Genomic DNA, 144179 nt, shown 5'->3' with positions numbered 1-144179 from the left:
TTTTACTCCTTTTTTAGTTAAGGAACAGAGTATTTTCAGAATGTATTTCGAACAGAAACCTATTTTAAGTGTCTAAAGTTAAGCAAATACTTTTCAATGGTTTTTTTTTTTTTATTTTATTTAAGAAATAGGTCTGCTCAGATTTGGTTGTAAAGTCTTGTACTTTTGTGTTTGACTAATAAATGATCTTTATTTCTTCTATGAGTTTTCTGTTATTAAATGAGTTTTAAGAGAAGAAAAAATACAAATATCACTGGCCACAAATAACACTTCAAAAAGGTATTTATGTTACTTCACTGCTTTATAGAGAAATTGTAGCATAGTCTGAATTACTCCCACAACTTAAAATTTTTTGTAGTTCAAGCATGTGGCTCACTACAGTATTTTCATTGAACAACCTGTCAGATCAAATCTTATTTAAGCCCTTAGCATACAGCTGGAAAAGAAAACACCTTCTTAAATGTTACCTTTTCTTCCATAGAAATTTTGAAAAAGCTGTCTGGGGAAAACCAAGGTAACCCACTCTCTCAGTGTTTCAGACTAGCAAAATCCATTTGCAGAACTGTTAAAAAAATAAATTATTTAGCTAATACATTGGAGGCATACTTGGGATGCTATTCAGAAAAGATGAACTAAGTACAGAAGGGAACGAAATCAGCAGGATGCTTGGTTTGTTGATTCAAACCAGGAAGGAAGCTGCTCCAGTGACAACAGATTTCCACTGAAGGCTATGCTAATAAGGGATCTGACTGAACTGAAATGACAAGTTGGCTAAGGCAGCAGCAAGAAAAGGGAAGCAGAGTTAGATGATGAATATAAGGACAGAGCAAAGCCAAAAAAGAATCAAACCAAAGTCATCTGATAATACAGAAATATGTATAGAAGCCATTTAGATTGCAAACGGGGGAAACCCTTGAGCTAAACGGGATACAAGCACAGTCTAGTGTTGAGTGAAACATTTGGTTTATGTTTCTTAAAGCGAAGTAAACCAGGCCATTTCTGATCCATGTGTCTTCAAACATTTGACTGTCACAGGGTAACAGCAGGAGACAGAAAGCGTATCAGTAAAATTCCCCCTGAAATGTTTCATTGATGGAGGTTTGAGAAAGGTGGTAAGAGTAACTTGAAAAAGGTTTCTCCCCTAAACACCAGCGGGCAAAGCCTTATTGAGAAATGAATCTTGCACAGATCTATATCAGGTGTCTGAATTCAAAAGAAGCAGGCAAACTTGGAATACTCATCTTATGTGATCAGCAATTTCAGATGATTCTTAAGAAAGCATCCATGGAAAGAAACATCCTAACAGCTGTCATTAGCTTTGTTTAATTGACTGCAGTGAAAAGGCAGGTCTGAGTGCCAGACAAAGCACAGCAAACAACACCTTCAAGCAGCCCCAAAATGCTTTCCTGTGTTGTATCTGTTCTGCAAGACAACACACACAAAAATTCCACTTCCTGGACTGTCAAACTGGCACCTTTCAGATGTACTAAATTATTAAAAAGTAGGAAAGCTTGTATTTAATTCAGCTAAACTAGAACAGCTCATCCAGAGCACTTGGATAAAAAAGTTCTAAAATATTTATTTTGCCTGAAATTCAGTGTAAAAGAAATCAATTTCCCAAATACAATTCCTTATTGGCAAAACTTAGAACTTACTGTAACAAGCACGCAGTCAATTACGAAATTTCAATGTGAAAACTAAGACTATACAAAAATTAAGTGCATATTTTTGCAAACAAGATATGCATACACAACAGGGATGTAGAAAAAAACCCTAACAACAAAAGTCCCAAAACAGGATCCAGGTCTCAGAAAATCTCTCAAATAATTGAAGAGTAAAGAACAAAAATTCTACAGCCATAGTTACTACTAACTTCCTCCATTCCTATTTGGAATTAAAAAAAAAGAAGGCAAGGGACATGATTTACAGTGGCTCTTCTCCACCTCCCTTCAAAAAGACATCACGCAGCTTAAAATATACACCCTTAAAAGAAGAACTGTCCCCTGTACCTGTTTCTTAAATGAGATACTTGTTTTTATGCTGCACCCATTAATGAGTTGAAGGGGGGGGAAAAACCAAAAAAAACCAAACCACAAAAAACCACAAAAACCCCAAACGACAACAAAAACCAAACAAAAAACCCACACAAAAAAGAACAGCCTAAAACAAAAATGCAAGCACTCTCCCCCCCAGCTCTAATACTTGTAACGGATTTTCTTTTGAAAACAGACCAGCAGAATGCCACTAAATGGAAAAAAAAAAACGCCTATCTGTAAAGAGAGGTCCTTTACAGCAAAGGACCAGGTGGTTTCCTTTCTCCAGTTGAGGAGAATCTTCAGGACTAATACAATGGAAAGCCCCATGAGAAAGAGCCAATTAAGTATTTCTTTAACTCTTAACATTTCGTGTTTTTAAATTATGAATATATACTATAGTGTGAACTAGGTATCTGCTGAGTATTCCTTCTGAAATGGAACAATAAAAACACAGGAATAAAAAAAGATTCGGAAGTGTCGTAGTCCAAGTTTTTAGAATATTACCTACCAAATATTCCACTTCACCTAATGTATTTTTTAAATTACATTTCTGTACTGCATATACTTCTGTGGGATCAAATTTTCTTCTACAACTGCACAGTGGAGGGACACAGAATAAATCCCATATTGTTAGAATATTCTATTGACTGACTTAAATCAGTTTAAAATTCAGAAGATATCCAAAAGCTTTTATGCAATGGAGTACACCTATGTGTTCATGTAAATGAAACATTATGTTGATTTTTTCTTTTTATATTCAATACTGATTTAGTATAAGTGACAGTGATTAGAGCTCCTTTTGTGAATATGGGGGTGGGGTTGCCATTTGAATGATCTTTTTTCTTTTCTTTCTTTTTTTTTTTTTTCTTTTTTTTTTTTTTTTCATTATGAAGGACCATTGCCTTAGATTTTTTGGTTAATGCTTTTTTTTTTTTTTGCTTTTTTTTTTTTTTTTTAAGACCATTCCATTTCTTTATTTTTAACATCTTAAAGTCATAAGGACTTATATGCAAAGCAGTCATACACTTTATCATTAAACCCATAGGTAAAATACGTACACAAATCCAACAAAAGGCTAGTACATAGTAAAGCCTAAGCATACTACTATGGCAATATATGATACATAACTTTAGAGACTTCAGTTTAGTACTGTTATCTATTCATTTCTGAAAACATTCACAAAGATTTAAATGCAAATTTTCATTCCGTATCTGGAAATAGAACAAAAATTATCTATGTTATAACAACTTTTGGTCATCTGCGTTGACCAATTCAGTAAATTACAAAGAACCAAGAATTCTGTAACTTCTGTAGAACTATGGTAATAAAAACATGCATATGTTCCTAGTATGATGTCTTTAGCAATCAATACTGAAATGTAACTCAAACATCAATCTCTCAAAATGTATACCAAACCAGCTGCTTTTAGTCTATATTCGAATCCAATTCTCACAACCTTTTAATACAAAGATGCAGAAGTACATTAGGTAATACTAAGCAACACAGGTGCAGTTCTGCATTGTCATTGAGGCAGTCTGAATCATCTTCTCCAGGAGCGAGATTCATTATCCTCCTCCTCTTCATCATCATCTGAAGCAGTGAGTCATCTACCAAAGATTCTTCCTGAACTTCAAGAGAAAACAGGATACTGTTATGTCAGAAAAAGTTAGTGATAGACCAAAAGTCAGAATAACCAGACCTCTGCTACTTGTAATTATTAATAAAGAGTAGTTATTTTTTTAAATATGTAACACTAATGGTTTCAAAAAAGTAAGCTGTATATATATATAACACACATATATTAATGAATGGTAAAAGAAACATGTTTTTTTTCTTTCACTTTGGCTTTGAATTGACCAAGACATGCAACTCACACTTACTTTATTGCTTAATTTTTGTCTACATATAAGACACAGGGATGTACATATGAATAATCCCTCTCAAACTTTTTTGACGATTGTACCAATACAGCAATTTCTGCACTAGCTAAAGGAAGGACTACAAACACAAGGATGTCTTTTGCTAGCAAAGTTTTCCCAGTTGCTATACAACAGTCATGGTCTTCATTACTTATTGCTCTTGTCACAGTAGTGTAGCTTTTTGTTTCAAAACTACCAAACTCAACAGGTGTGAAGGCTGATTTGTGAAATTAGGAAGCCTCCTGGAGAGATGTGAGGCTCTAAGCCGAAGAAAAGCATAGAACTAAGCCTTCTCTCTTTTCCAGTAGGCTGTTTTACAAGAGGGAGAAACCAGTATCTTCATTACTTTTGTCTATGTAATGTGCATTTTATAAAGTAGCTCTGTTGACACCTGACCTGCCTGTCCATTTGTGTTTGGATACTCTGAGCCACACTAAAACACAGAAAGCTTTATGTGGACTTCACCTCTACCCCCTCGTATAGATCGTCAGCAGGCTAAAACACGACAACACAGTTAAAAAGGAGTCCCTAGGAGGTGCACGATGCAGAACTTAAGCTGCACAGGCTGAGTGGCAGTAGGGATGATGAAAAAAACAGGAACAAGTTCCATACAGAGGAACAACCATAGCGACTCTCTGGACTGGAGAGAAAGTAACTGAGGGGAAGTATGACAGGAGTATGGCATGGTGCTCTTGGAATGAGTCCAGAGGAGGGCCATGAAGATGATCAGAGGGCTGGAGAACATCTCCTATAAAGACAAGCTGAGAAATCTGGGGTTACTCAGCCTGGAGAAGGCTCCAGGAAGACCTTACAGCAGCCTTGTAGTACCTGGAGGGGGGCCTACAGGAAAGCTGGACAGGGACTTTTCACACAGGCATGCAGTGATAGGACAAACATAATGTCCTTAAAATGGTAGATTTAGATTAGACATTATGAAGAAATTCTTTACTGTGAGGGTGCTGAGACACTGGCACGGGTTGCCCAGTGACGTTGTGCACACCCCCTCCCTGGAAGCGTTCAAGGCCAGGTTGGATGGGGCTTTCTTCGAGCAACCTGGTCTAGTGGAAGGTGTTCCTGCCCATGGCAGGGGGGGTAGAATTAGATGATCTTTATGATCCCTTCCAACCCAAATGATTCCATGAGTCTCAGAGAAAGTGAAGAGAGAATTAAGGCTTTCTTTTGATACAAGATCAGGAAAATATAAGAATTAAACATGTAGGTGGCAGGTCTCATATAAAGATACTGGTGGACTATGTCTACCAAGAATTAACATTCTTTGTTGCAGGACATTGTAGATGCTATTCAGATTTTTTAAAAATTCATGAAAAAAACACTTATCAAGGGCTTTCAGCTACAAAGATACATCTCTGACACAACAGTCTCTCAAATTGTAAAAGCTTATTTTATCTCTCTTCTTACACATCTTGTACTCTAAGTACCTGTTACTGACTCAGTAGTCAACTCTTTTGTTAGGAACCCAACTACAGGACATCAAGCATCTAGGAAGATTAAGTGCTTCCAAAATTAAGTGGCTACTCACCAAGGATGTTCTATAGCATCCAAGCCAAAAAGACATTCATCATATTTTTATATATGGACTAGATGTCTTTATTAAGAACATTACTCTGATGAATGATCTATTTTTTTTTCTTTCTTCTTTTTTTTTGTGTGTGTGTTTCTTTTTACATCTAAGCACTCAGTTTCACTCAAATCTTAAGACACCTATTTTTCAGCATAGTATTCCTTAGTTGAACAAAAATGCTGTTTAGTCATGGAAAAAAATGAAGGAAACTGTTCTCATGTGTTTACAACAGCTGCTACAAAATGAAGTTAAATAAGTAGGCATGCAAAACTCAAAGAACATAGGACTGAAGTTCAAGCTGTTGACTGTAAGAATCTAGCCTTAATCTAATCCCACATAAGTACCAACTCTTAAACAACAAAACTATGTAAAATTTCTTTTATGCAACTGAATGAACTTCAGGACATTAACAAAAAGTTCTTAAACTCATACATCCAGTACCTGGGGATCATAACATTATACTTCGAGCACTAACTTAACCAAATGCTAGAAGAAATGCAAAATTCACAGAAGGAAACAATGGCATATAAATGCAGAATTTCCCAAGGATACCTGAATAGAAGTCCCTTATGTAAAGAAATTTGGTGAAGGTTAGTAAGAATAGTTCAGTTGTAGAAATTTAAAATAATCTTATTAGACAAAGATGAGGTCAAATCTTAGATGAGGTCAATATTTAGCTTGTTTGGAAAATGGGAAATTATCAGAAGCAAGTATGCCAATCATGTAAAATTAAAAAAAAAAAATCTGTAACCACTGTAAGAAACCAGCAACACTATTACCAAAAGTACAATTAAACTAATAGTTTTATGGGTTACATTTGGTATAGCAAATATCTCAGCAAGGGTTTTGATTCAAGTTCATCCCCTATATACTTTCCATGAGAATAATCAGCCAAAGAATGACTGCAGAAACAGTCCAGAGACAATAAAATCAGCTAGACTATTAAGAACAAAATCAGACCTCAAGAAAAGTGTTAGAACAATAAATGGTAAGGGGAATATTAAAAAAAAATGTATCTGCCACTAAATACTCAAATAATTATTTCTTAACAAGAAAAAAAGTTAATTCCCCCTTTTACTTAAATTTTGACAATCTGGAAAGTTTTAGATGAGTCCATCAATTTATGAATGAAGGAAAACAGTCTCCTATTTTCTCCTGTCTCATAGGTTTTTTTCCACACCTGATGACTCCTGTTTAAGAACAACAATGGCCTAAATCAGTTGTTCTGCTATCACAGACACTTCTCAGATTACAAGATGTTAATAAGCATCTGGTAAATCTCTGTACTTTCTGTGCTTTCCCTTTTCCAGGGCAGACAGAATTTTCATTCCCTTTCCCCCACTACCTATACCCCAGAGGTTCCCTTGTACTCTCAGTGTCTTCAGGTGGGGTTAGAAGACGAATCTCACCTCAGTTCACCTACCAATGTATCTGCACTTTCCTTCCTTTACTCTGCTGAAGTGTTTGAATATCCCTGCATGCCCTTCCTTCATTATGCAAAATGGAGAAGTCTCAGTGAAGCAGTAACTCAATGAGACCTCTCAATAAGGTAGACTCCTTGCAGAAGCAAATATTTTGCTGTTCATCTTCACAGACAATAGTTCCCTGAAGGAAAAGTGACAAATTATCTAAGATGCTCTGACTCCCCAGTGTAGCCTCTTGTTCACTCACAGCTCATTACTGTCTGACAACACTTGAGGTTTGTGTATACAAGGAAAATAATACCTAGTGAGAATGCATGAATGTCTAATATGAATATTCAGTGGTGGAGGTAGCGTACGTGTCTTTGACTGACTTGCTAAAAGGAAGTAAGAATTTTTGGAGAAGAAAGGGAATGGACAAACTGTCTGCTTTTAGAGAAAAAAAAAAAAAAAAGACCAAATAAACCAAGCAAACATCATTAAAAAATCAGAAATTGAATACTAAAAAATGTAAAAAATAACCAAATTTTGTTTTATTAATACAATCTCGTGAAGCTGCTTTTATGGTAGGCCTGCCAAAATATCAAGGGAAAAAGATACAAGTAAGTCAATGTGTACTTGTGCTTCAGCTACTATGGCAATTATGTGCATACAGTTTAACCGACATAGAATGAATTAGAAAAAAGACAGCTTGACTTCATCCCCAAGTGGTATTTATTTTTCAGTACTCACAAACATTGGCATTTTGAGTTTAATGAGTTAAATGGATCAAGAAACGTTGCCCCACTATTCCTACATTAACCAATTACAGTTATTTGGATTAGGATTTAATATCTTTCCTGAACCATGATATAGACTAGCACTCAGCAGGGGTACTGTAGCTGTCTGAATGAAGCTACTAAAACTCTAAATTATTCCCTCACTTGTATCTCCCAAGCCATATCTCTTTATAAAAGCAAATTAGATTATGAAATTTCACCCTCTAAAAAATTACTATTTAAACTAGATGGTACAAAACCTCATGTTTTGGACAAAATCTAACTAAGAATCAACAGATCCCTTTCTTCTGAAAATAATTTTTCTTAAAAAAAAATACAGCAAAGAAAAAGAAGAAAAAGTAAGCTTACTTCTTCTTCATCAGGTTCAGCTTCTTCTGTTTCAACAGCTGACATACTAGCAACAGGCTTGTTCCATGCCAACTTTAACTCTTGTCCTTTAAAACGAGATCCGTGAATTGCAGCCTAAAATAAGTTTAAATGTTTTAGTTATATATTTATTGTTATAAGAAAAATTCACTTCAATAATACTTAAAAGCCAGAAATAAACCAACAACCTGTTTTTTTAAAAGAAAATCCTAGCTGTAACATTTGTACTGAGTTACCATTGATAGTTTGAAAAAAAGTGCTCATGAAACTGACACATCCTTTCAGAAAGATGATCAAAATATCTCAGGAAGAAAATAAGCTTTTAAAGCCATAAACTATTTGGTGATGTGGGTAACACAGTGAACTAACACCATCCTGTTTTTTAATACTATCTTTATGGGTTCTTCACCTCTCAAAGATTAACACGGAACTACTAATGCATAACTTAAAAGAATTAACACATTCCAGAAATACCATGTTTCAATATATTAAAATAAAAAAAACCCAAACAACTCAAAAAAAGCCTCTCTGTGATTACCACCTAATCTACTGGAAAATGTTACTCTTCCTGTAAAGCTGTTGTAATTGAAATGTAAAAATTTTTAACTTATGGGATATTCATGCCTTTCTAAGTACCAGCTGCATTAAGTGGCTGCTTTGGAAATAGTATGTTCAAATTAAAGTAACATGAATGAGCATAAATCAGCGTTAGCAACATTCCGAAATAACTGTCATGGTCACCAAAGATTTATAGTACAATCTGAAAGCACAGCATAATGCAAAATGTAGAAACAATTACATGTTCGATGACATCTGAACATGAATTGTGTGATATTAAAGTCCCCAGGTATAAATTTTAAATCTGTACATATAAATTTATAATAAATTTAAAAGATTCTGTGCTTATTAAAATGCAGCTCAGGAGCTTTTTGTCCAGAGTCTCATCACAATGTCACACAACTAGAATTTTTTTAAGTACTTGTATGTGACATTTAGGTCCAGAAACAACTTGTAATCTTTGGAAGAAATTACTGCTACATAAAAATGCAACATTTTGCAACAGGGAATCCTCTTCCTTCCAGGCTAGAACACATATGGTCATAAAACCTAGGCCTATTTTCATTTAAGAAGGTAAAATATTAACTGCATTTACTTCACAGTTGGCCTCAACAGAGGTTTTTAATGATTACCTTCTACAGCTTCTCCAATTGCCAGGCTTAAATCTGCTTTAGTAGTAAACACAGAAATTCCAGTGGAAATATGATATATAAGAACAGCTTAAGGAAACTATAAGTTTTACTATATTTGATTAAACACAGTTTTCATAAAACTTTAATTTAAAAACGACAGTGCAATTAGACACAGAAAATAATTTGACAATTTTAAGTTCTAATCCTAGCTAGAATGCAGATGTCTCACATATGGATCATGAACCCTGCCCCAGCTAAAATATCCCCACTTTCCAGAGTACATTCTCAACTTCACCTTGAACACAGCTGAGACAGAATCCACCTGTGAGTGATTGAGGAAAAGCACACAAATGCAGTGAAATGGTTCTTCATAAGAAAAAAAATTACATTATATTGACTTCAACCTTTGTACCAAACATATCTTCCTTCTCCCCCTGCCCACATCTTTCTTAATTCTTTGTACTACCTCCTTTTTTCAGGTAATTCCTATCTCCCTCTACACTTCTATATTTGGTTTCCAATTATTACCATTTCCTGCTTTTTGGGCACAGAAATCTATCTAAGGCTGAAAAGATACTCCATGTCAATTTTTAGGTAAAACAGCTTATAACAGTAAAAATTTTGTATGATATAGAGTGAAGATTTTGTGTCAGACTTCTTTTACAATGTTTTTACATCATTAGCAGTATTGAATTTTATCAAATACAGAAGTCTAACAGTCAGAAATTAGCTGAATATTGCAGAATATTTTTAACAGACTACTCACAGCTTCAGCTTCTGCTCTTGTCTTAAAGGTAATCACTGCATGGAGAGAAGAGTCATCGATCTGGCAATCTTCAATTTCACCATATTGCTTTTAATAAATAATAATAAAAAAAAGCTTAGTGATAATAGTTCTCCACCTCTAAAAATGCTGCCCTAAATCTAATTCCCTGAAAAATCATATAAAATTAGAATAGTGCACCTTTCACAGCCTTATTGCCAATCAGAGTACTTGTATTTACAAGCAATACAGCCACTCTTACTTGCATTTCTTAAAAAATGAAGTGCTGTAGTGTCTGGATTTCCTGATTGTAAACATACAGCTATGAAGTAAAGTTACGAAAGACAAAAAGGTTCTTCTGCTTCAGTAGTTCTCTCTTGATCAGAAAGAAGGGATCTTGAGATGATTCCATTAGTCTATTACCAAACTCTTCCACAAAAAGATTAGACATGGGGATTGCAGAAAAAGTTTCAGAACTTAACTGATTTCAGCATCTCAAAAACATGACCCATATATTCCTGCAATGGTCTATAGGGTATTGCTATCTGTAATGCTGCCATCACAGCAAGACACAATGCCCAACACCTGTACAGGTGGAGTGCACTGCTGATGTGCAGAGGAACCAGAAATGCCGCTCTGTGCATTTCCGTGGAATTGGGAGAAAGTATAAAACATCAAATGCACAATCCAGAAAATTAACATTTTTTTTCACTGCAATAAAACTATACTTGTCAATAGTACTAAGGTGGGTTTTTCTTGTTTAATTATTTTTGTTTGTTAGAGGTTGTAAATTTAAGTCTCTGAAAGAAAAACAAAGTATAAGGAAATGCTAAGTTCTGAGCAAATTTATGACTTGACACCATACAACTAACTTTTAACAGTGGCTGATTCTATGTTTTCATTTTTATATTCTTTACATTCAGTTAGACAAGTACATAATAAAATGAAAAACATGAAATGTAACCAGCAAAATGTAATCTAGCAATATTCATAAATCACAATATAATTCTGTACTTTAAAAGTTAGGGTTTTCTTTCACTCATTACTGAAACTGGTCTCAGAATCATCTTATGGTTGGTCAAATGCCTTGCATTGCATCATTTTGAAGTTTTATGGCCTTAGCTTTACACCAGAATTTGCAAAGACCCTGCTCAAATTTTAAGTTCATTATACATCTCTATAGAAAGCACTTTTGTTCCCCTTAAATACACACACACACACATATATATTGGCATGTATAAATGTCTGGTCTTGTTATGCATCTCTATACAAAGCATAGATAAAAAAATAAAGATAGCTTTTTGGTTGGTATAACTGTTCACTTTTTTTTAATGCATCCTCTTTTTTCCATGAACAAGTATATTGTGTTAAGAAATGCATTCCTAAGTAATATTTTCAGATGCACTGAATAAAGAGAAAACAAGTCACTCAGCAGAAGAATGGCATCCAAAGAACAGAAAAAGTGAAACTGCCACATACCGCAAAATGAGGAAGCAGATCTTCTCTATCACTTTCTGTAAATGCAGAGATTTCTAATGCCCTAGGTCGATGATCCACAACTGCATGCACAGGAACTCCTCTGCCTCTACCCCGGCCTCGTATTCCTCTACCTCTGCTACGTGATGCACCCCGACCTCTTGCATGAACCCCTCTACCACGAACTGAAGAAAGAATCCCTCGTTTGGCAGCCTAAGATGTTTATACATAACATATTGATGTATTAAAATTCATAAGCTAAATATTTAGACAAAAGTAATAATCACACATTCTGATGTTTCCTAAAAACGCATCCTAAAACAAGCCTCAGAAAGAGCAGCTTACAGGTCTTAAAATAGCAAAAGATGAACATGTTAATAACATTAAAGCTAATACTGTTAATTATTAATATATCAAAATTAAGATGGAAATAGGAAAAAAAGAACCAGGTATTAAAGGAAATAGGAAAAAAAGAACCAGGTATTAAAGTCAGATAGTAAAAGAGCCCTTATCTGTGAAGGTAAGTCCTCACAGGAAAAGGGAACCACAGTACATCATCTGAAATTTCCTCAACCAATTTTCTTGATAGGGTATCTTATTACTTAATTTGTCTCTGAAAGTCCACCCAGGACTTCTGCACGAAACCAGGGCTGTAACAAGCACCTCCAAGGACAAAGTATTCACTTTAGTTATATGGCTCTAAGTACCCACTAATTTCCATTCCCACAGTGCCTGTGTATCCTTTCTGAAGAACTGGCATGCAGCCTCCGAGAAAAGGCAGAGGGCCAATGACAATACCTCTGACAGTCATTTAAAAATACTTTTTAAAATTATTTTAAGTTTCAAAAAAGCACTTTCAAGGATTTAATTCCAATGTTTACAACAATAAAAAAAATAATCTTTTCAAACCCAGATAGATTTGGTGTAAGACTCAAATGTAAAATGAAAGGACTCAAAAATAAAATGAAATCACCAGAGCAATGTTTTTAACAAACCCTACTGCTTATAAATAAAGCATTTTTTAATGCATGCCAGTGATATCACACACACAAAGATCAATCTACTATGATTTTATTAATTAAATTATTCAGATAAGCTCACAATAGTATATAGTTCACTTTTTATGTTTTTTTTTTAATTGTGTTTTGGTTTGAGGTTTCTAAAAATATTTTAAAATGTTTTAAATTAATCCAGAAAGTTAAGAATTATGCTGACTGAACAATCAAGCTGTATACTGTTTGGGTTTTCTCACGGAAAAATAAGGGCCAGCTGAAAAGGAACAGGAGGTTATGAGCAGCAGAAGCAACACATGGATACTGTAGAAGTAAAAGTCACAAAGACAATAAATGAACAGAAGATCTGCATAAGAAATTGTAATACTGAAGAACCAAACAAACATCAAGAGGAAAAAAACTCTATATGCCTCTTGTAAATTTTACAAGGGATACATTCCACGTTCCTCCTAACACACCAGTGTGCTTTACAAGTAACTCTATTCTCCATCTACTTTGAGCAGTACTTGCTAAAGGCCTCAGAATATTAATTTACCAGAAAAATTAATTCTCCTGAAAGAGTTACATTTTTTCCAGCTTGAAACACAAACAGACTCAATGAGAGATAGAGTAAGATTACTACACTCAACTACAGTGTAACTTTATCTTGAACACGCACCCACTTTTCCTCTTCTATTTTACAGATCATTCAATTCACAAATTTTCTAAACGTATGATTTGCATAACAGCTTTCGGGTACATCTATGAAATAATTATTCACCATCAGAATATATATCATTAGCATAACCTTTTATGGCATCTCTATTCAATTTGCTTGGCTTATTAATAAACCTATTTTTACAATTACCAAAGCTGCATAACAACTCGGTTTTAAAGTAAGACTTTAATGCAACTCAGCCATAGGTATGTGCACTGTGTTCATATGTAGTTATACACAAGACATAACCAGACTTCATTACGAATGATTTAAGCAACACAGCAGCCTGTTTAACAGTAGAAAAAATAAGATTATCATGCAATTAAGCATTTATTACACAATCATATAGGCAAGATAATGCAATATAACAGAATAACACCCACAGCATTCAGAATGTCTCAAATTAAGACACTGATATGAATTATCTTGCACAGCCTTCTGAAAATTTTTAAAAGCAAGTCCTTAAAAAGTGTTCTATAAATTGAACACTTCTTGAAACACTGTATTTTTTACTTTCGATAAGTCCTCTTTGTCTTGAAACCAATGATGTAATAATACTGCTTTTGGCACTTCAGCCTTTTTTGTTTATGTTTAAGAATTAAAGATCAAGCAGTGGGTTTTAGCTCTTCTTTATGAAACACAACACCATCAACAAGCAATAATTTAAAAATGCTCCATGCTCTCAAGAAATATTACTACCACAAAACTATAAATTGTCACATCACTGAAATAGTTACAGAATTTAAACAGAACAGCAATCAAAATTAAAGACAATACTATTTCTCTACCTCAGTGGAATTCAGAAACTGATACTATTGCTAAAAGCCTTCATCTGCATGAAACTCAATATTGCACTCTGGAAAAAAAACAGTTTGATACAGCACACAAACTAATAAACATATATGAAAACATTTGGTTAAAAGTTAATTGCTACAAAAGAAAAGACAAACATACTTCCAGCTGTAGTTCTGTATATTTTCGTCTTAATTCAGTAACTTCCTCCCCAGCTTGCATCTTCTTGTATAAATCCAGTTCAGTATCTAGTAACTCTTTCTGCATCTAAGAAATTGTTATGGTAAATTATTAGTTCCACAGCTGACATTCTCTACTGAGTAAACAATTTTCTGATAAAATCTAAGAATCTTTTGCTACGCTATTATCAGCTCTCTACTTCAAAATACACAGTGACTGAAGGACTGGCCAGAGTTGGCCTCTAGGTATGGCAGAGGCCTGCCACAGAATCTCTATTTGGAAAACAAGTTCCTATATATTCTAAGGAAAAGGAATTTGAAATCAAGCAGCTGTTGTGAAACCAAGTTGTGACTTATTAATTCAGGTGGCAGCTGTGACTTTGCAGGTATACTGCTTACTATGCTAGGTTTCCATCTTCGAAGCACAAGCTTAGGAGCCTTCTTGGCAAGACAAAACTTTGATGTGTAGCAGTAAGTTTCTGAGCTTGCTGACATCGAAGCTTTTAGATTACCATACACAGCCAAAGCCAATGGAATTTTTTCCAAAATAGATATTCACAAAATAAAAGATACAAAATTATATAGTAGTGATGATGAGATAAAAAGGGATTCTACAAGAAAGAAAACAGCAGGACAATTATGAATGAATGCAAAATCTATAATTGTTAATGAGAAAAAGCATTTAAGTTTAGTACAATTACATAATGCAAAAAAGCACGAATGATAGTTCTGTTCAGACCACAGTACAAAAAAAAAAAAAAAAACCAAACCCACAGTAATAAGATCACTGCTAACAAAATGCTGGTCTGATGCACTTCCAGCACACAGTACCTTAAAAAAAAATCTACAAGGAAGTTCAAAAATATGTATGAAACCGAAAGGTGTCTCTGAACCCAAATTTAGGCATGTTCATTGCAGTCAATAAGGTGTAAGTGCTGGCACAGATGCAGGAAAGGGCTTTATGTGACCATGAAAATTTAACTTGAAACTCTGTTCCAAACAGTGACATCACAAATGAAGGGTAAAATTATAGATGACTGTGAAAGAGTTACACCTGTTGATACAAAACCACAGCATGTAACCATTCAAAGGCTGGTTGTCAAGAGATGAAGGTTTCGCAGTTGTGACAGTTGGAAACCAAGTATCACCAGTGAATGATTAAGAGGGGGCTTTTTTGTTTCTTTTTTTTTTTTTTTTTCCTGGAAGCTTTAAAAGAAAAAAAGCTGGATTATTCAACTGGCAACTCCAACCTGACCCCCTCACAGCCCCATTCTCTGACTGTTTATGGTAACCACAGAAAAAACAAAAAAATAAAATTAAAAACCTCATTATCTTCCGTACAATGATTTTCAAGGTTTTCAAAACTCAAAACAGTGTTCCTCTCAAATCCCTCTGTGCTGTAATACATCAATGACACATCATCCACTTCTGAAGTTTAATGACTAACAGAACTCATAAGCAGCCAGTGAGATAGGTGTCATAAAGTCTGAGGATTTCTGAGGTTTATTTCTAGTGCTCTAAATGAAGACTTCCCTTTTGCAGAGCTGTGCCAGGTCTCAAGAAGACAATACCAAGAAGCACACCAAGAATGGACATCCCAAGAACCAACAATGATTTCCAGACTCGGGGGGAAGAGTTCCTTATAATCTGTGGGAACTAGGACAAGCCAGAATAGGTAGAAATGATGGCACAGCCACAAAGGCCTCACCTACCTAAAGCTTCCAGTTTGGAATGTCTTCTAAGCTGACAAGGTTTTACATGCTAAGAATATGTTAGAGAACCTAGAGCAAGGTCTTTCATAAAATTGTCAAAGTTGTAAATTTTAATAGAAGGCTCTTGCTAATTCCTCACTTTCACAAAGGTCAGATGAGACTGTTTCCTCTTTCAAATGTTAACAAAACAATGCTCACAAATAATGTACAACCTCCCTGAGGTTGTAATAAAAGCAACTTTTCTACAGCTTGGATATTTTGTCCATTATGAAATGGGTTTGCTTAAAATGCTTCTTTCCTTTCCTGACTACAAAATAAATGAAAAAACAGCTTAGAAACTTCACTGGAACTAATTCAAATTAGTGTATCACCTCACTTCACTAAATGAAAACAACAACCACACAAGGAAATGATGGACCAAGTTGCAAAGCAAAGGATGATGCGGGCACAGGAGATTAGAAAACTAGCAAAACTGGGTTGAAGAGACCGACCCAAGCATACACATAGCAATCCATATAAATGAGGGATAGCCTACAGAACAGTATCGTGGGGCAAGATCTCATTTCTTTCCTGGGAAATCAGTGTCTCCCTGAAAAGCTGGTAAACTAACACACACAGCATGTGCAATATAGAGGATGACTTAGATGTCTGTGTGCAGTTAACAGGGCTGCAATCTCAGAGAGCACAGAAACACCAAAGGAAAACTCATGCAACTGGAATGCTGCGACCAATGGTGTCTCTTACAAAAGGACAAGCCAGAACAGTGAGGACCAGGAGTCACCCTTTAAGTGGCAGTGCAGTCTGTGTGCACAGTGTTCTGCCTGGGTATGGGTGACGAGCCTGTCAAAGGTTTGAGTCAAGATGGAAGACCACTGTGTGTTACATGCTGCAGTGGGTGTGTGCTACACGCTGCAGAGTCAGGTAAAAGAAATAGATGAGGCCTCCTTCAAACAACTGGACAACTTCCTCAGCCAACTCTTGTTTTAAGACCCTGGGCCTGGATATCTGCCTGAAAGGCAAGTTGATTTTCAATAATAACATTCCGCAAGTTGCACAACATGCAGGAAATAAAGGTTGGGGAGACAGGAGGCCTGCCAGGAGGAACAAGGAGCTCCTGACAAAACTTAAATCCAAGACCAAGATGTACAAGAGATGGAAGCAGGTCTGATCAGAGGAGGAATAAAGAGAAACTGCCTGATCATGCACACATTGGTTTGGAAAGCCAAAGCCTATCTGGAGTTGAATCTGGCAAGGGAGTGTGGAACAAGAAAAAAGGCTTCTGCATGCTTATGAACAGCAAAAGGAGTCAGCCTGTCAGGAGCACCATGTGGTGAATAATGTGGGCTGACATTCATTAGAATGTGAAAGAGGACTGGGCAACAAGGGACACAGGAACAGTCAAGGTACTCAGTACCTCCTACTCCTTAGCCTATACTGGAAAGATTAGCCTTCAGCAACCCCAGACCCTGAGACCAGTGGAAAATCCTGGAACAAGGAAGATTTACCTTTGCTGGAAGAGAATCAAGTTAGCTAAAAGATTTGGGAACTACACGCTGGACAGCATCACCACAATCCCTGAGAGGATGAAGGAGCCAACAATCTTATCCTCCAAAGGCTTGGAAACCACTTCCAAGCATACTAAAACAAGAAGATGAAAGAGGAAAGGGAAGGAGAAATCATGCTTGACCTTAACAGTCACCTACAATGAGATAACTGGCTTGTCTGGTAAGCAGAGTAGTGGGAGTTGTTTTTCTAGACTTCAGTAAGACTTTCTATACTGCCACCAACATCCCCCCTCACAGCCAAAAGCATACATAGATAGTGAGACTGGCTCAACTGCTGGGTTCAAAGGGTTCTGATTGGTGACAGGAAGTCCAGCTGGAGACCTGTCACTAGAGGTTTACCTCAGCAGTCAATACTGTTTAACATCTTCATTAGAGACCAGGATAGTAAGACAGTGTGTCCTCAGCAAGTTGGTGAGCAATACAAAATTCAAGAGTAGCTGCTACAGCAGGTGATTGTGTTTCCATTCTTCTGTCACCTGGTGCAACAGGACAGAAAGATTTCAACACAGGGAAATGCCAAGTCCTGCAACTGGGGAGGAATAACTGCAACCACTAGTACAGGCCTGAGGGGTCCTGGTAGCAGAGAAGTTGTTGAAGATGAGCCAGCAATGTGTCTTTGTGGCAAAGAAGGTTGACAGCCTCCTAAGCTGGAGCAGAAAGAGCACCACTAGCAGGTCAAGGGAGGTGATCCTTCTCTACTTTGGAGTGGTGAGAGGACAAATGCAGGGCTTTGTCCAGCCCCAAGTTCCTCAGCACAAGAGAGAGATGTTGGATAGAGTCCAGCAAAAGCCCACTAAGATAACTGGGGGACTGAAGTGTTTGCTGTATGACCAGAGGCTTATCCAGAGAGGATAAGAAGGGGACAGGGGGATGGGACTTCATCCGTGTGTACAGTCTGTGTGGATGAGTAACAGGTAACATCCAGGCATAAGAAGCTAGAGCTGAGTAAATACAGATCATTTCAGTACTTCTTTTTGACATTTCTTATCAAAAGTGTACATTGCTGTAACTTACACTGCACTTAATTTTAATGCCTATATTTCAATACAAAATAAAGTGGCAGAAATACGGTTTCAAACTGAAAATTAATGACCCGTTCAAGTTGAATCAGGGATGTAATACTATACCAGCTAGTTAAAGACAACTAAGCATTCTGAAGATTCAAGAACTGAAATTTCCTCATTTGATAAAGAAAGAAAAGCTCAAAATGTAAAGAATACATTGATTTCTTCAAATGTTACTTTTCAAATTTTGCTTAAATCTGAACTACCTTCTCACCTGTTTGGGAACAAATAATTCTATAAAAACCAAAATACTGAATTGTAAAACTTAATATAATTGCATCTTTAAGCAGCTGGGAAAAAGGTTATAGTCATATACTAACAAGAATTAGAGCAGAGGAGGGAAACTACTTTCATAGATACAATCAAACATAGGCAGCTAGATCAAGGGAAAACTGATCACTATAAACTTCAGTCTTAGAAAGCTCAATATAGCTAACATTTTCAGTAACAAAAAAAAACCACCTCATAAAATTATGTACTAGCACAGCAGTCAGCTTGCTTAATGAAGTTTGCTTTGTGTATTAAACCTGACCCAAAGATATCTGTGTCACGTGGCAATAATCCTTTGCATAAGAAATAGTATTTTCATTATTTCTGTTAAAATATAAGAACAAAACAGACTGTACACAAAAGACCAGGTAAGGCAAAAGAAATAATCATAGAATTTTGGTTTGTTGTTGCCTTTCTTTTGTTTTCTAGATGATATAGTATCTATGTAACACTGGATAAGCCCTTCATTAAAATAGCATGGGTTTAATATTAACTATATTCCTTTTAAAAGAGGGCAAAATGAATCTCACTTCAAAGACTTCAAAATTAAATCAGTACAGTTCTAAATAACACTTATGTGGCTGCATATTTTCATTCTGCTGACATGTGGAGATTAATTCATCTTATTAAAAAGATGACCAAAACTTGAGTACCTGAGTCTTAGTTTTCATGCTTTTTAAAGGAGTCCCTCCTCCTGGTGATACACCTTTTAATTCATCCTTTAGCTTGGTAATGCTATTTGTCAAAATTTCCAGTGTTTTCATTATTTCTGCTTTGTCTTCTGACTTCATGGTTTTATTCTTCTCCAACTTTGAAATCAGCATCTGTCAAATGTAAAAAATTATTCTTTTTACTCATCAACTGCTGTTACAGATTTGCTTCCAAGTTTTCATTATAACTAATGGAAAAACAGAATATTGTGTTTCTTTTGCTGTGATTTCCAAACCCAACCTAAATGGCCTTTTATAGCTTAAATTAAATTGAAGGCTTTGACTGAATCTCTCATTAGTTAATTTGCTAACATCTGATATCTCCAATTCATCGGGACAGATTTGCTCAACATATTAAAATTATTTCAAAACTTTTTTACAATTTAAATGATGCTTATGTCTTTTTCTCCTACTAAGCCTGAATGCAGTCATACATACTTTTCTACATCAATTTTTCCTGCTCTCAGGAAAACCTGAGAGTAGAGCTCTCAGGTTTCCACTTCTCAAAAAAAGACATGTGCACACTATACCAAAATTAGGCAATTTCAGCTAAAATAAAATCCAATTTGCATAAGCTTGTAGATTTTTAAGTGAACTAGCAAGACAAGTTAGGTTAAAACACTAAGCTTAAAATAGTAAGATCACATCATTATAAGAACACTAATTTTAATACAATAGTTTTGTAGCTCATGCTTACAATTCTGAAATATTTTAGAGAAGTGAACTGAGATTTTACGACTGACTTTCTTTAATGCTAACATTTTACCTTTTGTGTTTCAATGTGCTTCTCTAGGATTTCTTGCTTCTTTTTTCTCACATCTTGTTGAAGTCGTAATGCTTCCTAGAGGTGTAAAAAATTACAAGTTTCTAGATTTTGAAAACCAATACCAGGAAAAAAATACACTATGCCTGACAACTCTACAGTAGTTACTTGCAGTAGCAGGGAAAAAGTTAGTAACATAAACTCAAGGTATCAATAGGCAGTATTTCAAATTATGTTTTGGAAAAGAATGCATCACCAAATTAGCAAAAGATAAAATGAACTTCCTTAGTTACATCTGCGCTCCAAAGACTTCATTATTACTTCGCTACAAAGTAACCTCTTACACAACTCTGCTGAAAGGTGAAATGCAAAATAATACACTACCTCAAGAGATACAACATAGAAGAATTTAATTGCACAGGGACAATATCTTGAAAGTTACTGTAAATCAAGTCTATCAATTAAAGCACGTTCCCCGGTAGAGTTACAAGCAAAAAGAAAACACACTCTATTTTTGAAGTTAAAATGTTACCCAGAAAAAACTCTTTTCCATGTGACTACTGTAACTTGGAAGTGACATGTACTACCACCCAATCTCATTAAAAAAAAATCTTGACATTACAATGAGCAAATCAAAATGAACTGATACTGGTATACTTGTGAGATACTGCACTCAGAAACAGGAGAAGATGCCACAGCTGCCATGCTCAGCCCCTACTTCTGCCCACTGAGAGAAAGTAATTGCTTCTTACTCTCAGATACAGTTTGTAAAAGTCTTAGATACCCACAGAAAACAATTAAGAGCCCTGACACCAACATATTTAATGGGATAAAAGAGGGGAAGCAAAAGACAGTTTTGCACCTCTAGATCACCAGTCAACTGGGATCAGACTGCAAGTGGATCACCTTATATAAAGAATGTAAATGCACAACAGCCATAATAAAGAAACAGTAGTAAGGTTTTCATGTCTTCCCAAATATTGACAAATGCTGCTGCATTAAATGTTAGTTCTTTAAAACAGTGTGCAATAATTTTTCTAAAGGAAAAGGGAAGATAAGACAAGGGGATGAATGCTAAGAAAAAATAAGGAGATAGGAGGCAAGAAGGGAGTGAGCAGTACAAAATCATGTTTTTCTACAAGTACTAGTATATTGCAATGGAAGTTTCTGAAGACAGGAAAGAGCATAAGAGTACATGAAAAAAGCACCAATCACTTAGCCCCATCTTCAGTATCTTCTCAAGAAAACCAAAAGCTACAGCTGTTCTCGAGTCAGTAATTTTATTACAAGCTTTTTGCCATTTCATAGGCAATTCGCATCTTAACTTGAAACATAAAAGGTCTAATTCTGAAAAACATGTTTTGGGGGACAAATACAAAATTAAATTCTGAAATTGCAAGTTATTTCTTTAAAGTATGGACCAATGCCACAATTGAAACACAGCTACAACTGCTGTTACTTCAACTTATATTAGATGTTAGTTACAGAAGTTTATCAACAGACTAAATTCTTTGTTTAATGGGTATACTGCTTAGAATGATTATGTTTTAATCTAACTAGGTACTGAACTCATGATTTCTGGTTTGAAACCAGTAAGAAAAATGCTAACCTACAATTGGGTTTTCTGAATAATAAGAATAAACTTGAAAAACAAACTTTACAGAGCTCTTTTGAAAATTCTAAGAGAGCTAAGCTACAACTAAGTGACCTTATCACGGTCAAATGAATTTTCTCTCTAGCATAACAAAAAAAAAAAAAAAAAGAAAAAAAGGGAAAACCTAGTATTATGAAAAAAAAATGGATGCAGGAGAACTACAGTCTGTAAACAATAAATTGAAGAGTCATACATTTCTCATTTCTCTCAAGTGAAGAAACAATTTTAGTCACAAGTACAAAAATCATTGAAAATAAATGCTAGTTTAATGAGAATAAAGGCCAGTTCCAAAAAGGCCTAAGAGAGAAGAATAGCGACGCTCTTATATTCTCTTCTCACTCACAATAAATTCATGCCTAAACATGATGATTCTGCTTACAGAAAGTGTTTCACATTTTGAGTTTCTAGAAAGTTTTAGAACTGCTTTTGCTGCCTGAACATGCACTGAAAAAAATAACATGAATTTTCTTGTCCTTTGAAAAGAAACTGTTATACTGAATTTGATCTTTTAACTAGTTTCATTAATGCTCTTGAGATAAATATACATAGTGCACTATGTCTAGTGGTCACAAGTTCCTAATCTAGGTCCATTTCATAAATAAGTATATTTAATTTACCTGTTTTTTCTTCTGTGCTTCATTAGAGTCTAGCACGGAAGTGGAAACAACAGGCAAAGATTTCTGTGCTGCCTTCAAAGCAGCAGGGTTGTACACAGTTTTTGTCAAGCCAGTAGAAGTGGATAAAACCTATAGGAGGAAATCCATTTTATTTTTTTGCCAGTGAATTTCAATTAAAAAAAAAAAACCACAAGTGCCTAAAAATATATCTGTCTTTTCTTCTGTTTTGATGATATGGAATATAAAAATTTTGTGTAACAATTATATTTGGAATTCTTCAAATTAAACAATGTTTGAAGAGGCAGCATCACAAAAGATACCTAGGGGTTATGAACATCATATTATAAATCCTTTCCACTGATATTTCATATGTACTTCCAAATTTCAAATATATAAGATTTTACATCCTTGAGCATAATTAAGGCAATGGAAGGCTGGTATTTTCCCAAGAATAGTGGAAGTTTTTGTTGTTGGGGTTTTTTTTTGGTTCGATCTTTTTGTTTTCATTTGTTTTTTGATGGTTTGTTTGTTTATTTGTTTTAACATCTGAAATACCATTTCACAGCTGCATGAATTTTCCAAGCAAAAATGCAATATATTTTTAGCACCTAACCTCCAAAGTGGATACAACGGTTCCTTTCCATACGTAGTTTGTGCAAAGTAGAGGTTGCACAGTCTACAAAAAGTAACTTAACTCTTATGTCCCTACTGTTCTCTTTCCTGTATTTGCCATTAAGTATGAAAATTTTTCCATGACTTACTGAGTACACAGCTGTTGCCTTGCAACCTCTCTAAGTATACTAGGTATATCCCCACAGTACCTGAAGATTTAGACTATTCTGTTTTCTTATCATGGTCCTTTAAGGACATTTTGATCATGTTAGTATTGAAAACTCAACAGCTAAGTGCTGGAGATAACGTAGGCATGATCTTGTTAGCAAATCACAGCAATTATGCAATTAGTATAATTTCCAGGAGTTTAAAAGTAATTGATGTATGTGTTGAAAATTAAAAGATGCATGCAGAGCCTCGATAAAATAGTCACAATAACCATCAACAGAAATAAAAAAAATAGCCAAGAAACATTAGAAAGACAGAACAGATCAAGAGATGAGAAGAATTTACAACAGGAATGCTTCATATAAAAGCTTTTCACTTCATTGCACTATTTATAACATTTCTTTCCACAGTAAAGTATTTTATGGAGTAGGCAGTGCAGAGAGAACAATAACAAAAAAAACATATGGTATGAGGTATTATAAATAGTGATATAAAATGCTCTAAGCAGACCTTTAAAAAGAAGATGAAGAAATTTTTTGCAACTTATTAAAGCACATTTCTGTGTAAGGTATGAACATCCCAATCACATAATTTCTATTACAAAGTAGCTTTAGGACAGGCTACATTACAAACAAATTGAGGACCAAGTTAGACAAAAACACCAACACTCCTTTGGACCTGAAGTGTCTATGGAAAAATCAACCACGCTTACTGATCTCTTTTAACATAAAGAAAGACACACCAGCAAATGTACCTGCATCAGCTGATACAGGAAGGCAAGTAACAACACATTCATGTCTTTTAAATCCCTCAACACTGTCCAAAGGAAGGAGTAGTACAAATTTCTTCATAGGTTAATGTAGGATCCAATTCAGATCTTACAAGATCTCACCATGACTGCTTTCATCTCCTTTTTCTCCTGGTCTTTTGGAAGCACAGCTACCTACTTACTTATTGGAAAGTTTTTGTCAGACTTTGCACTTAATAATAAGCAAAAAAAACCCTATCCAGGCAACATCATCTATGGTTTTTTGTAAGCTGTCAATTTTTTAATTTCTGATGTTTATATAATGTTGTCACTGCAAATTAAGCAAGGCATTTCCTTGAAGAGGGACCGCATTAAGCAAAACCAGGCCAAACCAAGTTTCAGAACTATTATATTGCCAAAGGAAACAGCTGCTTCACAACCAGTTCACTCAACAGCCTAACAGCTAATGAACATCAGTCTGTACTGTAAGACAACACATCAGAAAACCATTTTAGCATTACTATACTCTTTGCAGAATTACAGAATGAAGGAAAAAACAGTATTTCCACTCAAACTGAAAAATACTTTCTATTTCTAAGGTAAATATATAGTATGTATGTAAAATTTAGTTCAGGAATACACAGTAAGATATTTATCTGCGACTAATTCAGGACAACAAGAATGCAACTAATCAAATCAACAACAAAATATAAGAAAGAAGCCAAGATCAGTGGATTTAGATGGACTGCTCAGCTTGAAATGAGTCAAAAAGACATCCTCAAGTATTACAAATCAACGTTAAGTATTGTTACCTTTGTATGCTAAGTAGAGCATACTGTCTTTGGAGTGAATTTTACTTGTTAGTTTCCACTAAATACATTAAATACCATACTGCAAGAAGGCAGGGGAAGAAGAGGGATGGGGGGAAATGCAGTGGATACTTCATTCATTTCAGGTCAAGCCAATTCCCAATAGAAATATATACCCAGGCAGAGGAATGTTGTTACCAGATAAAACTTGCTGCCTATCAAGCCAAAGTCTTCTCTAATGGATGTTACAAACACTGGAGATGCCTGTCCCCTAACATGCTAACCTGGAAACATGCATCACAAACTTTGCTACTGAAGTAACATCAACAGCTCCCTGCTCTGAAAACTGCAATCACTGGACAAAATACTTAACTCATAACCACAATTCAGATGCATCTCTTCCACCTTACCTCTTTTTGTCCTTCTTGTACTGATTAATTTCCACTTTTATCTTTTTACAAGTACTGCAAATTGTAAGACCAAATAAGAGGGTAAATGTTTACATCATCACGTTCTGTAGGACACAGAAGTCCAAAAGCATTTGCATAGAAAGGCTTTCTACAGATTCATATGTAGTGTCAATATGCTTCAGGGGTTTTTAAAATTTATTTCTGTATTTTTCCAATATTTTTCAGGATCCTGGAACATATCTAGTTATTTTCATGAATGAATAAATGGAAAAGACTATAATAAAATGAAAACCGCAGAACAGCAGCTTCTGTCCTAGCATTTTTCTTTTAATCACTTAGCTGTCTTCTAAGATGAGTTTGAGCTTTCACTGGTATTAACTATGAGAGAAAAAGAGTAAGAGAGATTCTTTTACCTTTTCGGTTGTTGGAGTAGCTGGCTTTGACACAAAACCCAGTCTATCTTTCACAGATAATTTAGTCACGTTCTAAAAAAACAAAATTATAGTTAAAACATACTTTTTGAATTTTGTTTCCTGTGTATTTCCAAATGTCAGGAATATAGAAAAAATGTTTAACCAATAAAGCCACAGACTTTTGAGCAATAATGCACGAAAAAAACAATATTAAGCAACTAATAAAATGACTGTTATTCAATTTTAAAGTAAATACACATCTATAAATAAGGCAATAACTGACTGACTGAATAAGGCAAAGCCAAGGTCAAATTTGGAATCCAAGTATTTTCTGCAAGAAGACCATGACAAGTTAGCACGATGAGAAATATCTACACAGATCCTTTCAAATATGCCTCCACTTTTGTGTTTTATACTATGGAGCTTGCAGGAATCAATTACAAAAAGCTGCTGTTTGAATTTAAATTTAAATGTTTTCTGAAGTGTACAAATACTGGAAACACTTTTACATGCTGACCATTGGTCTCTACCAATTTTAGCTGTTTATGAAATTAATATATATAACAGGATATCTTTGAGTTCTTTGTATGGAAAATAGCTTTCTTTTGAAATCTGAAAACTGCACATTAAGGCCACACTACTGAAATATTTTCAGTGTTTCTTGTTTTAAACTAAGTAAAAACTGTGATACTAAAAATGAACCGAGAAAACCACCACTCACTTAGATGCACTTACAAGCAGTAAATGTTTACTTGCACCATGTAAGTAATGCATACATTCATACACTATGAAAGCTACTACAGAGAGTAAAATGTGCAACTGATTTTTTTACTTCCATACATACCTGAGTGACTTCTGTATTGGCACTCTGTGCTTCTGCAGGTTCAATATTACTTGCAGGTACTGGACCTAATCGCTCTTTGACTGATTGCTTCACTGCTGGCAAAGTAGGTTGCTGAACTAAGGGTTGGATTACCTGTAACACCACCCCAAGCCCCCCAAAGCACATGATAATATTAACAACAAAAAGCTGCTACACATACAGTTCAGTAACACAAATTGATATTGCTCCAATGGCATTTAGATTTGCACTTCTTACTTCTTATCATTTCAATGCCTTTTTTACCTGATAGCAAAAAAAACCACTTCACAAGACTTGGGATATTATACTGATTATTTGTGTAGTTCATCCAGCAATAACATCTATTTTGCACTTGGAGCTCATTGAAGTGGTCAAACAACTCTATTAATCATGCCTACTTGGATTATCTTAATTTCCATCTGTTAGAACAGAACAAAAAGTAACAAGCAGTCTTTTGATTCCTATCACAAATCTTTCATCATCAACCATTTTGTTACAGAAAGGCAGAATACAAACTTGTTTCATAAAGACTCACTTTTTACAGCTATATGTCACTGTTCAGCTTGTATGTATTTAACTTGTACAAAATACTAAAAAAGGATATGGAGACATGCAGTCATGGGACTGAGAAAGAAGAAAAAAGAGCAGCTAATCTTTAAATCTACCATAGATTTGCCCTGACAGCTAACATCTTGCCTTTTTTTCTTTGACAATAACATTTAACACTTAAGACCAAAAAAATGCTTCCAAGCAAGCTTCCTGTCATATTTATGACCCTCAGGAGGTCACTAATCCATTCCTTCACTCCAGGGCAAAGTTAGCTACAGCTAAGCCATTACTGACAGTACCTATCTATCTAGTTCTTACCGATTTCCCATGAAAGAGGTCCTATCACCTCTCCAGGCAAAAGTGTTTCAGTATGCTTTAGCATTAGAAAATATTTCTTAATATCTAATCTAAATCTCCTGTGATGCCTTTTAAGCCCAGTACTGCGTACTGTATTTACCACAGATGTGGAGAGCACATTATTTCCACTTCCTTACAGAAGCCTTTTATTTGATGATTTATTACAGTTGACTCCCACCATCTTTACTAGGTACATCCACCCCTTTCAAAATTTCCACAGTAAGAATTTTCTAAAGTAATTCTGGTGAGGAAACAGCACTGGTCAAGAAATTATTTAGAACCAGATATTACTGAAGGGACAACTTAAAAGTCAATTGATTTTACATGGAAAAAAATTCAAGAGTCTGTTTTTAGTGACTGAGACAGAAAAAAATCTGTCTGGAAACCATTATAAATACATGTGGAATTAATTCAGCTGTAATTAATACAGCAGAAGTCTTGAAAAATTCAAATATTTATTGTATGTGAAGTTCTCTAAGGAAAGATTTTTCCACACTTCTTGTAGATATGGTATCAAATATAAATTTCAATGAAAAGGGAAGTAAATATTCATGCTTCTGAAAGGCTCATGAATTAAAAATACCTGTTTAATGACACAGCAATTTGGTAACTGTTACATGTTAGGGTGGAGGTAGATGAAAATACTGCACTTAAAATTTTCATTTCCTGTTTAAATTATTCTTGTCACTGTGTGCCCCCCATAACAGACTTCATATTGTAGTTTTCTAACACATGATGAAAGGATGCCTTTTGTGAAATAGGAACCCTTAATACTGTCACCTGGTACCAAGGGGAATTAATACTCAAGACAACAAAGTTAACTTTGCAAAGTTGGAGTGCTGGGAAGCTAGAAACATCACAAAAAAATAAGGTAACAGTATTTAAAATGGATGTTGTGCAAAATAACAAATATATAGATCAGATACTTGTTTGGAAATACACAGGTAACACTCCAAGCTGGACTGCATAATTAGCAAATAAACTGATGACAAAAGCTACTCAAGCTATTCTTCTCAAGAGAGGTAATGATTTTATAAATGCAAATAACATACTTCACTGCCCTCTTGTGGCTGTTCATATGTAAACCAGGTTTAGAAAACATCATGATAGGCACTAGCTCAGATCAAGCATCACAGACATTTATAGGTTTGAATTCAAATTCTAAATTTAAAGAATAACTGGGGAGATAGTGAGACAGGTGTCATTAAAACTGAATTTTTGTGGATTAAAACACAGGTTAAAAATTACTTATGATTTCAGAAGTACTTAGTTTACTTTCTATAAACACTTTTAAGAAAAATGTTTTAAATTTGATATATGTTTTTATATAACATTCTAAACAGATTTAAACTGAAGATTTTATACCTTCTGTGTGGTGGCTTGGATTGGTGGTGCAGTGCCCTCTCGATGCCAATAAACTTTAATAAAACGATTATTTAATACTGCTTCTGTACTTGAGATTGCTTTCTTTGCTTCCTCATGTGTAGCAAACTGAATAAGAGCACCTTCTGGATCACCTTGATATGCAACCTAAGATTTAAAACAGAGGAACAAAGCTTACTGCATCTAGAATTTTCATTTGTGTCTTGGTTATCATAAAGTCACTGGTTTCAAGGCTTACAATTTAAACCCAGTACGGGTCAGCAGATAAATACTTTCTATTAATGACTCTGTTTGAAGAGCAAACTTGAGATTAAGCTAATAAACTTTAAGAAGTTAAAAAAACCCAAAGCAAACAAACTGAAGTAAATACCTGAACAGTCAAACAGTATTTCTACCTGCAAATACAAGTAGCTGTTTGGAAGACAAGAGGAAGCATCAGCAAAGTGAAGAAAATTGCTACAAATTATACAGGCCAGTTCATGAAAATCCTACCTAGTATCAGCACTAGACAATAAAGTTAATTTTGGTTGTCCTCCTTTGAACACTAATAGATTATTTCACACATTCAGAGGACCCAATTATAACCTCTGTAGGAAAAGCATAGCTTGCAGTATCTATCTGCATAGCTGTCTGTCTCTTTATAGGCATCCACACACAATTTTATTTGCATTATTGAATCGTACTGCCTGCTAATACATCCATATGCTTAGGTAAATTATGGAAAGGCTTAAGGAATATTTAAGATCAATTAAGAGAGATTTAAACTCCTTCGGTGTTCACACTGGCACAGGAGACTTATTCTGTACTGTATCATTACATACAAAAATATTTTATCATGCATCTTCATTCAACCTCTCAGTGCAAACCAGAAAGAGTACACAAGACTAGTAGCTAGTATCTGAAACTTGTTGATAATGAAATGTTGATGATGAAATACCCAGTTGACCAGCTTAGAGACTGGACATGAAATAATGACATTACATATAGAGCTTGCAAAATATAACATCAACATAACTTAGGTCTTAGTACTTCACACCTCTTTTGCATCTTTCTCCAATTGTTTGCTTATTTTTTAAAAATGTGGATCACTCAGATACATCATGAAGTAATTATAAGGACACAGGGATTCCTTTCTGTATGAGGAATAAAGGTCTTCTGTATCCACAATTTACCTCAAAAAATACAGAGGATTTAGGATATCAGATCCAAACTTGAGAAAAAGGGTGAAGGAAAACCACTTCAAAATCCATTTTCAATGTTTAAACAATGTATCTTAATGTATCTAATCTGGGATGAAAATATTTGTTCAAAATCTAAAAGAAGACAGAAGCATTTCATTTCTGCTTCCATAAAACCCAATCAGATTGTGTTTAAGAAGCAAGGCAGGAAAATAATGAGAACAGTTTCATAGAAATAGTTAAATAAGAATGGGCATCCTCCTTTTAGCACCTCCCTGTGTATCATTAAGCATACTGCTTTCTCTTTAAAGATTCTTACCTGCAAGTTGACTAAGTTCCCAAACTTACTGAAGTGCTCATTAAGTTTGCTGATATTGTTAAGTTCTGGGGGAACTTTCCTCAATTCAAGTTTTGTATTTTCATTTCCAAACTGCACCTTCTTCTGGAAACCTGGACTACTTGTTCTGTTAAAATTTTGCCTGCAACAAATAAGAATCAAGCCAGAAATCCATAGCAAGCTAGCTAACACCATGTTAAATTGCATAGGCTTACATAGGAGCATGTGTGTAGAAGATACAGAAAGATCTGCAGACTTAAAAAAAAATATGTAATTTTATAAGAGTACAGCATCCAGGCCCTTGTATCTGCAGTTTTCCCCACTGATCCTCTCAGCATATACCAATGCAAAAATCTGCAAGATAATTCATAGTAATTTGCTTGTGTCTGTAAATCCTGACTTCCACACTGCTCCTCTCAAAGAGCTATTTCTCATCTGTCCCAAGCAATCTTCCCACTAACACTTCAAATAAACATTTCATCACTTCAAGGCTCTCCACGGTCCCAGTAAACTCTTGAAATCCCTTCCAACCTTTTGTTACTCTGGGTGTAACTGGGAAACTAAGCAATAAACCCTGCATTTTCTGTCAGTAACAGACCTGGCAACTCAACCCAAACCAGCAATGATACAATTCAAATTTCAAAACTAGTATTAGTCATCCCTAACAACCACCATACTGCAGCATCTTTGTTTCTTAGATCATCCCATCTTTCAGGGAGTACATCTTGTTACCATCCAAACCAACTTTAGTTATCTCTAAACTGCCTTTGAGAGAATATAGTCAAATAAAAATTACTTCATAGTGTGATATATTTAAGTATGGCCAGATTATTCAGTTTATCTAGTTTGCAATTTATTCAGATTTATATATGTTTCCAGTCACAGGAAAGAGCTCCACAAAATTCCAACTATTAAGCCAACCTTGTGTTTATGATCACTCACTTGTCAAACCAAGTCTTCTTTGTAGGAACACCACCATCCCCTGCACCGATTGTTCTTTTCCTGGATTCAGCATCTACCACTATTCTCATGCTACTTTTATTAGGAGGTTTTTCTGTAAACAGAGATAAAGATGTTACAGTATTTTCTGTATTTTTTGTTTATTTGATTTTAAAAAGGTATTCTGCCCCCAATGAATTTGCAGTGAAAAGCCCAACTGTTTACTCTGAAATCGCTACTATCTTTCTTCAAACTGGATCACACCTTAGTCACAGATTTTTCATCTTGTCTATTAGCTGTGGCAAGTCAAAATAGGTAATAGCTTTCATTTTGTCACAGCAGCATCACACATACAGAAGGCATCTGCCCAAAGATGACTGCACTCACTGAATTCACAACATCCCACACAACCCTCTGAGGCTCACATTATTTCTGCTAATAATACCTCTGTTCTATCAGATGGCACGCACAAAAAAGCCAATGATAAGAAATGTACAGTACTCCAGAGCACTAAGATCTAGGAACAAGATTTAGGGATGAAGTGGGAGAGGAGTGGCTCTTGCTGAAGAAAAGGAATCGTATTGGGGTTCTCCTCACTGAAAATATGCCAACAGAAACACAGCATTATTAAATACAAATACATACAAGTATAAACAAACCAACAGTTGAAAGATTTGGTTTATCCCTTTTCCTTTCTCATCTTGTATGCTGCTGCTGCTTCTCAGGGCCACAGAACTATGAGATTACAATTACTCATGCATAATTGTCTGCTACCAGATAAAGAAAAATCACTCCTTCCTCACCACAACAAAAATCATCCTAACAATCTGTTGCAGAACCATTAAAATTTTCCTGTAATATTATTACAGCCAAGTGTAAATTGTGCAATACTCCAGCAAAAGATTTAATTTTACCTGAAAAATGCAGACACAAAGCAACTGTAAGCATAATTCTCTATTCAACTGAAATTCAATTCCAGTAGATTTTAAAAAAACACAGTGTTTTCCAGTATTACATACTGTGAAAACTGCCTCAGTCTGCACTAATGTCAGAAAACCAGCTATACTATATAAGCATGACTATGAGAGCATACCTCTGGGTGGTAGATCCATATCACCTGATGTGAGTCCTATCAAATTTGGTCTTTGTGCATGTACTCTATGTCTATACATAGGTCTTGAAGTATTTGTTATACTTGGAGCTTCTGGATTATAGCCATCTGTGTCATACGTTTCTGGTAACAAATAAATTGTCTAATTAAAATAAATTGCAGTTAAAACTCCTAAGGTTTCAAATACAATATTTCATTTAATTGCAAGATACAATTACAATGAAGAGCTGTGTAACAGTTACCCTAAAAAATACTCATGCAAAGTTTTCTGTTTAAACCCAACAAAAACATTATTCCATTGTCAAGATTTACATTTTACATGCAAATTTTACTTCTGTCCTGAACATAAAGTGTTAAGTTACTGTCACAGTCTAAATGACACAAACTTGTTCTCCCAAACTATGAAATTATCGTCTCTATAACATACATTAAAATATAAACCAATGTTATTCTATGTAGCAAACCTTGTGGGCAAAGCCTCAGTACTACACCTGCTGTAAAAAGAGAGGGTGGAGCAGGAGGCGGCTGGTGATGAATACCCGTTGTGACAACAGTAGGAACTGAGCTGGTTGCTGAGTTTGGGGGAGCATCCATGCCAGCAGGCTGCAATGGGGGAAGTGGAGGGGGTGGTCCTGTAAAAAACAAGGAAAAATATTGCATTCATTTATTACCTCCTAGACTAACAGCACACCCAACTCGTAAGGAAATTGATCTTAAGTTATTAAGGTTTTTTAAAAAGGTGGGTGAGAGGGCACATATGCAGACATGATACTTTACCATTCATATGAAACCATTTCCATCAGCAAACGACTCAGAACTGAGATTGCAGACAGAAGCATTTCAATAGTTTAAAGCAAAATTCAGCTGCTAAGCCAGAATTTACCCTCAACCAACAGACATCTTTAAAAAACTGCCACAAATAAATAAATTCTGTCCTTTAGTACTGTGTGACATGTTCTATGATGAGAAACACTAACTTGATAGAGATTATTTTTCCAAACAACCAAGAAGATATCTACAGTTCTGTTAGAATGTCAGGGATCCTTCTTAACTCTGACAGGATTTTTTTTATCAGTTGGGTGGTTCAACTTTTTTTACAACAGGTAACTGACAGTTTCAAAGTGGAGCAGTCAAGCCTGGCCTCCAATTTAATAATTAGCAAAAATCAGGCTTTGGAAAAAGATGCAAAGTCATATATTTGGCCTTCCCCCACAGGTACAGCATGTGAGGAAACAGTATGTAAGGCAGAATCAATCACCCCAGTAATCCTTTTCTCTCTATACTTTGTGAAATAAATAAATTCAGTTCTTACTTAAATGTATTATCAACCAGAAATTAAAAGAGTTTAAGAAATTTTCAACTAATACCAAATATTAAGTGCTGTTGAATAATTTTACCAAATGGGACATCTAAATTAATAAAAAAGAGAAAGGAATAATCATGTAAAACTAACGCAACAGTTTTGAACCACACAAGGGAACTAAGTGCTAAGCTGCTATTTTATAAATGACAGCCAGGCAAAAAAGCATTCAAGCAATTTTTAGTACTTGAGCCAAAGTACTTTCCAATGAAAGTTACTTTAGTAGATCCAAATATAATAAAAAATTGTGTCTCTTCCGGTGTAAACTTGACCAGGTCGTGAATTCTCTTTAATTTTAATATTACAAATGAAATGTCAAGTATCTGTTGTGGCCAGGATTTTCCCTTCTTCTGTCCTTTAAAATTAAAGGAACAAAGTTTTCCCATGCCGTGCCTTTGCTTAAACATAATTGAAATATTATCCCATATACAAAATTACCATTTAACATGCAAATTTTACAGCAATCAAGTATGCAACAATTACTATTAAAAAACAATAAATTTGGAGTAAGCTTGCCACAGTAGAGCATCGTACAACTGTTTAAGATACAGCTGGCAATCCTAAAACACCTTTTAGCACAGAGTACAACCCAAGTCACATACAGGCTTTTCCACTAAAAAATTTATTTTAATCTTAATTACCTGTTACAGGTGGAAGGCTAGGTGGTAAGGGGCCTGGTGGTGGCACTGGAGGTCTAAGGTTAACAGGAGGAGGACTCAGAATTGGTGGAGGGGGAGGAAGTCCAGGAGGAGGTGGTCCTTCAACAACAGGGGGTTGTGCTGGAAAAGGCAGAATGCCAGGAAGATTCACATCTTCTACCACTACTGGATCGCTTCCATGATCGAAAGGGCACATGTCTCCTCTCATACAGAAACCCTTTTCTGAAACATCAAAACCAAAAAGAAGTTTTGTCAGTAACTGAACAGCTGCAGTTTGATTAAGAGTAGGTATGAGACGTTCTGGGTAATGCAACAGTTTGTAGATTAAGAACTTCACGTAGCAGCAGAAATTTAGATTAGAAAATTAAATTGACCATTAAACTTCATTTTAACAGCACACAGAAAGACTGCAGCAACATTCCAGCAGAATAAACAGAGGAGTTAAGATTTTTCTTGTAGAATTAATTCTGCATCACATTGCAACAAACAGTGACAGGAAAGATTGAAATCTGTGTGTTTTAACACTAACAAAAAGTGTTTCTAAGAAAAAAGTGAAGATACTGGGACTGAGAAAAGTTAGAAGTTAATACTATAATATTCAAATATGAGAAAAATCACTCCAATTCTTTTTCCTCTTTTGCCATTACCTCAGAAATAAGAAGAATATTTTGTTTAATGTGGTTTTGGTATGTTCACCCATATATATTATATATGTGTACATATATATACATATGAAATATGCACATACAAACAAAAAATAATATGCATTCGTTTTCTTTTATATGCAAGTAAAATAATGAAATGGGTGAAGAGAAGGGCAATAAAAATGATCAGAGGGCTGGAATACCTCTCCTTTGAGGAAAGGTTGAGAAAGTTGGGTTGTTCAGCTTGAAGAAACGCTGTGGGAGAGCAGCCTTTCAATATTTAGAGACTTGTAAGAGACAGAGACTGACTTTTTAGCAGGGCCTGGGTCAGTGGCTTTAAACTAAAAAAGGGTAGATTTACACTAGATATAAGGAAGAAATTTTTTACAATGAGGGTGGTGAAACACTGGAACAGGTTGCCCCACCACTAGAAACATTCCAGATCAGGTTGGACAGCAATGTGATCTAGTTTAAGATGTTCCTGCTCGTTACAGGGGTGATTAAATGAGACAATCTTTAAAGGTCACTTCCAACCCACGTGATTCTATGCGCCTATGATTATTTATTTAGCAAAAAAACCAACACAATACAATGCAATATGGAGGGAAAGTTGGAAACATGCTCTAGTAAAACAGGAAGAAAGCTGAGTGTCCACTTCCTCAAAACATGAAGCTGAAAAGCAGTCTATATTGCCTCATCTTCAGGAAGAGACAAAGAACACAAACAGAAAAAACAGAAGCTCTGCAGAGTATAGGCCAAGTATAAGATGTTAAAGTGCTGTTAGGAGTATGTTGGAGCCAGCTACTCACTGAAGAGATAAGCTTATCAGTTTGAAAGACTCAAAGAGCCACCACAATGGAAGAGACATCAACGGACAGATTTTAGTAATAGGCAGAAATATATGGAAAAAATAAAAATCAACAGTAAAACTGGAGGAAAACCATATCACAGTTTGCCGACACATTACTATTTGCTCCATACTCAGTAACTGGAAATAATATGCTGTTACAAAAGACAGACTGCCAAATACACAAAGTTTCAGTGTCATGCCTGGAGATGTTATTTCAATAGTACTGGAGCCGGCATGTTTTGTTACTTTCTAAAAAATCTGTAGAGCTGCAAGAACAAGACACAATGTTCTGCAGCTCAGCTTGATTTAGAAGAAAACTTCAACACAAAACTACACTTTTCACAATTCTTCTCGCTCTGTAGTATTGCTAGGATGAGTAATGGCAAAATTATTCTTTGGTAGTGCAACTCTGCCAGCATCTGAGAGCTCAGCTTCCCATTTTCTTTACTTAAAAAAAAAAAGTAAATCACATTATTATTCTAATCAGAGTTCTGAATATAAACTTTCCTAGATCTCAAACTTGTAATTGTGTTAAACAACAAAAACCCTCAGAAAAAAACTTGAGGGAGAAACAATACTGTTGATCATCTACCAGGTCAATTGGCTGAATTCAGCTAAGTGGCTGATAACTGAAGCAGCCTCTTGTGTGAATTTCAGAAAAAAAAGAAAACAACAAAAAAACCCCAAAAACCCAAAACCCAAACTTCTGCTGGGAAAAAAATGGGTTACATGAGGCAGGAAGTTGCAGCTCTAGCCCTTCCCACTTAAAAATTATCTCTTAGCTAGGATGGAATAAAAATGAAGTCAGTAAGGTGCTAATCATGGTCAAAACTGTCGAATACAATACTTAGCTTGAACATAAGGCAAGATAGGGAACCTGTGTAAAGCCTGATTTCTTAATGAAAATTTTAAAAATGTGAAGTATACAATGTTACACCTGAATAAAATAAATCTAGCAACCAAAAAACTAAACAAATACCTATAAAATTGTCTAAAAACTAAGTGAGATTAAAAACTGGGATAAAATTTGCATTCAATAATTGTGTAATAGAAAAAACACAGCATTAGAGGAGATTAGTAAAAGAAAGGAAAATTACCTCAATCTTTTCAGAAAAGGGCTAATCACAGCTGCAGGAAATGATCAAAAGCAAAAAAAGAAACAGACTTACCATCATAATCTCTACAGCGTTTCTTTGGCAGGGGAGGTCTTCCATAGGAGTTGTGGTCCAGCTGCTCTTCATGGAACTCTGACCAGCTTTCAGTTGTGTTATTTCCATGATGAGCAGGAGCAATAACAGTAATGGTGCTGCTCAGTGTAGGAACAGGGTAGTGGCCAGATGAAATATTTGTCACAGAGGAAACTGGAGTATAATTGTTTTCTAATGGATCTGCTCTATCTAGGTCGTATTTTGGCTTTCCCATATCCCTTTCTGTAAAATAAAAACAAATAACTAAATAAATAAACCAAAACAAAATAATCCATAGTTACATTCTACAGATCCAGAGTGCCTCTACATCCACCACCCTTCATAACCCAACTGGACAGGGTCCTGAGCAACTCCCTCTAGGTGGGAGTTTATCTGCTTTGAGAAAGGGCGCTGGACTACACGATGTTTAGAGGTGTCTTCCAACCTCAACTATCCAATGATTCTACATACCAAAGGTTTAATCAGAAAAATAATAATCTTAAAAGTACATAGTGAGCCACTGCATCATTTTAGTAACAGCTATACTCATAATAAAGCAGAAACTATTTAACTTCAAGCACACTACATCTTCTGTTCATTCTGAGAACTTTTCCATCCAAACTAGTCTGAATAAAGGGAAGCAATGGGTAAGAAAAGTGTAGTCACCACCGGAAAATACTAGAAAAGTTGCACATTTTTACTGTATCCTCATGTTGTTTATTTTAATTTTGCCTACATTAAAATGCATATATTTAACCACATGCAAGCCTTTGTTGTGACTAAAGGAATAGTACTCTACAGCTGTGGAACACTCCTGGACAGATAGAGCAGTAATATGACCTGTTACTCTGAACAGACACAAAGTATCCTGTTTATTTTCTGGTATTAACATCAAATAAACTGTATTAGCATGATGACAGAACAGTGCTGTCATAAGTTGGTAGACTCAAACACCACCACATTAAAGGAACATTAATGAAAATGTCTTAATGGTGGCAGATAAGTGGGGGTAAAACAGACTTTTCCTAGTGTGCTTAGAAAAAGAAACAGCTTATGCTACAAGATACTGCATATAAGAAACTACCATTGCAGTTAATGTAAAATAATCCTTAAATTAAGATTTAATCACAGTTCAGTATTGTGATCAGTGGCTCAGTGTCTAAACGGAGATGCGTGACACGTGGTAATCCTCAAGGGTCAGTACTTGGACCAGTGCTGTTTAAAATCTTTGTTGGCAACAGAGAGTGGAATTGAGCATACCCTCAGCAAGTTTGCTGATGACACCAAACTGTGTGGTGAAGTCAACAGACTGGTGGGAAGGGATGCCATCCAAGGACACTGAGAGGTTTTCAGTTACTTTGGTAGATGTTTTGGTCTATACCAGAAGCTTAACATGATCCATCAATGTGCACTTGCAGCCCAGAAAGCCAACTGTGTCCTGGGCTGCATGAAAAGAAGCACAGACTGTCAGTCAAGGGAGGTGATTCTCCCCCTCGGCTCTGCTCTTGAGACCCCACTTGGAGTATTGTGTCCAGTTCTGGAGTCTCTCCAGCGTAAGAAGGACACAGAGCTCCTGGAATGTGTCCTGAGGAGAGACACTAAAATGACCAGAGGGCTGGAGCACCTCCCCTATGAAGCCAGGCTGAAGAAGTTGGGGTTGTTCAGCCTGGAGAAAAGGAGGCTCTGACATGACCTTATAGCAACCTTCCAATAGGGTACTACGAGAAAGCTGGAGTAGGGATTTTTTACACAGGTGTACTGAGCAGACATGGGGTAATAGTTTCAAACTTGAAGAGGGGAGATTTAGGTTAGACATAAGCAACGAATTTCTTCCTGTGAGGGTGGTGAGATGCTCATACAGGTTGCCCAAGGAAGTTCTGGCTGCCCCCTCCATGGAAGTGTTCAAGGTTGGATGGGGCCTTGAGCAACCTGATCTAGTAGCAGGTGTCTCTGCCCATGTATAGGGGTTGGAACCGAATGAACTTTAAGGTCCCTTCCAACCCAAACCTCTGATTCTATGATTTAACTGCTCTATGTTCTTGAACTTGTTCATTCTTAAGTTCCTTGGAAAATATCTGCTCAAAGAGTTTCAGAAACTCTGCACTCTTACTTTAAGGATGAGTTAGCAAGGACCATTCTACAGGAAAATAAAAACATACAGGAGATTTAAACCACACTACTATTTACAACTACATTGTTTAAAACAAAATAAAGAGATTGTGAAATAACTCTCAATGCTCTTTCTCAATTTATTAGTGACAGCTATTGGGAGAAAAAAGCATAGCTTTATTTTTAAAGATGCTTAATTTGAAAAACTATTGCACTTATCCTTAAGTACTACAATGCAAATACTACAATGCAAATGCAAATACTAACTGTAATAATTTCATTCCCTCCCTATGACACTAAGGAGGGGACAAGACAAAAATAACTGAGCTGTACTGTTCTGCTTGGCAAATCATTTGCTGCCAAACAGGTAATTTCTGCTAGTTCTACCTTCGTAGATGGGTATTAATGTCTAGATCTTCCCAAACCAGAATTTCCTAAAAGTTAAAAAAATTCAGTTATGTCAGATTTTTCTCTCTAACAACATTGTTTAGAAATGACCAACACAGTCAAAGGTAGTGATGAAGAATACAGGGAAAGATGGAAAAAACAAGCACTGAAAACATGATTATATAAACTTAACATTCACAGAAAACCAAGCTAAATTTGGACAAAGAAACCTGAACAAGAGAGGAAAATTGGGTACATCTTGAACAGAGGATTTAAGATTAATGTCTAAATTTTGTAGACAACATTCACCGTATTCTAGAGACCAACTGTTGGTACCTCTGCTTCGTGTTCTGCTCCTGCTTCTGCTCCGGTCTCGGTCCCGGTCCCGCAATCTCTCTTTGCTCCAACTTCTACTTCGACTCCTGCTGTAGCTCCGACTCCTCCCTCTTCTTCTGTTGTATCGATCCCTATAGGAATCTCTCCTGGGAGGATTCCGGTCATAGTCTCTCTTCCGGGAACGTTCATCTTTTTTCCTTTCATCCCGGCTTCTACACGTGTAAATTTGTAGGTTAATTACAATAATTTTAATAATAATTTAAAACCTTAATTTAAAGTCATAATTTAAAACCTTAACTACCATTAAAAACATGAATAAATGGCTATGGAAAAGTAGAAAAAAAGGCACAACTGTAATCTAACTATGGCCCTTCCTTTCTTCTCAGAAGACTTTAAAAATCCTTTTAGTTGGTTTATACATTTTAATTTTACCATCCATAAGACTTCAAAACTTCCATAAAATTCTCTTTCTGCCCAGTATTGCACCTTCCTCAAGCTGGAAACATCAAAAAGTAAGCTACCAAAGGGAAGGCTTCTAAATTAAAATTATCACAATTCTATCTCAATACTGAGCACAGTGTGCTGCAACATAAACCACATACCTGACATAAAAATTAATCTTAAAACTCAAATATGATGGTTATACTTACGCTATGGTGGTTATACTACGCTGCCACTTATATTCTTGTCATTTAACTACATATGCATAAAAGCAATCGAAGCCTTATTTTTAGGCTTATTACATAACCACACAGAAATAAAATATTTAATTTAGTAACTCCATAAAAATTCAAATCCATCTGATTATAATACAAGAGGTTAAGCATAATTTATCACCTGGAGTCTCTGTAGCGAGAACTTGACTGAGGAGGGCTGTGATTCAGTCTTCTGGAAAACTTCTTCTCTCGCTCTTCCTCTTTAACTATCTGAATTTAAAGCACATACATTAGATCAAAACCTGAGTACACTATCATGAAGACTTCTGCACAATCAAATAAAATTTCAACTAAAAAAAATCAAACTAAAATGCCAAGTCAGCAGTAATGAGCTGAAATAACATTTTTGTAGAGAATGTTATTAGAGAATCTACATAAGGTTTTAGATTTCTATTTCTAGGAATAGTCAAAGCATGGGACCTGAGAAAATAAAGCAGAATAAGCAATCCTTACAGTGCTGCACTAAAAGTACATCTGCTTTTGCTACAATTCTACAAAAGTCCATAGTAAGGTGCAGTGATAGATCCGAGGAGACACAAATATTTAATGACTGACAAAGTAAGGTTTTTCTTAATTGGCAGCTCAGCTGGTTCAGACCACACTTAAACCCTTTCATGCAGCCAAACCTAGTAGGCTGTTGTGGAAAAGGATAAACCTCCTCTTCTGGCTCAAACTGCAATATAAACACTTGTGTCAGAATAAGGATATTATCTGGATGAAGCAGATGGAGGAATGAGGACCACCATTCATCATAGCAACCTGGATTTATGTCAAATTAGAGGGCAGAGTAACTACAACAGCAAGCCTAAGGAAAGAACTAATGTAGGCTGCACTGCAATTCCTACATGACTCAATAACTTTATTTACGTTTGCCTAGTCAGAACCACTTTGGGTTTAGAAAACTGTATAGCAGTACTGTATCTACTAGGCACAAATGCTGTGACATATCTTAATGCTGTAATATAAACTTGGGGTCTCATTAACAAATAAACACAAAGTTGAACCACATAAGCAAACCAGAAGGATGAGGGAAAAAGGCATAAATTTAAAATAAAATCAATGTCTACCTCTTCTTTTTTTGTCTCTTTTTCTTGGTGCTGAAAAAATTCTACTTTCAGACTTCCTGACGATGGCTGTTCTGGTGGAGGTAGATAGCTTTTTGTATTCACAGCATCAAACAGTTTTTCTACAAATATCTGCGTTTCTACAAGTAAAGAGTGTACAAATATCCATTATTCAAAACTTCAGTTAACATTTGCTATAAAAATAAGCATTTTTTTAGAATCAACATTAATCAAGAAATTAAAACAATGAAGAGTATTTTTAAAAATACTCAGCTACTAATTTTATATTTTAAAAAGACATTTATGGAATCAAGATATTTGTCAACAATGACAATGTTTTATAAGGATTTTCAGTAATTCAATTATTTAATGTCTCTTAGTAAAAAACAGAGAAGAATATTTCTAGAATACATACAGAGCTCCGCTACTGATTCTGAAAATAATTCTTAACATCTATAATTTTCTTCCAGGAATACCAACAGACACAAAAAATATACCTACTATATGTATATTGTGCTATACATCTGGTTTTTAAAGCAAATTACTTCATGAAAATTGAATTGCATATTTCAAAGTAACAAAGCAAATAGAGAGATTAACACACGATTCTATGGTAAAAGGTTGAATGAATTAAAGAAGACAGACTTTTCACTCAAGCTTAATTGTTCTGACAACAACCATACCTTTCTGAAGAAATACATCCAGCTGATCAACACACAATGCCTTCAGTTCCTTTTCACTTTTATCCTTCTTTACCAAAGCCAGAACATACTTGGCTAGGGCAGATGGATCTGCATCACATCTGCAAATTAATTAAACAGGGGGGAAAAAAAAGCAATTAAATTACATAAATTAATACCTGAAACTGGTACAACCAGTACAAATAGAAGACCAAAACATCTCCTACCAAAGTAATTGAAAAACACTCAGAGATAATTTTTAAGACAGTCCAGATATGCAAGATCACTAAGTATCACCTTTCTTTTCCAAAGAAGCAATTGCCTAGAATATTTCCAAACAACATTCCACATGGCACCTAGAAAGAACCACCTCATTGCAAACTAGGAAGAACTATTTGGAATGAAACAGCTCCAACTTCTCTTAAAACCAATTACAAATATGACTAATACTTCCAGAATTTCCCAATGATTAAATCAGTAATTGTGCCTGCACTACTAAGTCATTGATAATGGGTAAAATTTAGTTTACCTAAGTACAAAGGAATACAGTGATGCTGCAGAAGTAATCTATAAAGAAAATAAAAATAAAAATCAAGTCTCTCAGTGACTCTATTTTAAATATGTTTTTAAAGAATCTTACTACTGCCTATATACGAACAACATAGAAAGCAGATTAACTGAAAAAAATTAATTTCAAGAGCTTAAGGAAAAAGTGTTTATCCTGTATTATCGTGAAAATCTCTAAGAGGTCCACAATTAAGCTAATTTAGGAGATCATTAGCCATTTTAGACATCTAAATTGAATTTAAAATTAAGCATGAAGCACTTGGAAGCTCACACACATCTACAAAGAACTTGAAGCACAGTAAGCTGTATATCCCCACTGAAGCAGAAAATTATTTTATATAAATAATTTTATTATAAAGTTTCAAAATAGTGATCTAAAAAGAATGCTGCAGTGGTGTTATCATGTTAAACCTGCCAAAGCAAGCAAGAATTTTGTAGAAAACCATTTCACATTTTGTAATTCAAAACCAGTATCTAATGAAATGGTTAGACACTGGTTTATCAGGCAGAACAGAAGTATTTTGTTAAACCATTTAATCCTATTATTTAACATTGACCAAAGGAAGACCGACGATCCCACAAAACTAGGCAGGATTTAATACACCCAAGTCATGTGGCACAGACAGCTAGCTCAATTGGGTAGTGATCAAATTTAATACTGGTGTTCTGAAGAACTACAAGAGGGGAAAAAAATTGCACTAATGCATTCTAATTGTACACTCTCTCTAGCAAGAATCACTGAGAAGTAAAATTAAACAGCAGTTAGGAAGTTATCCTGAATTAAGTATCAGACAGAAGTCCTCTACTCACAATGATAAACTAAAACTGCAATTCTCAATCTCTTCTACATTAAAACATGTCAATGCTGAAGTTAAATTATAAATCTGAATGTTGATCATTTAAATTACATGTATTTTAGACACTAGGCAGAAGAAACCAAATCCTTCACAGTATCTTGCTACCTCATTCCTCTCTCCAGAGAAGCTATCCTCCTGCACAGAAAGCAACATCCTCTATGCAAACATATCTACTGACCAAAGGAAGCAGATCTCTCTGCATCCATCCTCAGGAGATCCTCTGGATAGCCTGGGCCCAGCACAGTGCTCTGAAGTTAAAGGTCAAAGCTTCAAACATAACTCAGCATCCTCTAGAAAGCCAGCAATAGCAAAATTTCATGCTGTAAAAGCAACCTGAGCTGCTAGGGTACATACCAGTACTCTGTATTAGTCTATATCACTGGCAGATATGGGAAATAAAAGTTCACCAGTCTACACTCCAGTTGAACCCAAACTGGCAAAACGCAAACATATACTGTTAACCAAAAAAGAGTCTGCACGCTGACTGAAAATTCTTCAGAAATGTTTTCCTTCAACTACGTGTTTTGCCCGCTTAAATTTCACAATTCCTTATCCAGAAGAAAATACTGTCCAAGCATCAAGCCATTTCAGAAGCAGGCACATAAATAACCTCCTATAATGAATAGGGCTGCAGACTCTCATTTACACTGCTGGTCCCAGAGCACATAAGCCAAGCAGATCATCTGAAAGTCCAACCTCTAACACTGTTCATCACAGGCCCATCATACAGCCTCTAGGAGGCACTAACACAAGCATTTCATTACTTCCCAACAATCTGAATTTGCAATTTATTTTTTTTTAAATTGTGCCTTAATGCAGCCTTCAGTGTCAGTTCAAAAAAATATCAGTCCTCTCTCAGCTACAAGCTGAATCGTACATCAGAAAGCCAGTGTGCTATTTTCATCTATCTACAGGTGAACCTGCTTGGATGATGTGCTCAGGGGCTAGCAGTGTAATAGAGACTGTGCAGCCCTACTGCTCTCACTGCAGGAGGTTATTCATGTGCCTGCTTCTGAGATGACACCACAGACCCAAGTAGAAATAGAATCTGTGCATTAGATGTTTGATAGAAATTTAGACATTCATAAATTTCTCCTCCTGTTTTCTCTTCCATTTTTTTTCTTTAACAACCAAAAACCAGTTGGCAGAAGTAATCTGAACTCATCTCCACTGTAGCAAATACATGCCAGTGCCTGCTACAACAAAATATCACACCATGTTTTTCTTACACCCACTTTTTGCATATATGATCCTAACTAGTAATGCTAGATTTTTGAAGAGCCTGTCCTGCATCAGCCAGATAAAACACAGTGTCTACTGCTCTATATGAAACAGGGAAGACTGCTCTGGTAATCCTGCTTTAATAAAAAGCATTTACTATACAGGGATAGATGGAAGAATTCTCCTGCTAGAGCTCTATATGTTCTTTAGAGAATGATCTGGATGCCTCCAACTGCTAACCATCAAAGAAAAGCTTCAAAAAGGAAAGTACCACCCAATCAAATATTTTGTTCAATTGTAGGAGACAGAGTTCACAACTTAAATAAATCTCACAGAAAAGTTCAAAATCCCTCATTCAATATCCTTATTTTCTGATTTCATCTGTTTTTTAAGTCATTAAATTAGTACTTCAAATAAAGAAAAAGCTGAAGATGCTACAAGCAAATTTAAGTCTTAAATATAAATATATTTTAATAATGTTTGAGAAGAAGAAAATAATTTGGCTGAAAAGGACTCAGTCCTCTGCACAGCCTTTTTTTTTAATACTTTGCAAGCTATTAAACATCACTCAATCTCTTCGTTTCCAATACTCAGGTTTACTTATTTTAAAATCTAAAATACTACATGTGTTCTGAGAAACCACTTTGATTTTTATAATCACCATTCAATTACAGGCAGCAGTCTTAGCTTACAAATTCAGTGGATGTGGGATACATATTAGAGTTGCCTGTAAAAAAAATGTTCTGTACATACAAATGTTCTGTGTAGCTGTACATACAGAACCCCTTATTAACAATAGAGCTTATACTGACTTAGAAAGACTTTGCCAAAATAGCTAGCAGTAATTCAACATGGCAGATAAGCTAAACCACCAAAATACCTTTCCCCACAAATATTGCATAACAACCATTTTAAAATATATTGAATAGAAGTATACAGTAAATATCCTTGAAGCCTTAAGAGAGAATAAACACAACACAAGCTTTTAATAAAACGTGCTGAGGACATATTTTGTCAGGTTCATGCCTATGAATATGTTTAAGTGTCAGTAAAAAAACACCTATTACACTGAAAGACAGAACTGAGTATTTTTAATGTAATAAGTATGAAAATAGAGGGCAGATCTGAAAGCCTCTAAATATTAAAGTGAGAGACAGAACATGCTGTTTATTTTAAGTATTTTTATCATAAAAATTATCAAAAGGGAAGGCAGGTCTGAGAGCCTCTGCTGGAGGAGATGTGGTTTGAGGAAAGGTCTGAAGTATCTGAACTCAAATATTTTTCTTTCAAAAAAAACTCCACATCTCCAGTGCTATGAACTTCCTCACGCTGTAATTCATCACTTAAGCCAGTTCTTAATAAGCAAAGTAGCTACTTCGAACTAGAGCCTTTAACAAGTAATTATTTATGGCATTTTTTTAAAAAGTAGTACCTATGGTATCTGGTGCAGACCTGATACTGTGGTGCAGTAGTAAACACTACAGAATTATTTTTAACAAAGACATAATCCTTTATTTTGCTAAAATTTTCATGGCATATCAGAACAAACTGCTGCTTAAATTTTACAGTTATTAGACAACATCTCAACAATTGCATAGAAAATTAATTTGATTTTTTTCAGATTTTTGGCAATATAACAATTCATACTTTCTACAAAGAAAAAAAATTAGCATTCCAAAGTCTACCCTCTGGTGAGAATATCTGGCAAATGTAAACGTAAAATGTAAATTGTCAAAGGCAGATAGATGCAAGTAGTGTTTTACTACAGGGTATGTAGCCTTTTACAGCTGAAAAATAGAATCCAAAAGTTCCCATGCTGAAGCTATAGAACTGCAATTTGAGTTTTCACAAAATGAACAGTTATTCACTGAAGGGAAAAAGCATGCTTGGTGGAAGTATAAGAGTGAGAACAGAAAACCTTCAATGAAGTTTCTTTGTAACAAAACCCTTATTTGCTCATTTCAGGTGTATTTCACAGCTTGTATTTCAAGCCAAAACCACCACTCTCAATCTAGACTTCATTTTGGACACAGCTAGTGAGCATGTACTAATTTTTAAAATGGTAGAACAAGTTATGAAAAGGGGTTTTAAATACGGTTTTTTTAATGATTGTGCAGACAAAAGGTGTTGCAAATCCTGAAATTAGCTCCTTGACAAATTTAAACTATCACAATACACTGAAACTGCCAAAGCATGTCTGAAGTCCTCCAGGCAGTGAATGGTCTTTTTGTAAAGGAAATAACATGCAGGTGCACTTGATTTGTCCTACTCTGATCCTGGAAATTTAAAATCTAAATTTTGACCCTAATTTTCTTGCCTAAAGATTAATATTAATATTTCTCTAGAATAATGCCCAGGTTCATGATAGTAACCAAGATGGACACGGTTATGTCTGAAGGCTCAGAGAGACATGCTTCATATTTTCAGGGCTGAGTGGGTGCAGAAAAATGTATGCTGCACATTGGGCAGAGCAGCTGGTCTAATTTAGGCAGTTGTACCATTCTGTTGTGTTGCTTTTAAAAAGAAACCAATCTATAAAAAACTACAGTGTTCGATAAGTAAAATGAATGACAGACTCATTCAGCCAGTTCTATTAACTTCAGAAAGAAGAGAAAGATCACTCTTATAATGCTCACATTCACTTTCATTAACTCTTTAACAATATTCAAAGTAACAGGAATATTTTGAGGAATGCAACAGCCTCCACTGCTGTTACATAAGCTACTGATGTCATTACAATAGCTCTGAATTATCCCCATACCCAGATCTGACATGTTCATACAGCTGCAACCAGGAACAGGCAGCTTAAAATGCCACCTCTAGATTTAAGACAGCTCTCATGAGGCAGAACAGCTGTCAGTTTTCTGGTTGTCCAACACAAATTCAATGCAGACAGCAAAAATCATCAGCATCTCTACAACTTGTGATACAGACAAGGGCTTCCATTTTGTTGCCAATGTTTGGTGTAAGAACAAGAAAGGTTTTCTGTAACAAGAAAAATTTTCTCCTCTTTATTTTTTGCCTTCAACCACACCTTACAATATTAAGATTTTAATTGTATCATAGTATGATTCTACAGAAGCTTAGAAGTAACAGCACTTTTGAGTCAGGAATCTCTATTTCTCTAATACTGCAGCTCTACAAAAGTCAGGTGAACAAATTACTAAATTTCATAGCAGATGTATATGAGTAGCTTCCTACTGGTAAGAGAGGGACATACCAATGATGTATATTTCTGCTTGATCTTAGTTATCAATAGCTTAATGTAAAGTGTTAACAGAGTAAGAAAAATTAAGAGAAACACCTATTGCTTTTGAACTTAGTAAGTTTCAGGGGAAACAAGAGTGAGCCAGTGAGCCTTCTAATGAGCCAGTGAGTGTTACCGGTAGGACAGTGTGCCATTTGTATGTGGAAAGGAATGATGAAGTTCTTAACTTTACGTTATTCCTATTCTTTCAGTGACTTGGCTTATTAGCATATTCTTAACACCACCAACTTTTCTATTTGGTGCCTTTAAGTAACTAGGTGAGGATAAGTAATCATTAAACATTACAGTTAAGCAAAGGTCCAAGCAGTCAAAATATATGAGCTTTAAAGAAAAAAGGTTGAAAAGTGCACCAAATAAAAACAGAATAGTGAAGGCATAACTAAATACAAGGGCATGCTGACACAATATATTCCAATTATTAATATACTCAAAATAATCTTAAAACAATTTGGATTTTATTGATTCTCACATAAGTAGTTACAATACCATACAGAATTAATGCAAAAGACCTTTCCATTTTACTGAGGTACACCTAAATGCTACATAAACATTATTTTAGATACTTTTTCATCTCCTTTGCAAGTTTTATTTAATACATGAAAGTAAATACAGTGGAGAAAATGAGATATGGGAGCCTTAATCAAGTTATAAGTAATATTCAGGGGGGCGAGCAGAAGATTTTAATTAAATTTACTTTGTACAAAGTAACTAAAACCAAGAAAATTTTACAGTGCTATAAATTAGGGCAAGGGGAGAACACCATGATGTCTTACAAGGCAAAGGGGTGAGTGCATCATTAGTAAAAACAAGGCTAACCTTTTCACAGGAACAGATTCAAACAAATTTAAGGAAAAAAAAAAAAAAACAAAAAAAACAAACAAAAAAACCCACTTTCCTACTGGGAACTTTGCCAAGCCAGATTCTGATATTCTGTCAAGGATTATATCCACAGTTTATTCAGAATCTGGAGCCCCTTTCTGGAGACCTGTGGGGAGTTACTAAAGAACTACCACTCCTCAAGCAGAGCTGGACTGTGTAAATGTTCCAGCCTGGTAGCACTTGCATTTTCTGCCTCACTGCAACATAATGAAACTCAGATAAAGAGTGTTTTTTTTATGGGGGATCACCAAGGCCTCACCAAAGCATTACAGCAGTCTAGAACAAACAAACCCACCACAAACAAAAAATTAAAAAATTTAAATCTTCCATCATCTCTCTCCTCCAAACATTCTTGACTATGATCAGTATTTCCCAGAGGGACCATGTCAAAACAATCCAACAGCCAAATGATGATCAGTCAATACAACTTTGTAACACACTTGTTTCATTACACTAAAAAGTCTGCATGCTTGCTAGTGCTTTAAAATAACTCAAAGGTAAAACTTCATGAGAAAATTAAAACAACCTTTATGGATATTGCTATCCATATGTGTTTCAGAAGCACATGTGTTTGAAACAAGCTATATACCCTAGCAGAAAACTAGGAAAAGAAAGCATGTTGTATCTGTTCAGCTCTAGATATGCAGCATATTAACACAGAACTACAGATATGCATAGATTTATTTATATACCTTCTTAAATACCCTTCTCTCCCTAAAACTACCGAGATAATTCCTGCATTATAGTCTAATGCAGTCATGTCTTCTTTAGACTGACCAGGACATTCAGCTGCAGGTTTCCAAAACAGACACACAAAAGAAAAACAGCTGGCCAATTTTTTTTTTCTTTTTTTGATTGTTTGTTTCATTAAACACAAGTTAAAAATTATGATCAGGCTATGGTCACACCTCCAGATGAGGTGTTAGGGCCTCACTGTACTAGTACTGAACCAAAAGCAATTGTTTCTTTAATAGTAACTTCACACTAAAATTTTCAGAAAGCCAGAAGCCATGGTTGTAGGCCCACATTTCAGATAGCTGCAGTTCCAAGAATATTTGAATACTAGGAAACTAAAATACTACTTCACTAATTCCAACACTTTCTGGAATAACAGTTAGGACTCTACAAAAAATGGAAGGACAGTTGAATTAAACAGTCCCTGCTGACTTGTTTCCTTCCAAAGCTAAAAATTGAGGGAAATCAACATCCTCCAGGTCAGTGATTCCCTACCCCACAACAGAGTTTTCTAGCATGAAAACCACATCTGAACTGCTCACACACTACATTTAACTTGACAGAAACATGTTCATCCTTTTAGTGCTAAAAACCAGAAAATAGCAGTGGTCACAGAAGCTGAAAATTTCAATTACACCCTTTAACTGCTGATTACTACTAGCAGATGTCACAGTGCAATGTTAGCATAAATAAACATTGTGCAACCTGAGTTTGTTGCCCGAAGAAGTTACTGCTACACATCGCTAACGAGTGTAGCTTGAGGAGAAAGACTGAGGAAAGATACTCATCTCCAGCTAAACAGCATGGCAAACTTTCGATACTTACTAAACTGTGGTAAGGAACTATTCACTGGAGAAGTCAAACTTGAGCTCCTAATGCATAATAATCAAGAAAGAGTGAACAACTGTATAGATGGATTTTGGACACAGATTTGGTAAATCCAAAGAAACTTAGGTATTTACCCAATGAAGGGAATTTGAAGCCTCCTGTAAATGTCACCAGACTGCCAGCTTCAATTTCACAGAATTTAGCACAAGCAGTAATGGTTTTAAACTGAAAGAGAGGTAGCTCTAGAAAGAAATTCTTCACTGTGAGGGTGGCACAGGTTGCTCAGGGAAGCTGCAGGTGTCCCATCCCTGGAGGAGTTCAAAGCCAACTGGGGACTTTAACAACCTGGACTAGTGGAAGGCATCCCTGCCCATGCAGGGACATTTAAACTAGGTGATGTTTAAGGTCCTTTTCCACCTAAACTATTCATTCAGTGATTCTACAACATCAATCTCCAGCTACCAACCAACTGAGCAGTAAGGATGTATGATTTATCATTCGAAATAATCAACATTTATTTTGGAAATTACAGGTTTTTTCTAAACTTATTATCTGTTCTAAGCCTCTGAACAGCACACTCTAAATACCGGTATCAATCTGCTGACTGCAATTAAGAGAATATTCACTCAAGAAACTAAGAGAAAGCATTTTGCACCAGAGGACAAGCTGGATCTATTACTCCTGAACACAATGTGCTCTGCTATTCTCATACTACCTTAGTGATGTGCTCCTTTATTCTAATACTACCTTACAATAGCCCAAGATGAAGACTAATTCACCCACCCAAAACTACATCATTACAACAAGATGTGGGGGTTTTTTTGCAAATAAAAAAAAATCCAACCATAGTCTTAAGGGTCAAACATTTATGTAAGAGCACTCAGTTTAATCTGCTGTAGGCTTGATTCAAACTCCACTGAAGTTAAGTTCAAGACTCATCTATTTCAGTGTAGCTTGGATGAGGCTCTATGGAAAAAAAGGCCACCACACACACCCCCATCCTCCCATACAACAGCGTAAGAGTAAGACAACAGTGGACAAACATCTCATAAGAAAAGTTAATAACAGAATAAATGTGCAAGTTATAGTTCTATTGATTCAAATCAAGTAATTTAATACATATGTTAAAATGGTGGTTCAGAATGACAAGTAAAGCATATACAGTGCAGTTTGCAGACACCGTACTTCTAAAAGACCAAACCTTTAAAGCAAAGCCCAGGTTTCCTACTAAAATACCATTCAGAGAAGGAAGACACTAGCTTTTTGCAGAAGAGCATCAATTACTCACATGAATGTTATGCTTAGAAACCAAGCAGGTATTCACAATTAGGCAAATTATTCTCTGGGGCTCCTACTCCCAAGCGCTGCACTGATGCAATTTTTAATCGGGGAAGGGTGGACAGGAAGCAAGGAAGCGTCAACTACCCAAAACAACTGAGAACGACGTGCCACAGGCCTACAGAAAATACTGCTGGGAAGGTCCTGGGATCCTGGGAAACGTCCCAATGGCATCTGAGCTCTCCTAGAGAAGGTCACTGGGCAGGGCAGCAGGCCGTGGATATTAACCTTGCCTCCATGGGAGCTGAGAGCCGGGCACACGCAGACACACACATTATGTGCCGCTTTCCATGGGCTACAAAGGGAGAGGCGCCGGCGGTCGCTAGGGGGGGAAGCTGCATCCATCCTCCGGAGAAAGACGGTCCTGCCTCCCTCTCTCCCCGCCGAGGACGGCGCCGGGAGAGCGGGGAAACGACGTAGCCCCGCGGCGCCCTCACAAAAGAGAGCCGGGGGAGAAGGGCGCCGGGAGGACATCTCCCGGGATGATGCCCTCAGGGCCCTCTCCGGCACAGCATCCCCCGCTCCCCTGAGGATCCCCGTGTTTTTTCAAAGGGAGGTTTCTTTTGGAAGGGGCGGGGGAGAAAGGAAGAGTCGCGACTACTCACATGGGCTCCAAGGTTTTGCTGAGCCAGGATTTCAGCGCCTCGAAGTTTTCTATGATCATTTTAACCACCATCCAGAGCGGCCCGGGCCCCCCGCCTCCCCGGCAGCAACAGCAACAACGGCGGCGGGGTCCGCGCCGCCCCGCCGGCCGGCACCCCGGCTCCCGCCGCTCCTTCCCTCTCCCGCAGAGGCTGTGGCCGCCTCCCGGTTCAGCCGAAGCCGCCTGGCAGGGGCCGGAGGCCCAGCGCCACGAAGGGGGCGGAACCAGCGGAGCGCGGCTGCTCCCTGCGGGCCCCGCTCTCGCCGCTTCTTGGCCGCGGAGCGCTGTGCGGCCGTCCCGCAGTTCCTCCCCGCCTCAGCGGCGGGCGAAAGGCAGAGCGGCCGACGGGCCTGACGAGCGACGGGCTCCGGAACGCACCGACCCGACCCTTCCCCCCCCTTCTGTCCGCTCAAGGCCCCGGACTCCGCTCTCCCCCCCAGCCGCAGCGCCAGACCCAGCCACCGAGCAGGTAAGATGGCGGGGCGCCGCTGTCGCGAGAATAAGGAGTCTCGCGAGAACGGGCGGTGCGCGGGGGGTTGCCGGCAGGCGGGGCTGGGCCCGGATGGGCCGCACCGGGCCGGGCGGGACGAGGAGGGGCGGGGAGAGGAAAGGAGCGGTGGTGCTGGTGGCTGTGGTCGGTGTGGCCGTGGTGGGAGCGGTTTGTTGCCACCTTCCCGTCAGGGCAGAGAGGGCTCCCGGAGGGGCGGGAGAGTGGCTTAACATGGAAACGCACCTGGGAGAGGCGGCGAGGGGGAGGCGTAGTGAGGGCTGCCCGCCCCGTGGCGAGGAGTCCCGCAGAGATGTGCCACTGAGAGAAAAAAAATAAAAAAAAATGGTTTTGTTTTGTTGGGTTTTTTAAATAAGTAATAGGGCAAGGAATTTAAGATGGAACACGAGAAGTTCCACCTCAACATGAGGAGAAACTCTCCTGTGAGGGTCACAGCACTGGACCAGTCTGCCCAGAGAGGTTGTGGAGTCTCCTCTGGAAGCTTTCAGAACCCACATGTCGCGTTCCTGTGTGTCCTGCCACAGGTGATCCTGCTGCCACAGGTGATCCTGCTGCCACAGGTGACCCTGCTGCCACAGGTGATCCTGCTGTGGCGGGGCGGGGAGGGGGTTGGACCTGGTAATCTCTAGAGGTCCCGTCCAACACCTGTAGTGTAACAAGGCAACCAGGTGCCCCTAATTGCCAGGGAGTGAGCATGAGCTTGTGTCAAGCCCACCTGTGCCCAATTAGGGGCACCTGGTTGCCTTGTTACACTACAAACACCTAATGTTCTATGTAGGAGAAAAAAAAAAAATATATCTGAAAACATGTCAGCTGGCAGTGGCAGTCCATGTCTTCCTGACACTGGCCGTCCATGGGGCACATCTGTGGGCCACTGAGGGCCAACAGTGTCCTGCAAATGGTGGTTCCCTGGCCCATTCAGGCCCCACAAGGTGGACCTAACAGGAGCTTGGGCCACTGGGCTGCTCAGTCATCCTCAGAGGCAACAGGGGTGGGGAAGTCTTCCAATGGGAAGTTAATATACCCTGTGTCTTTTGCTGGCATTAACAGAGCACTGAAAGACAATGTCCACAGTGAATGTACCACAGTCACTCTGGTGGTCTTCTGAAAGACTGGTGTTGGCCCTGAGGTCCTGAGTGAAGCATTTTTCACAGTCATTGGGTAAAGGTGAGTATTTCAAGGGAATTGTTCTCTCTGCCTTTCTTGGGGCAGAGCTGATGATGACTCTTGAGCTGCCTCTCCTGTTTTATCAGAGCGGAACTTCAGGTAATCAATTTAGATTAGAGGCTGACCTGTCAATTTATGAGGATCCTGAAGTCCTGCGTTTCTCATGCAGAGACAGGATAACAGCAGAAGGAGCCCTGGAGTACAGAGGTGAAGGCTAGATGATGGTTTTGGATATAAGACAGGATGCCTGCCTGCTCTCTCAGCACGGGAATTCCTTCAAGGTCCATCCCCAGCTTCATCGTGCTGCCATGTACTACTAGTACTTACTTCTCTTTGAAAGTGCTCAACTTTACTTCATCTTTCAAGAGGATTGGCAGTCACTACCCTTATTTACAGCTTTCCATTTCAGCAAGAAGCACTGAACCTTAGCAGAGAGCCTGCTAAGAAATGGAGTTAAATAAGAGCTAGAGAAGGCTAAAGTTGCTGGCACTCAGTTATTTGGGGCTTGGTTATCACTTTTGAAAGTTTGTTGAAAACTGGAGAATGTAGCAAGTCAAGCAAATAAACTGCCATTTTAGGGGGTACTTCAGTGAGTACTTCTCAGTTACAAGATATACTTTGGTTTCTTTGTATCATGAGGGGTGAACAGTACCTCCAGTCAGTAAACAGAAAATCACCAGAGCCTGAAATTCCCTGGAGACGATTTTGTAGACATCTAAAATATTCCTGGGACACAGTCACTAGCTTGTAAGTGACTAAACATGTAAAAAGTGTCCCTAGGCTTGGAAATCTGATGGATTTTTGAAGGGACAGGCACATAGAAATTAAGCATTGTGATAAGAATCTAAGTTTGGGTTGGAATCTGGCCCTTAATACTTTGCAAAAGCCAGTGCCTAGTGGAAATAATTCAGGCAAGCACTGTGTCAGTCTACTTCACTCTCATCTCTGTAACTACCTTTGATCCTTAAATATACAACAGCCAACAAGAAAACATAGCCTCTAAGGCTTCTCCACATGAAATGTATGGGTATAGTCATGGTAGCAACTTCTCTGTGTTTGATATTTCATTTTCTAAACTACTTCCAGCCATTTAGAAGCATAATCCTGTAAGTAAATTAATTTTGTGCTCAGCAAAAGTGTTTGATGAATACATTTTGTGCATTGGATACAACTTGTCTACCTCTGGTAGTTTAGAACATTAAGTTAGTGTTAGTAGAGTTATGCTGTTGTCACACTTCTGTGGCAATATTCAGACCAGCCATAATAAATAAAAATGCTGCTGACATTTCTAGTTCTAGAGTTTGCAGACTTGACATCTTAAGGCCTTAGAAAGATTTAGATCTCATCATCAGAATGACTGTAATGTTCTGTAGCATCTTTCAGACAATTACAATTTGCTTTAATAGCAGAAATTAGAAGAGTAAGAAGTAAAACTACTTATTTGATCTGAGGAAACCATTTCCTCTGAAATATAAAGCAGCTTCTATACATAAAATTATTTCTATTTAAGACACAACATCTTTAGGTTCTTAGTAGCAATTTTAAAAACACAAACTAAGGATTAATCCTTACTTAAATAAAACTTTAGTCACATGTGACCTCAGTGCTTTAGGTGAAAAAGTTCTTCTCTGTTGCCCACATATCTATGAATAACAAAAATTTAATAGGAACTGAACATTAGAAATCTCAAGAATAAGAAAATTGACATGTATATTCTGTGGATTAAGATATAAAAAATGCGTTTGAACATCAATAATCTGCAGATATAAGTAAGTTGTTATTAATGGAAATACAAACCAATTCCATTGTTTGTTAATACTTCAGAATTACAGAGTTCTAGCAGCCCTTTTGGCTTATAAAAACCTAGTGAAGTTCCCAAGAATACTTGGATGTTTTCATACATAATAACTCCCAAAGTTCATAGGTTTGGTTTATGCTTGGTTTGCAGTAGTCTTATCTAACTCATTTCAGTGACCTTTGATGTCTAAAAAGTACGGGTTGTATTTATTCACATTTTTATTGTTTCACCTATTCACATGAGCAGCTTCCAGCCAAGACGGAGATATCAGTCCCCCCTGAGATTTCTGAGATTTTATTTGTGCTGACAGCTCTGCTCTCCAAAGCTCATAAACCATCTTTGTCAATGTGTAAAGCTGCAACTTCTAAGTGCTGTTTCTTGAAAGTTGACATTTTCTTAAATGTCTGTAGATCTCTTTTTGATTCAGATTTGTCCCTTTAATTTCTTTAACACAATAAGTAGTTGCAGAAGAGAAAAGAACTTTTGGGCACATCCATCTTTTTGCCATACCTATCCTACCTTCCTCAGTTAGTGTTTGTATCATACAGAAGAAAGGTTAATTACTTTTCTTTTTTGTATGTTTCTTTATTTGTTTTCACATTTTGGATTGGTTTTCTTTAGGTCAGTTAGTCTGACAGAAATGAAATTCTTCAATCTGTCCTTTTATGTCTTCATCTTCTTACACAGGAAAATCTGTTTGCATTTGGAATTGTATTTAACCATTCATCTCTGACTGAAGGCTTTCTACTGGTATTAAATATGATTCTGGTTTTATGTAGTGGATGTAAGCCACTAGCTCCAGACTTGGGGCCCTAATGTCTCCCAGAAAAAAACCTGAGTCATTACAGACCTCAGATGTATCTGAGTGGATGATCTGGAGATCAAGGGTTCCACGTTCTTGCAGTTTACCAGAGCCCTTAGCATCAGATTACAGGATAAAACACTGTGGCTGATGAAACTAGATGGCATCACAATGGCTTTATGGAACAGAACCATTTTTTTACATAATTTAGATTTTTAGTTTGTACTTTCATTGGGTTTTGGGTTTTGCTGTTGGTTGCTACTTAGATATGTACATATGTAGATGTACTGCCTTTGCTCTGTGTAAAAGGGTCAAACGATATTCCTCCCTATACTCCTTGTCTACCCTTCAGTGAGTTCATTTTAGGAGGCATCAATATGCTTTTATATAATGTCACAGAATGGATCCATAACTGAAGACTTCCCCTTTCTCTCCTTCTCAAATAGCAAATATCTACCAGTTCCAGAGCATCTGAAAGCTGAGGCACTTCTGCCATTCCTCATAAACACACTTACTAGTGTTTCAAATAATCAGCATGTAGGCTTCATATTACTCTTATTAGACTGTGCCTCAAAAAAGATCAATGTTCATATGAACATTTAATCCTTGGCTTTTTTACTGTTGACTCCTTCATAGTGAATTGAATCAAATGGAGCCATTTCAACTTAAAAACTGAGGCCTGTAAAAGCTGTCCTAGCATGTGGTCTTAAGGATCTTTATGTCTTCCTCTGATTTTGAAACCACAACAATTTAATCATGAAGTATTCCGTGGACATTAGACAACTTGCCATGACCCTGGTGACCTAAGGTATGGGACTGCATATCTTGCCTGCTCTCTATTACTTCAGGAAGATGATAGGTGACATAGCTGAAGAAAAAGAGTTCTATGTTGCCCTGCTTAAGCAGTGGGGTTGAACAAGATGACCTCCAGATGTCCCTTCCAACTTCAGCCACCTCATGATTCTATGAAAGGCTTTTGGCAGAGTGTCCCAAAGCCACAGGTGTTTGAAGTATTTGGAGCTCTTGCACTTAGCCTGAGATTGCAAGTCATAAATTGAGCGTTGCTTTTTTTGAATTGACAAAGCAGTTGTTCAACAGGTTTTCTTGAAACCCAAGGTCAGAACAAGTTGTTGCAGTCAAAAATCAAATCTACAAGCTCTGTGAATTTTATTATAGTTTAAATATAGAGACATTACCAGCAGTGGACATTTAACAACACAAATCACACTTCTGAAGCCACACTACACTAAGTCTACATTGTGTATTCTCTAACTGGCCTTACATTTTAAATTTTAAAATGGGTCAGTTTTGTAATACAAGATACTTGTGATGTGGAACCTCATTAGCTTCTACTAATACATGCACAGCTTGTTGTGTGCTTGCTCATTAGCTTGTACTATGCAGGGACAGGATTGCCCCACTTTGCCAATGGCAGCAAAATTAAGCTTAGCCCCTGCTTGTCCCTATGACTAGGAAAGAGCCCAGGGTGTAATTAATACCTCCTCTTCTTCCCAAAATGCAGTGGAGCAGGAAAGGAAAGACATAGCTCATAGCTCTGTCCCTATGACACCAACCAGTAGAGCTTCATCTTCCAGAAATCTTCTTAGTGCAGTCAGCAGGTTCCATGTCATTATGGTCTGTGTGAGCATATGATTATGGGGCAGAGCCACACCTGGATTTGTGCCTGCATGTGGGGCAAGCGGCCACTCACATTTCCCTTGGGCAAACTGCTCTGAGGGAGGCAGCCACAAGGCCACCATTTGGCTACCATTCCCTGCAGGAACACAGTGGCTCCATGAACCTGTCCCAGGCTGAAGGCAGCTGTGGCACTGATGAGAGCACTGAGCCCTCAGCTTTCTGATCATGAAGCACATGCTCTGTGTGTCTGATTTACTGCTAGAGAAGAGAAGCTGATTTCCTGGTAGTTAAGTAGGTTAATCCCAAATATTACTTCCAAACTCATGTCTACTGTGTGTCTTGTACACCACACAATGGTTTGCCCCGTTTTTGGCCATAAACCTACAGTTTGGGGCCACATTGCACAGAATGTGGGTTGTTGGCTTCTGGAATGGCAGATTTTAAGCTGGCACTGTCCAGCGTATTTTGCTGTTCAAATACTATAGAACACACTGAATCATTTCCATTTTGATTGTTAGACAGACACAAACCATAAGAGGAAGAAAGTAAATAAATAGCCCTTTCTGCTACCCCTTATGCCCACCCCAAGTTCCTGTTAAATGGAACAAGCATAGAGAAGAATTATTTTTCTGAGCCAGCTTTTGTGCAGGATACACCACACTGCAGGCAAGCCATTCTTGAGCTACCATATGAACCTCCTCTCCCTCTGAGATATCTCAGTTATCTAAGGTCATAATTCAACTTCTGGTAATTAAAAGAATATTCACACACTGCAAACTGTACTTTGTTCATTTATCCTGAAACTTAATTCAGTTTTAATTATAAATAAATAATCTTTTCAGTTAAAACGGATGCCAGTCATTGTTAAACACAAGGATGGGTGGCTTCATACTACAGATGTAAGAGGTCCGTGTTGAAGTATTGTAAAGATTTCCAAAAAATATTAAAGGATATGTTCTGTCATATTTGAGGTGAAAGTTGTATTATTTATGTTATGCTTCTTCACAATGAACTACAGTACACAGAATTGCATATGGCAGAGCCACGAAGTCTTGATTGTAAGAGTTCTTCCTACAGAAGTATGCAAAAAAAATAGCCCCTGTGACGGTGAGGATATCCAGTTTTAGTTTCTGTTACTATTTGTTTGGGCGTAGTTAGTTGATTTACAATTAGACAATTAAAAATAATCTGATTTTAGCATTAAAATTATTATTTAAATCTTTTTTGTGAATAATTTATTTGACAAACTACTATTTTAAAGTTTTCATATTGCATACCACAGAGGTCAGGATTTCTATAACCTATATATTTATATAATTTTTAATTTTATTTAAAATTACTCCCATGTTGCAAATGTTGAAAAAGAGCTATTGGCCATTGTGCAAGGCATTTTCATATTTTTCAATTGTCAGCTCTTGGGGAAAAAAATTCAGGAAGCTTGGAAATAAATTTTCATTTCCATTTTAAACAACTTTTTTTTTTCTTCTTCTTCTTAAGGAAGCTGAAACGGTTCAGTGCTCTAAGGTTTTGTTCCCTCTGCTGAGCACAGGCCTGAGCCCTGATGTCAGCACGGTAAGAAATTGCTTAGGTCAATGATGCTGCTGAGCCAGAAGAGGGAGCACAGACATTGTTTCTTTCTAGTCACGCTGTAGAGACAACTTGGGTTATTTAGTGGAGGAGAAATCACTAGATCTCTTTTTAGAGGAGGTATTGTAGAATACTTTTTTGCCATTTTTTTCCTTAGATAAAATAAAACTTAATCAAAGGAAAATGAGATACCATATATTAATTCTTACCAAGAAAAAAAAAATCGTTAATTTTATGAACGGTTTGTATAGTATTTTAAATTTTTTAATATCTTTTACTGATTATTTTTACATTTACTTCTGCAGCCACTGAGGAAAGTGAAGCTTATGAAGGAGAATATATAGTCTAATATAGTGTAATATTAGAAATGGTCTTTAAATGTGTTGCTGTATGCTTACTCAGTGCATACAGTTACTCAGTATCTTTCAGACATATTTGGATTAAAAACATTATTTTAAAGACACAAAGAATGCACAATTTCTCTCCATGTTTTTAATTAAAATTTTTAGAACTTCTCATATCTCGTATCTGTCATAATTTCTTTTATTTCTTAGGTGTTATATTTTCTCATATCATTTATATGTTCTTGATTTTGTGTAGAGAGTCTTCAAAAATTGCTTTCTTGCACCTTGACAATAATTTTTACTGCCTGATCTGTTGATGTAGGAGAGTCACACTGCTTTCCTGTAGCAGCACTTGAGTGAAACTTTTTTAAGAATTCCCTGAAAAAAATGGAAATATATGATCTGTCTGATGGCTTTGTGGTATTGTAAAAAGTTTCACTCTTATGCCTTTGGTTTTACCTAAAATGGCTTCTGCGTGGGATCTGTGAAAACAGGACCCAAGATAATCTATGGATTACTCTTTCCAAAACTGGACAATTGCAACTGAAGTGTGGCATTGTCATCTTGGTTTTGTCCTTTTAGGTAACCAAAGTTCAATACTGAATTTACTTTCCAATTTGAAAGATTTCAAGACAGCAAACTTCAAGCTACTCGGGGAACTGCAGTGTCCCCTGGGCATCTGCTTTGAGGGATCAGGGGTCAGCAGGTCAGTTTTTAAGAACCACCTTCTGCAAGCACAGAAGCAGGCAGTACCACGATGTTGTAAGCCAAGTGGGGCAGAAGATCAGCTTGGCTGAGCAGGGAACTCCTCTTGCAGCTGGTGGAAAAAGAAATTGTATGATCTCTGGAAGGTGGGTCAGGTTTTGCAGATCACAGAGCTGTAGTTTGCATGTGTAGGAAGAAACAGGAAAGGACAAAGCTCAGCTCAAGTTGAAACTGGCCAGTATTGTGTCAGTCAATAAAAAGGGCATTTTAAAGTATTTTCATAGCAAGAGGAGGTCCCAGGAAAATAATGGATTGATATTTGATAAAGATGGTCACCCGACAGGTGGTGATGAAGAAAAGGTGGAGGCACTTAATGCTTTTTTTTTTTTTTGCCTCAGTTTTTAATATTAATGATCAACCCTGGGATGCCCAGTTCCCTGAGCTGAAGAACCACGAGTGCAGGAACAGGACTCTCCCTTGGTGGGTAATGAAATTGTAAGGGACCATTTGTATCAGCTGAATGTTGATGAGGCCTGATGGAATTCATCTCAGGGTTCTGAAGGAGCCGGAGCTGATGTTATGGCAGGACCTCTTTTTTTATCATCCACCAAAGGTCTTGGGAGTCTGGGGAGGTCCCTGATGACTGGAAGCTGGACAGTGTTACTCCAGTTTACAAAAAGGACATGAGAGAAGACCAAGGGACCTACAGGTCTGTTAGTCTAACAAAAAATATGGAGAAGGTCATATTGGATGCTATAGATAAGGTTTTAAAGAATAATGCAGTCATCAGGTACAGTTAACATGGGTTCACAAAGGGAAAATTCTGTTAAACTAATTTGATTTCTTTCTATGATAAGGTCACCTACTAGTGGATGGAAGGGAGACAGTGGTTGTATTTGTTCTGGATTTTAGTACAGCTTCTGATACTGTCCCTCACAGCATCCTTCTGGACAAGTTGTCCAACTGTGGATGAGCAGCTACATGGTGTGCTGGGGGAAGAACTGCTGAATAGCAGGGCTCAAAGGGTTGTAGTGAATGGCTGGTACAGTAATATGAAGAAATTAAGGTTTCCTGGTGTTTAACATCTTTTACAAAGCATTTTTGGATTTTCTTCAGCAGTCACTGAGGAGGGTAAAGCTTATCAGAATGGATGAAGTGCATCAGAAAGAAATAATAATAGTGACTGAAGGGAAGGCAGTGGATGTAGTTTTTAAGGATTTTAGTAAGATTTTTACGTTAAATGTTGATACAGCATGACCCCATTTAATCTAGAAGTAATTAATTTACTTCTAGAAGAATCCAAAACTATGCAAGGATTTTATGCCTGCAGTTTATGTGAAAATGTGCAGGATTTTGCTGTAAAATAAGATGCAGCACATCTAATATAATAAAACTGTTTGTTTTCCCCTCTAATAAAACCTGAATGAAGACACAAACACAAAGAAGATGACAGTCACTTTTTATACAATTCCTTAAAAACACTCTGATCTGACCTGATCTTTTTGCATCTTTTTATAATTATAGTAAAATGTCCTTTTTTTCTTCCTTTTCTCATAGGCCCATGGTCAGTTTCAGTCACAGGGTGAAAGGAAAAAAAACCTCTTCCAAATACCCTCCTCTTTTCCCACTGAAGGGCTCTCCCCCAAAATACTCATGGGACACAGTTTCACTGATGGATGATCTTCTACTCTCACTAGGCACTTATAACTTTTTGACCATTGTAATGCCCCACTTGCACTGCAATATGAAATTAAATCCCTGTCAGCTTCTTAAAAAATAATTGGATAATGGTAGTGAATTAATTTTTTAATAAAGGTGTATTTTTGCTGTTAGGTTAATAATAAACAAAAAACCTAGCTAACAAAAAAATCCTGTGCACATTCTGAGGAGTGAAGCTAGCAGAATTTTGGATGTATAAGATGTAAGAATAAGCACAATTTGTACACAAGCATTTGACATATTTGTTGTCACCCACAGTAGTATGTCTACAAATCTGTTCACTGAAGAAACCTTGACTGTGTTACAAATCTGAAACTAAACACTTGCACCAGTGCTTGGCAAATATGTCATTCAACTAAAAATAGAAATTATTGTCATCAGCAAAGGGTATCTGTGAGGGAGTGATATTTCCTATAAATATACTAAGATACATGTGGATTAGTTTAATCCAATGAAGAAGATGTAAACAAACCAAAGGACAGAGTTTTTAATAGAGGAAGTAGGATGAACAGAAAATATTAAGGGAAATTTTCTACTAGTTAAAATTCTTAATATTATGACTTGTTTGAAAACAAAAGCAAACAAGCAAGAACAAATGTTCTTGCTTGCTGAGCAATTATTACATTAAGAACTTGTAAAATTCTGTCCCCAAGGTAGCCAATTGCTTTTACAAAGTGTTTCAACAGGAACAGGATTTCTTCTATACTTCCCTTATATTTTCAAATATCACCTGTTGGTTTGGGTGTCTAAATTTTAATTTTCTGCCTGAGATACATGAAAAGGAGCATATTTTCAGAAGGCAACTGCTTAGTGATTTCTTATTGTAGCATTTTCTCAAAATCAGGCATATTTAGTACTCAGGTTAGGGTTGCAAAACTTCATTCAAAATAATTGGTGATATTTTGAAATGTAGGCTGTGGAGTTATTACTATGAAAATATTTTTCAAAGAATAATTCATTTGCCTGTTATAACTCTTTATGTTTCCCTATATAACTCTAATCATAAAATTATAGCTAGAAATTAGTTTGTACTCAGATAATTTTGGCAAAATTCACACATAAAAAATGATATCAGAAATACTGAGGAGACAACAGTGTGGATAAGAATACTGATAATACTGAAGTTTAGATGTTACAACAGGATTTATATGGAAATAATTCCTTTAAACTTATTTGCCATTACATCATAGACAAAAGACAGAGAAAGAAAGCTCTTGCAGCTCCACAATGTGACTCCTATCAACATTTAGTATATTTTTGTTGGCTTAGAAACAAGTGCTTTGGAGAAAGCCCACAGATACCTTGTTAGATAATGAGGGAGCAAGAGGAATCATAGAAATGGTTTGAGTTGGAAGAGATCATCAAGATTCAACCCCCCTGCATGGGCAAGACTCACCTTCACTGACTGAGGAGTTCTCAGCTGTGTTATGCAAAGAGAATACCAGCTGGCTCTGAAGCCCTGCCAGATTTAAGTGGGTTGAACTGGTTCACATGTGGCCCCATAAAAGTCTGGAGTCAGTGGTCAGTCTTACCTAAGAACATAAAGTAACTTTGCAAGAGATAATCTAATTGTTCTTTGGCAAAAGTTATAAAGCTAACTCTGTAACTTAAGTAGAGTACATTTAATCTGTGCACATGCAAGCTAACCCTTTCAATAAATGCCCTGTGAGTAGACAGGTTCTGGACCCCTTTGAGAAGGATGGCTGACCAGTGCTCTGCATAACCTCACAGAAAGTTAGGGGCTGGAAGGGACCTCTAAAGATCATCTAGTCCAACCTCCCTGCCGGAGCAGTGTCACCTACAGCAGGTCACATAGGAATGCATCCAGGCAGCTTTTGAGTATCTCCAGAGAAGGAGACTCCACAATCTCCCTGTACAGACTGTTCCAGTGCTCTGTCACCCTAACAATGAAAAAGTTTTTCCTTATATTTATGTGGAACCTTCTATGGTCCAGCTTGTACATATTGCCCCTTGTCCTATCGTTGGACATAATTGAGAAGAGCCTGGCTCTGTCCTCCTGGCACTTGCCCTTTACATATTTATAAACATTAATGAGGTCACCCCTCATTCTCCTCTCCTCCAAGCTGAAAAGCCCCAGTTCCCTCAGCCTTTCCTCATAAGGGAGATGTTCCACTCCCTTAACCATCTTGATGGCTCTGTGCTGGACTCTTTCAAGCAGTTCCCTGTCCTTCTTGAACTGAGGAGCCCAGAACTAAACACGATATTCCAGATGCAGCCTCACCAGAGCAGAGTAGTGGGGGAGGAGAACCTGTTATGTGCATCATAAGACTGGAGTTCAGAACCTACTTTTTCCCTTAAATAAGCCTTTAAAAGTGTATCTCTATACTTCAGTAACCAAAGACGCTGCTCTTCATAATGAAAGTTAACTAAAGCTGCAGTAATGTGCGCATCCACAATACTACTGTTTTGCATATTGTGCTTAACTCTTAACTTTGATCTAAAGCCACATGACTTTAGCAAGAGTTATGATTCAGTGTACCCAGCTTCAGATGCAGGGCCTCTTGCTGAGGGCAGTGAGTGATTTAAGTGGCCAAAGATACAGATAAGCTAATGAATCCCCTTGTACACAAAGACAAAGTTCAAGGAGGAAAAGAAATTATCTGTGGTTGAGGACTGAGTCAGGAGTTACATCAGAAGTCTCATGCCAAGCAACTCCATGTGATCTATAGGGCTGCACCAGGGAGGGCTGAGAGAGCTGGCTGATGTCTTCACGGGGCTGCTTCATATCTGCTTTAAAAATTCATGGAGATCACAGACTATCTCTGATGACTGGAGGGAATAAAACATCTTCAGAAAAATCTGAAAGGATGATCCAGGCAACTATAGGTCAGTCAGCTTCACATCAGCTACTGGGAAAATTATGGAATGAGTACTCTGGGAACATATTTCTGGGCACAGAATGGATCTACCACTCGCAAATCATGCTTGACCCACCTGACTGCCTTCCAGGATAAGGTGTTGGACTTACAAATGACAGAAGACAACACCTACCTTGACTTCAGGAAGGTTATGATGCTGTTTCCCATAATGTTCTTGTACCCCTGTTAAGACACTAGGGTTCAGGGAGCAGCCAGATAGGTAAAGAACCGGTTGGATGACAAGGCTCAGAGGGCAATTCCACATGGAGGCTGGTATTGATCAGGATCTATACTTGGATCTGTCCTGCTTAACATCTGTATTAGTCACCTTGAGGAGGTGATTCAATGCACTCCCAGAAAGGTGGCAGATGATATCAAACTGGGGGGACCAGTAGGTAAGCTGGAAGGCTGGGTTGACACCCAGAGGGACATAGACATGCTGGAAAGAATGGATTGACAGGAACTACATTAAAGTCAACAAGAAGAAATGCAAAATCCTGCCTTGGAGAAGGAAGACTCCCTGGCAGTGATACAGACTGAGGACTGATGGCCTGGGGAACAGCAGTTTCAGGAGGAGGCCCTGGGAGACAGGAAGCTGAGTATCCCAGCATCAAGAGAGCCAGCAGCAACCAGGGCAGTGTTAACAGAAGCCTAGCAAGTCAAGGAGAGTGATTATCCCCTGCTTTACTTAGTATTTGCTAGACCACAGCTAAATGGCAGGATGACAGGGAGGTGATTAGAGAGCCCACATAGCTCCACAAAGGGTAAATTGTTCCTTACAAATATGGTGGCTTCTACTGTGGAACGACTGCATTGATGCATAAAGGAAGATAAACTGATGTCATCCACCTGGACTTCTGTAAGGCCTTTGACACAGTCCCACCCATCATCCTTGTTGCTGTATTGAAGAAATAAAGATTTGATGAATGGAGGAGGAACTGGATGGTTAGATCCAGAGGGTACTGGTCAATAGCTCAATACCCAGATGGAGACCAGTGACAAGTGGTGTCCTCTGGGGTCTGTATGGGGACCTGCACTGTTCAGTAACTTTATTAATGACATAAGACAATTGAGTGCACCTTCAGTAAGCTTGTAGATGACAGCAAGCTGAATGGTGCAGTTGATATATTTGAGGGAAGATATGTCATCCAGAGGGATGCTGACAGGCTTAAGGAGTAGAAAAATGTGAATCTCATGAAGTTCAGTAAGTGCAAGGTCCTGCATCAGGGCAATCATCAGTATCAGTATAGACTGAGTAGTGAATGGTTTGAGAGCAGCCCTGTAGAGAAAGACTTGAGGCTACTGGTAGATGAAAAAATTAATATAAACCAGTTATGTGTGCCCAGAAAGCCAACAGTATCCTGGGCTGCATTCAAAGAAGAGTGATCACCAGCTGTCTCAACTTTACTCTCATGAGACAAAACCTGGAGTAATATGTTCAGCTCTAGGGTCCTCAGTATAAGAAAGACATTGATGAGTGAGAGTGAGTCCAGAGAAGGGCCACAAACATGATCAGAGTACTGAAGAACCTCTCCTATGAGAAAAGGCTGAGAGTTAGGGTTGTTCAGTCTGGAGAAGAGAAGGATCCAAGGAGACCTTATTGTAGCCTCCAATACTTCAATGGGGTTTGTAAGAAAGACTAAGAGATATCTTTTTTACCAAAGCCTGTAGTGACAGGATAAGACATAATGGTTTTTTCTGAAAGAGAGTAAATTATGACTGGGGAGAAGGAAGAAAATTTTTATGATGTGGGTGGTGAGACATTAGAATTGATTTCCCAGAGAAGGTGTGCATGTCCCACCTCAGGAAGTGCTCCCAGTCAGATTGGATGGGGCTTGGAGCAACCTGGTCTAGTGGGAAGGGTTGGACAAGATGACCTTTAGATGTCCCTTCTAACCCAAATCATTCCGTGACTCTATAAATAATGCATCCAATTTTGGACTACCCTGGGAAACTGGGGTGAATTCAGTGGAGGGCCACAAGGGTGGTTGGGACAGAAACACTTGGCCTGTGAGGAGAAGCTCAGAGATCAAGGTTTGTCCAGCTGGGAGAGGTGACAGCTCCAGAGACACTGAACAGCAGCCCCCAGTGCCTGTGGAGAGGTGAGGAAGGAGATGGAGAGATGCTCTTCCCAGCAGTGCCTGGTGGGATAGGAAGAGACTACAAGCACAAGCTGAAACAGACTGGATATAAGGAAGATTTTTTTTCCCCATGAAGACAGCTGGGTGAAGCAACAGGTCAAGAGAGACTGTGCCATTTCCATCTTTGGAGGTGGTCAAGACTTGACTAGAGGCAACCCTGAGGAACTCGATATGACCTCAGCAAGCAGGAGGTTTGACTGGAGACATACTGAGGTCCCTTCCTGCCTGAATTATCTGGCATATTTATGATCTGCATCTCTATTAGTCACCTTGGGCTCCCTTTAACAACATTTCTAGGATGTGATTAATTTGACCTATTTATTACCAGTATTTATTTTAACTGAGAGGAATGGTGTCATACAACTGCCTGTTTCTTCACTGTGAAGATAGTCCAGACAGGTAACCCAGTTCTAATTATCAACATATTAAGTGTCCAAAATCAGGTCAGTTGGATCCCACCCTGGGCATCTGCTCTTTCTGAAGGGCCCAGTTGGTTACTGGGGAGGGAAAGGAAGAAGCTATTTCTGTACACTCTTATAGCAGTTACAACATTTGCCCCCAAAAGAAAGATAACTGAAATATGGACTTTTCTTCCCTTTCCTTTCCTTTCTTTTTTTTTTTTTACTCCAAAATCTTATTGATACTGAACTAATAAATGTATAGGGCATGGAATTTTTCATGTGTTCATTCTCTCTCATTTTTCATTCTCTTTCTTTTCTTGACCAATCTCTCTCTGTCCCCTTAAACCTTGGGCAGGTCTGTGCTCTGTGCCACGGGCTTTCTTTTAGTGATGGAGTGTGGCTTCTTCCCAAAAAACCACAGGACCAACTCTCCCTGTTCCTCAGGAAATATTCCACTTGCTACTAAGCTTGTCCTAATGCCAGCAAAATTAAAAATAGCTCATTTAAGTTCTTCTGCTGGGACTCTGATTTTTAGCAAAGAAGGGACACATTCTGATTTTTAAATTATATTGCTAAAAACATCATCTTCCATGTAATCTGTAAATAGGCTATGGATACGATGTTTGTGCTGCTACAGCTCTTGTCCCATTTACCAGTGTAACATTAACTCTGACACAATCTGTTGATACATACATTTTGAAGATGTATTTATAGGCATAAAAAACATTGCCATGCTAATTTATGCTATTAAAAATGTGTTGGCAATAACGAATACACTTAAGCACACTCAGGTTATATGTGTGAAAAATTTCAGTAGTTTTCAATCCATTTCAATGCGTGGATCTCTTATACAGGAGAAAAATGCACTAAAGTTTACCTTCCAGAAGAAAACTTGCTGTTCTTGGGTATTTTTATATTATATTATTCAACAAATTGCACCTGTATCAATGTCACTGATTTTTAGACTTTTCAAAGCTACGTCTTCAGCTTAATTTTGGCTATGCTTTTCATGCCTTGTTAGTGTTCTGTGCTCTACTGCCTTTGGCTTGTTTTCCATGTATATCCATTATGCTGAGACACTTCTTGTTGATTTTCTTCTATTACTTTGACTGTAAGTACCCTTTTTCTTTTTGATTCAAGCAACAACATCTTTGCTCATAGTAATTCAAAGCAGGAATACGATGCTGTATTTGAAAATGTAGTTGTTCTGACGCAGCTTTTGCTTCTACATGGTGCATTTTATCTTCAAAGGTGAGCACCTCATGGTACATGTGTGACTGAGGCTTGGGAATGTGTTTCCTTTTGAAGTTTGTTTGCATTGCTAATTCACAGCAGGGTGCAAAGTTAAGTTTTCTGAGCAGAGAGGAACTAATTGCCATTCTTTTCTTTTTGGCATCTCATCCACAGGCATGTACATTTTGTTTCCCTAATTATTGCAAACTGTAGGCCCTACATATTGACAGATTAAATTTGTACTAGACTGTTGCAGAAAACTCTAACTTAAGAGACTGATTTGCATCTGTTTTGCTAACTTATTGTAAGCAAAATACTTCCCAAATACCAAAACCAGTGTAAAAGAAAGCAAACCAAAACCAAAACCAAAAACTCCCAAAAGCACAAAAAGCAAGGAAACATTGTTCTTGCTGATATATGCAATATAGATAAAATAAAATTAATAGGTGGAAAGATGAACCTCCTGTGACTTCACAGAAATTAGGTGGGTACTTAACTTTGTACCTTTCAAGTTGTGTTCAGCCCTCCTTAGGGTTAGGCTGCTACTTAGACACACATCTTGGAATGAGATTGTATTTCAGCCTGGATTAAGTTTTAAGGCATAGGAATTGCCTGCCTGGACCCATTATTTTTGAGATTAAGAAAAGGAATAAAAAGATAATGCTAAGAAAGGATTGTTTCAAAACATGAATGTCAACACAACCCCCCCTCCAAGTCTTCAGTAACTGAGTAGATAAAATTACATCTTAGGTACCTAACCAAATAATTCTGTGTTCCTTTTTCACTTCGTGTAAATGCTGGTTTTAGAAGTCAGATTGTCCTATTATTTTTGGGGGGTCTTCAAACATGAAAACACTCATATGTGTTCTTATATTTCAGACATCTCTGTAGAAATGGCATAAAATCTGCTGTTCCCATGTAAATTTTACACTTCGGAAAACATTTGCAGGATAAGGCTTAATGAAGAAATACCTGAATGAATAGTTGAGCTTTATTTTACAAAGTTCCTTCTTACTTACTTCACTCAATACACATATTTTATTATATGCCAGAAGATAATTTTCTATATTACATCATACATCTGTCATAGAAAGCAAGCACCATTCAAATTTATTTCTTTATTTTTACTTGGCAACATTACTGCTGTCAACATTGCAAGGTCTTCTTTGGAACATTTGCCATACACAGGAGTTTTTCTGTATTACCATGCTTTAGTTATTTGCATGAAGACCGTTGCAGAAGAACTCACATTTTCTTTGCAGAAATCATATTTATAACTCAACAGAATAAATTGCCATTATGTCTCCAGAATTTCTCTTTCAATTATTAACTCTTGACCATGAGTTGCCAAGAACAGGTCTTGATAGCCTATGATAGCCTAGGTTTACTTTTTTTTTTTTTTTTTTCCATGCTGGTAATAATTACCCATTTGGGATTCCAAGACTTCACTTACTCCTTTACATTTTCTTCCAACTGTAATAATTGCAACTATACAGTAGCAGTATACAACTGCATTTCCAGACATTCACAGAAAAAAAAAATCAGGATTTACAGCAAATGGTATATACTCAGTCTTCTGTTGTCTTTATAAATTATTTTTACTGAGGTCAGCCTAGTGATATACTTGTGCTGTTGCTAGATATGGAAGTCTTCAGCTTCTCTTTCCACTAAATCGAACCAGTAAATACTTCTGTGTATATATGCAGAAGAATCAACTACTTGAGTAGCATAAATGAAAATAACTAGTATTAAAATGTGCTCTGTAATGTTCATTAATCAAACTAGTAAAGCTGATATTCAGGCCCTTAATTATTAAAGCAGACATTTCTCAAATATGGAAACAATTAGTCTCATTCACTTGCTTATTCTGCCCCTGCGAAATATATGTTATGATAAACAGAAAGTTTATCACTTCAAGTCCTATGATTATTTGAGAGATGATTGAGGGATGATGAGGGATTTTTAGGAACATGTATTTCAGTCCTGATTTATATAGAAAATTCCACTAGACCATCATCTGGAGTGCCTAGCCAGATATTTTTTATGGTTATGAGTAATAAAATATCACACTAGATTACTGCCTGTTTAATTAAAAAAAAAAAAAAGGTACAGTATTTTGAACTCTGATTATTACTTATGATTTCCATTACAAGTTTCTTATAGTGTGTTCAGTTTCGGGTTTTTGATGTTGCCCAAATTAAAAATAAAATTAATATTGCAGGTATATGAAAACACTTGACCATTCTAAGCACCTATTTGTAACGCCAGGTGTAATGCTCAGAAATCTCTGCCAAGTATTACTTCTTTTGTGATTATGTTACTGATGTCACACAAGCATTTTGAGTACTACAGGGTTTCAAATGGAATTTCAAAACTGATCTGCGGCCCCTTGCACAGCCTGAATGTAAAGACTTCGAGGTGAAAAAAATGAGAATCAAGATTTCATTAGTTCTTATATTCATGAAATATCCTCATTAGTCTGATTGACCATGATATAGCCTACAAGGAAGCTTTCTGTATAAACATTAAACATTTATATGCTTTGAGAAATAAAGTTCGGTTTAGTTCTGCTTACTTCAGTGGCATATCAGAAGGATGCATTTTACCCTGAATATCATTTTGGAGAAAAGAAAAAGGAAAAAAAAAAAAAAAAAAAAAAAAAAAAAAAAAAAGAAAGAAAGAAAGAAAGAAAGAAAGAAAACCAAAAACATCTCTGAGAAACAGAGAAAAAATATACTAATAATACTAATATACTAATAATATAATAAATCTTTTCCAGCTTTCCAGCTCCTTTTTTTACCTTTGCTTGTACAGCTGATGTATTGAGGAAATTCTACTGGAGTTGTAGGCACAATAAGCAGGCACCCTAATAATTATAGCAGATGCTTAAAAGCATCTCCTCCAAGTTCTGCTTAGATTTTTCACCTTTGTCTGAGGGATCCTAAGGCTTGCTGCACTGTGAGCAGTGTCTTCTTACTGACTTAACAGAGGAAACTGATGCCTTAATCTTAACTTCTGTTGTCACTTGGCTGATTTCTTTTACAGCATTTTAGAACTGAAAAAATATAGTTTCAAGATCTCACCTATATCTAATTCCCTCCTTAAACCGATGTCAGGAAACTTCTGTGACAAAATACACTTTTTTTTTTTTTTTTAAGTAGGAAATCAAGAGGAATAGGAGCACCTTTTATGAATTTCTGTGGTCTTCATCCAAATGGAAGATAAGAAACATTTTCAATTAAATTTTAAATCAAAATGTTCTGGCTTACTTTAAGTTAATTGTTAGTTACAGGACAATTGCATGTGTCCTCATTGCCACCTTCCCTAGCATACTATCCCTTGGGGTAGGTAGATAGCTGTTTTCTTTCTCTGACTTTCTAAATATTAAAAAAATTTTCTAAAAACAATCTGAGGTCTTTAAAAATATTGTTTTCTCAAAAAATTTGGTTAGACTCTGATCCAAATCTTTAATGCCAGTTAAATTCAGGAATTTTCCTGTCCCTAGCTTGCTTTTTTTTTCTTTAATTTTTAACTTTTAAACCAACACTGTGACCTCGTTTTTCTTTATTGATTTAGCACATTGTGAAATGGCCCAAGTTTCTACTGGTGTGTGAGAGAGACCAGAAAAATTCATAAAGCCATGGAAAATAAGGAGGGGAGTGACTCCCAGGAGCAACATACACCAGTGGTTTTCATCATTGCTATTTGTTTCCACCAGAAGCAATCACACTGATATTGGTGGACTACTCAGAGCAAAATATTGTCTAAAACAAGCAAGAGAATCACAGTCTGGCTGCCTAAAAAGTACAGTATGAGAACAGGAGTGAATCTCCAAAGTACTACAACAGTCCATATTTTATTTTCACTGGTTAATGTGCAAAAGCTGGAGAGAACATCCTAGTCAAGGGGGAAAGATAGAACAGAAAATCTTTTGTCACTGATAGTAGTAAGGCTGTATGGAAAGTGGCTTAGGGTGCTCCTTTTCAAACAGGGACAGTAAAAGAGCAGAAGGAGAAAAAAGACCAACAGCACAAAAAGTCTTGCTTTTAGAAATTCTGAGCACCTAGGAGTGCCTACAAGCCATGCCAGTGCTAGAAGTTCAAAAAAATAAAAACAACAAACAAAATGGAAAATCCTCAGGCACGGTAATTTAATTCTTTAAATCATTAAACAGCAATCTTTGCTCAGCTTTTTTAACAGTTCCCAGGGATGATCTGGATAACAACAAGGTTAAGACATCTTCTCCAACAGGCAATCTAGGCCAGGTCACCTTGTCCTGGAGAGCCTAGTGGCATAGGCATGGAGATGGAGGCTGCTCCAAGCCAGCTGCCCTTAGTGCCACAGAAGAGTCTTTGGTACATTTGATTGTTCAACGTAGACCAGCCAGCAGATCTGGAAATGATGTGGAATGTGGAAATTTCCAGCAGTCTGACAAATCAGAAAGCCTGGTTGCTTAAGTTGAATGTATAGATTTAGAGACTAGTCATAGACTTGTTTTGAAATAGATGGCCTGAATAACTGAACAAGTAGAGGGCAAGGAGTTCTTCCTTAGTGTTGGAGGAAACTCAATGGCTAGAAGGCATGCCAGCTGCCAGCTGGATTACTCCTTCCAAGCAATGTATTGGATTTCCTCTTCTCAGTAAGTTTCTCAGTAAGTGTCCAAGAATCACAGAATCACAGAATCATCCGGGTTGGAAAGGACCTCTGAGATCATCAAGTCCAACCCTTAACCCACTGTAACTGTGGTTACCAGACCATGGCACTAAATGCCACATCAGTCTCTTCTTAAAAACCTCCAGGGACAGAGAATCCAGCACCTCCCTGGGCAGCCCATTCCAATGCCTGATCACCCTCTCTGTAATAATTTTTTCCTAATATCTAACTCAAACCTCCCCTGGCAGAGCCTAAATCCATGCACTCGAGTCTTACTCCTTCCATTGCTCATTTGTACATAATTTATGCATACGGAAAAACTTAGGTTGTCACCAGCAAAGAGTTGTGACAAAAATAGCAACACGAAAGACTGGACTTGGTTTTGTTATATTCAGTCAATTTTCAAGCAGATTATGCCTAAAAACTAGTCAATGAAGTAACAACTTTCAGCCTTTAAATATGTAACAGAAAACATCACATTAGATGCTCAGAGATGGAAAAACAGCCACTGCCCAGATTTCACTCCTCACAACTTCTTTCCACTTTAGTGAGCTGTGCAAATATGAGGGGGATAACTTGCCCCTAAGTGCTTCAAAGCCCATAAATTCTCAGATTATTTTAATAAGAGGAACAGTTGCATTGGAATTGTACAGCATTGCATCACACCCTTATTTAATTTTTTGGCTTGTACAGCTGTCTCAAATATTTAATTCTGTTAGAGAACACAGGTTCTTCGGCATACACTGTGGGGCAATGATCCTTAAAAACCCTACAGTGGAAAAATGTGGAGGAAAAATTAAAGAATCAGCCCATTTCCTAGGAAAATGACGCTTAAGTGGGGACTTCCTTTTGCACCTCTTTACTATTTCAAGGTATTCTGGAAAAAGGGATGGAAAAATCAAATGACAATTACATTCATGTAAATGTAATTTAAAAAATTATTCTCTAATCCAAATATAACTGGGTACTATATTTTATGATAAATTGTCTTTTTTTCTCAAATGTTCCACTCATAGAAAATGAAACTTAAGACTATTTTATATAGTGTTTTTGGAGCTAAATAATCTGAAGAATAATTACTAGCGTTCCATCTTTCTTAATCCAGTTCCACGCTTCATGTATCTGCTGTCACAATCAAATTATTAGCATATCTGAAAATATGGTTGAACTCTTCTGTACTTGTGATATTCTGAAAATTTTACCTTCCACCAAAATATTTTTTCAAGTCACTTTGAAGAGGAGAGAGGATATCCCAGAGAACTCATGAACTGTTACAAAACTGAAGAGAATTCCCTCCCTAATTATACAGTACATTTTTCAGTTCCAAGCACCTAATTTGATCATTCAAATGTTTTATTTGAGATTCCAAATTTTTCACCAAAACCCAAGACTATTCTACAGAATGTCATGGCATTAGTTTTCTTTTCATATTTGGTAAGATCAGTACATTTAACAGTATTTTCCATGTTTTTCTTGAAAAGGTGACAAATGCTTGATCCATCAGGGATACCTTTATTCTAAATCACATATTGATATTCTCTTTTTATTTCCTTTGATATTGAGGTAATATAATAAAGAGGGCATTAATTAATAATCTTTAAATTTAATCTTGTCATGCTTTCTCATGATTTAGTATGTGTTTCACTGAGATATTTCCAAATTAGTAAGCCTAGTTTGTAAAGTCTTTTTGTTACCTGTTTAATAATCAAGAGATTTACCAGTATCCGTAATCTTATTGATCCCAAGCAATCTAATGTCCTCTTCAGTTTCTTTTAAAACTTATGCCTCCCATATTTAATTCTAGAAGTTTTTTGCTTTTTATATAATTAGGAAGAGTCATATCTTCCCTCAAGTGTTATGGAACTGTATTTTTTTAAATGAAACACATTTTTGATCTTCATCAGAATTTCTTCTCCAGTTCAGTGACATATTTCCATATTTCTTTTGCCCTGCTCCAGCTCCTTCAGAGAAACACATATTCAGTGATTTTACAGCCATCTATTCTCTGGCTCTTTGAATATGAGACCTGGGAGGCTTGAAAAAGAGAAGACCCAAGGGAAAGTGAAAAATAGGCTAGACAGTGTAAATAGAAACCAATTGCTCATTGCCTTTTCAGGAAAAATAAATAAGGGGTATAAAAAATGGTGATGTGTTTTATATATATATATATAAACAAACAAACAAAAAACCCACAAAACCCAAAAAACCAGAAAGGGAAATACTTCACACAATGTGTAAGTCTTGGGCATGTGGCACCAGATTATTAAAATGTCACAAGAGTTCAAAAAGCAATTAAAAAAATAATTGAAGAAAAGCCTACCGGGGAACTATTAGATACAAAGTTGGTGCATACAGTTTCTAAATCACTAGTTGCTGAGAGATGGGCAAATATTCTGAGGATGTGTCACTATATGCTTATCTTTATCTCTTTATCTATGTGCATCTCCTCTTGTCAGCTTTTGGGAGCAAGATCCTAATGGAGTGGGACACTTTGTATGACCTAGAGGCTAAGGCTGTCCTTGGCCCCTCTTCTGCCTTATCACATTTTCCAGAAATTATGTTTCCTAAGACTTAACATCTTAGAGGTATATCAATTTTCAGATGTTTTTTCCATTCTTTACCAAAACCTTGTCCATATATTTCCTTTTGTCATATTAATGGAGTACTTGTTTCCATCAAGATAATTCAGTTTTAAAATCCACAAGCCTATTTTATTAATATTATCTGACATCCCTATCTTTATTTGGATTTTTCCAAAACACTGTATTTTATGAGTAACTCAGCTGTTTTTTTCCATTCTTTATTGTGCCAAGTTTGGATTTCTTCAGTGCCTTTTAGTGCTTTACAGATTCATCCCAGTCAACCTCCCTTATTAGTATTCTGACAGACAAAAGTTAAGTGATGGCCAGCTAGCATAATTTCTCAAAGCATCTTCTGAAGCAGAGGCTATTAGACTAGCATAATTACTGTTTATAGCTTTTACTTTTTGTTCATATTAGATTGGAAAAAAATCAGATTCCAGGAAGAAATACTACAGGACCAAATTTTATTATCCAGCAGATCCCAGAGAAAAGGGACATTTTGCAGTCGAGCAAGATAATGGCTAGGCAAGAGAATGTGACAGCTCAGGTCCTGAACATCCTCAGCATTTGTGATCTCTTACTATATCTCCTCTAAAGTTTACCATTTATTTGATTTATAAAACATGTGGAAGTAGTGTTGTGATTTTCATGATAGTCCAAGAATAGAAATGAGGCAAGACCTGTGGGAGAGAGATTTTAATTTACCAGATAACTGCTAGAACTGGGAAAAAGGTAAGATCGGAGGCATGAAAGTATTTTTCAGGATATTATCTCTCCTTACACACCTTTCCTCTTCTATGCGTAACTTAAAATTATTCATTATTTGTAGTGTAACGAGGCAACCAGGTGCCACTAATTGCCAGGGAGTGAGCATGAGCTTGTGTCAAGCCCACCTGTGCCTAATTAGGGTGGGCCCCCACTGCGCATGAGCAGGACCAGGGGGCCAATAAAAGGTGAGTCCTGAAGCACAGGCTCAGCTCAGTCCTGAGCATGCCTTTGCAGAGAGGTCAGTTGCTCTTAGAGTACTGTATTACCTTCATTGTGCCACTAGTGCTCATTGCCCTCAGGGTGAGGATCTGAGGAGCCTCCAAACCCGGGGCCTCGGCATTGCAGTACTGGGTCCTAGCCAGCTGTGCCACCAGAGCCTCACCTTCCTTTTATTGGCCCCCTGGTCCTGCTCATGTGCAGTGGGGGCCCACCTTAATCAGGCACAGGTGGGCTTGACACAAGCTCATGCTCACTCCCTGGCAATTAGTGGCACCTGGTTGCCTCGTTACACTACAATTATTTGCCTGGACATTTTTGTAACAGTAGATTATTAATAGGACTAGTTAAGGATCTAGTCACAATTTTACTCCTCTGATGGGCCTTTGTTGTTAACTTGTTGCTGTTTCAATTACTAAGAATTTGTTTCTTTGACAATTTAAAGCAGTCTGACTATTATTAATCTTTGAGATTTTTTTCTTTTTAAAAGGGATGTCAGATTTCATCTGTTAAAAAATGAATTGCTACTTTGAGCTCCATCTTCATTTCTTCTTCTTCTTCCATGTGGGCCTCCTGAGTTGGGTGGGTAGAATGAAGAGAATTAGAAAAGATAAAAAAGATTTGTTCAGTTGTCACAACTTTCAGTTGCCATTTCAAAGTTCCTCAGGTTTTTCAAATAGATGCTATCTGATCCTTCAAAAAGCTGAGATGTTCCTTAGGATCTGCCAGCCCTATGAAGATGCCTTGAGTATCCAAGGGCATTTCAGATGACCCCCAGCTAGACTCTCCAATGACAGAAAAGGTTTAGGGGATTTTGTCTGCTTCTCATTGTTTGTTTGTTTGTTTGTCTGTAGAAAAAGTGAGACAATGAAAGGAAATAATTTCAATAATCCAGCCTTATAGACCCATTAATTTAGGCAAGTTAAATAACTGTCAAAAGTTAATAGTGCCTCTCTGCTATGGTTTCCTTTTAATTCCAGAGGTTCTCTGTTCTGATTCATGGGATATTTATTCCAGAAGTGGGGAAAAAAATGGAGCAAATAAAGCAGCTTGATGACACCTGAGGATTTATTTCAGAGGGATTTATGAATCTTGCTTTTATAGCTGCTTCATGCCTTTGAGCATATCAAAACAGTTAAGGACATGCAACGTATCTGCCCCTTACAGTTCAAAGATATTTATTTTAGCCTTGCTTATTTTAACTGTAGGAAGTTCTACTATTGTGATATAATTGTTGTTTTAAAAGGCACTATTATATTATTCTAGGTTCATTTAAAAAGAAATTATACTGAATCACTGAATGCATTATTCATACTTACCTGAAATTACAACATGTTATTATAGAAAGGTACAGGGAAATATAAAATTGTATTTGTTATTTAACTTTGGGTAGAATGGTATTTAAAAAAAAATAAATCAAATACTAATGTGTGCTTTGGCACAATATCTTTAGCATTTGTGGCTCCCTCTGATAAAAGGTGATGCAAGAGCTTTAATCCAGCCACTGTGCAGACAGGCACACTGGTACAGGGGAATGCCAGACCATGTAGAAGCCAAAGAAAACCTACTTCCCTTTCTAGTTAGCTTCTAAGTGACCTTGGGTTTACCCTTTTTCCTTTTTAAGTACTCAATTATGCCCTCATTGATGGGAATGAGAGTTTTTGCAGGTTTTGTTCCATGGGTATTTACAAGAAGGAAATGGTCCTTCAGGAGGAGTTCATTCCTGTGCCTTCATGAATTTTCTATAACAAGGTTCTATAGCAACCAAATTCCCACTACATTCCCCTGCAATTCAGAAATAACCTTAAACTCTAATTTCTCTCTACTTTGTGTATCATAGAATCATAAAATGTCTTGGGTTGGAAGGCACCTCAAAGATCATCTAGTTCCTATGCCCCCTACCATGGGCAGGGACACCTCCCACTGGACCAGGTTGCTCAAAATCCCATTCAGCCTGGCCTTGAACATTTCCAGGGATGGGGCATCAACATCCTCCCTGAGCAACCTCTTCCAATGTCTCACCACCCTTACACTAAATGATTTCTTCCTAATTTCCAACCTAAATCTGCCCTCTTCCAGTTTAAAGACATTACCCCCTTACCCTATCACCACATGCCCTTGTAAAAAGCCTCTTCCCAGCTTTCCTGTAGCCCCTTCAGGTACTGGAAGGCCGCTATAAGGTCTCCCTGGAGTCTTCTCCAGGCTGAACAGCTCCAACTCTCTCAGTCTGTCTTCATAGGAGAGGTTCACCAGCCCTCTGATCATCTTTCTGGCCCTCCTCTGGACTCACTCCAACAGCTCCATGTCCTTCCTGTGCTGGGAGATGCTCCCCTTTCCTATAGTGTGTCAACTATGTGTGTTTAGCTGTCTAAAAAACAAGATAGGCATGTAACATTTTACTGTGGTTCTGGAAGGTTAACTTTATGTGCCTTCATAAGACCCCACAGACCTTCTATTTATGTCTTTTGCATCCATTGCCACCCTCTTGATGAAATATCTGTGCTGCACATCATATGCCTCTTCTGTTTTGCTCCTATAAAAGGAAACTGGACAACTTGTATCATCATCTGTGCATTACTGTGAAAGAAAATTAGATTACAGGTTGTACTTCAAAGAAAAAAGAGAAGAAAAATGTATCAGATTTTACATTCTACAAGAGATATTGAGTCACAGAGGGATTATTCAAGAGTCACAAGGAATCACTACACTCACTTTGGCTTGCTTTCTTTTGTGAAAACAGCAGAGAGCAGTTGTGGGTCTGCATCTTTCCTTGGTTATCGTGGACATAAATCAATCACAGATTTGGAGGCAGGTATGCCAAAATCTTGAACTCTACTTGACGTTCAATACAAAGTCAACACAGAGTGGTTTATTTTTCTGAGGAACAGGGTTTGAGCACTTGCCTATGAATATTCCAGCTATAATGTATATAGTGCATATATACATTCTAGTTAGATACATTCTAGTTAGCAGTCTGTTGGGACTGTGCTGTATCCTGAATGTTTCCAGACTTCTCTACTGAAGACAGGAAGAATGAAAGAAGTCCAGTCATCACTTGTTTTTTTTTCCCTATTCATGCTGTTGGGAAGTAAGCCAGTCACTTACTACTGGAGCCATCAATAGACATTGATATTTTTGCTCTAGTCATTTTTTTTTTTTTGCATAGATTTTTTTTGGGGGGTGAGAGGTTAGTTTTTGTGGATTTTTTTTTCTGGTATAGGTATTTAATCTAAGTCTTGCAGGTTTAAGAGACCTAATAGGAAGTCTGCAAGATGATCACGTAAACCTATTCTAATGGGGTTTACAAATATATGTGCTAAATATAATTAACTCTAGCAGCAACAATAATAAGAGTGACTCAATTAGCAACTTGATGCATTTGATTTATTAATCTGACAGCTAGATTTGGACAAAATTAACACTTCTTTCCTGATCATTGACTGATTCACTATTATTCTCTCTGACATACGAATCATTACATTTTTCAGTAATAAATGTCATGTATAATTTTTAGAAAGAGCAGAATAACAAGTTACTTCTAAGACCCATATTGCCTTTTTCCTTCCCTAAATCTGAACTTTGTATCAGTTATAGCTACCCTGGTGATTAGAAGCCTTCTCAGAATTAGTAGAGGCTAAATCTGTGATATATCCCCTGACTCACATTACAAAAATACCTCTTTCCTGTTTAAGCAGAAAAAAACCCCAAACCTGAAAACCACTCTTTCTTCTTCACTTAGCTCTGTGCTTATGGACATCTGGTTCAGATGGAGTTAAGGGTCTTATAGTTTCATCCAAACATCTGGTGCTATAAATACTGATGCCTTGGCAGATTTCCAGGTTTTTTGTGTCCACTGTCTTCTTTTCTAAAAAATATATGAGCAGTTTATTTGAGCGTAGCTTTCCTCCATTTGAGTGCTTGCTCAGAGTTATGACTGTACCTCCAAAAAGTGCTGAAGGAGGAAGAAAATTGAGCAGTACAGCTATATTGACTCAGACAAAAAAATCCACAACCATTTTACCAGCATTCTCTCTCACAGTGATCAGCAACACATGACACATCCAACAGTGCAAGCATGACTATACACTGAGTTCCTTGACACTCCATTAACTCTTGTCTAAAGTTAGCAGAGATGCCCTTCTTACAGCCAACACAGAGGACAAAAGAAATGAGGACTGTGATTGAAAGAAGTATCTCCATCTATGGAGATACCCAAAATTTTACAGGGCAAGGCCTGAGTAACCTGATCTAACTGGGCCTGGTTTGAGCAAAGTGTTAGACTAGCTGACCTCTGCACTTCCCTTAAAACCTCATGATTTTGTGACTGTGGTATTTAGCATCCAAGCATCCACTGCTAATCCCCTGGTAGAAGAAAAGAAAGTCCTTTTTATGCTTGTCAAGGATCTTCTTGGTTATGCAAGACGAATGCCCAAACACATATTTGATAGCTTTTGGAAAGCACACAAGATGCCTACATATGAGCTAGGTGCCCAAGCTGCCATTATAGTCAGTAGAAATCTAAACAGTCAATAGTTGCACTCAATTTTAAGAATCTAGGTTGCCCACATTCTCCACACACTTGTTACTGATTTGTTGCATTTGAATTACTGTCTTGGTCACCCTGGCCAATATGGTGGACTAAAACTTGTGCAGTTTATGTGGGTCACACAGGATTTATGCAGAACTGGGAATTTACTGCTAGTCTAATTAAAGTCTTGACAGTCTAATCAAAGAATTATTATTAGTCTGGGCAAAACTATAGCAAAAATTATAATTCAAATTCTCCACACATTACTGCTCATCCCAATAATGATACAGTAAAAACCAAAATACCAAACTGTACAGTAACTCTGTCCTTCTCTGGACTATTTCTTAGTCCCAGACAACCCCTCTTAAAGTCTCAGCCAGCATCTTAGGCAATATGGTTTCTCATATCTGTTTCTAAGCTTGCAAAGCTTCTTGCAAATATTTTTTCATGTGTTCCCCCTCCTGTCTGGTGCCTTCTTTTAATTCTGACACTTTACTTTGGCTGCAGATTTTACAGGGGCTGCCATTTTCCATTCCCACCATTTTGCTTGTAATATCTTTGTTGGTGCAAACAGCTTAATAGCAGTATTGGCAGCACATGATTCAGCACTTCTGGAAGCTCTCACTGTACAGTATTCCAAATGACAAAGAAATAAACTCATTTCTTACTTAACATCAATATTAAGTTATAGACTATGGCTGGAACATGCCATGGTCCTTATTCTCCTTTCTGAGTTGAGCACCTGTCTGGTTGTTTGGTAATTTTTCTGTTACAGTCACATTGCAGAACCAGCATAGTGGTCGATGCCCACAAGGTTTTCACCTCCAAGAGAATATGGCTGGTGAGTCAAAACTGTTCCCAGAAGTACAGGAGACCAGTCTCCTATGCCTGAAAATAACCTCTTGAATATCCTTTCCTTCTTTTGTCTTTTTCTCCTTATTCTGAGAGGAGAAAAATTAGTCTCTTTTCCTCAACTTTCCAGACAGAAGGGGTGAAAGGGTTAATCAATGATGTATCATAAAAAGAAAAGAAAAGATTTAAAAAAAAAGAATGAAAATAAAATTAGTTTCAACAATGTGATTATGTAGCCTTCTGCTGCATTCTGAAAACCAAACCCTTATTAAAGATGCACTTTATATGCTGCATGGGTCATCTGTCATTGTCCTTATCTTGTACATTTCCTTTTTATGTCCAAATCAATTTAGGAGCTCCTTGCTCATCCAAGCAAGACTCCTGCTGCCTTTGTTTTATCTCCTACATTTTGGAATGCACCTTTCTTGAGCTTGGAGATGATCTTTGAATATCAACCAGCTCTCTTGGACCCCTCTTCTTTCCATTGTCATATTCCATGGGATTCTTCCAAGAAGATCTCTGAAGAGGCTGATGTCTATTCGCACAAAATATAGGCTTGAATTCCTGCTTTTTACTCTGATTCCTCTGTAGTACCCTCCCTCTCCTGGATCCTGTGAGATCCTGACACTACGGGTAACATGCAGACAAGGCCAACTCAAACTTTCACATCCCTGACCAGTTCTTTCTTGTTTTAAAGTATCAGATCTAGCAGAGCATGGTTCCTGGTTGGGTTCTCCAGACTAGGAGAGCTGGAATTGTTCAGTATGAAGAAGAGAAGGCTCAGAGGGAATCCATCCATGTTTTATAAATACATGAAAGGAGGGAACGAAGAAAAGGCAGGCAAATGCTTTTCAGTGGTACCCAGTGACAAGACCAGAGCTATTTATCTTAGAACTAGATGAACTACATCATGAAAGTGCTTGGTTTTTTCCACTCACTGTAAAAAAACATCCAGATATATAGAATTGATACAGACAGCAGTGCCAGAAACATCTAAATTTAGGTAAGCTAACTGCTCTGTAGTTCAGTAAACCTGGGCAACACAGGTGGTAACTTCACAATAAGTGCTTCTTCTTTTGTTTAGCTGAACTCACACAACAATATCAAACCCTTGCTGAACTGCTGACTTTAGAACACTTCCCTACATTCCCAGCAGCATTCAACACACTCAAGTATAACATTGTCTTTTTTGCCTCAGAACTGACCTGAAATATCGTGCTTCAAGCTATATATATGCACTGCACAACTGAACAAAAGACAGCTTCAGCAGAAATTGTTGTTGAAGATTGATTCTCAAATTTCATTTTTGCTTTCTGCCACTGCAGTCCTAGGTCAGCTCAGATACTGAAGGATAATTCCACTCAGATTCAGCAAGCTGGGCAATTTTTCTTTCAGAAAGCTACATGCTTTTGAAAACAAAAATATGGAAAAGATTTAAGCAATTGTAATTACAGCTGTGACTATGTGGTAGCATATTACTATCTCCTGAAGTGTGTCTGGATAAAATCTGGGAACTACCTCTATTTAGCTGGAATAGTACAGTGTATTCTGACAGAAGGATACATATTATCTGGCTGCTAACATGCTAGTCCAGTTAAAAAAACATTTTTCTCCATGTTTAACAAGTAACCCATTGAGCTAAGCAATCATATTCAGTTTTTACTATCTAAGCTCATGTGCCTAGCCAATGGGTAAAAACTGTGCATGTCAGAAATCCTCTAAAAGTCATTTGAAGGGCTTTGCAAGATACAGAAAGCCTGCTCCACAGGAATCGTGAGGCATGAGGCCTCAGACAGAATTTAGGTTGAGTTAGCATTGCAGCTGGCAAGGTTTAGTTGATGATATGGTGGTTACTGGTATGGTAATGCTATAATTTTGTTTATATTCTGATCTACGTTCAAAGAGAGACTAAGCTAGCATTACAAGGAGCCACTGTAACACTGCAGCACTGTGTGGTTTTTATTGCAGTTGCTTTACAAACACAAAATAAAATAGTGGTTCCTAATCCAAGAGGTTTATTATTTCTGCAGAGCTTCACTTTATATAGAAGAAAAGCAATTTGGGCATAAAGCTTACTCAGGAGCCACATATATGGAAAAAACATAATGATGAATAGACTCATATTTAGAAAGCAACCATTATCAGTACTGTGCAGGACATCTAATTTGAATGATCAGCATCATCTCAATACTGAAAGGATTAGTTTCACTTTATAGCTATTCCAAATAGATTTTTATACTGTGTTATAAGTGTTAGGAGAAATGCCAATACCTTACACTTAGTGACCTAGCAGTAATTTACTGTGAATATATATTCAGCTTCCCTCTGTTCCTGTAGGACAGAGACCATGCATTGCAGTTAATATTTTAAAGCAATATTGGCACTACACGAGCATGGAGTTACTTGGCCTTTCCTCTTCCAGTCTTGTAACAAAATGATTTTCAAATAACACCCAGACCTTAACTGTTTAGATTTTTTGATCACTTATTTTCATATAATTTCTTTCAGGATGTTTTAAAATAGAGACAATATTCACACCATTCACAGAAGACCAAGAACCAATTCAAAAATTAAGTAGCTTTCAGCCTAATGGCTAAACAAATATTTGTATCATTTTTCCCCTAAGGAATCCATGTTAAAACTTTTCTACTTAAAACATATCTTACTTATAGTACAAAATATACAAGCATTGCCAAGATCAGAGTGGAAATGTCCTGTTCAAATAGGACACCATAACAGAAATAGATTTCTTCTTGTAGTATTCATCTGTTTTAACTTTCAATGCACAAAGCATATTGCCATCTGTATTTTCTACCATTTCCTTCATTTTCCCTACCAGATCTTATGGGCTTGGGGATTTTTAAATTTTTTTTTCTTTGTTTACTAACTGGAGGTATTTTCTCACATATTTCCCACATTCCTTCATAACTTGGCATATATTTACATTTTATATTCTGTGCTTCTACTTTACTGTCATCAGTTTTATCAACTCTGCCTGACTTCTGCACATTCCATTCCATCCAATTTGTTAAATGGAAACTTCAAAGCCATATGGGGATTTTTTTGTTTGCTAAACATTGTTTATTTCCATAGCAGCACATGCTGGTTACTGTCAGGGCTAAGTGGAAAACACTGAAAAACTACACCATATAATAACAACAACAACAACAAATTTAAACATTGTAATTACTTCTTGGTTTTATTATTTGGGGTCTTTTTAACATAGTGTTTGCTACACACAGATATTCAAATGATGATATTTTATTATGAGTAATTTCCCCAAAATAGTTATAAACTCATAATATTTAAAGAGAGAGTCTGGTTTTAAAGACAACAACTTCAAAGTGACACACACTCAAATGTTTTACTCCTGTGATTTTTCTGCTTTGTACAGACTTCTCCCAAACTACTCAAGCCTCTCCAAAGAGGTGGGTCTTGGCAGATCCTTCTTCCTCACTTTCAGACTCTCCTCTGTCACCTGTGAAACACCATTAGCCTTTGCTTTCATTCCTCATAGCAACACGTAGCTTGTGTCACATTATGTGAAAACATGAATTTTTAAGAAGAATCCCCTCTCAGAGACAGGAACACTGCCTCAGGCTTTGTTTCTGGGCTCCATACCATTTGCTCCAGATTCATAGCTTACTGCAGAGAGATGCTAAGCAATCGTTTTAGACAAAGCACAGCTATGATGATCCTGTCAGAATGTACCTGAACAAGTTTAGAGCTGTCCCCGTGATTAACAGGAAACAGCAGTGGCAGCAAAGAGATCCTGCAATACCCACCCTAGACCAAGGCAAATATTTTCAATGTTTCTCACCCTGTACCTACTCTATGTAGCAGCAGTGACATTTCAAGTTGGTTCAGATATAACTGCATGGGTTTTGGGCATTTCCAAGATTTGCAAGTGCATATATGTGCATACACACTGAACAAAGATGACAACAATGTAATTAAAACTCTGTATTCAGATGTGAAATCTTAAAAGTAGCCCCGTGGTCCTACTAAGGATTGCTCTGGAATTGCTTGTGTTGCCTAAAAAAGGAGATGAAAAAAAACCAAGCCAACCTCCTGCTGTTTCTAAGAAAATAAGTCCCACTAATTTAAGCCAACTTCCTGCTTAAAGCAGCTATCTAAATCCACACAGAGATCAGAAGTTTTATGTGGTTTACATCGCCAAGAACTTGGAATTAAAACTAAATATCTTATAAACAAAGTTTGAAAACCGTGAAGAAAACAAATGCAGCGAGGAAATTGACAGCCTGGTCTCAAGTCAGTCCATGAGTACATGAATTTTGTTAGATTTACTTTTAGAAAAATCTATTAATTTTCCACTGACATTTTGGGTATTAGATGAAAACCAATGCTCAATATGCAAAATGAAGCTACAAAATGTGGTTTTAATTTTTCTGTTCAAAATTTGGATAGAAATGTACAGCTTTTATTCTAAATTCTTTATAAGGTATAGCAAGCAAAACAGGACAGTAAGCATAGTATTTACAGAAAATAGTAAAAAATTGTAGAAAAATATAAATACGCATTATTTGTTTTAGGTATGTTTGTTAAAACAAAATTAACCTAGCTTTGTATTCTGCCTATTGTGTAAGTTCCATCAAAAACCTTAAAAAATTTGAATAGGCTTATACAGGTGAAGAAGTGTAAAGTTAAATATCGTGGTTTCTTATTCACTGGCCATTGACTGAATGAAAAAAAAGCTTAAAATTGGTAACAGACTTTTACTGCTTGCCTTTCTGCAATTCAGTTCAAACTTGTCTGAATTCAGATTACATAGTTCAAAAGAACTATTTCCAGAACTGAGTTTGCCACAGTTATTACTACCAAGAAGATTACTTTCTTGGCTCAGTTTCATGGTGGAGCAAAGTTTAAGCTGTTGTAAATTTGCTGACTAACAGCAATTAGGTTTCTTATTCCTAAAACAAAGATGAAGCAATACTTTCTTTTAAATGGCACTTTGATACTAATTTGGGAAGAATCCAACAAAGAGCCACCAAGATAATGAAGGGACTGGAGCATCTCTTGAGAACACGCTGAGAGGACTGGGACTGTTCAGCCTGGAGAAGAGAAGGAACAGGGGGATCTCATCAATATAGAAATACCTAAAGGGAGAGTCCAAAGAGGCTAAGCTCTTCTCAGTGGTTCCCAGTGACAGCACCAGAGGCAACGGACAGACACCAGAAGACAGGACATTCCCAGGTTCCCTCTGAATATCAGGAAACATTTATTTTTTACCATGAGGGTTACTATGCACTGATACAGGTTGTCCACAGAGGTTGTGGAGTCCCCAGTCTTTGGAGATATTCATAAGTCATCTGGACACAGCTCTTGGCAACCAGCTCTGCGTGGCCCTGCTTGAGCAGGGGGCTGGACCAGGTGGACTCCAGAAGTCATTCCAACCTTTACCATTCTGTGATTTTGTGGTTCTGTAATTGAAAAGGTGCCTTAGTGCTTACTGATTACTTCGCATTATAGATCAATATTATGCCATAGTCAAAACCTCTGGAACCAGACCGTTAAATTAAAATATACAGATAACACAATTTTGAAAATACAAAGATCTGACAGAAATGCACTATTATCCTTTTTTAGTCTTAAGTGAAACCAATGACATAGCTTCCTATGGACATATTCAAAGTCTAAATTAGTCATATCATCTGTTTGAGGGTAAGTCTCATAAATACACTGGTAATATTCCTGAAGAAAAAGAAGCTGTGTCTCTGTTTATCTTCTAAGTTGTATCACCCATCCAAAACTTGTCCCTAGGTGTGAAAGTCCCTCCCCCCACACACCTTTAATACCTCTCTTGAACTTATCCCTTCTTCTATGACTCTTTTCATGAGCTTTTCAGAGTATTTTCTTATTTCCCCAGTAAAGATATTCTGGTTCTTGCCTACTGTCCTTTCTTCCCTTAAAAGAAGTGATTTCCACAATTTTAATAAATGCTTATTCAATTGTATTCCAACATTTGCAGGCCGAAATAATATTTGGCAGCTATTAACCAGTGCTAAACTTGGAGTTTTTAGGATGATGCATTCCACAGAGCTGAGATACAAAAACCACCACAAAAGCCACGGAGATCAGGTGACATTTTCAAAATTTCAGACTAACACTCTGTTTTTGATTTGTATGTCACTTTTCAGGCAATGTCTGAGATGTCACATGCAACCCTTCAGGAACAGTTTACTTTGAGGAAATTATTTTTTTTCTGACAATACAGAGGACAGTAGAAGTTAAACCTTTTACATGAATGGCCCAAATTCCATTTCCTGTGAAATCTGATAATATAATTAAGAGATTTTACTTCTATTTGGTAACAGAGGCTGAGTGCAGTACCCCATACAAACTATTCTTCAACTTAGTATGACCTTTACTAATAACAGTTCCTTTTAAGACAGAATGATTAAACGTAGAAACTTTCATTATTTATAGATGTAAAGAGGAAAAAGGAGGAAATCCTGTAAGAAAAATAATAACATTAATCCATTTTAAAACTATGTTTCTCTGCCAACTTTTTTCCTGAACAACTAAGGCTTTTGAGTTCTTGTTTGAGGAACACAACAAATGAACTAAACAATAGAATAGGCCCAAACTTGTTTGAGAACTTTTGATTTACTTTTCAGTAACTGATGCATTAGTCAGACAAAGGCTGCAAGGAAGGTCCTGGGTGCACACAGAAAGCCTCATACTTTCACCTTCTCCTCCTTCGTAGTCCTGTACACCTTCATTTCTACCCCTATCTAGAAACAAAACTCTGAGCTCACTCTCCACTTCTCTGCTTATATACACATATTGAGATTTCACTCCCTCAAGTCCTCACCCAGCTTATCGGTGATGATGTCTGGCTGTACAAGAATTTTTACCCGGCTGGACAGGTCAGCCCCTGAGCAGACATGCAGCCTGGATAAAGGTGATGACCTGGACTGCAGGATAAAGCTCTGTGTGCAAGCCCTTAGCAATAGCAAGAAGCTGCTTTTGTAAGAGTATTTACCTTGCAGATCACGTACTCAGCTCTACATAGAGCCACCCCTCTTCACTGCAGCTAGGAGCTGTATCTACAGCTATTTTGAAACTGTCTCCTACCACAGCTACGTCTCTGACAGTGTGGGAATTTAGGAATGAATCATCCTCATGTGATGTAACACTATGGGTGAATATATCAGTTTTTCGCTGCTTTTACATACGTAGATTTACAGTTTTAGGACTGTCCAGGTTTGAGCCAGAACAGAACCAATTTTCTGATTTGCACTTTTAGTTTTCAGTTAAGTCTTTTCCAAGTAGCTGCACTTGATGAAATTAACAGCATGTTTTTCTGACGGCGTGTGCTTCCAGGACTGGTAACACTCAATGTTTATAGTTCCTGCTGGAGAACAGTATGCAGAAGAAAAATCACAGCTTGGTTCTGCTGAACTTCTTTCTTGTGTGCCAGAAACGAAAGGGAGGAAAAGAGGTCACACCTGTGACCCTCCTGTGGGGAAGAACAGACTGCACAGGTGACCCAAATTCATTAAAAAAAAAAATATTCCATCCTATATGAATCATGCTCTGTATAAATCTAAGAGATCATGAAGATCAAGCTTTTATTTGTTCATGCCCAGATTTCTGGAAGGACTCCGTATGTTCTTCTGCCTTTGATCTCAACCTGTGCATTACTGAATCCGAACATTCCTAAATCCAGCTTCCCTCTGCTGCTGACTCCAGGAGCACAGTCCAGGACTTTTCCAGGGCCTGCCCTGCAGCACTGTTGGTGATGTGTTACTGAGGAGGAATGTGATGTTGGTTTTGTACCTATTTGTAGATATTTCATTATTTCCTTTTTCATCATTTCTACTTCATTAAAGCTGCATGGTTTAGTTTCCACCTTGTCAGCCTCCCTCCCATATTCTCTTTCCTTTCCCTTTCTGGGAAGGGAGAGGGGTTAATAAAGAGTTATCTGTCATCGATTTCTTTGTTAAACCTTGACAAGGAGGATGAGAGCACAAGAAAGCACAAGAAAGTCGAGTTTTCTTGTCTGAGAATAGCGCTTTGCCTTCAAAGGAACCGAGGGCAAATGGGCTCACAACACAGAATTCTCGGTAAATGAATGAAAACCATTCCACAGGCCCCCAAGATGTCTTCTGTGCCACATCCTACTTCTTCTCACCCCGTGAAGTTACATATCTAAGCAAGGCATGGGGTTGGGACAGGATCTGACAGAATTACTGCAAAGAAAGGAGTGGGGAAGGGGCTCAGGTGCGGACAATTGGTCACAAGTACAGCACCCGAGAAAAGGCTGAGGGTGGCCACCAGCAGGACCAGCGCACTCAGCCAAGCACGACATGGACCAAGCAGCAGGTCCAGGGCCTCCAACAGCCCGGGGCCCAGTAGACCGGCCTCAGAAATTGCCCCTCAGGGGCTTCAAGAAGCGGCAGAGATGGCGAAGGCACAGGCGGGAGACCGCAAGGCGGGGCGAGGGCGCAAAAACCCCGACGGAAATACTTGGGGAGCAACCACGGCAGGGCTGCAGCGGGTAAAGGGGAAGGCGGCGCGACCCCCCGGGACCCCCATCCCACTCGCCCGAGGTGAACACGGCCCACCGGGCCGGCACCATCGCCGAGCAGCGGCTGCGCGCATACGCACCGCAATCGTCACAGGGAGCGGGCGGAGCCTCCTGCGCGTCGAGTCGCGTCGCGCCCCGCCCCGCCGCCTGGGCCGGCTCCGCCGCCGGGGTGGGCGGGGGGCGGAGGCAGTGGGGCAAGGCCGGGGCGGCGGCGGCGACGACGGATCCGGTGGAACGGGCGAGGGAAGGGCCGAAGGACGCGGGGCCAGTTCGAGGAGGTGCGGTCGCGCTGGTGCGTGTCGGCGGGGAGCCAGGATGGATCACCACCAACCCGTCAGCCGCTACCAAGTGGTGAGTGCGGAGTCCTCAGCGAGGCACCTCTCGCCTCTCCCGAGGGCCGAGGGAGGTGGGCGGCGGGGGCGTCCTTCCCTCACCCTCCATACCCTTCCCCCGCCGGTTCTCACCTCCTCCGCTTGGGGTTCTGGCAGGGACGCTGGCGCTTCCCCTGCGCCGGTACGGGCCCGAACGCGGCCCCCTCCCCTCTCCACCTCGGTGGCGGCGGGGTTCTGACAGGCGGGCCTTGCCCCGCGGCGCCGGCGGGAGCTGGCACCCCCTCCCCCACCGGCAGCCCTGGCGCTCGGCCTCTGAGGGGGTGGCTGCCCGGCCTCTGCCGAGCTGCCGGCCTGCGACGGGAGCCGCCTGTGCCCGCCCCCCCGTCCCCTCTTTCCGTCTCCCCCTCGTCGGTTGGTCCCGGTGTGGGGCCCGTGGGTTTTCCCTGGCGGTGAGGGGGTGGCGGGTTGCTCCGGGGAGAGCGGTGCGCGGCTGCCTGGCTGCGGAGTGAGGGAAGGAGCAGGGGTTTCCTCTGGGGGGGTGAGTGCCTGGAGGTGAAGTGGCATTTCTGCTCTAAAACCTTCTTATTCGTAACAGCCCGTGGCTGTGAGGCACAGGGGTGGAGTGTAATGCGTTGTGAATGTGCTGTCATCCTTAAGCCAGTGATGCCTGTAGATACACACACGTACACGGGCTGACTGAAGCCTTGGTGAAGGGGGCTGTAAAACATAGGAGACTGACCTTCGGTAAACCTCTGTGTGTGACCATGTACAAACACATAGTCAGGCACACCTGAGCACCCTTATCAAGGATCAGGCTTCAGCACTAGGCATTTCATTGAGTCCAGTGCAAATGCCTGTGCTTTCCTTTCTGAACGTCACTACAGAAATAGTTTTTCTCCTGCCTGAACTGATTGTATGGCTTGTTCCTCACAGTCTAGTTAGAAGGTCGCTTGTATTAATCTTGCACTCATTAGCTTAATTCTAGTTATACTTAAAATATTTTTCTGATTGTTGCTTGCAAAAAGTTACTTATGTCCTGTCAGTCTCCTCAAAAGTTCCAGTTTTGTCCTTTGGTTCCTTGGATTTCATGGCTTTGCTGTGTATGTAAAGTTGTACCTGTATAAGTCTGAAATCTTTCCTGTTGTGCGTAATTAAAATTTGTGCTACATTCTTCCAGCTAAATCCTGAATTATTTATCCTATCGACTGTGTTTTACAGCTTGAGCAGCAAAAACAATGCCCACAGAAGTAATCGCATTTACTATTGTGCATATGGAGAGAAAAATGCTGATACTTATATTCAGATTGTTCCTAGGTCATGACTAAAAAAGTTATGTGAAAACCCTTATAATAGGTTTGCAATATTTACTTTGGTAGTCTTACAATGTGGGAAGTTTGTTTTTGGATGATTGGGATTGTCACATAGCTGATGCCCACACGTAGCTCCTGTGACTTCCCAGGAGCGATGTATGCCTTTAGGATGCTAGTGGGTCCCAAGGTGCTTTACGGGTCAGTGCATTTCTGCACCACACTATTATAACCTGGAATCAGCAGAAGTTCTATAGTCATTCCTTCTTTGCAACAGAGAATGAAAATGCTGGCAGAGCATTTTCTTAAGAGGCTGCAGACAGTAGCTTCCCTGAGGCCTGAAGTAACCTGGGTATGTTTTTTAAGGCCTTAAAAGTATATGCTATTAAACATCAGACAAATATATGGGAAATTTTTATTCCATTACTCAGAGAAGTAGAAAAAAACACAGTAAGATGGAATGAAGAAATAATTTGCCTCTAGTATTTTTAATGTTATATTTGATTAGGAACTTCCATCAGTGATTTTGTTGCCCAGCTTTGGCTAAATGCTCTTCGGTGCATTCTTCCGAAGGGGCTAGTACTAATATTTGACAGCAGAAGTTGGCTTAGTCAGTTCCCTGTGTATATTTAACTTTGTGGTCAGTTTGTGCTCCTTGAATTTTGTTAGGGAAGTGTTCTCTGAAGCCTTTGCAGTTACAGCACATTAAGTTCCATTGAATTCACTGTAAATCACAATGAAAGTGCTATCTTAATCTCCCATGTGCTGTAGAGTTTGAAATATGACCTTAATAATTACTGCCATGCAGGAAAGAGTGTTTTATCTTCTCTGTGTTATATTTGGCTGGTAGACACTGGGATTTTTGTAATGTTATTTACTTACTGTGTTGGGTCAGAGAATGGAAGGAACAAGGCAATTGCAGATATACTTAATTAACACCTGATTATTTAAGCATGTGGTCCTAAGTGTTACAATGTATTTGTATACTTAATGGCTAGGATAGGTAGTGAGCAATAGCTTATTGCAGATTTTATAGTTATATTCTAATTTTTAAGGACAAAATGTAGAGACAAGACTTAATATGGCTGATATCGCATTAGTTTTGTGAACACCCCACTCCCTTGTTCTAAGCTTATAAAATCTGACCAGTTTGGGTGTTTTCTTTTATTCATGAAGACAAAAATCCCCCACTTTTTAAGATATATATATGTAGTTGTATCCATTCTGCCTTGACTTCTAACTGTTCTATTTTTCTCTTTCATGGCAAGTCTTTTTTGTAAATAGAAAGAATTATAAGTGTACGTTATTGTAGAAGGAATTGCTGACTTGCGTTTTTGTTCCTGGCAGTGACAGTGGCACTTTACTGAAGCTGAAGGAGCTGTCTCCCTATTGCTTCTTTTTATTTGTAGTTTCTTCAAGTAAGTTAAACAAAAAGTCTTCAAAACTGGCAGCCAGTTTAAATTTGAGCTTGAGCACAACAAGACAGCTTTGTGACTTTTTATGAAACAGAAAATGTCTGATCATAGATCTAACCCTCAGCTTCTCTTGTTTTTTTTTTCTCTGTCAGAAATAGCACTTAAGCCTTATTCTGCATCTTACTCTTTCTTGTGCATATGAATTTTATTTAAAAAGTCATTGAAAAATGTGCAAACTGGGCCACTGTTAGGAAGTTGTTCCTTGAAACTGCAGCAAAGGGAGTGTTGTGAGCGCAGAGCAGGAGGTACATCAGCATTACGTAACTGGCTGCCGTGGGCATCTCTGATTTGTATTGCTTTCTGTCCCTCCTGTTTTGTCCTTTCTTCGGCGGGCAAAAAGACAGCTAATTGATGGACAAGTATTTGTCATGCTGCCCTGCAGGAATATGACATCAGGAGTAAATTAGCCAACCTTTGTTGTCCTGCTTTGCTTCCTTTTTTTTTTTTTTTTTTTTTTTTTCCCTTAGTCACTTACATGCTGCAATCCTGTTGGCAGACACATGCTAAATTTTACGTTTATTATAGGTATAGTCAATTTAGTTGTGTTGTTTTTGGGTTTTGTTTTTTTTCTTATTCTTCCCCTATTCTGCTTGTTGGATAAGAGGACCGAGGCATCAGCTTCAGGAAAATTATAATATTTCTTCAGTGATCATTTTCCTGGCTCTGTTTGCCTCCTAGCTCTTTGTCATCTGACCTTAATTTGTGCACCGTGATCATGTCTTAAATGTCTGCTCCTAGTCCAGCTTCTTCGCAGAAAAAGTGATTTGAGTTATGCTTTGTGAATTTATACTGAAACAAAAAGAAATGGAGCTGCTTTCTCCAGTGTGTAAAACTGCATGAGCAACTAAGTATTAAAGCTTGGGATGGCTTTTTTTTTTTTATGAAATATGATTTTCCAGATAATTGAGTCACGAAGGGAGATCTCACGTGCATATGAGTGATTTAGGCACAGAAATCCCATTGAACTGCTTAAGTATTCTAACCATCTCGCCTGTCACAGCAACCTCTCCTGTTGGGAGCTTTAGGTTATCAGGGGGTCAGGTGGTCATCAGTCTTTGATTTATGGATTGGTCAGGGCTAGGTAGACAAGTGGTAGCAAACCAGGGCAGATGGAGCCAATGGCAGCAGCCCCTATGGAATACAGTTTATCTCTCACTGAACTTGTCTTGCCACTGTAGTGCTTGGGTTTGGTAGGGTTTGTAAGCAATGTGTGGTGCAAGACATCAGCCTGCTACTGTACAGCACTACCGAGGGATAAATAAATTGTAATTTTTAAAAGGTGTATACACCTTATATGAATGCAAGTTGTGTGAGCTTTTTAGAAACAGGGTTAAGAGATGAAAATTGCCACTATAAACACAGTTCAATCCTTTTCCCTGCATAATGCTATGTGTTGTGAAGAGCTTTACAGCTATTTACAGGATAAGGCTTAAATATCTGTATCTCATGTCATTGTCTCTATTCTCACAATGTTGTGTGATTGAAAACTTTAGTTAAAGTCAGGTTGTCTTTGAGGGTCTCAGACAAATGCAAGTCAGCTTACATAGGAAACGTGCACAAAGAACAATCTCATTCTTTGACTTTTCATGAGACTGAGCCTAACAGTGATTGGTAAATAAAATCCAAAGTATAATTCATTCTACACTTTTGATTAAGGACACCTAGCTTAGAGCTAGTGTATTTTCTACAGTATTTGTCTCTTATGTAATTGGTGTTACTGAACAGATGAGCTATCTTACATTAGGAAAATTCCATTGCTTTCCACAGGTCTGATGGTGATGTTTACCTGAAAGATAAAATGCTGCAATGATACAATAGGTGATAAGAGTTACTCTTTCTTGCTTGTGACAATTGCACTGATATTTTTAGTTTTACAAACCCCTTAATCTTTGAAGGCTTTTTACACCTGAAACATCTAGCATAGACCTTTAATAGTTTCCAAGGGCATTTTGAAAGTTTTTCTGAAATGAGGTATATTATGTTTTCAAGGAAATCTTAATTGGTTGTTTGAATAATAAACATTTAAACTTTAAATTTATTTCTGTAATATTTTTGGCTGTGACAAATTTGTCTATCAAACATAGAGGGGCTTTTCTTGAAAGAATGACTTTAATATTTTTATCAACATTTTTATTGAAGAATCCTGCCACAAATGAATTAGATTTGCAGATACAGTAGTGATGAAATTAATGCTTTAAGAAGTAATGTGTTTTACATTTTTCTACTTTTTAGTTAAGTTTTTAAGTACTCTAATGTTTCATATGAACAAGGAAATAAGCCTTGTATCTTTTTGTGTTCCTTCCAAATCAAGGTGATCAGGTACCAGACACCTACACTCCATTCTTTCTGTTCCTATTTTTAACTTTAAAGCAGGATGGTGTAACTTTTTGTGTTGCCACCACCGTCTGGTTTTTTTGGATCTCTCTTTTGGAGGGCCACGGGTATAACGTCCAGCTTTGCAGCTGATTCACAGGAAGAAATGCTGGCTCACATGTACAACACAAGATACAACAGTTACAATAGCTTTCTGATTCCTTATGTGGGCAAAAGTTGCAGTATGTGGGCAGTGTTTCCTTTCTGCTTGGTGTGAGCACAGAGGAACGTAAGGTATTTATCAGCCCTGGGCATAAATAGGTTAATTATAGAGGCACCAGTTTTACTGTGCTGAACAAAATAAAATGAGTAATGAAAACCAGGAAGATGTATCTGGGCTGTTCTTCTGGTGTTTTTCTCCAAAGGTCTTGGCTGAGTCAGCACAAGGGTAGTGCAGAAGGAGAGGGTGGGAACAGGACCATTCTGTGGAGGCAGCAAGCTGTTGGCATGGCTGCGCCTAGCTTGTGAAACTGGGATTTTTTAGGTTCTTGAAAGACGCACAAAGCCAAAAAGATGTGCCTGATATGAGCAGTGACATTAAGCCGTAATATAAAAGGACAGCTCTGGGGTGTGGCATGCATACATGCCATATCTAATAAATCTTCTAATCCTATTAAAAAAGGTTGAAGTTCAGTAATGGGAATAAAATACTTACAAATAATAGTATTCTTAGCAGGAGTTAACTGTGATGTGAGCAAGCTCAATGTTTTCATGCTACTTTAGTAAAAGAGAAACTAAGCACTCAGCTTCTTTTTACTGTAAAAAGTGGTAGGAAGCACATCAGGATAACCTCAGAAATCAAGTGCTATGTTAATACAAAATGTTAATAGCAGTCTTCTAGATTGGGAAAATGGGTTATTATTGACAAATGGCTAATTTTGGGCTTATTTTGAAACTTTCCTCCCAGTGGCAGTGTTGATGATTGGTAATGTCATGGCACCTGACTTTGTGAGCCTTCAGTGCTCAGTCTACAGTCGTAGATTTGAATGTTGTGTTGAGTTTTGTAGCCTCCAACTTACTTTTAGATTTCAGATGAACCAGCAGCTTTGGAAAAGGGCACGAACAAATGGATTATATACCACTACACCCACATTACGCAAGCCATTTTGAAATGGAGAAGAAAAGTAATCCTAAGAGATTATGAGCGAAAAAAGAATGAAAAAATTGGCAACTCATTAGATTGGAGAGGTACTGCCAACTCTTCCCACTGGAACTGAGCTGTATGCACAGCCAAGGCTGTGGATTTGAGCTGCCTCATGCTTAGGTCTCCCACTTCCTGGACAAGTGCTGTCACAGCTAGCAGATTTTAGTAAAATGGGTACCCCCCTTTGGCCAGCTGTGTTTTTAATGAAAATGACTAACTACTTCTGTTTTGTGCTTAAGTAATTTCAGACTTGCATAACTGGACCTCACAGCACACGTCAGGATGTGGATGTCTTACAGCTTTGAGATTTACGGTGAAAGTGGAAAATGTATTTCCATTTCATCATTTAACTGTTACACTTAATCATCGTTTCCATTACCATTGGTTAAGATTAAGCTAGAACTGCTGTAGTGTAACTTAGTTCTCAATCACTCTATAGCCAAAGCATTTGATGCTGAGTAACCCCCCAGCCCTAGATATGCCTCTTCCATCTGTATTTAAGACAGACAGAAGGATTTAGAAAACAAGCCTTCAGACTTTGAGTGGTACAGAAATAACAAATTCTGTTCAATAACCTGTATATTACATTATTTCTGTTTGTAATCCCATTTTTCTTTCTCATGAGCCACTGTTCAAGGTGTTTGGCAGAGATCTGTCATTTTCTGTGTTCTAAAATGTGGCTTATGAGTTGAAAAATGGAAGGAAAATTTTGGTCTTCAACTACCTACTATATGATCATTTAACAAATTCACCAACATGGTTTGTCTATTGTACCTTTGAACAGTATTGTGCCTTTTGACAGTAATCCTATTAATGCTGACTGATTATTGTTGTAGGAATGATCAGAATTGTGTCTTTGGTAATTATTGCTTTGTAGCTGGAATGTGGTTTTGCTTTTCCCTCATTAATCTGAGGGTTATCTAGAGAGTAATTCACAAGATGATACTTACAGTATCAGTTACCAATTATTGCAGAAAACAAGACTGTTTTGGATCTTCTCGAAAGTAGCACAAGCTCATGTTTAAGCATTGCTTTGCTAATGGACAGTGTACTTAACACTTGTCATCTCTGAGGAATTAGTGATGCATTTGGTAAAGCATGAGACAACTGGGGTGATACTGAGGCCAGGTGTCCATGTTATTGTGGTACTTTGAATCAATTGTCCTGTTTTGGAATTTAAGGGAAACAGTACCTAAACACTAAGATTCTTAACTGAAAATCCAGAGTCGTGGGCATGAAATTGACTTGTATCAAATGCATAGAATAAATGATCAGGAAAAAAGCTTGCACAAGCTGTTTACTTTTTAAAATACTGTTCCAAATTGTAAAATGAGAGTGAATAATGTCAACAAATGAACAGGCTGCTAATGCCCTGCAGTGCTGGGCCACGGCTGCTGTTGCTGAAGCAGTGTGGCCCATGTTCCTTTCTCATGTACTTCAGTGGGTACTGAACTGAGTTTCCTAGACTGCTGCTTTTTCTCTGGTTTTTGTTGTGCTGCCTTATAATCAAAACCACCTGATCTGCTGCAAAATGTCTGCCTCTAGATGTATGCATCATCTATCTAGCAGCTGAGAGATCCAGAGAATTTTCCCTTGGGCCACATGTTTTGTGGGCTTGCTTTAAAATGCGTACTTGACACCCTTTGCCTGAATAGTGGGGTTGAAAAATCTTTATCTATTGAGACATAAAAATACATTTTTTTGAAAAAGGGCCTTGAATTGTTGCGTGAGTTAGGTTTGTCTTTGCTACTAAACTTTACAAAAGCCATAAGTCCTGTAGTGGATGAAAAAGAGAGGATACCACAAATTGAGAATCTTTTCAGTAGAGCCTGTTTTCTGCATGCAGTGCACAATAAGAGTGTTCAGCTGGTGTTGTCTATGTGTTTGGGTTTTTAAAGCTGTTGACATTTCTGTCTGTATTATCCCCCTAAGGATTTGATTTACTTCTGTCTTAAATTGAGAAGTTTGAGTGCTTTGCTTCCCAGTTACTAAGAAAATGAGATACGCTGAAGAAGTTCAGCACAACTGACCCTCTCTAGTAGGAATAAAGAGGGATTGCTCTTACTGATATCCTGATTTGTGTATTATTTATTAATGATTTAATTTCAGGTTAACCAGTACTGTAGAATAGGAAACTGTTCCAGCTTGACTAGCTTTATTCAAGTTCATGAGGGAAAAAACCCCTCTGTGTTGTCATTGAAGTTGAAGTTTGACATTTTTTTAAGAGTTTTACTGCAGAATTTTCAAGGATGCTTAGTTACCTGTGATATGAGACACAAACTCAATTTTTTTTTTCTCTACCTCCTATAAATCAGGGACTTAAGGCACAACTGTATTCCCCTTTTGCAGTTCAGTTACCATACTTCTGCAGGAAAAAAACCTCCTCTTAATCCTTTTCCCCGTAAAAAGAATTTGTAATTTTTATTATTTTCCTGCTCTGTCTTCGTTAGAATCATTGTGCCTGAACCTTCCTACTGTACTTGGGCTTTGGAGTTAAACATGCATTTTATATTTAGAGAAATACTCAGTTTTCTCAGCTTTCTCAGTCAACATTGATTTTTTTTCAGCCCAGATGAATATGGGCTAAAATAGAAATTGAAACTAACTATTGAATATTGAGTTAGTTTTTGTTGAGAGCCCAGTCCATTTTCTATTTTTACAGGCTTTCCCTCTGCTTTTACAGTTAACATGTTTTGTATGTTCTGTGCAACTGTAGAGCGACAGGGATCTACTTTGTCTACTGATTCTGTAAAGCTGCTGGTAAGTAAAGACATGACCTTTAGACTTGCAATTCTAGGAGCTGTCACTGAAGGTTTGCTGAAGCTGTTGGTTTAGTGGCAGCTGCCAACAAATCCTGATAAAATATCTGTCATCAGAGTAGATGGTGAGAACGAACGGGAAGCATCATTGCATGAAACCTGGGACTTGCCCACACATTGAGTTACTGTATTTAGTTTTGGGAGCCTAAAAGAACTGCAGATGGCAAAGGGAAGCAGCCTTCTTAAAGTGGCATCTGAAGTGGATGGGGGGCAATTGGAAGTGATCAGCCCTTAAAGTCACTATGCCATGGATGAGGCAGTTGTGGAGCTGTTATAAACCAATCTGTTTGCTATTAAAGTCAGAGAGCACTGGCTGAAATTTGGTTTCAATCATAGAGCAGACAAGGAGAAGCAAACATAGGCAGTTTGTTTATACACAAGGTCACTGAGTCAGATAGTCCTAGCAGATTCAGGAACACAAATTCACAGGCATCAAATCCATAGCAGATGCAAATGGAATAGGCAGATGTACACTTTACCCACTGTAATACAACAGCTGTGAATATCATGAGAGTCTAGAGAAAAATGGCTGGCAAGTGACTAAGGCTTGTGTGCTGTCCATGTATCTCCTGATGATTGTGTTGGAGAGGGAACACTTAGACTGACTGCTGGCCTCAGTAACATACTTACCTTTGCTTGTTAGGTCTGTACTCTAACTTCAAACTAAGAAACCTTTGAATAGGAGAATGTCATTTTGTAGTTTGTTTATAGAATTTAAACCAGTTCTTCCAGCTGTTCTCAAATTACTGTTTGACAAACAGACAGCTACTGGTACATGGTATTCTTTTTAGTAACTTCTAAATCCTAGATTAGGTCAGCTCTGCAATACTTCTTAGTGTACAAGCTCTAGAGTAAACTTTTTACCAGCTCTTTTTTCTGGAAATATTTCTATACCGTGCTTGAAGATTTGAGAAATATGGTTCCAGCTGTCATCCTATTTTCACTAGAGACTTCAGAGTTTTGTTGGCAAAATTCACAATTAATTCCTATAACCATACAACAAGAAACTCTTGGAAGATATGCTTAGTTTATAATTCTACAATTAATATGAAGCATATATCTGTTTGGATCATACTGAAACTTCAGTATTTAGGATTATTTCTGAATAGTTCTTTAAGTAGAGAAGAGACACAAAAAAGTTAGTTTGGAACTGATGTGTTTTAAAGGATAACTCTACACTCCTAGTAGCGCTAGTCTCAGATTATTTACTTTTAGAAAAGAGTTTTAATATTGACGCTGGTGTGTTATGGTGCTTTACTAATAGCTCTTCCTTTGCTGTTAATGTGTGGGATGGGAAGCAATAGGTATCTTAGAAGCCATAGGAAATGAATGGAAATGTGTATGTTGTGCAATTAAATGTGTTTTAATTGTTTGAATCTGGATTATAAACTATGAGGAATGATAGAGCGAGTAAAATATTTTATGTAAAGTAGTCATTGGGATGGAGAGAGAGAGCATGCTATATGTGTATTTCCTATATACACACAGATTATACATATATATATATATGAAGTTTCTTTAATTTGTTTCCCTTCACAAAGTTCTAATTCCCACTGTAGGATTTGGGTGGGGTTTTTTTGTTTTGTTTTGTTTTCTGCCATGCTTACAAGCTTCCTTAAAGAAAAAAACAAAACAAAACCCAAAAACAGACCTTGAAAAATCCAATAGGTTAACGATCCCTAGTTAAAGAAAACAGACAGAAATGATTTAACTATCACTTAAGTGCATGTAGAACACTTTCGGTTGCTATGGGTCACTTTATTTTTACAAGAGGTGTCTCACTTTGGCAGAAAAGCTATTCTGTTGGAACATATTTTTCAACAACCTTCAGTTTAAATATCTTTGAATTCTTTTTGGTTGAAATTTGCCTCCAGAGGTTGTGGGTTTCCATGGTACCTAATCCTTATTTAGCAGACACACTTGGTATTTCTACACAGCTGTGGAATGGCAGCAATCAGCTTCTGTTCTGCTTACCTGCTTCTAGTGCAGATTTTACACCTTTGACCTTCTGGCATATTGACTGCTGTTGAAAACTTTCTGCATAGATGCATCAAGAGGGAAAAAAACCCCAAAACACTCCACTGCCTTGAAGGGGCTGTTACTAGATCTTGTTTTGTGATAGCTGATGTTTGCCAAGTGATGGGATGGTGGGGGAAAAAAAATGTTAATCTGTTATGTGCAGTTGGGAATTTTTAATCAAATTTGATTAGTTAATTTCAAATACATGAAGGCAAAAAAAGTGGCTGAAACTTGCTGGACTTATGTGTTTTAATGGAATATACTGAAGTGCACAGTACTTTAGTATTTATTAATCTGAGGAGTGTTGTGGCTGTGGCCAGGACTGTGTTCCAGGAGAGATTGTCTTTGGTTCTGAATGGCAAAATTAGATGCTGATTTTTTTTTAACAAACTGCCATATTTTAATAACTTGCTTATATCTCCATTCTTGTGTAGTCAGTCAGTTCGTCAGAAATGAAGCAGATTTTTTATCCAGGCAAGCAAACTTTTGTAGGTCAGAAAAAATGACAGTCTGCAAGTAAACAAAAAGTTAAAGCAGAGTGAGATCTACCTCCCATTTTAAGATTTTATTTTGAAAAGCTTAAAGAGTAAAAGCATCTGCATCACTCCCCTCAGTAAAGGCCTCTATAAACAAGCCCTGTCTTGTGGTTCATGTTCTTTGTAAGGTGTCAGCTGATTTCAGGCACTGCATCTGATTATCTTGGAAGTAATTACACAAACAAAATAGCAAACTTTAGGAAATAAATTACAAGAGGAGATCCAACAATTGTTAAAAAAATTATTTACTAAAAAAAAAAAATAGAGGTAGTTGTGTTTTCCACAATTTTTTTGTGCTGAAAAATCTGACGCTGATTTTTAACTTGCTCTGAAATGAAGTAGTGAGTCATGCTTTATTGAGCTTTACTGGGAGGGAAAGTGAAGGGTAAAAATCATATGAAGGAAATTAGTATTTTTTCCTTGTACTGAACCTTCTTTAGTAGTTACCACGAGATTTCAAGTCATTGGTGGCAGATGAACCATTATTCCTCAATTTGAATTTTGAATGTGTGTCCTAATATAGATGTATCTTTAGAATAGAAGCATCATGACTTTTGAGCCTGTAATGTGCTGTAATTTGAGTGCTGCAAAATCAGGGATTTAAATACTGTAAAAAGTTTAATATGCTTAATAACAAAGTATTCCCTTTTTAATTGTAAAACTCCGTATAGTCAGCCAGATACCTCACGTACAGAATAAGATGTGAAGAAAAAAAGGTCTTTGTGCCCTGCTTTTAAAATGGAAGGGTGGGGTGTAGGAGAAGTTACTAATTTACAGTTGTTTTTAGTTTAATAGGTCCTGGTAATTGTTTTGGCCAGAATCTTGGCAAAAGCAACTGTATTGCATGCTACCATATAATGATTTACGGGGGATCTGGGAAGGGGCTGAGACAGTGAACCATGAGTTCTTCCTCATTCTTTAAAAGTGGACAATATAATCCTACTGTTGGAGAGAAAAAAGGATTGGATACAATTTACTTACTTCTATGTTGTTTCAGGTTATATTTAAGTACATAGCATAAGTAATGCCTTGAAAAAGATGTTTTTTCTGTTCCCTTCTAGGTGTTTTTAGCTTGGTTTCTATGGCAATGAAGCTATGCAGAGTGGCAGGCCTCTTTTTACCCTGTCTCCAAAAATAACTTCTAAATTCACCAGCCAGTATAAGCCAAAATTAAATGGGAAGGGGGAGGTTCAGAGGTAGCCAGGTTCCTACTGCTTTCAAGCCAAGTGGTGGTTCTGCAGACAAAGGTAGAGTTGCTACAAGACAAAATGATACTACCCTGCTGGGATAGGCAGCACTTACTGGGGCAAGTTCTGCATTTCTGTTTTGTGGTTTGTTTTTTTGTGGTGTTTTTTTTTACCTCAGTGAGTCCCCCGAGAGGACATGAAGTTGCTGCCTTGTGTAGAGAGTAGGATACAGGACACTTGAAAGTGGACTAATAAAAGCTGGTATTTGTTCATGGAGCAACTTGTATTTATTATTCGAGCTGTAAATAGTCAAGCTGCTTGATCCATTTCCTGTCATTTTTGTGATGGAGTATTCTATAGGAAGTGCTGTGATTTTTAAGTTGCTGCATCAGGATAACTTTGGTGCCTTTCAGAGCTTCTGAAGGGTCTTTACTATAAAGACAGGATAAATAGAAATGCCTGGTCCCTGAAAATGAGTCCTACAAAATAAAGAACTTTTGAATGCTAGAAAGGGAATAATGAGACTCTTCTGTATGGAGCCCTTAGGGTGGAATTTTTCAGTTTCTTAATTGCAGTTGCTGTAACAGTTGAATGACTTGTTAACTCGGTTTTTGAAGGCAAGAAGTCTCATGTGTTCTCCCAGCCTCATGTTACCGCCATCGTTTGTAATTGCTACAAAATTACAGATGATTTGGAGAAAGGTAACTTTAAAGAAAGCATGGGGAAGACAAAATGAGTTTTCTTGGTAATGTCAAAGTGGGTTTTCAGCAGTTGTGTACTGTCTGACCAATGAGCTGCTGTGGTTCTCAGTGTGTTGTCAGGATAGTGTCAGCAGATTATGGCTTGGTAGGAACAAAAGTTGCAGTGATTTAAGTGGAGGGTGAAAGGAGAGGAAGAATAGAGGTAACAGACAGAAATGCATTAACAGGGCTTTACTGCTTCCTAGCACTGCTTACTTGCTCATAGACCAGGTTCCAAATGCAGGTGGGTGTATCAGCCATTAGTGTAAAAGCATGCCACAAATACTCTGTTATTTGTCTCCTTGTTAATCAAAAGACAGTTCTATTTTAGCTATGTCCATTTGCCATACTAGAATTTTATTCTGAATGATTTTACTTAATTTAGAACCATAACATTTATAGGTCTCAGTCAAGCTGCTTTTCTGACCTGCTTGACTTTTTTAGAATCAGCTCTTTTTGTCTTCTCACTTGCTTTCTGTATCCCTAAATAGATGAGGTTATTTTTGAAGTGGCTTTGTTTTCCTTGGCCTTAACTACCCTAAATGACTATACATATTTCTCATATTGCTACTACTGTTGGATCACTGATTAACCATTAAATAACCTGATTGCTAAGTACCCTAACCCCCTCAATAACCCTATCAGTTCCCTTGACTGTGACTTTTCCTTAATAGTATGTGCTCATGTGTATATTGTCTGTATATGCAAACTTTTGAAATCTGTTTTATGTTTGTAATCCCTGCTGCTATCCGTACCTTTTTATTTATAAAGAAAAGCATGGAATTTATAATCTGCACAACTGAACATTAGCCAGTGATGTGCCCTTGCCCCAAAGAAGGCCAAGTGGCATCTTTGGTTGCACTGGGCACAGCATTGCCAGCAGGTTGCAAGGTGACCATTCCCTCTGCTCAGCATTGGCAAGGCCACAGTTCTGTGCTGTCCAGTATGGGAGGGAAATGGACATGCTAGAGAGAATCCAGCAAAGGGTCACCAAGTGATGAAGGGACTGGAGCATCTCTTCTACGAGGTGAATCTGAGAGAGGTGGGACTGTTCAGTCTGGAGAAGAGAAGGACCATGGGAGATTTTATTAATGTATGTAAACACCTGAGAGGAAGGTGCAAAGAGGATGGAGGCAGGCTCCCAGTGGTGCCCAGTGACAGGACCAGAGGCAGTGGGAATACACTAAAACACAGGAGGTTCCTAGGTTCCCTCTGAACTTCAGGAAACAGAGTTACGGTTGGGTTTCTTTTGTTTGTTTTTATAATATGAGGGAGACTGAGCATTGGCACAGGTTGCCCAGGGAGGCTATGGAATCTACATTCTTGGAGATATTCAAAAGCCATCTGGATGTGGTCCTGGGCAACTGGGTCTAGGTGGCCCTGCTTGAGCTGGACCAGATGACCTCCAGAGGTCCCTTCCAACCTCAGTCAGTCTGTGAACTTTGATGTGTGCTGGATATACAACAATTTTGGTATGAATGTTGCACTACTTAACAAGCTCACCTTCTGAGAAGGTGCTTGCTTTTTCTTTTCCTTTTTTTTTTTTTTCTTTCTCAGCAATGGTTGTATTTTGCCTAATATGAAATTAATACATACATGTTGTTAATATTTTTGTTACAGAAATTAAAATAATATTTTCCTGTGGGTTGTTTATAGAAAATACCAACTTGAAGTTACATAATTCTTTTTTCAGATATGTCCAATTTACTTTATTTTAAATACAAAGCTTCAGTAGCAGGTATCTAGGCATCTTGTAAGTTGGCACTATTGTGAACTAGTACTTTTTAGTTTAATGCTTCTTAAAGTTTGATTTGTAGTCTAAACACTGTCAAGGTAGCTAAAATAATCAAATATCTTCTGTAAGAAAAGGTATGAATTCCTAGATCTGAATTCTGTGGTTTTAATCAACATTCTTAATTATCCAAATTCTTATTTCTGTGTATGCTTAACTGGACATGTTCTTTTGAAACTGCATTTTCAAGCAATCAAACACATCAGCATCTTGAAGCTTTGTAGGGAAAGGATTACTTTCTGTATTTTTTTTCTAAAGGAAAAGCATAGTGTTTTGCAAAGTCTCAGAATTTGAATGGAGAAGCTCTTTGACAAAATGCAAGAGTATGAAAATGTCAATTATAAAGTAGAAATGTATCTTATTTCTTCTGGATTAAAATTGTAAAATATATATTTAAGTTAAAAAAGTGTAATACTTTATTCATATGGTAGGGAACATTTTGTAGTCAGCATTTTCTCATACAGTAAACATTTAAAAATACCTATTTTTAAGATTATTAACACTGATGAGGAATCCGTTCGGGAGTAGGGGAGTGGGGATAAGCAGTTAAGATTATCTTTATTTGCTTAAAAGGATTTAACTGAACTACTTAAAGTAGTAACGTGCTGCTTTGCAAAAAATTTTGGCTTTGTTGAAGAGTAATCTCTCTTTTTCAGGAGGGAAGTACTGCAAGTAATTGCTTTGTCATGGAAAGTATTCCCTAAATACATCTGAAATTGTTGTGTTTTTCTTCTAAGCTTCACAACGAGGATGACCCCCCAGAGTCTTCAGCAGCTGAGCAGCCTTCCACGTCTACAGAGCCTACGCAGACTCCCCAGACAGCAGCCTTATCTGAAGCAGATACTTCCCCTCCACCTTACTGTAGCATAGCTGTAGAAGCAGCTGCAACCCCAGCTTGTCAGGGAGGAGTGTGTCTGAATCAGCACTTTGTTCAAAATGGTAGGATGCTGCGGTAGTTTCTTCGTTTCTTTTTTTCTTTGTTTGTGGGTCGTTGGTTTTTTTTTCCTTTTTTTTTTTTTTTAACTTTGTTTTTTTCCCTAGGCTTGCAAATGCAGTAAAAAGCTGTGCTTTCATGCACAGCCCTTTGTCTGGTTTGTTCAGAAGCAGCACACTTCTAAGTTACACCGATTATTCCAAATTGCTAGACTAAATGGATGTTCATTAATTAGTGTAATAGGTCTTATTTAAGTCTGCATGTAGTTAGTTTAGTTCCACATTTAATCCACATCTTTGAGCAGTGCTCCATTATTAGACCTCATTAGCAATTTTCATTGCCTATTAAAAAAAAAACCAAACAAAACAAAGCATGGATTTGTCAAAACTTGAACTTCTTAAGTGCGCACTATTGTTTGGCAAAATCACTGCTGTTAAATGATTCATTTTGCTTTTAAGGCTCTTGATAAACTTCTTGTAGAGAATAAGTAATGGGGGGGTGTATTTTTCTACAATTATTTGCAGCTCCCTTTGTTATGAGGTTGTGTCTTTTTAAGTATGGGAGACTTAACAGCGGGACGCGTCAAAATCCCTGTTTAAGCAAAGTTGCTTGGATTTGCATCTCCCATGTGCCAGAAAGTAATCTCCAACCAAATTTTTTATAATTGATTTAAGGGAGCAGTTTCCTGTCACTGGGGAAGGTCAAGGTGTCTTTAAAATAATTTTCATTTATTTTGTTAATTCTATATGATGATGGTACAAGAATCAGGTGTATGGTCCATTTTTGTAGAAGGAATGTTTTGAAAAGAATGTGATAAAATTGTAAATCTTGGATAAACTGATTTTCATAGAACAACTGGAGTTAGCCACAAGATGATACTGATGAAAATATAAAATTGCTAATGGACTTAAGTAACTAATTGATGTTGATAATTTAAAGGTTTTTTTAAGGGCGTTTCTCTACATGTCTTTCGTATTAGTTGATAAAAAATCTTTCGTTGGAAAGCCTAGGGATGTAACTTGGCAAATAATATTTCTTGTTCATTAATTTATTGGTTCCTTGCAGTGTCTAGTTTAAGGTGTCTAGTTCGAGTAGCATCTGAAAACACCATCAAGCTGATAATTTTTTTATAAAAATAGTGGTTTTTTTCACGTACAACTAGAAATAAAAGTACCAATTTCAGCCTCTGTTCAAAAAAGTATACTTTATAGGTCAGTGGTGATATGCATGTAAAATGTAATATATTTGACATCTTTCAGGCTTGAAAATGCATAACCTCTTTATTTTGAACAGAAACACACAATGAATTTTATCCTGTACCACCTCCATACAGCGTAGCTACCTCTCTTCCTACTTACGATGAAGCGGAGAAAGCCAAAGCTGCAGCAATGGCAGCTGCTGCAGCAGAAGTTGCCCAGCGAGTAAGTGATAGAGTTCTGCTTTATTTCAATTTTGTGAGACATGTTAGACTAAGTACTTATAACACTTGGACTCATATTACGGCCTAATTATCAAAATAACATTGAGATGGTTATTTATGTATTTTATATGCTTAGTGATTGTATAGGTATTGAGAGTTAATTGTAAAGTATTATGAAAAGTGTATCATATTCTCTATTTTCTGAGGCATAGCTGCTTTCTAAACACCTTTAAAAGCCAGATTTTGCCCTGTTTTAATAATTTATCCAGTATTTTATCATCTTTTTAATTAGGTATTCACTACTAATGCTACTTTGTAGAGTTATTGCTGATGTTTAGTGTTTCAGGTGGTAAAAAAAATAATGAATGAAGAAAGTAGACCTTTAGAGAAGAAAGAGAATTCCATCATTCTGGAAGGGCCAAAACCCCAACTAACATAGATCTTTTTTAAAAAGGAAAGATCCCTGTTTGCTGTATGAAAAGTTTTAATATTGGAGTTGAGAGAAATGTTCCAAGAATGTAAAAAAACCAAAAATCTCACACCATGAGTTATGATAAACACTAAAGTAATAGGTATACATTTAGTGCCTATAGTTTTTTTAAAGAATTAACATTATAAAGATTAAAGTGTCCAAAATAGAAGATTGATATCTGCAGTTAGTATAAAATGAAATTTTTTAAAGCAAGTTCTTCCTTTTTATCTTCACAAGATTTGGAATTTGGAAATTGTGCTGTTTGGTACTATTGACCATAATATACTATACCCAGATCAGGCTTCCAGTGTTTTCAATAAAAGTCTCCACTTTGAGATCACGTGATTGCATTTCAGATGCATTTAAAATCTTACTGGCTGCAGTGTGCTTGTGACTGGAAACAAAATTCTGCTTATCCAGTGGAAGACTTTTCCTTCTTTAATGGCAGTTCAGAAATCAGTGCACAGTACTCACTTTAAGGTATGCACAGCTAAAGTTAAAGTGGATTTGTATAACACCACAGTGAAAGGTGTTACACATATCCATTTTATAAAATACAGCAGGGAACCAGGAGCATCTGTCTGGTTTCTTGCCAAGTTTCTGCTATGAAACAGTGTTTTCCAATTGTCACCTTGTAACTCCTTTAACAAGAGTATGGATTCTGTGTAGTGTCTCCTTACTGCTTTCCATACAAAGTGAAATACTGTTTTGAGTTAAACCCTTAATCTGAAATTATAAACCTTTAAACATATATTCAGAACATTAGCAACTTTTACTTTTAGGGTACCATTGCCCGCCCTGTGAGGCTTCAGACAAGACATATGCAACTGTCTTGCAAGATTCTTTTAGCTTTTCTCTTTGTATATATAGAACCCAATGGAGTGAAATTTTCAGATGTACAAGCAAGCTTTCTTGACCTGAATTCAGGGAAATTCTCAAGCTAGGATTCATCTAATTTCAAGAAAAAAGCGAAGAGGAAGAAACCCCAAACAAACCAGTGTTGTTTTTTTGTAGACTTAAGTTTTTTTTAATTTTGGAGAGCTCTCCTTCTCACATGTTCAGGTCACTGAGTCAGAAGCATCCTTTGCCCTTCCTTACAAGGTTCTGGCTGAATTACAAGTTTTTTAAAAACGAGTTACTGCAGCTGGTAGGTACAGCCTGCAGTGGAGAAAATGTGTGGAGTTTGTCTTGCCTGAAGAAGTTAAGAAGGGAATGGGACAGCAGATGTGCTGTTGACAGCAATCTCAAGTGTTCTGTATCAGAGTAGGATTATGGGACTAAAAGTAGATACACATTATGCACTTGTCAGCTTCTGGTGAAAACACTGAAACTGAGAAATAGGGCTTTCTGGTGTGTCCTGAAGGAGTCTGATTATTCTTGGCCTTTGGTTAGAAGAGAAGGGGAAAGCCACCTGATTCAATTGCAAGGGCATCAGTGATAGGTGGAGGGAAGAACGGCAACAGCTCTCGGGCTCTGAAGTGTGTTTGGAGGAAGAAAAGTCTGGATTTTAGTGGGCAAGGAGGTAGCTGACAGGGACACAGGCAGGGATCAGAGAGGATGAGTCTAAATCAAATGAGGAAGGGTGAAAGGAGAGCAGTGCTATGGACAGAGTACCAATATTTAAATGAGAAACAGGAAGGAGAAGGATATACTGGCCTTGGTGGAGAAAGGAACCCAAGTATAGAGAAAATGCTGTACTGGGAAAGGAGCTGAAACTGGTGTGTGTGACAAGAGAAGTAGAGAGGGAGAATGAATCTGGAGTTAAGAGGTAGGAGAGTAGGATTTGGTGATAGAGTGATAAATAAGCTTTTACATACTCTGCTTTTCCAAAACAGTAGAACTTAACATTCAAGAACTAGATGCTGGCACCACAATAATTTAGCTTACTTATTAAAAATCAGTAGAAACACTGTTGTTCTCCCCTTGGAGATGAGCTAAAAGGTGATAGATTTACAGCAGTACTACATACAGATCAGAAATCTACTCAGTGTAGAGTCAGAGTCCTAGTAACTGCTAAGGATCTCAAATTTGATTGAATTTCAGCTCAGATTACTTCTGTTTTTTTCTTTTTTTATTTTTAAGCACATGCATGCAAGCACACAAGCTATATTAAAGAAACATTATTAAGGCTGCAGAATTGAGATTTGGGGGAAAAGGAGGCAGTGCTGCAGCTGACTTCCAGTTTTGTAGGTGATATGAAAATTATGTGGCAGCACAGTTTTAATTACTGCCATTTTAATTACTTTGCTATCTATTACTGCCACAAAATCTCTGCCTTATTTAATACCACTGATGGACCTGCACTGGAGTGGACTAAGACTGTGTAGTAAGGCTTTCTTAATCTGTCAGATGGCTAGAATAATAAAAAAGGTCATATGGTGGTGAGAGTAAAGGTTTGCCTTCTTGAGGGGTAGGGTTTTGATCCTTAGATCTGAAAACCCATGATAGAACAGATAAGTGACTTGGCACTTTTGGTATGTATGTTAGTAATAGTTTTCTCACTTTCACTGTCTTAGAGCTTACAAGCAGTGATAGCTTTGGACAGTATCAGACTTGTGTATTACATACTTTAAAGAACATGCACAAAAAACCAGGTTTTTACTTTTTCAAGTAAACCCTATGTCATGTAGGGTTTTTTCAGTTTTTGTTTTCAGCCTTGCAAAATTAATGCTCTTTTCAATGTGAAATCTGCTGTGATCCATGCCTCTAGTTTATTCCTTGTAAAATGAGGATATATTACCTCTTCATCACAATAATGTGAACAGTTGGAAAAAGTTTAATGTCTTTGTGACCTTGAGTGATACATAAAGCTTACGATTGTTTCATAGTGTAGTCCAAAGAGTGCAGTAAAGGAAGCTACAAACCTACTCTATGAGCAGGAAAGAGGAAAATGGTACAAAAAGGCTGTACATTTACTAAACTAGTTTCACCCCTTTTTTTCCCAAATGAGGTAACAATTTTACTAAACTTATTAGTGTGATCACAGACTTCAATCACAGGTCCTGCGTGCACAGGCTATTTGAAAATCCAAACAGAAAAAATTCTCGAAACTTTCAGTAATTGTTTTTGTAGTGTTTTATGTGTTTTTTCTTACGAGAGTACATTTTACATAAACATTTATTTCAAGTGCTCCCATGTAGCTAAGTGTATCCAAGTTGAAGCAGCCCTGTGTCATCAGTAGTGACAGCATTAGTTACCCTCGCTTGTGTTGTTTCCCTTTCAAATTCTGAAGGTCCATTTTGAAAGGTTAAGTTAAATGGGCAAAAATATTGCTAAAAGTTAAATGACCTGTTTGTATGTTGCAATGAATGGCTTTTACTTAATGCTTTTCAGTTGCATTTGTCTTACATTTTTCTGTTTTTACATGCTTAGCACGCCCAGTTTAGGGAGTCTAGGAGTCTGTTTGATGAAATATTCCTCAGTCGACCAGAGGTATGGTATAGTTCTCTCTAGTTTAGACCTTAACTATGAATTTTTCTGCAGACAAACAAATGCTCCTGGGGTTCATTGTGCCTTTTTCCCCCCACCATTAACTTCTTCATATTGTTTTGTATGCTGAAGGGATCATTTATGGGTTTCATTACATAATTTGAACCTTTCCTCAGAACTTTTTCTCTGTAAATCCACTGCATTGACAAGAGTTTTGTCAGTTTAGTTACCCAAGGGGTCCCTGAAAATGAGCTCTTCACTTGATTAAAGGTTGTTGTCTCACTATGCACCATTCTGGGTTTAAAACTCTCATAAGTTACAAAGCACTTGGGGGAAAAACCATTCTTTTTGCAGAAGTTTCAGAGACATTAATGTGACAGATTTCAATAGATGCTGTCTACCATTTGATGTCCTTTTGCACAGAGAAGTTATGTTGTGTGACATGCCATTTATGTTGACAATATATTTTGATGTGTAGCTACTTATTTTGTAGAAGCAATAAGTTTTCTGTTTATACAAATCTCAGCATGTTTTGTCAACAAGAAATGTTGTCCATTATCCTTATAAAGGCTAAATTTGTCAAAACTGAATATGAGATACTGAAGTAGTATTATGTGTTTTTAAATTTGAGTGTGTTATTATATGATGTTCTTATTAAAAAGAAAAAAATATAAGCAAAAAATTTACGGTTAGATAAAATTAGCAATATATTATAATTATTATACATACAGAAGTATGTATATTATAATACAGAAGTATTATAATGAAATTGTGTCTAGTTATAAGCATCAGCAGAGAGGATGGTCATCCTGCATTGTCCTCATTCCTCAATGAATGGTGGCAGCTAATTATATTGTGAAAGAAGATTGAGGCATTTGACACCAACTAGATCAAATGAGGCCTTGGTGGAAGACATGATAATAGTGAGGCTTGGGCAGTGGCTAGTTAGTCTGCAGGACTGATTATAAAACCACATAATGCAAATTGTTGTAGATATAGACCAAATGTAATTTAAACGGAGGAAACTGTTTCTTAAACATGCTGATAATTTTAGTATTCTAGTTGTGAATAAAACTTGATTTAATTCCCTCTTGACATGGAGTGTGATAAATTACAACTTGTTCACACTTACTGCAACAGTGCCTGCTAGAAAATGTCTGCTCTCATATCTTTTGGTTATGTATTGACCTCTTTTTGTCACACGTGTAATCCTTAGAGAAGCCTGTACCTATTAAAAAAAACCTGCTAAACCATTTATTTTAGTTGAGCAAAATTTTCTGAAGCAACATTATGCAAAGAGCATAATTCACTAATTAGTTTACAAATGCCAATCTGAAGTACAACAATTAGCAGGCAGTCCAAAAATTGTTTCATATAGGGTTTAATAGATCTTCTGAAATTTAAATTGAAAATATTTTTTGTTGTCCTGCCTTGAAAAAGGATTTTCTGTGGCATACTTTTCAGACATAAGCACATTTAAATGTAGCTCTTCATTAAATGCATTTTTAGTCCTTCCCTTTGCCCTCCCTTCCCCCTAATCAGTCTTGAAGCTGCAGCAAAGTTGAGCTAAATACACCAGCACTTTCATAGTAATTTAACATGACCATTTACGGATATCTGAAATTATGTAGAGTTGAATTTATAGCTTTTATAGCTGTTTTTCATCTAGCTTTTTATGCTTGCCTTAGTATTGTCTGTACCAACAGCAATGTTTTTAAATTTATCTGATACAGATTCCTGGTTAATTAATCTGAAATGAAATAGCACAACTGGAATTTCATGGCCATGTTGTGAAGTGTAATGCTGGCTGCTTTTAGTTGGTACAGTTTGTTCTAGCATAATTTTAACCATAGTTGCTATACCCTGGTAAACTATTTTGCTGTGTTGACAAAGGTCAATGTGTCAATCACATGGCAGAGCCACAGGTGATTGTTCAATGCCCTTTTAGATATGAACCTCTAATACAAAGTAACATTTGTTACAGTGACTGAATAGTATGTTAAAATACAAAGTTATTTTGGTAGCTAGTGTTTGCTGTGGGTAAAACAGCTAGTAGATCTCACTTGAATTAATCTCCTTCAATTTCATATTTTTAATAGGTCATTTATTATCTCAAATCTAAAACATTAAGATTAATCAGAGAGAAAAAATAGGAAACGAATATTACTCATGCTTCATGTCTAAACCATGTTACTGCTGCTACTGACAGCATTATTTAATTTTTATGATCCTGCTTTGTTTGGGTGTTATTTATTTAAGCTTCAGCAGGGTCCTGCTTAACTGGTTTTCATTGTGTGCTTTTTAGTAAGTGCTGTCATCATGAAAACTTTACGTTTCCAAGTCTACAACTGCAGCAACATTGTACTTATGCTCAGAGCTGCATATGTAAGATCTACCGAGTCCTGATAAAACCCCCTTACTTTCAATATCTTAAGATCTATCATTTTGACACGATGGGATAAATTTTGAATTGGTTTTACTGACATCTCAGTTTACCTTTGTTTGACTTAAAATACTGCTTGAGGTTGGACGGCTTCTTAAACACTTTTGATGTGCTCGCGCCCTCTGGTGTCCCAGTGTTTTGCTTTGCTTTGCATCCCTTTGCAGGGAGTTTTAGGGTGGTGAGATTGTCTAGTGTAGTGCTGTTGCATCTGCAGTTTATTGTAAGATACTAACCTTATTCTAAAACCTCATTATGTATTTTGGGAAGCACTCAAAGACTTTTCTGACAGGAAAAAAACCCCCTTACTATGTAATAACTTTTAAAAGAAAATATTTAATAGCTTCACTATCAAGATAGTTACAGTAAAAGAATTTCTTTCTCTTGGTTTTGATTGTCAAAGTACTCACCTGAAATCACTTCTAGTGTCATTTAATTTGAATAGGAAGTGTGTACACATCTTCAACAGGAAATTTGTGCTCTGACAATACTAGCAACAAATAAAACTTGTTTTATATGCATTATTCTACTTTTAAATTTCATTGATGTGGACGTGTTACAGAAATGTAAATTTTCTTCTAGCTTTAGAAAGATAAATAATAATGTAATCCTGCAGATAGTTCTTGTAAAATAAACTTTTCACTAAATTATCACTAACCTGTAAATCCAGGAAGAAGAGTATCCACCACGTGATGATTTCAGTGATGCAGATCAGCTTAGAGTGGGCAATGATGGCATCTTCATGTTGGCATTTTTCAGTAAGTTATCTTGTATCCCAGACCTACTTAGGTGTATCATAATTGTACTTTTAAAAATGGAATATAAAAGATAGCTGTGATAAACTGCATTAATGTACTCTAATGACTGCATTTTTTTCACCTATACGTAAACACTTCCTGTTCCAGATGTAGCAAATGTGTTGCACTTTGTCATTGGGGCATCTGTCACAGCCGAGGGGACAAAGCAAAATCATAGTAAATATTTTGAGGGATAGCAAAGCTGCACTGTTACCTATGGATTGGGAAATTGTCATCTTGTAGTTGGACAACCCACTTCAATAAAGACTGGATCCCAGAAATCTGGCGGAGTTTTAAGTAGAAAAATTCTGTGGGAGTGTGATGATGTGACATATAAAAGTTGCTGATGTTAGTTAGAATAGTGCACTAAACAGCTGTGGGTGGATTTTTGGAACAAATCCTCCAACCATGCTCATTTTTCAAATTGAACTAACCAGTAGCATATGAAAATGTATTACCTTCAGGTAATGTCTTAATGCAGCCAGCACTACTATAGCACTTGCTCAGGTACTGTGTGTGTGTACTCTGCATGTTTTGAACTCATGTACTGCATTGAGCAGTTAGTTTTAACCACTCTAAGTTACTTCTAGAAAGAAGCTGCTTCTGTTTTGCCAAATGCATATTTCTTTCTCATTTCTGAGGATATTTTCCCTTTCTAAAATAAATGTGTTTGGCCGCTTGGTTGGAAGCTTGTTTTTTGTGGATGTAGCAGTTCTTTCCAGCATTCATCAGTGTGAAAGCTTATTAGCCACTGAAGTATCCTTTTTGTCTTTCAACCTAGGTTTCATTTAGGTACTTTTTTCTTTAATGTCTTTCACAGTCTCTGTATTTAACTTCTTTATTTAACAGAACTTTCATGGAAGATTTTTTTCATGTTGGTGTACAGTCTACTTGGACAATGTGGTGTTTGCATCTTGGGATAAAAAGATATGTGTCTACCTCACACAGCAAACACATAAATACATACATAGGGTAATATAGTGAGTTTTCTAGTCTGACCTCTTTCCATAGCAGAACCACATTTCGGATTCAAAAGGCAGGGTATTACTTTTTTTTTTAAGTTTTTTTTTTTTCTCTTTTTCCTCCTTTCCTATGGGCTATAACTTTCTGTGTTTAATCTGTTCAGGTTCTGTACAGTGTCAACTTGTTCTTAAGTCCTAGTTCAGACTGCACTCTTGCCGAGTTAAAATACAGGAGAGCAGTGTCAGGAGCTCTTCCTTAGTGAGAGGAGCATAGAACAAGTGGCTTGTTCCATGTGTGCTCTCCCACCTTTTCCCATTACTATTATGTACAGTGTTGGTAGGAAGGTCTTGGGGAAGAGGTGGGCTGCCTTTATTTTGAAGATAGACCAGTGAAGTTAACTTTTTAAATTTCACTTTCAACTGAAGTATATTAAAATAAAAATTTTAATGAGCTTACCTGCCTACTGCAATCAAGTAGTGATACTTAGCTACCATCTAGTGGTTGTTGCCCAAGTTGCATAAAATTGCAGTTTTGAGGCCATCTTCTGGCCAGGTCTGTTTATTTGGGGGTTTTGTTTGTTTTAGGAGCTTAGTGCATGCACATTTCCAACCTGTTTCCCATCTAAGTTGTAAAGTACTGTTCTGTTAAGATAACTAAATAGAATGAGGCAATATACTCTAAAGAAAGGAATTCCTTTGTGTGAACAAGAGGATTTTTGCTTTAGTACTTGATTCAGAAACCAAGTGGAAAAATTTGTAAAACAACCTATTTTACTTCTAATATGTGGTGAAATTAGGTGATTTAAGGAAATGTTGCTTTTGAAATCTGAAGTTGGTGAGCAAAGAATCTGCTCTGTAATGGTCAGGGCTGGTGCTTTCGGATGGTAAATGACTATTGGTGAATTAATTCATTTTGCTATAAGTGTGAAACACAGCAAATTTTGCTATGAGATGTATCAATACTTATTGACAGTTTTTAAGTCAGCTATGCTTTATACAGCATAGTAGGAACTTTTCAGAAGGCCAGAGAAGGTTGTTAATAGGAGAGTTGCTCAGAGTAATTATTTTTATTATTTTTCTGTGTGCACAAAAAAAGGGAAGCAATTTCTAAGTTGTTTCTTTCCATTTTGAACACAGCTGTAATGGTGATAGAGTAACTAATTACCCAAAGGGTTTGGTTTTCATGCTTAATCTGCCCATACCAGTAGTCTTTTGGTTCACATCTGACTGGCTTATCCTGGTTCATTGAGTGAGAAGGTAGTTTTGGGAAGTAATAAAGGGTTTACATAACTTTCCATTATATTTAAGGATTGCTGGATCAACTAGCCTTTTTACCTGTGGGCCCCAGAAGCAATTGCAGAGCTCATCTGGGTTTTCTGATAATATGGAAGGGAATTTTGAATTGCCCCCACAACCCAGGAAAAGTGAATATTAATTTGAAGCTCACAGATGGATTTATAAGGAGGAAAAAATAGAGAAAATGTGATGCAGATTTTCTTGAGTCATGCAAGAGAAGCTGAAGTAAAGTGATTAGAATGAAATGGCAAATGTTGAAAGGAAATATAGAAATTATTTTTTGGAGTGCTTATTTCTTGCTGATTATTAGGGGACCCTAACTGACCTTCGTATGCCATCACCTAACTTCTTTCTTAATGTGCAAAGAATTTGGATTATGTGGTTTCACCATAAGCATTAGATATAACATAAAATAATTGGAACAAGGAAGCTTCTAGTTAGGCATTAGGAAAAAATTACCAACAGAAGTAATGATGCAGTAGAAATCAATTGCTTTGGGAAGTTTTGCCAAAAGAACCAAAACCAAACAAAAACCAACCAACCAAAAAACCTTTCTATTGAAGTTTATGATAAATTTATGTAGTGGTCATCACCAGACTTCAGGTGAGCTCTTCAGGAAGGAGCAAAAGTGTCCCAGTTCATGAGTGGAGTAAATCTATGCAGGATGTAAATTTTGAGGACAGAATGAAGGGCTGTGTCAATATTGCTTTGCAGTTCAGTGAGGCATTGACAAGAAATACCCACAGATTAATAGATTGATAATGACATGGTACAGCTTCAGACATCTTCTTGCCTTGCTCCTTTTGTTATCAGAGATTTAAGAATCACAGTGGGTACAAGCTTGTTTGTCAAAACTACCTTGAATTATTTTATTCCAGCATCTTTGGAATTGCCAACAGATTAAAGACCTGATTTTTAACTTCACTTTTTGGTATGAAAGATCTTATGCCACTCAGAATAGAGGACTGGTGAGTGTGGAAAAAGCTGATGGATAACCCTCTTCCATGTCAGATTCTTAATACTTTTCAAACATTTAGACATCATGTGCTTTGTATTTGAGCTGGGGCTGTTGTATTGCAAATAAAGCAAATTAAGTTACTACATATGCATAATTGCTTCATTGGATATTAAGAAGACTACTTATTTAAAATACTTTTAGTCCAAGCCTTCTCTTCCCAAAAGCAGCTTCCTACCTGTTTTTTTTAGTAAGAGTTTTTGTTATCATGACAAAAAAACCTATTAAAATTTATACTCTTTCATGTGTATATTTTTTTATGTGGATACATGAATATCAGCTTACTTTCTCCTCTTGTATCTTGAGGAATCTGTAACACTCAAAAATCTTACTTTTATCAGTCCAGCTTGTCTGTATGGTGTTACAGTAGCAAAGAAAGAGACCAAAATCATGATGCCAGCTCAGTCAGTGTGAGTTTTGTCTAAAGGGTTGAAATCCATTAAAAGGAAGAAGACAAAAGTTAAAAGTTGGATTCTAGTATGTATCCAGATGCCAGTGATCTCTGTGATGGGAAAAAAATTCTTGTTGCAGAGTGTTTGGTCTTCAAGTGGAAGTCTAGAAGATGAACATAGAATGTGTCTGTATGAAGAGGGTGGGCAAACAGAAATAACAAATGCTTTTTTAGTTAAAACCGTGCTGTGGTTGTAGCAAGTCAGTTCTATCTCATCTTTGGGAATTTTTTTCTTCTTTATGTTAGTGTATCAGTGTCAGACCAGGAGTGTTATCTGTGTGAGAATGTCACAGTAAACTGAATTAATATGAAGGATCAGGTCATCTCTTAACTGCTGAACAGTGTCATTTACATTTTGCAAAGTGGGGGGACACAGGTGAATAGTGGAGGACTGCATTTGTTGCAGCAAGAAAGCTCACACAAAGACTTTGTTGTCTGTAGTAGATGCATCTAGAGAAAATGGCAGGTGCTTCTTTAAGTGGTCTCTCCTCACCATTGTGTTTTCTTTCTTCAGCTTCATGAAGAGTTTGTGCTGTAGGTTCTCTTTGGCAATATAGGGATGAAAATTATAGACAACTTTATTGCAATAGTTAGGTGAAGAAAACAGAAAACAACATTAGTGACCTGCAAATTGATGCAACATTAGGCCACAAAGCTCAGACAAGTTGCATGAATGGCAGAGATACATGTGAAATTGTAGTGGAAAAAGGTGCAGATAGAAAGCAATTGGAAGATAGATGGAAATTTAATTTGTTGCAGTCTGCTCAGAAGCTGGAGATGCATTTCTGAAAGGAATAATGTATTTGTAACTGGGATGGGACAGTGAAGATGATTCTAGGAGTACCAATAGGACACGGAGAAGGTGAGAGAGAAGCAATGGGAAAGACTGAAAACATGTAGACTTTATTGTTGCCCATCTTTAAATTTTTTAAAATGATGCAACTCCAAGGCAACCTTGGGAGACTCCCAAATATGTTGCCTAGGTTTTAGAGAGCTGGAAGTAGTATGTTCCTCATACTGCTAAAGACAGGAAATTTTGATTGGGTCCTCATTGCAGAATCTTTATAGAATTATAGAATCATAGAATTTCCAGGGTCGGAAGGAACCTTTAAGATCACCTAGTTCCAACCCTCCTGCCATGGGCAGGGACACCTCCCACTGGATCAGGTTGCTCAGAGCCCTGTCCAGCCTGGCCTTAAAAACTCCCAGGGATGGGGCTTCCACCACCTCTGGGCAACCTGTTCCATGTCTCACCACCCTCATGGTGAAGAACTTCTTCCAAATTTCCAATCTAAATCTACCCTCCTCTAGCTTGAATCCATTCCCCTCTATCCTATCACTACTTGACATCCTAAAAAAGTCCCTCACCAGCTTTCTTGTAGGCCCCCTTTTTATAGGGGGTGATTACAGATAGAAACTTAAATAGTGAGATTCTTCTTCAGTAAATATTTGTTTTATCAGGGTGTGTGAACTTGCATAATTTGCAACTTTTCTATATTTAATCCTTTTCTGCTTGCATTGCCTGCTAGTATAACTTGATGTAACAGCACACTGATTAGAGGAAAAAGCTGTTGTGAACAACACTGGAACATGCTGATGTTTCTGCTTCTTTCTGCAGTTGGCCAAACAATTTAGGGTTAAATATCCACCTAATAATACTCCTCCAGTGGCTGTAGATTCTATTTTGAATATTCCTTTACCTGAAATTGAAAGAAGGGTAAAATTGTCACTATATTCAGCTTTGATTATAAGAACTGATTTTCCCCCGCTTATGACTGGGAAATTTCTAATATTTATAGTGCAAGTGCGGGTTAGTTCAGCTGCTATAAATGTCCTTGTTTTTAATAAACATCTATTAAAATATTTATTCTGGGAATTCCTCTAGTTTTCGTAGTCCATTAGCAAGATGTCTATCTTGAGTCCTTTTCAGTGTTCTTATCTTTGGAGCCATGGTTGAAGTCACCCTTTGCAGCATCAATAGTGGGGGAAAAGACAGAGAGCACTAAGCTGTTGTGCTGAGACTGGCACAGAGACACCTTGGAGAGCTAGTTTCTGGAATCTGTTACTCTTAGAAGTATGCTTTATTTGGAGAGCTTGCTTAAAATAGAGCAATCCTGTTTTCAAAACACTGTGTCCAAGCTTTCTCAAATGTAAATGCTGTTGTGTTATGGAAAGATAGATAAAAGATAGGGCCACAATGTTGTTCTTCAGGTCTTATGTGATAGAAATGCAATCTTTTTTTTTTTTTTTCTCTGCCTATGCTAGTTAAGACCAGCATTAGTTCAAAATTATTGTTTTTTTATTTTCTTTTTAATTAATAATGACTAAAAATCAGTAAAAGTAAGCTTCTCATTGCCACCCCCTATTACCTGTGGCTTTGCCCAAAGCAAGATGTTTTCTTACTTGCAAAAAATGATTATTCTGTTGAGGGGTCTTCCAAAACTTCTCTTGAAACTTCAGTTTCTTTATAGTTCTTGGAATCCCACTGCAGTTTTACAGAATAATTTGTCATTTGTGGGCAAATCATTGCATCTTCATGTGGATCCTTGGAGGGATTTAGTAAGTTTTTAACTACAAAGAAGTGGTTGTTTATAGATAATCCTCCCAAATCAACTTGTATGTAAGGAAAGCATTGAGGAATTTCCTCTTCCTATTTTTTTCTGTAAGTGTTCAAACTTTTACTGAAAACATTTTTTTTTTCCCTGTGGTGAATTAATGTCTGCATTTTGTGAGGGTTTTGTATTTTTTTTTCTGTAAGCTGGGGATTTAATACATTAAGGATTTTCATGCAGGGGTTTTGTTCCTATTTGCCTTGCCTTCCATTCCTGATTTCCTTTTCAATGATTTCTGTGTTTACTGTCAACTTCCCTAATGTTTCCAGTTTTTCACTGTCTTGTCCTCTTCAGAACTCCTGAATTGTCTTCTTCCACCAGCTCTCTCAGCTCTACTGTTTGGTGGATTTCCTTTTAGTTGCCCTCACTTACTCTCAAAGCTGGGACAATACCTAATTGAGAATTTCCACAAACACAAATGCATGCAAGTCAATGCAAATCATGGTGTTCATTGCCAAGTACATGTGCCAGTATGAAACTTTAAATTGTGAAACTACTGGGAGTTGGGCAGAAGTGCTAATTGAAGTAACAGTGGGTAATTGTAGTCAATATCCTTTTTGCTTCATGATTTCCTGGGCTTCTGTGTAAAATTTCCAAAGCTGCTTATATCTTATGCTTGAGTATAGATCTAAAAGAGAAGACATTAACCAATGAAACATCAGCTTGTCAATTTATCTTCATTTCTATACGATGTTTATAGAGCAAGAGCAGATACTTTTATTCTGTTCGATCCAAACTGGATAAAGGTGAATGTGCAGCTTGGATAGATGCACGGATGTGTGCATATATAAATATCTTTTTGGTTATAAAAATATAGCAAGGTGTGGGTTTTTTCCTTTGTTGCAGTTCAAGTCTTGTATGTTATAATCCTATGTTTTCATTTACCCTTCATGTCTAGTGTCACCTTGTTAGATTTCTGTAGCAATGTAATACTTTTATGCTAGAATTTTCTCTTTTTCAAAGTAGTAGGTTCCAGCCTGTTTATCATTTGCTTTGTTATTAAGTGACTACACCATGGGGAATGTCTGGGTTCAAAGTCAATCTCTGAAAGCCTGAATTACCAGAAGGGAATTACTGACTGTGTAAGCATGTCTCTATTAGTTTAAAAGTGAAATTACTGTTAAGTCTGTTTGCTTAATTTATACAGATTAACAGAAGCTACTGTTTCTTTTCTTTCATAGTGGCATTTATTTTCAACTGGATTGGATTTTGTTTATCCTTCTGTATAACAAATACAATTGCTGGAAGGTATGGTGCAATCTGTGGATTTGGTCTCTCCCTGATCAAATGGATTCTCATTGTACGGGTATGTTTCTTGATTAATGCTGTACAGATTCTCTAGAACCAAACCATAACAGTTTATTCAAGAATTATATAATAATGGAATTAAAAATTGGTATGTTAAATTCCCATGCTTAAGAGTGCCTAGATTTTTCTCTAATTTCCACTGAAGTAGAGGATTTTCTATATATTCATGTATGCTTAGTAATGATAAATCTTAACCTGTTCTTACCTAGCTTAGAATTTTACATTCATCTTCCCCCTAAAATGAATGCAGAATGACTCATTTTGTGCAAGAATATTTAAAAGTATACGTAAGAAGCAGAGCAAGTACATAAAATGTCACTGTTATTATTAGTGTCCTATATGAAAGATTCATAAATGTCTCAGCCTATCAGGGAGCAGAAAACATTTCTTCCTCATATCTGGTTCTTCCGTTCCTTGTAAGATGCATACTGAATCTAGACAAAATCAAATATAAAATCAGTCACATTTTGTCCATCGATTTCTTGATATTTATACTGCAAGACAAGGTACTTTTCAGAAAGGTATGTTAGCCAAGTGGAAGTTAGCTATCTGACCACATGGATAGATAGATGAAACATAAAGATTCTTCCTGAACTTGCATTCTACATGTCTGAGACACAGCATTTAAAATACCATCCTAATGAAGTGAGTGATTTTGGATAACTATGTTCTGCTGACTCTATTTTTTTTTCCTATTGTGCATGCTAGTAACTTGAATTGATTTTGTTTTAGCATGATGGTAGAAGGATTGTAGAGCAGAGATTCCCTGGTCCTTCCTGGATCTGTCCTGTATCCATCTTGGACCTGAGGATGATTTGAAGTCTTTTTATTTGCTTCACCAGAGCAGGGAAATGCTGCTAGACCAGATGTAATTAAGTATATTTAGTTGGAATTCAGGGTTTGGGATGGAATTTATCTTAAGGGAGTGACAAGACATGAATTTTTCAACTATGCAGTCACTGGGGATATGTTTGGCTTCCCTTGAGGCATACTAAACAGAGGGCAGAAGTTGCTCATTGTGTCAGATTTATTATTCTTGTCTGCTTGAAAATGGGCCCAGAATAAACACAAACATTAATGTATGCTAAGCTTCCTTGAAGAATTACTGTGTTCTAGACTATTTTAAAATTATTATATATAATCTGTTATTATTATTATTACTATTATATTAGCAGACCATTTTCAAGATCTATTTTTCATACCAAAAGTTATCATCATCTTGTGATGTCTCCTTTTGTAGATACAATAGCAGAAAGCTCATAAGGTGGATATTGACACTTTTGTTTAATGGTGACACATGTGCACACACCTGTGCACAACAAATTATTCTGTTCTTTTGTTTCAAGCTCCTCCAAAGGCTCCCACTGCCCTTTCTCACTCAGGATCAGTAGCACAAACCTTTCAGTGTCTTAACAATCAAGAGTTCACACATATTCCTGCTATATTAGTTTTTACTGGGGTGGGGTAGGGAGTGAACAAAAGCCCAGTCTGGCTGTTGGGGAAGTTCTGTAGCCATGGCTGCTTCTGCCATGAAGCAAAGAGAGAGTGTGAGTAGTGCATGGAGTCCAGTGTTTTATTCCTGGTTTTAGTATCTTGTCTTCTTCTCTGTTAAAGGAAATTGTAACTTTAAAAGTGTATATTTGCTTAGAGAATTGAAAATACGTTCAAGTGGGATGGGATTAATAATGTTATCAGCTTCCTCGGAACTGAGTGCTTTTTTCCTTTTTTTCCTTTTTTTCCTTTTTTTCCTTTTTTTCCGTTTTTTCCTTGTTTTTTCCTTGTTTTTTCCTTGTTTTTTCCTTGTTTTTTCCTTGTTTTTTCCTTGTTTTTTCCTTGGTTTTTTCCTTGGTTTTTTCCTTGGTTTTTTTCCTTGGTTTTTCCCTTGGTTTTTCCCTTGGTTTTTTCCCTTGGTTTTTCCCTTGGTTTTTCCCTTGGTTTTTCCCTTGGTTTTTCCCTTGGTTTTTCCCTTGGTTTTTCCCTTGGTTTTCCCTTGGTTTTCCCTTGGTTTTCCCTTGGTTTTTCCTTGTTTTTTCCTTGTTTTTTCCTTGTTTTTTCCTTGTTTTTTCCTTGTTTTTTCCTTGTTTTTTCCTTGTTTTTTCCTTGTTTTTCCCTTGTTTTTCCCTTGTTTTTCCCTTGTTTTTCCCTTGTTTTTCCCTTGTTTTTCCCTTGTTTTTCCCTTGTTTTTTCCTTGTTTTTTCCTTGTTTTTCCCTTGTTTTTCCCTTGTTTTTCCCTTGTTTTTCCCTTGTTTTTCCCTTTTTAAGGAGTGAACTGAATTAGGTGCCTGGTTTATATGCTTTCTTGGTTGATACTACTGAAATGTCCTAGAAGTGGTAAATAGCAGGATGCAGGAGACATACTGAATGATAGCAGGATGGGAGGTATCTGAAAAGTGTGCAGAAATAGTCAATAGGTTACTTTATTTCTTCTGGCAACTTTTCACACATCTCCCCATTCCTACTTCTTCTGTGAGTTTTGGAGCCATTTGATTAGCCTTTTTATCAGTGAAGCATGCAGTCTGGAGTCTGGTGAAGGCACGGATACCTGTCTCCAATACCATCACACCCTGCCCTCCAGCTGCCTCCCACATCACAGGGAAGACAAAACTGTCTGCCATGGTCACCAACAGGAACAGTTGAAATGCCACTTCAAGGTTCATTTAGTTGTGTTCAGCTCACTGCTGGGAACTGAATGCGGGTTTGAAAATGAAAAGACTTTAATGAGTTGGGGGTCTTTATGGGGCTGGTATTCTTGGCAGCGATTAACAGTAGGGGGTATACAGAAGGTCAAAAGCTCTTCTTTTGAGGGGTCAGCAGAACATCCCTGTCTGATAAGATTAAACTAATGTGGCTTTTGGTGTTAATATCTAAAGCAGCAGGCTGCTGTAATGTGTTTGGGATGGCAGGCATTGGGGGGAAAAAAAAGAAAATCGACAAGTGGTGATTCATTGTAACAGAAAATGTCAGATCATTCTGGCATGTAATACAAGTTGGGGTTTCTTTTACACACACACACACATTTTAAAACTTCTGAAACATAACATACCTTTGCCACAGAACAGCTGATGCTGGAAATGTTGTTTGTGTATTAAACTGATGTGGAAATACCAGTTTTGCATTTCAATTGATTACTTTTATTTGAATTTGCTTTCTCTTCTATGTTTTCTGCATTTGTATAGTGCATTAAATGTGTCTTAGTCTTATTGCAGCTAAGACTTGTGTGTGAATTTCAGTTTTCAGATTACTTTACTGGATATTTCAATGGACAGTACTGGCTTTGGTGGATATTTCTTGTACTTGGTAAGTGGCAATTGAAAATGTTTCTGTTTTGATGTGAAGGATGAATGATGCCATTGAAAGTAAGAATTCTGTGTTTTTCTTAGCTGATGATAATTTTGTGTGTTATTTTTATTCCTGTATTATTCACAAGGTTATTGGTTTCCCTGGGTGTATTACTGTGTGAACTTCAGACTGCTTGAACAACCTTCAGTCCAAAATATTTTGTTATGCATATGTAGTTATGTACATTCCTCAGACTTGTAATTTGTGCTTTTTAAGCTGCTTCTACTGATCTAGAGGTGCAAAATTGTGTAAAGAAACTTCAGCTTTATGTACAAGAACATACTAAAAAGTGAGTGATATCTAGCACTTGCATCTATAAACCTGTATGTCAAGTATTAAATTTTAAGAGATGTGACTGATCCTCGGAAGATGGAGTCTGCTGTCTTATACACAGGTCACAAAATGTCCTTTTCTAGCCCTTTGAAATGCATACTGCATCAGTAGTTTCTCAGTCAAATAAGAGAATGGCTTCATGCTTTCTGATCACAGCACTCGTATGATGTCACCTTTCTCTGAAGAGCTCTGTCTGCCGTGTTCAAAGTCTCCCACTCATCAAATTCTGCTCTTCCGACTGTTTCTAATTAGGTTGTACCAAACCCCAACCACTATACCTTTTTTTTTTTTCTTTTTTCCCCTGATGTGCATTTTGTACTTTAAATATGAATCCAGGAATGATTTTCTTTTACAGAAATTATTCTATTTACCAGTTTTCCTGTCTAGCTCTGCAAGCATAGCAAACTGTTGCTGGTTCAGTAGGTGGCACTCTTTCCCTTGAGTCAATTGGCTCAAGGCTCAAGTTCCCTTGGCTCAAGTGACTGACAGCAAATGTTAAAAGGAAATGTTGAGTAAATTTAAAAAAAAAAAACACCAAACCAAACTAAAAAACCCCCAACCAACCCAACAAAGCACAAAACCAACAACAAACAATCAATACCAGGATTCTGACTCTTTGTGAAACACTATTTATCTCAAAAGAAATGCCAGAAATCTTTAATGTTGTTACTGAAAACTTTTTCTGTCTGCCTCTTAGTGAAGTTTGAAAGCATTAATCAGACTTCTTAATACTCAGCTTGCTCTGCTGTTGTATGCTTGGTTGTTTGAGATACAGAGCAACTGCAAATGCTTAATGCACTGCAGCATCAGTCCCTCTAATGCTTTCATACTTTGAGGTGATTGCATTTAAGTAGGAAGCCACAGGTGCAGACATTTCCAGGTAAATCTTTAATGAAAACAAACCCTTGTTGTGGCCTGAGAATGAGAGCTGACACTTGGATAAAAATAGTGTCTTCTCTTCCCCTAAAGTTTCTCACTCTGTCTATGGAAAAAGCTGTGCATGTCTACTTCTTCTTCTCCTAGCCCTTCATAGCACTTTTTCAGAAGTTAACTCATGTGAATTTAGGACAGCCTTATGTTCAGTCTTAATTGGTTTACAACATTTCTTTTTTTCTTAAGCTCCCATAGTTTCTGATATGCTTTTATATCATATAATAGATATAATGCAATAGAATATAATAGGTACTGTGAGGCATGCAGTATGCATCCAGCAGTCAATGTTCCCTGGTATTATGACTGTTTTGCATTAAATAATCCACCAGTGTTCTTAAACTGATAAAGTTGATGTACCAAGATTGCTAGAACCACCACAGAAGGATTTAACCCAACAGAGTTACTTAGCAGGGCATGGAGGAGGAGTATTATCAATTCATGGGAGCTCTGCCAACCATATGTGTATTTCATTGTTTTGGATAACTTTCCCATTAGAGCACATGGTGTAGCATATCCTGCATCTCTTCAGAAGTGAATGAACTGAGTTGGATTCTTTTGCTTTGCATCATCCTCTGACATACTTCTGCCTACCTGTTGCCCTCTTCTCTTCTGGTGTTCATCTGTCTGTTTCTGCTCCCTTCCATTTTTTTAGCATCTGGAAAAATCTGCTCATGCTTGACAAAAAAGTGAATCCAAGGACCTGTCATGTACAGTGAACAAACTGAAGAGAGAGACAATTCCAATTTTTAAATCTAAATGTTAGCCAAAGTTTCTTTTTAAGGAACACAATGGAAAGTGTTTTGGTATCTTTTTTTCTTTCTTAAACAGGGAAATATAAAATCCAAGTTGAACTTGGACTGGTTTTTCAACATGTGTGATACATAAAGTATGTTTTCAGGCACGTTAAGAGCTGCCTGCCCACCTTTTGGTGCTTCAGCTGTTTTCAGCCGAACATGGAACTATCTCTTGTAATGCCTGGGTAGCAGCTTTTGTAGGAGACTTTTGATCCAGATCTTAGTGCTTTTTTCTCCGAACAGAATTCACCCTAACCACAGAAACCTGTCTGGCTTAGGTCAGAGTTCCAGTTGTTAGCAGACTGTTCTCAATGTTTGGTTTTGGTTTTTTTTGTGTGTGTGTGTCCTAACAAGGCTTTGGTTTTAAAAAGGGAAAAAGAAAAATTCCTGAAAAGCTTTCTAAAAGGCTGTATCCTAATATCACAAGACAAAAGCAGAAGACATGCACATTGAATTTGTGATTATGCATAAAGACACTTTACCTAGTATAATCTAGGTTTTTAAGAATTATTTTAATAAGAATCATGTGGGTTTGCATGTACTTAGGTTGATGTTTCTTTTGTGCATTTTTTACACTTCCAGGACTACTTCTGTTCTTTCGAGGCTTTGTTAATTATCTTAAAGTCAGAAATATGTCTGAAAGCATGGCAGCTGCTCACAGAACAAGATTTTTTTTCTTGTACTGAAGGTAAGCAATTTTTACTGATAAGATTCTCTCACAGGGAAATTGAGAAGAACAGAACACTTACATTAAAAATAAATAATCAAACTTCTGTCACAAACCAGAAGTCACATGGTTTTTGAACATCTGTCAGGAATATTGTGTTTATTCTACATGGTCTTGGAAATAGGTGGAGTCTCTTGCAATCATGAAATTTGACAGTAAGCAGTGCATCCAGTTTGCCTCCAGTCCTCCCTGGAAGTAATGTTCAGTAACAAAAATAGAGAGTAATCTCTTGCTTTTTCTAAGGAAGAAACAGTATCTGTTGCCTGTCAAGATACTCTCCTTTGTGTTGGAAAACTGGCTTTAGTAGTCAACCTGTTTTCAGAAAGTTAGGAACCAGTAATCTGCCTGCATATTAAATCTGATTGGCATGGGTCTGAACATGGAAACAACAGATGAATATTGTCTCTCTGTACATGACTGGATTAAGACAGTCTTGTACAAATATTAAATATGATCATTGTGTATGTAACAAAGTGCTTTATATAACCCTCAGGTAGCTGACTTATCAGTCTGGCATCAACCCACATTTTGTTCAATACTTATTATCCTTTAGGTACATCTATTGGACTTCACTATATAGTTTAAACCAGGGGTCTCCATTTGTGGTCAACTTTTTTTTTATTTAAGTCTATAAATACATACTGTAGCATTTTGGTTGCTCTGGAGTCTACTTAAAATGATGAAATACTATATTTTGACTTAATTGAGAAGCTATGTTTGCTAGAATAAAGGTTTTTTCTAACTTTTCTCTAAGGTTGATCACAGAATCAAAATGAAGTAACCAGCAACACATTATTGAAGCCTGAAAAAACCAAGACAATATTTGCCTAGAAAAAAAATATTTCTTTAATATAAGATGGTGATATACATTTAGAAACAGCTAATGATAAATATCTATCCTATACTCTATAGTTCTTGATGATGGAAGAAATCTTAGCATAACTGTAATGTATTTCTTTTCACTGTTCCATTTTGTCCAAGTTACAGAGTAAATTCAGTAACCAAGCTGTATATTGTCTTTTAGTAACCAGCCTAAGTTGGCATCTCTGTAGTAGCATTTCCTTTTGACAGTAGCTACTTTTTCTTTTTTTTTTCTTAGTAATGTGGTAATCTCTTCAGAAATTTGTAGAGATTTGATTGAAAATATCTGCTAACTTTTAGTACAATAAACTTTAAAAATACTCTTTACAAAATAATTGTTAGGACTATTTAATTTGGCATTAGCTGAAGTTAATGAGTTGTCCAGTTTGAGTTCAGCAGCTTTGAATTTTTCCTTAACCTGTAGCCCATACTGAGATGTATGGGCTGGAGAGGTCTGAGGGGTATTTAGACAGATGGACACATAAGACAACTGGACACATTTCAAAAAAATAGTATTTAGGTATTGAAACAAAAAGTTCAAATTAATTACTATCACACTGAAATATCCTTGTTCTTAAATAGATAACTTTCTATATGGTGAAAATTGGTTTTAATAAATAACAAATATTACCCCTACAGTTACAAAACTGTAGGGGTAAGTCTTAGCTGTTCTTTTGAAATTATAACAAAGTAACAGTTTTGTTTTGTTTCTTGTTTTTTCCTCCCATCTTGACATGGAGGGGGGGGGGGAAAGGGCTGCTTCTTTGCTACTTATACATTTAATGCCAGTTAGCAAGGCTGCTTCTGGTGCATCACTGCAATGAACTGAAGTGCAACTCTTTCTTTATCCCCAGACTGCACTGAACAGACATTCCTTTCCTATACCAGTGTGAAACTTCCAGATGATCTATCTGTAACCCTCCGAGTTAATAGGATAGAAGACTGCTAAAACCAGAAGAAAAATTAGTGAAGATGCGGCTTCAGAAATGAATGACAGGATGGTTCATGTGCAAATATCAGTTCTGATCATTCTACTAAATATTTATAATTGCTGCCTTTTGTTTTAGCACATTTGTATATGTGCTTATTAAAAATATAGTAAGAAGTAAGAACAGACCATCTGTTACTATATCCTAGGTACAGTCAGACTTGGCTAATCTGTGCTTGTCGAATCTGAAAGATTAAAGTGGTAACTTATTTCACAGCATGTATGTACCACTGACTTGTTGATCTGAACTTTGATTACAATGAAATGCATTAAATGATTTGGATTAATCAGTTCAGACAGTTTTTTATATAATTAGATTAATCTAATGATAGTGTAGGACATTTTAAGTATACTTAACCCCAAAGTTCCATGTCACAAACTTGGTTTTGCCAATATTTTATCAAATTCAAACCGATATACTGGTTTGCTTAAAACTGATACTCCACCTGTAAATAACTCTGCATAAATGACTGAATTGCTTCTTAGGAAAAATATCAAAATATATTTTGTAATGGCATATTCTCTAAGTTTTGTTTAATCTTGGAGCTGCATATGTATTTTTTGTTAATTGGCTATTAAGGGTATAGTTACCATTAGATGTAATTTTGGAGGTAAAGAATTTTGTCTCATCCTGACTTTCCTCACGTGAGTTATTATTAACTAGTTTGGGCTTGAGCCTGACAGTCATCATTCATATGCATGATCCTACTAGAAGATAAGAGTTCATTCATGTTAGCAGGGATGGACAGCCATGCCTTTTTAGTCCTTGGTTATGCAGTTGGTTCCTCGTAGGTGCACCTTTGTTCCTGAAACAGAGTATTGAAGATGTATGTAACACTGGGTTATACTCTTGGCTCTGTTTAAGAAGTCTTGAGTTCACTATAAATACAACATCTACCCTGAGGGCTTCTCAAAGAAAAATTAAAAATTCATGTAGCTATCTTACAACGCTTGTTTACAATAAATACTTCACCACTTCCTATGAATAAACTATTTTAAATGCAAGATAATTTTGGAAATAATCTGTGAAGGAAAAAAAAAAATCTTACTTTTAAGGTCTGAAAGTAAAATGGGTGTTGCACCTCTCCCAGTATTCATTTAAGATAGACCATTACTTTCCTATAAATTTCATCTCTTTAAGGGTTACTGTCTACCATTCATGCATGTGTGGTTTCTTTTAAAAGTTTGTGAAATTTATGCTTCTCCTTAAGTAGGAGAATACATCTCTTAATCCTTTTTACAACTGGAATCTCAGTTGCAAAAATGCATTGGTTGTTGGTTGCACCTTTGAGGAAAAATATACAAATACTTTCCTCCATTTTTTCTTTTTGTATTAGAATTTTGCCTTTTTATTACTAACATTAAAACAGTGAGGTTTATGTTGTTTTAAGCTAGTGCTGTATTCAGTTTTGTATCTATAATGAATGTTTAAAATATACATATGTAAACTGGTCACATTATTCACTTCTTAATCTTCCAGAGATACTGAAAGTGTCCAAAATGTTAGGATCACTTCCACTTCCCGAGGTTTTTATGGAAAGAATAAAATTAACTATAATGTTCAATATTTAATTGGAATTTCCTTCTAAACTCATCTGTTTGTTTCTGTGTTCTTTTGCATTCGTTGTCCATATGAAAAAGAAGCAGATAATAAAACATTGCTTTGTTTTGCTGATTAAGACTTACGCTTTTTGGATTTTTATTTACTTCACATTGAAAAATGCACACTGCATTATTTGTGTCAACATGGAATTATAGACAAATTACTTGGCAAAATAGGTACTAATCAATCATCTCCTCTTCTTTTCATCTTCTATTTTATGAAAACAAACTGTAAAGACATTAATTTTAATGAGTCAATACAACTGTGCAGAGCATGTAATGTTGATTAATTTTCTATTTTCACCAGTATTGGCTAGTACTATTTTCCATCTATATCAGATTTCCCAAATTAGGCAGCAGTCTTCTGATTAAATTATTTCTGTTTGCTTCACTGGATTGTACAGAAAGCCTCAAACAGATACTTGGGTTTATTGTGGGTCTTTGTTCTGGGCTAGCTCAGAAAAATTCTCATTTGGACAGAAAGAATATGCAGGGTTAAAAACATACATATGTTATCTAATCTTCTGTAGTTGATGCAGCAGCTTGGTAGCCTGAAATCTCATCAGCAGGAGGAAGGGAACTGGGACACTGTTTTCAAAGATTCTGCAATCTATTCCAGATGTGTCAAATGCTGCATATTTTCCTTGCTATTTCCTGTGAGCTTGGTTAGGAGCAGCTGGCTCTGTGGTTTAGAGACACCTGGCCAGCTTTGCTTTGTGTCTTGGGATGGAAGGGGGAGGAGGGGAAGCTCCAGTGTTGCAGTGAAGTTGACTGTAAACAGATTTTGTATGAATGCAAATAAGGCTTTGAAGTAGGGGGTAAAAACAGCTGCAGGAGAAAATGCCATTTTATTTGAGTAACTGTCGTAATTGTCATTTCTTTACTTTTGTCATCTACTTTTATTGATATGGACACCGAAGGAAGATGGACATCTTGAGTATGATTTAAATAGTCTGTGCCTTTATTAACACATTCTAGAAATGATCCATTGGTTGTTTCCAGTCCTCTTAGAGAGGGGAAGTTACCTCCAGGCTTTTGTTTTGCCATCTTGCCTAGAGTATGGACACGTTCCTCATCACAGCTGGTTTGAACACCCTACTCTTTCTGTTTCTGCTTACCTCCCTTTGAATGATGACAAGAGTTGAGGAAGAGTGGTTTCATTAACATGCTCTCCTAAAAAAGCTATCAAACATTTTCATCTCCACTTCTTGTGAATGTTTTCCTCTACTACATGTTAGGCTCTCCTGAGTGGCTGATTGCATTGTTCACTTGAACAAAAAGTTGATCATGAAATTACTATTGCTTCCTGCACTTTTGAAGAGAAGGTGAATAATCTGTAGTATGGAAATAGATATCTCTCGGTAAGGAAAAATAAATTCTAATAAAGCTAAAACACAGTCAGCATGTGTGCGCAGCTACTCAGAAGCCGTGGAGTCCAGTGTATTGTTAGTCCTATGTATGTTGTACTTCTCCACCATCCAAAGATCCTTATCTTTTTCCTTTATACTTCCAAGGATACTTTTACCATCTGTGTTTTCTCTGCTTAGCATAACCTTTACACTTCCATGCCCTTTCTACTTTCTCTTTGCACTTGCTCTGTTGCACCCTGCAGGGACAGGCAGAAAGCATGTTGGCTGCAGTTAATAAATAACCCACATAGCTACAATGCTGCTTTGTGTTTTTATACATCCACATTTTACAGGTAAAGCAACTTTTTAAAATCAATGACTTTCAAACTATTGAACATGCTTCATGTATTTGACTGTGCCATCCAGCTGCTCTATCACGTATGCAAGTGGAAGTAAAACGGTGGCAAAATTTTTTTTGGGGGGGAGGTATATTTTCCTTTAGCTCCTGAAGTGTTTGTGTGATCAACTTCAAACATTTTTCTGATGTGTAATCGGGGGCTTTTAACCATCCTTTCCAAATGAAAGAAAAGTCAGCTTTTTTTTCTTTTTTTCCTACGTAAAGAAAGATTTTCTACATAATGAGACCTACATGCAATAAAGCTTGAGAAAGTATTGCAAACAGCATCAGCTCCCCAGCTATTCTTAATTTTTTGTTGTTGTTATTTTGTGTAAAACAGGCAGCTATATATTAAAATAAAAATGGTTTGATTCTTGGGATGGTTACAGTTATCCCCATGTTTTTACATCTGCTCTTGTAATCTTCACTGTTAATTTTCGTGTGGTCAAGGAAATTCTGTGTTGGAGAGTGTATCCTTAGGGTAATACAAGAAGTTGTTCATTGGTTTTCATTATGCATGGCTGCACAGATGCCCATCCTTAATTTTCTAGGTTGGTACAGTCCCATGACTTCCAAATGCTGGATTTCATGTGGAACAGAATGCTGCAGCTATAAACTGTTCATTAGTAAGATAACTATAAAACTATATGCTTCACTTGTATGTATTAATTGATTGAGTCTTACTGTTTAATATAATTTCAGTTGCATTGCTGGGCAGTCCATTTCTGCTGATGTTGAGATCCTTACTCCTGAAGTCTTAGGTGTATTTTTAAAATCAGTAGCAACCAAGATGTTTAAGTGCTGTCTGCAGTTCTTACTGGTGGAAACATTATTATAATAAAACCAGCTCTAATTGTTGTGTAATTGGTAGTGTGAGCACTTATAGGACCATTGCTTAGCTTGTTTGCTCTTTGAGAAACTGACTTCTAATTAATTACTTAATTGGACACTTTGGCTTTAATGGATCAAATTTAGAATCATACAGTTATTTTGGTTGGAAGAGGCTTTTAAGTTTATCAAGTTCAGCTGTTAACCTCACACAGTGTCAAGTCCACCATTAAACCATTTCCCTAAGCACCACAGCTACATGTTTTATAAATACCACTAGAGATGGGGACTCAGAATTAAAAAAAAAAAAAATTACCTTTGTATGTCTTATAACAAGGAACTTAGGGAGGCAGCACTGTCAGTTCATTTCTCCATGTGCACATGACAATGGAATTAATTTATGCAGATTAAATTGATAAGATAACCACTACTGAAGGGTGTACTACCTGAAATGTGATTCAGATCCCACTTAAAAGCCACTGTTACTTCGAGGATAGTTAGACACTGGTTAAGCAAAGCCAGGAATTTCCATTGTAAATTATTGACAGTCAGTTGTAGCATTAACTGTGCTTGAAGTTCTCAAGTGCTGCTGTTTTTCCTCTGAGGAGTCAAAGTTTTGTGGTGTGTAGCTGTGTGTGTTGGTGTTCCAGTAACATGGGCATATGCAAGAAACACTGACAACATAATCCTGTGGTTAAAAAACATCTAAGTGTAGGCATTCAGGAGACTTAAATGTTTCTGAATTCTGACTGAAAGCTGATGTGTGAGGTGTTGGAAGTGGCAGGTTTCATATGGCTTGGCTCGGGTCTCTGCCCAATTTCTCCTTCATCAGGGTGGTGAGAGCTGCCGTGCAGTGTGCTTGGGTACGTCATGGGTTCAAGCTGAGATTGCTGTGTATTAAGCAGAGATTCACTGTGAAAGGAGAAAGAGCAACAAGGGGAGGAGAGTTTAGGTTTGCAACAGCTGATGTAGCAGGTGTTTCTGGCAAGATGATGGGAGGATATCTGAATGCAGCCCTCACCCCCTTCCTCCCCAGTTGACCGCCACTTTGTGTACCTACGGAATCTGTGAAAAGGGCCCTTAAGGTTTTCTTTTCTTCCCAGAGACAACTGGAATAGCAAACTGGCCTCCCTTTGGACAGAGAAAAAGAGGTCCCAGCTGGCTGCCCATGAAGGTGCTTGTCCAGCAGCTGATACCTGGCAGCCCCTATGGAAATGCCTCTGCCTCTTTCCCTGCCTTGCCATCAGCAATGCAGTCTGCACCCCTGTCTTTAGTTATAGGATCTGCATGGCGTGTGCAGCTCCTCAGCTCATGCCAAACTGATGATGTATGTATCAGTGAGGAAATCTGTGCTATCAACTTTGTTTTGCCACAAAACTTGTGATGCTTTCTTACCATTTCACCTGGTGTGGTAGCTACATGAGGTTCATTTTAGGTTGGTAATAGGTAAGTTCCCTCTAGCAATGTTTTCTAAAATATCTTGTGATGTGATGCATTCATGGACACTTGCTCCTGATCTTGACCCCTCTATAGCTACCCAGTACAAAGAGCTCACTAAGATCTGTGACTGGCTTCTAAAGAATTACCATTTTACTCATGAAATTCACACTTTTAAATATAAAGTGCTGCTTATTAAAAATGTTATCTATCCAGTTACAGCAGCAGCTGTTGGGGAAACATATCCCAGAACAGTAATAGCTTTTGCTTATAATGTCTAATTTTATACATTATTTCAATGAATTAAAAATTTCAAATTGGAGTGGTGCTGGTTTTACCTTCTTCTAACTTTTAATTTTTAACAATGAATTTATATGAAGTTTTATTTGTGGGTTTTGTTTTGTTTTCCTTTAGAGGATGTAGATAGCTAAATGGTGAATGTTGCAGTTAGCAAATGCTGAATGACATAATTTGGTTGCACTTAGAGGGTTGTGCTTCTTTGAACTCTGAATGTGAAAATGTTTTAGGGAGATTTCAAGAGCAATGAGTTACCAAAAATTTAAGAATCAAATTTATCAAGATGACATACATGAGATAAACCAACCAACAACAACAAAAGAAATTGGTCTTTTAGCTTTTCAGCTGTCATTATAGCCAGTCATACAAAACTAACTTTATTTCTGTGAGGTCTTACATTGCAAATCATCAGTGTTAATAAAAACAGCAGAGTAAATTGTTCTTCCAGTTATGCTTCTTTAACTGAATTGTATTTAGTGTCTTCCCCCAATTAAAATAAATATAATTCATTATTTAAAAATTCTCTACAGATAAAATAAATGACTTTGTAAGTCAGGGAAGTTTTCTGTTCAAATAACTAACTTAAAATTTTGTTCACTTGTCATTTTTTTGAGAAATGTAGAGTGGTGGTTCCCCACCTCAGACTTCAATGGGATGTTTTGAAGCAAGTATGGATCTTAAGACTGGGTACGAAGGATAACTGAACTGTATGTGTGGTACAAGATGCCTAATTCTTACCTTCCTCTCATCTCTTGAAGATACCTAATGCAAGAAGATCCTTCAGCTTTGTTGACTTCGTAGTATAAAAATGAATGGTTTTAAGATATGAGAAGATACAGTGTTCTTCACTTGTTTTTTGCTTTCAAAACTCAAGTAACTAAGAAGTAATTCCTAAGTTTTCGGTCAATATGTGTTACCAATGAGCATTTTTTGTATGTTTGTTGTTATTCCCCTTCTTCTATTGTAAAGTCTTCCTCCTCAGGTAGTTTAGTTGGGCAATGTAAGTACTATATGTAGAATTTCAGCTCTATCTGTGTTTCATAGTGATAAAGTGACTTTTTTTGTTTGTTTGTTTTACTGTACATGGAGTAAACATTACTTCTGTAATGGTATCAAGAGGAAAATGGTGTGTTTAAAAAAACAAAAAAAATCTAGTGAGGTTTGCTTTTGGTTTGCCTTTGAAGTTTCAGCAGATCATTTATTAGTTGTGCAGCTCAGCTTTAAATTGTAAGTTGTAGTGATAATAGTGATTTTAGTGATCTTTATTTCCTTGTTTTTTGAGGCCTGTGTTAATGCTTGTGCAGTGCTTAGCATAGTGCTGCTCCTCTTTTTTAGAGCTTCTAATTAGTTATGCAGCATCCGCATTATAAAAGTGATTCAAGAAGCAGCTTGTGTGACTTAATCCAGATCTGGGGCTTGTGAAATGCATAAGATGCAATCCAGTAGTATTTGTGCTCCTAATTAGTACAAATTGTTTTGCCCTTCAAATGAGGAATACCACATGGTTAACTCTCAGCTATCCAGAGGCAACTTTCTTGTGTGATGAGTTAGTGAGTGCCACAGGTAACACCAGTGTGGGTCTTGTTTGGCTGCCAGCTCTGTGCTCATCACTACAGTCATGGCAACTGTACTGACAGAAGTCTTGATTTAGGTTTGAGTTTGAAGAAGTTATCATAGCCACCTTGTGTGCCTGCTTCTGAGCTAGGAAGTCCTCTGTGACTGAGCTAGGGGCATGCAGAACCATCTTTGGTTTCCTGGGCTGGGTGTCTGATATCTGGACTGCTAGGAAATACCCTCCCAAAATTTCTGTGTGGAACCAACTTGGGTCCTGGTTGCAACTGGGGTAAAATAAATCTGCTCAAGGCTCAATCTTTTGCCTTTGGGGCTTCTCTGAGCATCAGCACTCCAGCATATCTTGAGTAGCCATATTAACAAGATCTTTTTTCATGACATATGAATGAATATCAAATGAATATCAAGCTGATGTATTTCAAGTTCCTTTATGAACCTGGCTTTACATGTGCTGCTCAAGTATAAAGCTGATTGAAGCTGAGTTCCTGCTCTCAGAATCTTTTCTATGTTTAGAATAAAGGAAAATCTCCTTCCCTGAGCATCCCAGCTCCTATCTGAGTGCTGTAGGGCTCAAGGGCTTGGGAGGCTCTTACCTGCTTTCCTTTGGACCAATATCAGTGCTTATAAATACTTGAAGGGTGGGTGTTGGGAAGTCAGGGCCAGTCTTTTTTCAGTGTTGCTCAATGATAGAACAAGAGGTAAAGGGCACCAACTTGAATGTAATAAGTTCCATCTAAAAATGAGAAGGAACTTATTTACTTTGAGGGTAGCAGACCCCTGAAACAAGCTGTCCAGAGAGGTAGTGGAGTTTCTGTCTCTGGGGACATTCAAAACCTGCCTGGGTGTCATCCTGTGCATCCTGCTCTAGATGAACCTACCCTGGCAAGGGGTTTAAACTAGATGATCTGCAGAGGTCCCTTCCAGACCCTACCATCCTATGATCCTGTAATAGTTTCCCCAGTCACTACAGAAGCAGTCATTTGAGTTAGATGGAACCACAGGAAGTAATCTGGTGCAAGCTTCTATTCCAAGCAGGGCCAGTGCTGAATTCAGACAACATTGCTTGGCACCTTCAGCTGGGTCTTGAAAACTCATTGATTCCCCATTCTCCACGGGTGACTCCTCCCAGTGCTTTGTTATCCTCAATCTCATCATCTCTGACTGAGTTTTGATGAGAGATGTGTTCAGTGGCTCCTCCAACAGCACCCCAGAGCTCCAGGCTCCTTCCTGGCAGGGAAGCCCTGGTGTGAGGAGGGATGTAACCCAGGTCTCTGGGTGACTGAGCAGCCCTGCAAACTGCTCAGCTGTCAAGTGACGAAGGGGAGAAAATAATTTTGAGAAAGTGTCCAATTGTTAACGAATTACCCACATTTCCAGCACTGGAAAGGGGTGTTGGTTAAACAGTCTGCCAGACTGTTTAAGTGCCGTAGCACTCAGAACACTGGATGCTCTCAGTACTTTGAACTGTTCCTAAAATTGTCACTTCCCCAAAGCCTCTTCCATCCATACATGGCATCTGGGTGTTCTCCTGTGATTCCTGTTGCAGAGTAACTGTAGATTTAAGTATTTGGATCACTTGCAGCAGGACTCATGCCATCTAATTTCAGTTGCCTGAAAGTATAGTCCTCTTGATTAGCTGGCCACTGAGAATTACTCTCTGGGCAGATCAAGAGATTGATCTGCAAACTGTGCTTTTTTCCACCCCAAAGCTGTGTGACCAAAAATGGAGTCAACTGAATCAGCACTGAAAAGAATTTGGGCTGCAAACTGCACCTTTCAGTACCTTTAAAACCATGTACCCTGCAGGTTCTTAAAAAATCAGTAGCTTTCCATCATGCTGGAGCTTCCCCACTTACAGGAAAATTGCTTTCTTTCTTTGAAATTCAGCTGAGCAATTTGCACCAGCTTCCAGCTCCCCTGCCTTTTGGTTACATCTGTCTCGTGGCTGAGGATACCACAACTTCCAGAGCTGTCAGCCTCCCCGTATCCTGTCTTGTATTTGCCAATAGACTTCAGTCTGTGGTGATTCCAATAGAATGGTTTGGTTTTTATGAAATCCTGTTTTCCAACAAACTTAGTTTCACAAGGAAATAAGGATCAGCTGTTCATTCTTATCCAAGAGCTGAGGAGACAGAAGGAAGCAAGCATGCAGATGGCAGTTTTTTTAATTTTTATTTTCACTAAACATGCCATTGAGCTGTGGGACTCCTTTCCCCCGTAGTTTGGTATGTTGTTGTGATTAGGGTGGCTAAATTCTTTACAAAGACCAAAAAAACCCAAGAAATTTCCATGGCCAGAGTCTGCTTTGGTATCGCTTGGGGGGGCTGTATGTTTTCAGGACAGAGCTTGTAAGGTGTGTTACGTGTGCCCCAGAGCAGACTGCTAGTCAAAATTTGTCACATTCCCAGATCATTTACTTAATCTATCAAGAGTATTTGTAGCTGGCATTTTGGGATTAATTACTACTTTAGCAATTTTGAGAAGTCACCCAAGAGGTCTGAGACCTACCAGCCCCATCTAATTCTTGAATCCTTCGTGACTACAAAAGCTGAGAGCTCTACCAATACTGAGTCTTAGAAGCTTGGCATGAAGAAGAGCAAACCCTGCTGTGGGAGTGCTTCTCCATGGATAGACAGCACTTTCTAGATTGAGTTTAGGAACTTGCACGGTCATGAATAAAACCAATATTCAGAGATATCCTTGGATTGCTAGTACTTTGCTGAATTTGTCAGCTTGAGAAAGGGATTCTTGGACCCCAGGCCAGTGATCCGGAGTAGCTTACATCCGTGCTATTAGCTGCAGACCTGGCTACATCCACACTGCACATGTCCACACCATGTGGCCTTGTCTGCTGTTGGATCCCAAGACAAAAGCATTATTTTGCATTTATGTTTTAGTCCAAAGCACCTGAAATGTGGCCTATACTGCAGCTTTTCATACTGATGATGCTTCTCTAGCATGCATCATACAATCTGCAGTATTTTATAGTGTTCAAAGGATACTGAAGTAGTATTTGGAGGACTGAGACAGTAGCAAAGGAAAGAGAATCCAACCTGGGTCTTAGCCCTCCTGTGTTTTGGGAACCTCCTCTGGAATAATTTCTTGCCAGAACTTCATCTGTCACAGTTTAACACTGGCCCAGCAATTAAACCAAATAACAGATGCTCTCTATTAATCCCCCTCCCCGGTAAAGGAAAGGAGAGAGAATAAGGGAGAGAGACTTATGGGTTGGAAACTAAACTACACAGCTTTAATGAAACAGTAATGATAAATAGGAAAAAATACTGAATATATACAAATATACAAGAAGATTGATGCCACGTTCCTCTCCCCTTTCCCCCAATAACTCTCACGTCACCACCGAGGCTGCAGGGCAGCCCTGGGAAAGTCCAGGCTGAAATCCTGGAGTCAGCAGCAGTCGTGAGCTGGAGACAGGAACAGACAGATTCAGGCTGGCATGGGTCAGGACCACAGGCAGATGAAGGGATGGAATCCTCCCAGGATGCTGAAGCAAACAGGGACAGGTAAAGAAGGGGAAGCAGGAAGGGACTTGACCCTTGTGATCCCTCAAATTTAGACTGAGTATGATGTGTATGGGATGGAATACTCTGGTCAATTTTGGTCATTTATCTTGTCTGTTCCTCCCCAAAGGAGGGCTTCAGGTGGGACCTCTTTCTTCCTTCTGGAGGGTAAAATGTTCCTCAGAGCTGAGCAGTGTCCTTGGCTCTGCATCCCAGGCTCTAGCAGTAACTATAAACATCAAGTGTTATCAGTCCCAGAAGCAGACACTATCTGAGAAACTTGCTGTTAATTTCAGCAAGTGCAGCTACTTACAAGAGGCTTGGCTGAAAGCAAAAGTACAAAACAGAAAATTACCTTTATCCTGGCCCAAACCAGGACACATCTAAGCTGGGTCATGGGGAAGGAGCTTCGCTAGAGCAGTTTGAAACAGCACCAGAGAATGGCCAAACACCTGAGCTGTGCAGAAGATCAGGGCTCTGGTGCTTGCATTCAG

The 144179-nt window shown here is 37.5% G+C and overlaps 2 protein-coding genes across 5 annotated transcripts; one reads left to right on the top strand and one right to left on the bottom strand.

The window, feature by feature from the left end:
• Positions 1-2903: 2903 nt before the first annotated feature.
• On the bottom strand, positions 2904-52957 carry RBM26 (RNA binding motif protein 26). Of its 3 annotated transcripts, none has more exons than XM_030446240.1 (22): positions 52735-52957; positions 42440-42558; positions 41760-41896; positions 40814-40902; positions 39977-40188; positions 37127-37387; positions 34446-34685; positions 32909-33076; positions 32427-32567; positions 31337-31448; positions 30377-30536; positions 28862-29026; positions 26573-26704; positions 25729-25800; positions 22569-22697; positions 20301-20375; positions 19478-19648; positions 14197-14301; positions 11536-11745; positions 10060-10146; positions 8086-8199; positions 2904-3664 (listed from the first exon to the last, which is right to left on the bottom strand). In XM_030446240.1, the coding sequence occupies exons 1-22, from the start codon at positions 52803-52805 to the stop codon at positions 3644-3646; spliced, it is 2991 nt and encodes a 996-aa protein (XP_030302100.1). In that variant the 5' UTR covers positions 52806-52957; the 3' UTR covers positions 2904-3643. The 3 variants fall into 3 exon arrangements, with proteins under 3 accessions (XP_030302100.1, XP_030302107.1, XP_030302116.1); XM_030446247.1 differs by having other exon boundaries at positions 32936-33076; XM_030446256.1 differs by lacking the exon at positions 22569-22697.
• A 39046-nt stretch (positions 52958-92003) lies between these two features.
• Positions 92004-133838, top strand: NDFIP2 (Nedd4 family interacting protein 2). Of its 2 annotated transcripts, XM_030451775.1 has the most exons (9): positions 92026-92198; positions 108309-108510; positions 109799-109926; positions 113770-113829; positions 116937-117024; positions 124581-124705; positions 127938-128004; positions 130689-130794; positions 132549-133838. In XM_030451775.1, exons 1-8 carry the CDS (start codon positions 92163-92165, stop codon positions 130790-130792), a joined length of 810 nt encoding a protein of 269 aa, XP_030307635.1. In that variant the 5' UTR covers positions 92026-92162; the 3' UTR covers positions 130793-130794; positions 132549-133838. The 2 variants fall into 2 exon arrangements, with proteins under 2 accessions (XP_030307643.1, XP_030307635.1); XM_030451783.1 differs by lacking the exon at positions 113770-113829 and having other exon boundaries at positions 92004-92198.
• Positions 133839-144179: the final 10341 nt, after the last annotated feature.

The sequence above is a fragment of the Calypte anna genome, chromosome 1 (genome assembly GCF_003957555.1).
Source record: "Calypte anna isolate BGI_N300 chromosome 1, bCalAnn1_v1.p, whole genome shotgun sequence".
In the NCBI taxonomy this organism is placed as follows: Eukaryota; Metazoa; Chordata; class Aves; order Apodiformes; family Trochilidae; genus Calypte; species Calypte anna.
This window is presented reverse-complemented; position numbering and strand designations above follow the sequence as displayed.

Excerpts from the sequence above, each read along its gene's own strand:
- RBM26 (XM_030446240.1), bottom strand. The coding sequence starts at position 52,805 with ATGGTGGTTAAAATGATCATAGAAAACTTCGAGGCGCTGAAATCCTGG. Across the intron at positions 30,537-31,336 it reads AAGAAGACTTGGTTTGACAA|GCAAAATTTTAACAGAACAA; the intron begins GTGAGTGATCAT and ends TATTTGTTGCAG. Across the intron at positions 10,147-11,535 it reads ATCTGCTTCCTCATTTTGCG|CAATATGGTGAAATTGAAGA; the intron begins GTATGTGGCAGT and ends ATTTATTAAAAG.
- NDFIP2 (XM_030451775.1), top strand. The coding sequence starts at position 92,163 with ATGGATCACCACCAACCCGTCAGCCGCTACCAAGTG. Across the intron at positions 108,511-109,798 it reads TCAGCACTTTGTTCAAAATG|AAACACACAATGAATTTTAT; the intron begins GTAGGATGCTGC and ends TATTTTGAACAG. Across the intron at positions 124,706-127,937 it reads AATGGATTCTCATTGTACGG|TTTTCAGATTACTTTACTGG; the intron begins GTATGTTTCTTG and ends TGTGAATTTCAG.